The sequence below is a fragment of the Leucoraja erinacea genome, chromosome 5 (assembly GCF_028641065.1).
Source record: "Leucoraja erinacea ecotype New England chromosome 5, Leri_hhj_1, whole genome shotgun sequence".
NCBI classification, from domain to species: domain Eukaryota; kingdom Metazoa; phylum Chordata; class Chondrichthyes; order Rajiformes; family Rajidae; genus Leucoraja; species Leucoraja erinaceus.
The window spans coordinates 13,807,726-13,937,344 of record NC_073381.1 but is presented as its reverse complement, the minus strand read 5'-3'; the positions used below and the strand labels follow the sequence as shown (position 1 = coordinate 13,937,344).

At 43.8% G+C, this 129,619-nt stretch overlaps 1 protein-coding gene across 1 annotated transcript; it reads right to left on the bottom strand.

The window, feature by feature from the left end:
• Positions 1-9,596: 9,596 nt before the first annotated feature.
• Positions 9,597-64,919, bottom strand: LOC129696930 (protein eyes shut homolog). The gene is made up of 7 exons (XM_055635041.1): positions 64,381-64,919; positions 43,547-43,713; positions 39,457-39,601; positions 33,060-33,234; positions 29,170-29,342; positions 18,807-18,968; positions 9,597-11,974 (listed from the first exon to the last, which is right to left on the bottom strand). The coding sequence occupies exons 1-7, from the start codon at positions 64,490-64,492 to the stop codon at positions 10,779-10,781; spliced, it is 2,130 nt and encodes a 709-aa protein (XP_055491016.1). The 5' UTR covers positions 64,493-64,919; the 3' UTR covers positions 9,597-10,778.
• Positions 64,920-129,619: the final 64,700 nt, after the last annotated feature.

Here is a 129,619-nt window from a genome sequence, read left to right as displayed (position 1 = left end):
GACTGGATAGACTCGGCTTGTACTCGCTAGAATTTAGAAGATTGAGGGGGATCTTATAGAAACTTACAAAATTCTTAAGGAGTTGGACAGGCTAGATGCCGGAAGATTGTTCCCGATGTTGGGGAAGTCCAGAACAAGGGGTCACAGTTTAAGGATAAGGGGGAAATCTTTTAGGACCGAGATGAGAAAAAAGATTTTCACACAGAGAGTGGTGAATCTCTGGAATTCTTTGCCACAGAAGGTAGTTGATGACAGTTCATTGGCTATATTTAAGAGGGAGTTAGATGTGGCCCTTGTGGCTAAAGGTATCAGGGGGGTATGGAGAGAAGGCAGGTGCAGGATACTGAGTTGAATGATCAACCATGATCATGTTGAATGGCGGTGCAGGCTCGAAGGGCCGAATGGCCTACTCCTGCACCTATTTTCTATGATTCTACATTGCCATCCAATCCTTTGTGACCTCTTAAAAAAGACTAATTAGATTTGTGATGTTTTAACATTCAAAACCATGCCAGCTGTCCATAAGCAGTCCATACCTATCCAAATGCTGGTAGATCTTACCCCTCAGAATTTCCTACCACAACTTTCTCACCACTGACGTTAAGCTCACGGTCCAATAGTTCCTTGGCTTATCCATGCTGCCCATCTTAAGTAACGGTACAATATCAGCCATATCCAATGTTCCAGAACTTCCCCTGGGGTTAAAGACAAAGCAAATATTTAGAAGTTGAAACATTTAATACCCATTTTGTGGTTTTCCCTAGCAATCTTCTAATTTTCACGTCTGGTGAAAGATTATCCACCTGAAGGGATAACTGTTTATCTGCAATTTGTCATTGCCATTAAGTCTGTTTATGGCCATCTTTAAATCATCTGTTAATACTTCATTTAAAGCAGAACTGATAATTTACGGTAGTGACAGTGGAGTTTCTGCAGTGCATCATCCTTTACTGGAGCAACTAAACAAAGTCAAGCCGAAGATTAGAAGGCAGTACGCCAGGCATCTCGAGAAGCCATTGAACCCACCATCAAGGCCAGCAATAAAACTCGGGTAATAACAAACACAACCCCGATTATCTGATTTGTGTCACAGACACATAGATTGCTATATTTTTGATTTATTAATATTTACCAGCTTCTTAAAAATCTTTGATTAGTTTTTATGTATATCAATCATTTCAAAGCTGTGAGCTTGCAGTTGCCTCTGGGGACACCATTCTGGAGGAAAAGATTGGCACATTGGAAAAGGACCACTTCCGAGGACAGTCCCAGTGGCGGTATGGGTTTAGCTCATGAGTTTACACTCATTGTCTTGACCTTTCTACAGCAAGATGCTTCTGCTGTACTTGTCCCAAACCAAACACTTTTGAACGTTTCCACATATTATTTAATGTCTGCAGTGTGATCTGTTTATTAATTTACAGAAGGTATTACAGAGCTTGAGGCCTTTCTGACCATTGCAAAGAGCCAGTGCCAGCTTCATAACTGGATGTGCCTTCACACATCTTTTCAATTCCCCGTCAACTCTTATCTCTGATGTGTCAATTATCTCCAAAACTGCAAATCAAGGAAAATTTTCATATTTTAAATGTTAACCAAAGACATTCTAAATGTATCGCTAATATGGACAATATTAGGGCAATTTCCATTCAGCTATATTGGACAGTGTTCCATTCATAATGAAATATATAATTTCCATAGATAATATGTATTATTCATGATAGACTTAAGCAAGCTTGTTCATGCTATAAACTGTTAATGAACGGTTGATGCAAAAACCTGGAATACAAAGATATGGGATTTCAAGTTTCACATTGTTACTGCAAACAGGTAACAAAAGAACAGAACTCTCATGAGCTACAGCATAACCACTGGAAATTATTTATCTGTAGTTTGTTTTGGGTCTTGTAAAACTGATTTAATTGTATGTATATAAATAACTTGTTTGCGTGAATACATAGCAAATACTTTAAATAGCTGGTTAAATTACTAAATTACCATGTTCCTTTAACTATAACAACATCTTTAACTTTAATATGTTTAACTTTACAGCATCTGCAATTCATTTTTATTATATCATTTTTATTACATTATGTTCCTTTAACTGTTGTCTCTGCCTGCAGAAAACCAGTCGTCACAGCAAAGATTTTTATTAACGGCTCAGATCTTACTCTAGGAGCGTTTTTCACGGCATTACATCTTTGTTTGACGTGCCCTTGCACGTTTTAGATCTTCAATCTTCTGCTGAGAGTGTAGGCTGATAATGACCCTGTGGAACATCTTTGAGGTTTTAAAATTAATATTTGAAGTCTGCATTAATTTTTAATGTAAAAAACTATTTGTGTGTAATAAGGCGTTAGTAAAAAGGTAAGCTTGTAATGACTAGATTTACCTGTGTGGCAAATTGATTTTGTCTGTATATATCCGACGTACACAGCAACATTGTGCTAATCGATCTGAGTCAATGGTGAGGATGTTGGTAGGGCAGGGATTGCAGATCACGATGAATCACTCTCCAAGAGAAGGGATTAGCGCTGAATGTACCAAAGTACAAGTGACCAGGCATGCTTAGGTTACAATAGACAAAAAGAGTAGGCCATTCGGCCCTTCGAGCCAGCACCGCCATTCAATGTGATCATGGCTGATCATCCACAATCAGTACCCCGTTTCTGCCTTCTCCCCATATCCCCTGACGCCGCTATCTTTAGGAGCCCTATCTAGAAAGTATCCAGAGAACCAGCCTCCACTGCCCTCTGAAGCAGAGAATTCCACAGACTCACAACTTTCTGTGTGAGAAACAGGGTTCCAGTTTTGAGAACTCACCAGAGTAGGGGAATCAAGAACCAGTTGTCATAGGTTTAAGGTGCGAAGGGAAAGATTTAATAGGAAACTTAAGGTGCAACTTTTTCACACAGAAGGTGTGGGTATATGGAACAAGCTGCCAGAGGAGGTAATATAACAACATTTAAAATACATTTTGACAGGTACATGGATAGGAAAGGTTTAAAGGGATGTGGGCCAAACACAGGAGGTGGGTATAGTGCAGATGGGGTATCTTGGTCAGCGTGAGCAAGTTGGGCTGAAGGGCCTGTTTCCACGCTGTATGACTGACTCTATAACAGTTTGTAAGTCAGAAGTGACTAAAAGCAGTGCACAGGAAAGGATCACAGAAAGCTGTGATGGGAGAACGCAGGAGCATCGGCTAGCAGCTGATCTCGCCGAGTCAGTGAGTGAGTCTGCTCAGCACTCCCTGAACTATTCCACTTGACCCAGCCCCCGATTGTTGCAGCTTGTGTTGGGGGATGGTGTGGGGAAAGAAACCATGGAAATGGCCCCTTCCCAACCAGCAGAAGATGCCTGTAGCCTCGGAGTAGACGGAAAATCCACCCTGGCAGTCTTCCAAATACCGGCTCTTATGTACGAGGTGCCCGTTAGTTGGGCATTTGGAAGCTGAGGAGGACATGTACTTGTATATCTTTCTGATATTCCCCAAAATGTTCCCAGATTGTTTTCTCTGCGGCCTATTTAGAGGCACAGTGGCGCAGAGGTAAAGTTGCTGCCTTACAGCGCCAGAGACCCGAGTTTGATCCTGACTGTGGGTGCTGTCTGTATGGAGTTTGTACGTTCTCCCTGTGACAGTGTGGGTTTTCTCCGAGTGCTCCAATTTCCTCCCACATTCCAAAGACATACGTAGGTTAATTGGCTTCTGTAAATTGTTCTTAGAGTGTCGGATAGAACGAGTGTACTGGGTAGACACAAATTGCTGGAGTAACTCAGTGAGACAGGCAACATCTCTGGAAAGAAGGAATGGGTGACATTTCAGGTTGAGACCCTTCTTCAGATGTGATTGTTGGTCAGTGCGGACTCGGTGGACCAAAAGGCCCGTTTCTGTATCTCTAAACTGAACTAAAAGAATGGCTTGCAGAAGACCACTAAAATCCTGAGAGTTCAATTATCAGAAGATAATCACATTTGGAATCATACTCGTATCCTGAAAATGAAACAGCTGAAAATGATCTGTCAAGTTTATTAATTTCTTAATGCTGTTGGAAAGAAGATACAAATCCACATTTAATTTATTTCTATTAAATACCTCTATTTGAAAAGCGTCTTAACATACAATCATATGAGCAAAGTACATAAACATTTCTCTGAAAGGATAGTAACACCAACCATTTTTAATTTCAAAAAGATTGCAGATACTGGATTTGGAACACAAGACGGAACACTGGAAGAACTCAATGGGTCAAGCAGCATCTGTGGAGGCAGCAGATGCATATGGATGTTTCTGCTCCAAACCCTACGTCAGCCCTGAAGCAAGATGTCAACCAACCCAAACGTCAACATACATCTTCGGCCTTCACAGATTCTGCTTGACCCACTGAGGTCTTCCAGCATTCTGTGTTTTGTTCCAGATTCCAAGATACAAGAACATATGAGTAATTGCTGGAATGATACAGCATGGAAACAGGATCTTCGGCCCAAGTCCACACCCAGCATTGATCATCTGTTCACACCAGTTCTACGTTATCCCACTTTCCCAACATGCTAGGGGCAATTTACAGAGGCCAATTAACCTACAAACCCATTATTTAAACTATATCAAGATTTACCTATTTATTTAAACTATAAATATTGGTGGTTAAATCTGAATGATGAATATTTAAAGCCTGATTGCAGAGGCTCTGCCCCTCTCTTGTGACTATCACCTCAGTCAAATGATGCCTGAGGCATTATTCATAACCATTCAGAAGCAGCAAACATACATAGTTGTCGAGTAGCTCAAGTGTATCTAATGCAAAAATGACTGCTATTATAGCCACCAGTTGCTATAATTATAAACACAGCAGATAGTAATTGTCTTATTACAGATATTTGAACTAATAACTTAAAAGATATCATCAAGAGTTCAGACCAAATTCTGCAACCATATTCTTTAATCTGTCTCACTTCTCACTTCATGCCTCGCAGTTAATCAAAATGAGCAGATTTGTGCTTCATGCAAATTTGAGCTTGATGCAGGAGGATTCACGTCCAATTCAGTAAAGTAAATAAAGAACAGTGGATCCTATTCGCACATCACTCATTACAGACCTCCTGCCTGAAACACAACTTGTTTCCAACCTTCAGCCAATTTTGTATCTAGTCGGCTAGCTCGCCCTAGATTCCATGTGTTCTAACCTTCCAGACCAGCCTACCATGTAATACTTTGGCAAAGGCTTTTGGCTATGGTCCATCTAGCCAACATCTACCGCACTGCCTTAATCAATTTTCTTTGTCTTTTTAAAAAACTCAATCAAGTTCATGAGTCACACTCAAAGCCATGCTGACTATCACTAATCAAACCATATAACAATTACAACACGGAAACAGGCCATCTCGGCCCTACAAGTCCGTGCCGAAATTCTTTTTTTTTTTTTTTTTTTCCCCTTAGTCCCACCTGCCTGCACTCATACCATAACCCTCCATTCCCTTCTCATCCATATGCCTATCCAATTTAATCAGTCTTTGCTTTTCCAAATGCATGTAGATCCTGTTTTGCAGAATCCCCTCCAATAACCTTCCCACCACTGATGTTATATAACTTACTCAGCTTGCTCTTTACGTACCTGATGGTAGGGGATTTTCCCCAGGTCACAGAGAATCACAGGTGGAGTAAGTACAGTGCCAGGAAACACAGTGGAGGCCTCCATTTTGTCTAGAAATGGGCTCGCTGGGGCTGCTGCAAGTAAGACTGAAGTGCAGGGGACAATGACCCTCCCTTCCCTACCATACGACTGGCCACTACAGTCCCGAGAGAATGCTTTAACAAAGGCTGCTTTAACAAAGAGATGAGGGAATGGTGTGTGCTGTTTCACAGAGACATCCCTAGCTCCCAGACTTGACCCTCTAGCCCGAAGGTTTCGCCATTCATCGTACAGACTGAACAGAGGCATCGGGGAAAGGGAGAGGCAGAGGCATCTACCTCATGGTAAACTCTTCATGGTGCTCAGAAGTAGCGATCCTGCCCAACTCCTGCTCTTCGCACCTCGAACATTTGACAGTAAAGTGCCATCCCTTCTACCACCCCAGGGAAGTCACCTCCATGAGCATAACCATGGTCTACATCCGACTTACATTGAATACTGTGTTAAGATACATAGACAATAGGTGCAGGAGTATGCCATTTGGCCCTTCGAGCCAGCACCGCCATTCAATGTGATCATGGCTGATCATCCATAATCAGTACCCCCATTCCTGCCTTATCCCCATATCCTTGATTCCACTAGCCCTAAGAGCTCTATCTAATGCGTCCAGTGAATCAGCCTCCACTGCCTTCTGAAGCACAGAATTCCACAAATGATCTTTGTGAAAACGATTTTCCCCATCTCAGTTCTAAATGGCTTACCCCTTATTCTTAAACTGTGCCCCCTGGTTCTGGACTCCCCCCAACATTGGGAACATGTTTCCTGCATCTAGTGTGCCCAATCCCTTAATAATTTTATATGTTTCTATAAGATCTCCTCTCATCCTTCTAAATTCCAGTGAATACAATCCCAGTCGCTCATCTATCATCAAATAACAGTCCTGCCATCCCGGGAATTAACCTCGTGAACCTACACTGCAAGAATGTCCTTCCTCAAATTAGGAGACCAAAACCACACACAATACTCCAAGTGTGGTCTCACCAGGGCCCTGTAGAAGGACCTCTTTGCTCCTATACTCAACTCCTCCGTTATGAAGGCCAACATGCCAATAGCTTTCTTCACTGCCTGTTGTACTTGTATGCTTACTTTCAGTGACTGATACATTAGGACACCCAGGTCTCGTTGTACTTCCCCTTTTCCTAACCTGACACCATTTGGATAATTGCTTTTCCCGTTCTTGCCTCCAAAGTGGATAACCTCACATTTATCCACATTATATTGCATCTGCCATGCATCTACCCACTCAACTAACTTGCCCAAGTCAGTCTGCATCCTCAGCACCCTCTTCACAGTTCATACTGCCATGCAGCTTTGTGTCATCTGCAAATTTGCTAATGTTACTTTTAATCCCTTCATCTAAATCATTAATGTATATTGTAAATAGCTGTGGTCCAAGCACCGAGCCTTGCGGTACGCCACTAGTCACTGCGTGCCATTCTGAAACGGACCCGTTAACCCCTACTCCTTGTTTCCTGTCTGCCAAACAATTTTCTATCCATGTCAATACCCTACCCCCAATATCATGTGCTCTAATTTTGCCCACTAATCTCCTGTGTGGGACCTTATCAAAGGCTTTCTGAAAGTCAAGGTACACTACATCCACTGGCTCTCCTTTGTCCACTTTACTTATTACATCCACAAAAAATTCCAGAAGATTTGTCAAGCATGATTTCACTTTTGTAAATCCATGCTGACTTGGACCGATCCTGTTACTGCTATCCAAATGTGCCGCTATTACATCTTTGATAAATCGACTCCAGCATCTTCCCCACCACCGATGTCAGGCTAACTGGTCTATAATTCCCTGCTTTCTCTCTCCCTCTCTTTCTTGAAAAGTGGGATAACATTAGCTACCCTCTAATCCACAGGAACTAATCTAGAATCTATAGAACATTGGAAAATTATCACTAATGCGTCCACGATTTCGAGAGCCACCTCCTTGAGTACCCTGGGATGCAGACCATCCGCCCCTGGGGATTTACCAGCCTTTAGTCCCATCAGTCGACCCAACACCATTTCTTGACTAATGTGAATTTCCTTCAGTTCCTCCGTCACCTTAGGTCCTCTGTCCCCTAGTACATCTGGGAAATTGTGTCTTCTTTAGTGAAGACAGAACCAAAGTACCTGTTCAACTCGTCAGCCATTTCCTTCTTCCCCATAATAAATTCACCTGTTTCTGTCTTCAAGGGACCCACATTTGTCTTATCTAATTTTCTCCTCTTCACATACCTGAAGAAGCTTTTACTATCCTCCTTTATATTCTTGGCTAGCTTACCTTCATACTTCATCTTTTTAGTTACCTTCTGTTGATTTTTAAAAGTTTCCCAATCCTCCGGCTTCCCGCTCATCTTTGCTGTGTTATACATCTTCTCTTTGACTTTTATACTGTCCTTGACTTCCCTTGTCAGTCACGGTCGTTTCTTACTCCCCTTAGAATCTTTCTTCCTCGTTGAAATGTTATGCTGTTGTGCTATTGCTGCTGCAATTAAGAATTTCATTATTCCGTTTTCACACAAATGACAATGAAACACTTGAATGTCAGACGGCCCCGTGACAGATCTTCATTTCATAGTCTACAGAGTCAGCAGTATGACAAATAGACACAGCTCCAAGGGAATAAAGCAGGGGTTGGCAACCTTGTTCTGCATAGGGGCCGGGACGCATGTCTGTGGACGGATGGCGGGCCACATCTATCACGTGTTCACATAGATCCCGCCCTGGATGGCAGGCATGTGTTCACAGAAGTTAGACAAAAATGCTGGAGAAATATAGTGGGTGAGGCAGCCTCATGTCTCACCTGCTGAGTTTCTCCAGCTTTTCGACCGCTGCTTGGGGCGCCCGGCGGGCCGGATGATTACGGGGTAAAAAATCCGCCTGTGTTATGGAGGGAGGGAGTGACTGAGGGTAGGGAAAAGGAAAGATAACGGAGGGATTGGTGAAGGGTAGGAGGAGAGGGAAAAGAGGGAGGAGGTGAGGAGGGAGAGTGGGGGAGGGGGTGGAATAGAGGGAGAGGAGGGGGGAAGTGGGAAATAGAGGGAGAGGAGTGGGGAATAGAGGGAGAGGAGGGCAGTGTGGGAGGTGGGAGATAGAGAGCTAGGGGAAGGGTATGGAGGGGAGAGGAGTTATGTAGGGAGGGAGGGAGGGAGTGACTGAATAGGGGAAAGGAGAGGGAGAGAGGTGAGTGAGGGATTGGGGGAGGGGCAGAGGAGGGGAAGGAAGAAGGAGGGTGAAGAGGAACGGAAGAGAGTGCTAGGGATGAGGGGAAATATGCTGTGTCTGTGCAGTCGGGGGCTATGGTGAGTGGTGGAATATTGCGCTGGGGGACCAAGCCTCCTGTGTGACACAGTCTAGTAACTCTTAACTGCGATGTTCAACTAAGCTACATTTAACTGCATTTATGGGTGTGGATGATTCCAGTGCATTGAATAAGGGAAAAGGGTCAAACACAACTTACTGAATCATTTATATTACAAGACACTACAAAATAACAGTAACTGTACTCTGCAAAATTTTGGGGGACAAAACTAAAGGGAACCACAATATTGAATTGTCAGAAATGATTAAATCTGTTGCATTTCTTCTCTGAAATTCTCTACCCTGGAGGCTTGTGGAGCTTGGATCGTTGGAGGCATTTAAGGTGGAGGCGGATACATTTTTGAAAGATTGGGGAATTGAGCACTCTGTGGAACTGGCACAGAAGAGGAGATGAGGCTTGGGCAAATCAGCCATGATTATGTTGAATGGCGGGGCAGGCCATCTTGTGGCTACTATCTTCCTGCTTACTGGAAGTATTTGTAACTTTGGGACTTGCCTCACAGATCCAATGACCTAGGTTCAATCCTGAGTCCTGTGCTCTCTGCATGGAATTTGTACCCCCCCCCCCCCCCCCCCCCCGTGTTTGCATAGGTTTCCCCATGTGGTCTGGTCTTTTCCCGCATCAGTAAGACATTCAAGTTGCTAGGTTGATTGATCACTATAAATTGTCCCTGGTGTATAGGTGAGTGGTAGAATGTGGAGGGATTGATAGGAATGTGAGCAGGTTAAATGGGATCAGTGCAGGATGATTGTGAATTGGCGTTTGATAGCACAGGCTTGGTGGGATAAAGGGTCTGTTTCCAGGCTGCATGACTATTTATATAGAGTAACTTTTTAATATCAATAACAAAACAACTGTTACTGTGAAATGTGTAAGAAGGAACTGCAGATGCTGTTTTAAACCGAAGATAGACACAAAAAGCTGGAGTAACTCAGCGGGGCAGGCAGCATTCTGTGAAATAATGGCTTGATTAAATAATGCCACCTGTTTCTGATAACATACGTCATTGCTGGATGAATCATAGTTCCCTGCTGAATTCAATGGCTATGCACCAACGTATCCTTATTCCATTGAATGCTGATTAACTTCTAAAGATCCATGCAACCTCTAGGCTCACAGTGAAGAGAAATTGACTCATCGGTGAATTTGACAGTAATTATGCAGGACCGTTAGGTGTTACCAGACACAGCATGTGATATCGTTGGTGAAAGGACAGTCCTTAAATCAGTTTGAAACTCAAAGTTAACATCAGAATAGCTGCTTTTAAAATAGTGGAGGTTGCAGGCTTTCAAAATAACCATTGAACACATAAATATACTGCATCATTCTATTTTCACTTAGAAAATATTAATCTACATCACAAAAGGCAATAAAATAAGCTGATTGGGAACATAACTCAAATCATTGAAGCAAAACTAGTTAAAAATTCACACTGCTTAAAGCAGGCATTTTGCTAGACAAAATTAACCAATATGTTTTTAAACAAATACTGTAAAAAGATAAATTCAAACTGTTATCATTGTTTTCTGCACTTAAAATGTCTAATTAGCAAGTACATTATACTAAGTAATTTGACTAAAACATTATGGCAAATGACCATAAGGAAAAACCAACTAGATATTTAAAATGGAATTAAATTAAAATGATATTCTACATGTAATACCAAGTTTAAAATTTAAGGGATTTGTTTTTAGTTTGTGTTTAATTTTGTGTCTAACAAACTAAATTACAATCTTGATGAATGTAGTACCTCACAATGGTATCATTGCATTTCATTATTCATCTCCACTTAAGATATTGTATCCTTCCATGTTACTAGAAAACAGGACCGGTTTTGGGTCCTTAAATATAAAAACATCTTTAATTCGGCCCACTAATCCTTGAGTAAAGAGGCCAGCAGTGACACTCTTCACTTTCCTGGAGAGCTCAAAACCCCCAAAGTAGCAAACCCCCCCATAATTCAAAGCAACGTATCTTCTCCGTGGATCCAGGTCTTCATAGAGTATCCTCTTGCCGTTGTGCTTCACGGTGATGATGGTCCGGTCTTGATGAACGGACACAGAGTGCCATTGGTCACAACAGACTGAGGAATTTCTGAAGACAAATGGCAGAATGATTCTTTCCCCCAGATTTACTCCGATCTTGAGGTTTCCTCTGGAGATACCAATGGTAAGATAATCATTGTCTTCATCCTCTGCTTTCCCCATCCATAAAACCAGGCCGTCCTTCTCACTGGTGGTGAAATTGAGAGAGATGGAGGTAAAACGGAGATCTCGCATCAGGTACAATGGGTCGCTGTACTTGGCATAAGAGTTGCCAGAAAACTTTACAGTAGAAAGCATAATTTTGTTCTCACAATGGACTCCTGCCCATCCTAGGGCACAAGCACATCTGTATGTTGCAGTGGAGAAAGTAGGAATACAGAGCGAGCCATGTTTGCACAGATTATTGAGGCAGATCACTGGTATCTCACAGTTGGTTCCAACCCACAAAGGTGGACAAGAGCAAAAGAAGTTTGCTGCTGAGTCCAAACTGCAGTTTCCTTTGTTGACACATATTTTATAACCACAGGCTGTTCCGTCACAATCGCCGATATTACTACCATCTTTGGCCCCCTTCTCGGTCAATTTGAGTTCAAAATCATTTACCACAACCTCCCTAATACAGCCATCAAAGCCCGAGGGCTCATGCTCCACTGCCACCGCATTGATCTCGTTCAAGTTGGGTACACCGCCCACAAAGAAAAGCGTTTTGGTGTCTAGTGCAGTCATGCCAACACTGGAGTCTCTGGTCACATTGATTCCATCTAGTGTCAAGTATCCTTGCTTTCCAGTCCGGCTAGCCTCTATGAAGTGCCAGGTTTTCCCAGCTGTGTCCACTGCCTTGGTTGAGCGCAAGACAACTGTGGCATCCCCTAAATTATAACGAAGCTGCACAAAGCCACGCGCTAGTCCAATGCTCAAGAAGTCTCCTGTAAGTAAATGAAAGGTTTACAATGCCAAATTAGTCAGTCAAGATTAAGTGTATAATCTCTAATACCAACATTATCTACATTGTAACAGTGCACGGTGCAGGAGACACATAGAACTGTGAAGCTGGAATCTTCAGCAAAACACAAATTGCTGGGATAACCTAATGGGTCAGGCATTATCTGTGCAAGGAATGAATAGGTGACATTTTGGGTCGGGATCCTCCTTCAGACCCATTTCAGCTTTCTCCCCACTTCTACAATCTGTCTGAAAAAGGGTTCCAGCCTGAAACGTCACTTAATCTATTCCGTCCACAAATGTGGCCTGACATATGTAGTGACTCCAGCTCTTTCACAGTTGCTGGGAATTGCTTTCATGTAAATTACAGTGTTGGCCTTGTTCAGAGGTGGAAATCTGCCCAGACATGGGTTTTCCCAGGGAAAGAGAGCAAGTGGTAATCAGAAGGAGATTTCTGGCCTTATGCTATGGACTTCACAGAGTCTGGAGTTAATGGTGCAGACACTCAGGGCTATTCTCTCTCAACCGTCCTGCTGACGGACGTGCCTGATTTAATTGGATTTTACTTGAATTTTTCTTGCACTAAACGTTATTCCCTTTATCCTGTATCTGTACACTGTGGACGGCTTGAATGTAATCATGTATAGTCTTTTCGCTGACTGGATATAATGCAACAAAAATGCTTTACACTGTTTCTCGGTACATGTGCCAATTAACTACACTGACTAAACTAAGGGTTGTGATGCAGGAATGTTGTCCGTGAGATATGACTCCATGAGGGTGAACTGGCTTTTGCTTGATCAGGATAATTCTCCAAATTTAGATACGAGTCCCAAAACAGGAGGAGCAATGGTAGAAGCAGTTATTTAGGGCAACCTCATCTTCACCAAACTACTGTGGAGGCAGCATCTGTCATAGCATTAGCAGATGACCATCCCAGGGTCATTGAGTAGACAAAGCCGTCTTTACACCAAGGACACTGTTATCAGGCAACTGAACCATCCTCTCACCAACTAGAGAGTGGTATTGGCCAACCACCTACCTCATTGGAGATCCTCAGGCTATTTTCAATCGGACTTTACTGGACTTTATCTTGCACTAAACTTTAATCCCTTTATCCTGTATCTGTACACTGTGGACGGCTTGATTGTAATGATGCATGATCTTTCCGTTGACTGGATGGCACGCAACTAAAAAGCTTTTCACTGTAACTCGATGTATGTGACAATAAACTAAACCAAACTAAACCTTACGATCCTTGAGGAGACACAGCCGTCTTCACACCGAGGACACTACATAGAAACATAGAAAATAGGTGCAGGAGGAGGCCATTCAGCCCTTTGAGCCAGCACCGCCATTCATTGTGATCATGGCTGATCGTACCCTATCAATAACCCGTGCCTGCCTTCTCCCCATATCCCTTGACTCCACTAGCCCCAAGAGCTCTATCTAACTCTCTCTTAAATCCATCCAGTGACTTGGCCTCCACTGCCCTCTGTGGCAGGGAATTCCATAAATTCACAACTCTCTGGGTGAAAAAGTTTTTTCTCACCTCAGTCTTAAATGACCTCCCCTTTATTCTAATACTGTGGCCCCTGGTTCTGGACTCGCCTAACATTGGGAACATTTTTCCTACATCTAGCTTGTCCAGTCTTTTTATAATGTTATATGTTTCTATAAGATATCCCCTCATCCTTCTAAACTCCAGTGAATACAAGTCTAGTCTTTTCAATCTTTCCTCATATGACAGTCCCGCCATCCCAGGGATCAATCTCGTGAACCTATACTGCACTGCCTCAATTACAAGGATGTCCTTCCTCAAATTAGGAGATCAAAACTGTACACAATACTCCAGATGTGGTCTCACCAGAGCCCTATACAACTGCAGAAAAACCTCTTTACTGAAATCCTCTTGTTATGAAGGCCAACATTCCATTAGCTTTCTTCACTGCCCGCTGTACCTGTAAGCCAACTTTCAGTGACCGGTGTACAAGGATGCCCAGGTTTCGCTGCACCTCCCCCTTACCTAACCTAACCCCATTGAGATAATAATCTGCCCCCTTGTTTTTGCTGCCAAAGTGGATAACCTCACATTTATCTATAATTTGCTAACTGGGATAGTCTCACAGCCAGGTATCTGGCCTTATTCGGCAGTAAGCACAAACTACAGGGCCCAGGCATGGCTCCTTTAAATATATATCTACTTAAACCATGGTCTTCCTATCTCGATCCCCACACTGCTTTGATATGCAGTAGTTGTTCATAGAACGTCTTTACATTCTGAGAGGTTTAAAGAATAATCACCAATGACATCAGTGCAATACCCAAACAGACAGAGGGCCAGTGAAATAGCCTTTATTCTCTGAGCATCTCATCCATCTTCAATTCTCCCAATGCAGCAAACATAACCAGGGAAATGCAAGTTCAAAATGAAAGACATTCATAACTCCTGACATTTACGGCTTCTGATACACCATCTTTCAGATATAATTAGCAGCACATTCCTTGCTCAGTAAACAGCTCAATGCTGAAAGGGTCACATTATTTTTAAACCATAATAGTGACATGCAGAATATTCCCCTGAGCTCAGTGCAATCTGTAGGTTTAGTTGTCAGCACAGTAAACCGTAAAAGGCTTGTTTTTACAACTTAGAGACTCTGTACAGTAATCTGCTCCCAGAAAACTACAAGCTCTTTGTGGACTTCAGCTAATAAAGATTTTCTATTTGTACTGTAGCCTTCCTTTTCTTGGCAACTTCAGTACTGCACAGAAATGGCTCATTGAGTTAAGGTGTGGGATGTGCATTTGTTTACAACTTATCGTGATAACCCCCTAAATTAAAAGCAAGGGTCTCTTCAAAATGTCAAGAATATTCTTCATGTGTGGCTGTTATTTCTGTAAACCATTCCACCTTTTTAAGGTCGCTGGGCACTGCCAGTTCGAGCATGTTCTCTCCTCAATTCTCAATGGCCTTCATCGCAGGTTGTGCTTTAAGATCTGGAGCTTTCCACCCAAACCTCAACGCATTGCAGCCTTTTCTCTCTCCTTTAAGACGCTCCTTACATTATTTTCTTTAAATATATATCTACTTGAACCAATGCAAAGATGGGAGGGAGAGTCATGCCGCTGTCCCACTTAGGAAACCTGAACGGAAATCTCTGGAGACTTTGCGCCCCACCCAAGGTTTCCGTGCGGTTCCCGGACGTTCCCGGAGGTTTTTGTCAGTCTTCTTACCTGCTTCCACTATATGCAACCTCCGGCAACCACCTGCAACCTCTGGGAACTGCATGGAAACCTTGGTTGGGGCGCAAAGTCTCCAGAGGTTTGCGTTCTGGTCTCCTAAGTGGGACAGGGGCATCAGTTTACCCCACGACAGAAGTGGGAGGAGTTGTACAGTTTGATAGCCACAAGAAAAAAGGATATCCTATGGCGTGCTGTGCTGCACCTTGGTGGAACCAGTCTGTTGCTGAAGGTGCTCCTCAGGTTGACCAGTGTCATGGAGAGGGGTGAGCTGTATTGTCCAAGATGCTCCATAGTTTCAGGAGCACCCTTCTTTCCGAAACCACCTCCAATAAATCAAACCCCACTCCAATGATGGAGCCATCCTTCCTGATGAGCTTGTTGATTCTATTGGCATCCGCAGCCTTCACCCTGCTACTCCAGCACATGACAGAGTAGAAGCGTGAACATTGGGAGGATTAGCCAAAAGGGAATGACAGCAGAAACATGAAACTCCATTCAAGCTTTAACTGAGATGGTCATTATTGAATGGGTTCAAGCCCAAGACAAACTAATGGGAATGTCTAACATGGAGGGACAGAATGACACAGGGAGAGAGAGTTGGAGAGAGGGAAAGAGAGGGAAAGAGAGTGAAAGTGAAGAGTATGATATAATGAGACATTAAGTCAGAACGAGTGAGGGTGAAAGAGAGTCAGGAAGCAATGAGAGATAAGAGGACCAAAAGGAACCATGAAATGTCTTTGACAAGTGGGATTAAGGAGAATCCCAAGGCTTTTTATACGTTCATTAAAAACGAGTGGGTAACTAGGGAAAGATTTGGACCACTCGAGGATAAAGGAGGGACTCTCTTGGAGTCAGAGAATGTAGGTGAGGTACTTAATAAATACTTTGCACTGAAATTCCCCAAATAGAAGGACATGGAGGACAGTGAGTTCAGTGTGAGGCATTTTAGTACAGAGGATGGTGGTGGAAGAGTGTTATTCTAGCCGGTGGTCTGTAACCAGTGGTATTCCACAAGGATCAGCGCTGTGACCTCTGTTGTTTGTGATATATGTACGACGTGGACATCAATGTAGATAATAAGTTTGAAGACAACACGAAAATCGGTGGAGTTGAAGTCTCTGAGGATAGGTGGCAGAGGATACAGAATGATGTAGATAAGCTGCAGAAATAGGTGGAGAAATGGCAGAAGGAGCTTAATCCAGGCAAATGTGAGGAATTACAGTTTGGGAGGTTAAATGAAGAGGAAAGTGCAGGGTCAATGGCAGGATTGTTAACAATATTGATGTTCGTAGATAACTTGGATTCAAGTCCATAGACCCCTGAAAGTAGTAACACAAGTAAATAGAGTGGTGAAGATGATGAGGAGTGGTGAGATAGATACGGTGGTAAAGAAAGCTTTTGGTATGCTAGCCTTTATAAATCAGAGCATAGAGTATAGAAGTTAAAATTGTACAAGGCATTGGTGAGACCAAATCTGGAGTATTGTGTACAATTCTGGTCACCCAATTATAGGAAGGATGTCAACAAAATAGAGAGAGTACAGAGGAGATTTACAAGAATGTTGCCTGGGTTTCAACAACTAAGTTACAGAGATGGGTTGAATAAGTTAGGTCTTTATTCTCTGGAGCGCAGAAGGTTAAGGGGGGACTTGATAGAGGTCTTTAAAATGATGAGAGGGATAGACAGAGTTGATGTGGACAAGCTTTTCCCTTTGAGAATAGGGAAGATTCAAACAAGAGGACATGACTTCAGAATTAAGGGACAGAGTTTAGGGGTAATATGAGGGGGAACTTCTTTACTCAGAGAGTGGTAGCGGTGTGGAATGAGCTTCCAGTGGAAGTGGTGGAGGCAGGTTCATTGGTATCATTTAAAAATAAATTGGATAGGCATATGGATGAGAAGGGAATGGTGGGTTATGGTACGAGTGCAGGCAGGTGGGACTAAGGGGGAAAAAAAAGTTGTTCGGCACGGACTTGTAGGGCCGAGATGGCCTGTTTCCGTGCTGTAATTGTTATTGGTTATATGGTTATATGGTTATATGTACAGTATGCTTGCCTTCATCAGGTAGGGCACTGAGTATAAGAGTCAGGACATCATGATACAGTTTTATAAAACTTCAACTCGGCTACATTTGGAGTTTTGTGCGCAATCCTGGTTGTCCAATTACAGGAAGGATGAAGAGACTTTGGAGAGGGTGTAGAAGTGGTTTATCAGAAATCTGTCTGGATTAGAGGGTAGTAACTATAAGGGGAGGTTGAACAAACTTGGATTGTTTTCTCTGGAGCATCAGAGGCTGATATGAGACCTCATGGAAGTATATAAAATTAAGGGAGGCATAGATATGGTAGATAGAACCTTTATCACTTGTTGGAAATATGACAAAACTAAAGGGCACAACTTTCAGGTGATGGGGGGGGGGGGGGGTGGGAGGTTTAAATGAGAGTTGCGGGGCATGTTTTTTGCACAGACGGTGGTGAGAAGCTAGAACATGCTGTCAGGGGTAGTTGTAGATAGGCAGATCCGATAGTTGCATTTTTGTGCCAAACATGTAGCCAAATTAATCTGCCTGCACTTGAACCATATCTCTCCATCCCTCGCATATCCATGTGCCTTTTAAATACCATTATCATATCTGTCTCCACCACCGTCCCAACAATGTATTTCCGGCACCCAACACATTCTGTGTGAAAAAAAACTTGCCCCGAATATCGTCTTAAAGCTATGCCCTCTAGTCTTTCCATGTGTTCCTTGAGAAGTAGGTTCTGACCGTCTACTCTATGTCTCTCATAATTTTATATACATGTCACAGGCCTCCCCTCAACCAATGACATTCCAAAGCATACAATTACAGTTTGCTATTTCCTGTTGCTTAAACTCTTTAATCCAGATATTTGGACCACAAATGAGAGACACACCTCACCTTATCCCAGAAAGGCTGATGAGTATAGTCAATGAAAAAATCAGCAGTGAGATGGATGGATGGAATTTGGAGTTTGGAGCAGTGGATAAACAGCAAGGATTAGTCTAGATTGGTACCTGACAGCCAGCATATACAAGATGGGCTGAAGGGCCTGTCTCTGTATTACATGGCTGCAGCTGGTAATACTGATGCCTCACAACGCCAGAGACCCAGGTTTGATCCTGACATCAGCTGTCTATGTGGAGTTTGCATGTTTTCCCTGTGGGTATGTGTGTTCCTCCAGGTGTTCCAGTTTCCTCCCATGTCCCAAAGACATTTGGATTTGTAGATTAATTGGCCTCTGTAAATTGCCCCTTGTGGTGGGGAGTAGATGCTAAATTGGGATAACATAGAACTAGTGAGAACAGGTGATCAGTGGTTGGCATGGACTTAGTGGGCTGAAGGGCCTGTTTCCATGCCGTATCTTTCAATCAAACAGGCAGCACTCAGCTGAAAGGTTTTTCCAAGCAATTAGTAATTCAAAGATAATCTACATTAAAGCAAGGTGAACAAGCTGACGGTGTTGGATTTTTTCCAATGACATTCTCTTACTAAGCTGCAGTTTAATCAGCCCATGTTAGTGATTAACAGATGATACAGAGTCCGGACCTTACCCGACTGAGTGCCGAGATGCTGTGCAGTGTAGAACAAGATGCCATCTGGTGACCGAGGAAGAAACTGCATCTTAATGTGGGTCTTGTGGCGTATGTTAAAGGGTGAGAATGCCATCCAGGAAGACTCATTACTCCTGAAGACAGGGTCGCTGATGGTCAAAGCTGGAATAGACAAACCTTAGTAAGGTGATGGGAATCGACAAATCGGCTGGAGATTGACATCCAATCCATTCGCAGAATGCTGCAGCCACCTGGACAAAGATGCTGCTTGATGTAAAATAATGAGAAACACAGGAGTGTGCTAGGGTTAACACAGTTTTAAAAATAGTGAGAAGACTCACAGATTCCCAGGTAACACCAATGAGACATTATTAGCCATGGTTCAATGAGTAATAAGCCAACATCCGAGCCGGTATGTCATGGGTTCAATTCTCACTTCACAGCCGGGGCACAGAAACCTAGTTGTAAAATCCTGTAAAGTACTGAAAGAGCACTATACTGATGGGAGATGTGAAACCAAGTCGCCAGTTGCTAACAAAGTGGATGCAAAAGGTCCCACAACAAAGGTCCTACTTTGAAGAGCAAGGGAGATATCTCAGTTTTTTAGCCTTGGACCTGCTCTTCATGGCATCAGGAGGAACAGGTTGTAGTTGACTGGTTGTATCACAGCCTGTTTGGCAACTCAGACACTCAGAATTGAAGGAAACTGCAGAGAGTGGTAGACACTGGCCATCACAGGTACTACCTCCCCACTACAGAAGGAATCTAACTATGTACCACAGGCTACAGAACTGTGTCTCGGACATGGTAGTGAGCAACACGGGCTCATGATTTTCATGTATTTAATTTCATGTTTCATGTATCTTGTGTTTTATGACTGTTGCCAGACCAATTTCCCTCCTGGGATAAATAAAGTTCTATCGTATCATAACATATGGCAGGCACTGCCTCAAAAAGGCAGCCAGCATCATCACAACCCATACCATATAACCATATAACAATTATAGCACGGAAACAGGCCATCTCGACCCTTCTAGTCCGTGCCGAACACGTATTCTCCCCTAGTCCCATATACCTGCGCTCAGACCATAACCCTCCATTCCTTTCTCGTCCATATAACTATCCAATTTATTTTTAAATGATAAAAACGAACCTGCCTCCACCACCTTCACTGGAAGCTCATTCCACACAGCCACCACTCTCTGAGTAAAGAAGTTCCCCCTCATGTTACCCCTAAACCTCTGTCCCTTAATTCTCAAGTCATGTCCCCTTGTTTGTATCTTCCCTCCTCTCAGTGGGAAAAGCTTATCCACGTCAACTCTGTCTATCCCTCTCATCATTTTAAAAACCTCTATCAAGTCCCCCCTTAACCTTCTGCGCTCCAAAGAATAAAGTCCTAACTTGTTCAACCTTTCTCTGGAACTTAGTTGCTGAAACCCAGGCAACATTCTAGTAAATCGCCTCTGTACTCTCTCTATTTTGTTGACATCCTTCCTATAATTAGGCAACCAAAATTGTACCCCATACTCCAGAATTGGCCTCACCAATGCCTTGTACAATTTTGACATTACATCCCAATTTCTATACTCAACGCTCTGATATATATATATTCCAGCACACCAAAAGCTATCTACATGAGATTCCACTTTTGGGAACTGTGCACAGTTATTCCCAGATCCCTCTGTTCACCTGCATTCTTCAATTCCCTACCATTTACCATGTACGTCCTATTTTGATTTGTCCTGCCAAGATGTAACACCTTAAACTTATCACACATACCACGTCGATTTTACTCCTACCATTGGGAAGAATGTATAGAAGTCTGAAAATGGCGACCACCAGGGTTAAGAATACCCACACGGACATAGTGGCTGTTATTTCCAGAACCAGAATGGCTAGTCACACTATTTCAGTACAGTTAGATCACTGGCATCACTCCAGCAATGTGGGTAAGTACACAGCCACATACTGCCCACAGGACAAATCCAATTCAGGCATCTTCCGTTCATCGGTCTACTCAAAATCCCTAATTGGTGGGGTTAGCAAATAGCAATAATTTTCTCACACAGTCCCAATTTAGTTTTGCTAGCACCGGACCTCATTGTAACTGGTGGCACAGTGGTGCAGTTGGGTACAGTGCCAGGAACCCGGGTGGGAGATGTCCGTATGGAGTTTGCATGTTCTCCCTGTAACCTTTCTTCTGGGTGCCCCGGTTTCCTCCAACATCCCAAAGACATGCAGACTTGAGGCTCAGTAAATTGCCCCTAGTCTGTAGGGAGTAGATGCAATGAGATAACATAGAACTAGTATGAAAAGGTCAGCATGCATTCGATGGGCCTGTTTCAATGCTGTATCATTCCAATCAATTCAATCCATCAACAATATTTTTTTTAAAGGAGCTGAGCTGTGGAGAGTCACTGCCTTTGAAATCGGAGCTGGGTTATAGCAGAGTTCCATTCCTGAAAACTGGAACAGCAGCGGCAAGAGTAACAGCAAGTCGTAAATGCAGTCTGAAGCCTACCATGGCCATAGTCTGTGTAGGTAGTCTGGACTGCAATAGTTAATTGCAGACTTCCACTTCACCGAAGTCTAAAGAGATGGGGGCTTTCCCTATCTGTATGAGTTGAGGTTCAAGGCCATATTGCTTTACCCACTCCTAAATAACATGCACGCTGCAGACCTGTTGCAAACATACCTGTGTGAAGGAAAATAGTAAGATAAAACGATAACTTACCAGTTTGAAGCTTGATCTGTATTTTATGAGGAGTTACAATGAGGGATTACGTGAAGAGCCCGCTCAGCACGCATGCGCGGCATACTTCCAAGCAGCGGTGTGGAATCACAGATAGACACAGTTATTGAAGTAAACATAGTAAAGACAAGGAGACATCAGTTTATCAGTTTGACCCATATTATTGAGGGTGGGAGCGGAGGGTACGTAATCCCTCATCCTAACTCCTCATAAAATACAGATCAAACTTCAAACTGGTAAGTTCTCGTTTAATCTTACTATTTTACTTCGGAGTCACGTGAGTGATTCCGTGAAGATTTCAAAGCTCTGTGATTTCAAACTGTGTAACAGTTATTACTACATCACTGCCGAAGTCTTTGAGGGAGGAAGTGTGTTATCGTAATCAACCAATTAATCTGTTTGTAGAAAAACACAATGGTATTTTTTAACAATATCAACAAAGAAATTAAATTGCGCCCCTGGGCTTAAATTAAATATTTGCAGTCTGTAAAATCTTTCCTGCAAATAAAACAGGTTTTGCCAACGGCTTATTATAAAATTTCTGAACGGTCTTTCCCCCGACCATCCTGCTGTAGCCAGGATGTGGTCTATAAGCACGTCCGTTCTTTTAGCCGTCGACGTGGATGCTGCCCTGGTGGAATAAAATTTGTACATGTTAGTGTTTATCCCAGCAGTTTTTAGCACCTGCTTGAGTTTGGCTCATCACCCGACCATAAGGTTTTTTTATGACTGACCCACAAGGCTTTTCATCTCCCTCGAATATTTTGGTTGTGTCTATGTAGGATAGTAGGTGGGTGATGGCACATAACCGTGGTTCTGGCGGGTAAGCCCGGAATTCCACGGCTGGATTAGGTGTTCCTGGTCTGCTCTGTTTGATCAGTCCCTGGATAACGACAGAGATCTGGTCTGGAGCTGTGAGCATGCTGTTCAGTCACAATAGGTGTAGTGACTGGACCCTCTGTGCAGATACAAGTGCCATCAACATGAGTGTTTTGAACATAGATTGTTCCAGGTTGAGGGATCTGGCTGGTGGCCATCCCCTGAGGTATGTCAGGACCACACTGACATCCCATGTATGGGTGTACCTCGGTCTAGGGGGTTAGAGTTGTAAATATCCTTCATTAGTTTGACCACCAGCGGGTGGGACCCCATGGCCTGTTGTCCTGGAGCTGGTTTTAAATAGACAGGCAGGGCACTTCTAGCTGTGTTGATGGCTCTGTAGCTGAGTCCTTCATCGTGGTGAAGGTTCGCCAGGAATTCCAGTAGGTTGGTAACTGTAGCAGTTGAGTAGGTGGTCCCTGTATCCAAGCAGTACTTCTCCCATTTTTTGATGCTGGACAAGTGCTGTTTTTTAGTGGATGTTCGGAGGGATGCTGACATGGTGTCGACGGTTTGTTCTAATAATCCCAGTCCCAGAAGTGGTTTGTGCAGAATCTGCAACCCAGGAGTTTGATTTTTTCATGGCACGGGTGGCTTGTGCCCGACACTGGGTGTTAATAACTCTGGGTCACTGGGGAATACCATCGGAGTTTCAACAACCATGTCATGGAGTTTTGGGAACCATGGCTGCGTAGGCCAGTCGGGTACTATCAAAATACCTGAAGCAGAGTCCATTTGTATTGTGCGTAGTCCCCAACTGATGAGGCAGAAGGGAGGAAATGCATAGAAGAAGAATTTCCCCAATCCAGCGCAAACGCATCTACTGCTGCTGCCTCAGGGTCTGGTTCCCAAGCGACATACATAGGTACCTGGTGATTTAGCCTTGATGCAAATAAATCGATATCTGGCTTGATAACTTTTGCAAATTTTTGGGGGTTTAACATCCATTCGATGTTGTTATTAAAGTTACGTGACCTGGTGTCTGCCACTGTATTTAGCTTACCTGGCAGGTAAGTTGCTGATAGCCAAATATGTCTTTCGACACACCATTGCCAAATTGTGTTGACCAACTTGTCGCATGATACCGATTTTATGCCGCCCATATGGTTAATGTAGGCCACCACCGTAGTATAATCTATTTGTAACCGTACATGCAAGTGATGCATATTTGTGCATATGCTTTTAAACCATAAAAGTCACCCAACATCTGTAGATAATTAATGCCCAGTGTAAGTGGTAACGATGACTCTGGGTTAGTCCATCTACTACTTGTTAGTGATGATAATAGGTTGAAATTATGCCAAACGTTTTTTGCCCACCACTGTAGTTATGATATTGCTTCAGTGGGTAACTTCATGACACAATCATAATGACCTGTATGCCGTTTTGGTGCCTGTACCTTTGCTCTTTGTAAGTTTTGACAGTGCAAAGGTCCGAATTGTGTAGCCGGAAATGCTGCTACCATTTTCCCAATTACTCTGTTACTTGTCGAATAGTTGGGAGTACGTGGATCATTAATTGTTGCATGATTGTGCCAATTCAACTGTTTTGTCTCTTGGTAATGTTACAGTCACGTAGACTGGATTAATTGTGAAGCCCAAGTAGTCCATGATTGTGGATGGCTTCAACTTAGATTTATCTGGATGTAAGACAATCCCAGGGTTTGGTAGCTGATACAGCTAACATAGTCTTGCCTATTTAAAAACATTTTTTTTTTAAGATATCATCAAGATATGCCATGACAATATGTTTTTGTCTTGTGAATATTGCCAGAGCTGGTTTTAGTATCTTGGTGAATAATCTTGGGCTGATGTGAACCCATTGGGTAACGCTTTAAATTGCCATAGCTGCCCCATCCAGGTAAGTTTCAGGTATCTGCGATGACCCTTGTGAATGGTACTAAATAGTAAACATCTTTAAGATCAATGCTTGCCATGAAGTATCCTTTGGAAATTAGTTGTTTGGCAGTAACAACCGTTTTCATTTTGAAATGTATATACTTAACAAACATATTTAGTGAAGTTAAGTCAATGATGATGCAACATCCACCATCTTTTTGGGTTTAGTGAATATATTTGATACGAATTCCAAGGGTTCATGTTTCCCATGATACCCTTTGTAATTAGTCTCACCAGTTCAGCTTGTCCCTCTCGTTTCTTTAACGGAGAGGGAAAATACCCTCTGGGGTAAATGTTGAACTGGTGGCAATTTTTCTAGTATGAACTGTATTTTGTATCCACTAAAGCCATTGAGTATACACTGATCACTCGTGATAGACTCCCGTGCTTCTTAAAACAGGTGTAATCTCCCCCCTGTTAGTATTAAGCCCCTATTTTCTATACGTTGGTAGGAACCAGACCCACCTACCTCCATGGTTATGGGTATTCTTCTGTTTCCTGCCGGTCCAACGAGTCTTGCACGTTGTCTGACGTGGCGGTGATGTTGGGGGGTGGCGCATTTTCCATGGGGCCTGCTCTGGGCCCTGGCCTGAAAGGCTTACGGGATTGGCATGCAGGCCCCGAGCTTTCACCAGTACCATGAGGTAGACCCTCCTGGTGGACGCGTTAGAGGTACTGCTGACTGGTTTACGTGTGGTGCTCATTCCAGACCCTGCCCTCTTGCGCCGATAATTTGGACACTTCGTCCAGTTTTTTAGGCTTGGTTTGGTAACTTAGCCAGACAGCAGGATCTGTGGTTGTGAGGTCGGCGTTCTCACAGTCCTGTAAAATTTTTTGAGTTGAGGGCAGGTTTTATAACTTCTTGAGAAGTTACGGAGCACTGCGAACAGTAGGGTCAGGTGTTTTGCCTTACTACCCTGACCCTCTGGAAAGAGCATGCGAAAATGATAACCGACGTCAGGGATATCAAATTCATTTTAAGATATTTGCGTTTTTAAAAGCTATGCTCAATGTACCCCCCAATAACGGTGGGCACTTTGAGTAAATGCAATTTAGGGGAGGCGTGATGAAATCCAACACCTCATGACTACCTGTCTTGGAGAGGTTTTTTGAAAAGAACAGGTAGTAAGCTGGCCGTCAGTTGAGACTGAAAAGCCATCTCGCTAGTGGTGAAGCCACATAGCGGCCACACCCAGCAGCTCTTCCTGATCCTATACCTCAAGCATACTCCCGATGTTGTTCAGCCAGTGACCCCTCTTCTTGACCAGCCCAGCCCTGGTTCCCATCAATCCCTTGACAAGGGAGATGGCCAGTGCTGTAGCACTGGAGTGGGAGTGTTAGCTCCCTTGGGGGACTTGCCCCTGCTCCTGAGGCAGTCTCGCTGGAGTTTTTAGCTCCATGACCTTCCTCTGGCTTGGAGAAACAGACACTCTTGTTTCTTGTTTGAAGTGCTGATCCCATCTTCCGTGTCTGTTTCCAGCCTGAGGTTGGTCCTGACCTTGCTGTTAGAGGCTGTCTGCCGTTTTCGGGCGGCATTTCAGCGGTTCTCGGGCGGCGAGTCTCCTTGTCGGGAGTCTGCAGGGGTGCCGGCCGGTTTTAAATTTCCCTCCAGTCCGCTGCTGTTGGTCAGACAGCTGTTTTAGCGGACTGGGCATCAGCGCAGCACCCGTGTCTGTGGACCGCAGCGTGTGCGGTCCCGTTGCCGCCTCTCCCCCCTCCACTGTCGGCTCCTTCCCTGGAGTCGAACGGGGGCCGCTTCCCTCTGCTGCTTTGCTCCCCCTGGAGCAAAAACAAACGCAAAGACCGACTTTAAACTGAAGGTAAGTACTTACCTAATGTTCCTTTCCTTCAGGCTCATAGCGGGAGCGCCTGACTCCCGCCTGCCGCTGTTGCACTGCTGGCGTTAATGCCGCGCATGCGTGCTGAGCGGGCTCTGCACAGAATCACTCACGTGACTCCGAAGTAAAATCATAAAACTGTGGCAGCTAATCTTCAATTATGGATTCCCATGGACGATCCGTAACAAAATTCCCTTTAATTTGATTCCCTTTAATTCCGTCTGAAGAAGGGTTTCGGCCCGAAACGTTGCCTATTTCCTTCGCTCCATAGATGCTGCTGCACCCGCTGAGTTTCTCCAGCTTTTTTGTGTAACCTCCCTTTAATTCCTTGTTTATTCCAGAAGCCGGAGGCTACAGTGTGTTTTGTGATTCACTATAGGTTGATTTTCTTGGCAAAGCAGTGAGGATCTGTTGCCTTGTTCGAGCCTCACGTCTGGACGGCAAAGAACCTGGCTGGCCGCTCTAGTCAATTAACATCCACACAATGGCCCTTCTGTGTGGCTTTGATTCAGCCACTGAATTCACACTTTGTTTTATTTTCTGGTGCCAGCTCGAATGTTAGTAATCCAGAGGTATGCTGGCACAACCAATTAGTCAGTAGCTTGTTTTCTTCAGTCGCTTCCCAGAACTGGATGCAGGAATAGCATTAAATAAATCTCATTAGGCCACAGACCATGATGGATGAGCAGACGATGTGCTATGTTTAACACGTTAACACAATGCTTCTGATGAGTGCGTATTTGTTTTAATGGGCATGTTTTTTTCCTGCCTTTCATAGTTTCAACACATGCCAAACTATATTACAGCTAATGCAGCCCTGTTGAAGTAGTTACTGCTGGAGAAAACATAACAGTTAACAGAGCAAAGCTCCCCTTTGCATGAAGGTGATAATGAGTTGATTGTGGAAGGAAACAAAACGCTGGAGTAAGTTTGTCAGGCAGCATAACTGGATAGGTAGCATTCCAGGTCGAAACCCTGAAGAAGACGGGCCTTGACTAGAAACGCCACCCATTCATGTTCTGTAGAGATGTTGCCTGTTCTGCTGAGTTACTCAAGCACTTTATGTTCTTTTGTGTATTAACTAGCATTTTCACTCATGATCTTATATATATCTATAAGATCAGTCTGCCTCCTATGCTCCAAGGGATACAGTGCAAGCCTGCCCAACCTCTCCGCATAGTTAAGGCCCTCAAGTCCTGGCAACGTCCTCATAAATCGTCTCTGCGCTCTTTCTAGCTTAACAACTTCCTTCCGATAGCAGGGTGACAACAATTGAACACAATACTCAAAATGTGGCCTCATCAACATATTTATACAACTAGCATAACATCCTGACTTCTGCACTCAACACCGTGACTGATGTAGAAAAAGCCTTCTTGACCACTCACCACTCTATCCACCTGTGACACTACTTTCAAGAATCAGTAGCATCTGCCTGCCGGGGGGGGGGGGGGGGGGGGGGGGGGGGGGATGGGAAGGAGTTTTCAACCAGCATTCTATCCGGGCTTGTGGAATCAAGGAACTGCAGATGTTGGTTTGCACCAAGGATAGGCACAAAGTGCTGATGTCACTCAGCGGGTCGGGCAGCATCTCTAGAGAAAAAGGATAGGCGATGTTTTGGGTTGGGATCCTTCTTCAGATTATCTGGGTTTCACTGTGGAGAGTGCAATGGTTGGAAGAGGGAAGACAGGATTTTTCACCACAGGCTACATTCTTTCATCAGCTTCTTGATAGGCAGTCACTGGAGACTCGGATCACTGAAGAGTTATTTCCTTCCAATTCTTCTATTTCTAGCCTTTTATATCTCATCGTCATAAATGTAAGCAGGAAGGATTAAAATTTGCTCATTAAATTCTGTCACTGCAATAAACTGATAGTCAATAACCAGCTGAAAAATAAATGCTAAAAAATGTGATTGGAGCCATTTTACACCCAGTATTTCTGAGTTTACTTCTTTTGTTGTTGTACTGGGTTGAAACCTGAGAGAGAGGCCATTCTGGACCATCTGTTTTAGACATTCACGCCGTTTCACTGAGGTTGTCCACCTCTGATAGAGAATCCTTTATTGCGTTAACATCGCTGCTGCAGCGTTGGGAATGCAGCAAATAATTTATACACAGCAAACATCCACAAAATGCAATGAGAGACTGGTCAGATAATCTGTATAAGTGGTGCTGCTTGACGATAAATATTGCTCAGAATACTTTGCAATAGTTTCTTGGGTCCTTTTCGATCCACTTGAGAGAGAAGATACTTGAACATTAAAATCAAAAGGCACTCTATCTGACCTACTCATTCAAAACACAAGAATACAAGGACAGTTGAAGGCCATTCAGCCCTTCAGAACTGCATGCTATCCAATATGATCATGGCTGATTTATTGCAGACCTTATCACTTCTTCCGTGCCACATCCCACCATAGCTCAATCTTTCAAAACGTAAAAAAAAAAAAACCCACACAAAGTGCTGGAGTAACTCGGTGAGTAAAGTAGCATCTCTGCTGGACATGAATGGGGTGACTTTCGGGTCGGGACCCTTCTTCAGAGTGACCACTTCCAAAACGGGATCTACTTTCTCTTCAAATGGCTCCATTGAGCTTGTCCCCATAAATTCTAGGGGTAGAAATTTCTTTAGAAATAAGCATTCGACTTTCAACAGAGGTGTCACAGTGGTGCAGCAATAGAGGTGCTGCCCAACAGCACCAGAGAGCCAGGTTTGATCTTGACTACGGCTGCTGTCAATATGGAGTTTGTACATTTTCCCTGTGACTGCTCGGGTTTTGTCGAGATGCTCTGGTGTCCTCCCACATTCCAAAGACGTGTAGTTAATTGGCTTCTATAAATCGTCCCCAGTGTGTAGGATAGAAATACAGGGCGATCGCTGGTCGGCGCAGACTCGGTGGGCCGAAAGGGCTGTATCTCTGAGCTAAACTAAACAAAACAGTCAGAGGAGATACAGTAAGAAGGAGATGGTTACCGTGTGCGGTGGAGACATACCTTCCTTGCAGTGGACCCCTTTGGTGCCCAAGGGGCAACGGCAGGTGTAACCCTCAGGTAGCGGGATGCAGAGAGAACGTGGGGCACACTGGTGTGGAGGCTTGTGCTGAGGATCACACACACTTACAGTCTCTGTGCAGAAGGCTCCCTTCCACCCTGGACGACACTGGCAGCTGCAATGGAAATTAAAACACACCAGTGCTTCAGAATGGGCAAATGCAATCGATTTGGTTAGAGTCACCGAGTGATACTGTGTGGAACTAGGCCTTGCTCACACCAGCCACCATGTCCCAGCTACACTAGTCCCACCTGCCCTCCAAACTTGGCCTATCAAGTTGTTATATTTAGAGTTACAGATTCATTCAGCACTATAGCAGGCCCTTCAGCTCACATGACCTTGTGTACCTTTATGCACTTACCTATACCAATCCTAGCTATCAGCACCTGGTCAGTTGTGATCAATGAGATGGCGATTTAAGTGCTCATTTAGATGAATATTAAATGTTGTGGGAATACCTGCCTGGGAATACCACCAGCTGCGTCGGCAGTGCATTCCAGGTTCCCACCATCCTTTGGGCAAAAATGTTCTTCCTCAGATCCTTTCTACATTTAATACCTCTTACCCAAGATATATATGCTCTCTAGTTTTAAATAGCTCTATTTTGCAGAAAGGTTTTATTACGAGATGTGCTCCCCAGGTTACAGCCAGGTTCTGTTCCTGAGATCTATTTGTAACCAGAACAGTATGCAAGTCGGACATGTAGTCTTAAACCTGCCCATGGCTATAATCTGTGTAGGTAGTCTGGACTGCAATATTTCCATTTCAACAAAGAGGTGGGAGTTTCTTTATCTGTATGAGTTGAGCTTCAATGCCATATTGCTTTACCCACTCCTAAATAACATACAAGTTGCAGGCACACATATCTGTTTGAAGCCCAAGCTGATTGTTTGAGGCTGTTCTAATCTTTCCTTGCCCTCGGAACCTCAAGTATTTTCTGAGCGGATTGAGAATGGCCAAACAAAACACAATGCAGAGAGTTATGCCCCGTCCCACTTAGGAAACCTGAACGGAAACCTCTGGAGACTTTGCGCCCCACCCAAGGTTTCCTTCCGGAGGTTGCAGGTGGTTGCCGGAGGTTGCAGGTAGTGGAAGCAGGTAGGGAGACTGACAAAAACCTCTGGGAACCACCGGGAACCGCACAGAAACCTTGGGTGGGGCGCAAAGTCTCCAGAGGTTCCGTTCAGGTTTCCTAAGTGGGACAGGGGTATTAACTCCCCTGCATTTATAATGCCAGCAGGCAGTAGGATGTGTTCAGCAGCCTAAGTGAAACTACCTTGTAATTACCTACCAGGCTTTGTTCTGCCTCTCCTCTCTTCCAGCTTTCTTTCCCTCCCCCTACAATCAGCCTGCGAAAGAGTCTCAACCTAAAACCTCACCTATCCATGTTCTCCAGGGATACTGCCTGACCCACTGAGTTACTGCAGCACTGTAATTACAAGGTAATGAGTCAGTCATTCCTTTAACCCTGAAGATAGATGCAAAATACTGGAGTAACTCAGCGGGTCAGGCAGTATCTCTGGAGAAAAGGAATAGGTGACGTTTCGGGTCGAGAGCATTCTTCAGACTACCAAAGAGTTTGAAGAAGGGTTTTGACCCAAAATCTTTTTCTCCAGAGATGTTGCCTGGCCTGCTGAGTTACTCCGACATTTTGTGTCTACCTCTGGTGTAAACCAGCATCTGCAGTTCCCTCCTACACATTCCATTGACCCCATTGCCTATTTAAGAAAAGCTCATAAGGCGAGTGCAAAATGAAACGCATTTTCAAATCAGCTAAAACGTGCTGTTGTAATCAGGGCACATGGCCAACTTTGTAGGTGGTATGTAATTTGGGCAAATTCAATCCTGAACCAGTTTAAAAGAATGCTGTTGATAGTAAAAAACTGCAGATGATAAAAATCTAAGACAAAATCAGTGAAGGCAGGATGAACTCAGCAAGTCCATCAGCATCAGAGTGAAGACAAGACTGTTAAATTGCAGCGTGGGGGGAGGTGCAGAGAAAAGGAGGGAATGTTCCCCCTCATCCTCCTACCTTCCTTCACAATTTGCAACTCTTCAATCCTCCATTTCTGGCCTTTGTTCCAACCATTTACCTGTCACAAAAAACCTCTTGCCTGTGTCGGCCTACTACCTGCCCCGCTTTGTTCTGTCACACCTCTCTTCAAGCTTTCTTCGCCCCCCCCTCCATCCCCACAATCAGTCTGAAGAAAGCGGACGATTCAGAACTCCAAGCCTCTGAAAGTGTTCTTCCGACGTAGGAGTTCCTTCATCCGGTGAGAAGGCCTGAAACATCGCGGCGACTGCGGAGGCCTCAATAGGCCCCAACCTCAGGTGAACAAGAGGAAGGGGACTGAACTTTGGTGCCTTCCCTCACAGTGGGGAACGTTGATTCCGCTGTGGAGGGATGTTTTAATGTTTCATGTTAAATTCTATAGTGTTGTGTTTATCTTATTTGTGTGCTGCATGGTAACTCAAATTTCACTGCACCAATTGGTGTATGTGACAATAAATGTCCTTTGTCCTCTGCCCAAGGGTCCCAACCCGAAATGTCACTTGTCCATGTTCTCCAGAGATGCTGCCTTGACCTGCTGAACTGATCCAGCAATTTATGTCTTTTGTGTAAACCAACATCTGCAGTTCTCTGTTTCTACAGAGGCAATTTATGTGAATGGGTGCAAACTAGAGTTATCCAGCTAGCAATTACTTAACAAAAACTGGCAGTTGAGGACAGAAAGCAAAAATGAATCATATTGAAAAACAAAAGTGCAATTATATCCCTGGAGAAGAAGATAAAAAGGTACAAAATTGTTAACTTTAATCATCAGTTATTGTAACTGCAATGAACTCAGACAGAAGATGAGGTCTTCTTATCGAGTCCACATCACAAGATTAGATATTGTTCAGCCAGAGCTGAACACACTTCTCGGCATCTTCATTGTAGGCAGCGAGATCGGAAGCTGTGCATTGGTTTCCCAGTTGAGGGCATTTCAGCAGGTGTTCCATCGTTTGTGGTTCAATGCCACATTCGCAGGTGACATCATTGGAGTTATATCCCCACTTGTTTAGAGACACCTTGGCTCTGCCAACCCCAGTTCTCAATCGATTGAGGCATTTCCATCTGGCCCAACTTGCACCTCCACCAGGAGGGAGTTGCTCACTTGCCGTTAGTCCCAGAGTAGTTGAGGGAGGTAGAGCGGATATTCTATCATCCCATATGGAGACTCGTGCTTCAATTGTGGTAATGCTAGCCTCAAGAGGAGTCACACAGTTAAAGAAGATGAGGTGCTGCCCTTCGAGCTTATATTGTGCATTTTTGGAACCATGTAGAAGGCTGTAGATAAATGTAGTTGTACTTTCCTGTTTCAATTTGTTTCATTTTTTCTTATTTGAGGGCTAATAGAACCACTACCTCACAGCACCATTGACCATTCCTAGGAGGTTAGTAGTAATCCTAGGCGTCCTTCCTATCCTCTGTGTTGGGTTTCCTCCGGTTTCCTCTGTTCTCTCCACCTCCCCATACCTGCAGCCTAAAATATGCTGGTGCTCTCATTTTCAGAGTTTTAATAAAGATCCCTTCACCCAAAATGTTGACTCTTTAGCTCTCCTCACAAGATGCTGCCTGACCTGCCAAGTGCTCCCGGCATCCCCCGCTTTTGTTAAAAGAACATTGGAATTGAATTAGGTGGAAAACACCACAAACCTGTGCACTGAAGTGGTGACTGTGTAAAACTAGGCACGAGCACAAATAACAGAAAGATCTCCCTGTTGACAGATAAAGAATGGAGGTGTAGTTTATATTTCAAACATGGGTTTGGTATAATTTTATACTTACTAGACAGTCGAAGCCTTTTCCACACATGTACCTCCATTCCCACACTTCATACGACTACACGAGGAAACTCTGCACTGGCCCACGTTCCGGCCGGCATTAGGATGTCCTTCTGGGCTTCCAGGTTTTCTAAACCTTCTATCCTTGCCTGTTCGAACCAGCAATTCATAAATGCAGCCTACAATGAAAAGTGCAAATAAATTAATCAACTTTTAATAATTAAACGCTATGAGCAGTTTTACATAGCAACACAGAAACATAGAAAATAGGTGCAGGAGGAGGCCATTCGGCCCTTCGAGCCAGCACTGCCTTTCATTGTGATCATGGCTGATCGTCCCTAATCAATAATCCGTGCCTGCCTTCTCCCCATATCCCTTGACTCCACTAGCCCCTAGAGCTCTATCTAACTCTCTCTTAAATCCATCCAGTGACTTGGCCTCCATTGCCCTCTTTACTTGTCGAAGGAACCGCAAATATATTATTTGTGTTTTGCTTGCAATCAAATTATATTTGCACTTTGCAGAAGTTATCTTTACAATTGAGAACCTCAAAAGTAGGATCAATCCTATTTATCTTAAGGGTTATATAATCAGAACAATATACAAAAAGTGAAGAAGGGTCCTGCCTTGAAACGTCACCTATTCATTCCCTTCACCAGTGCAGCCCGATCCGTTGAGTTCCCCCAGCACTTTGTGTTTTGCTTGCACAAACTTGGAGAGAGGACAAAAGATTCAGCAAAGATCTAAAAGTATTTCCTGAAAGGAAAGGAGGGCAGATAACGGGGAATAACTCCCAGAATGAACCCAGTTAAGAAGCACCTCTTCAGATAATGGGCAATGGAAGAGATGAGACCAAAGTCCACACTCCAGTGCAGTACTGAGGGAGTGCTGCTAGGTCAGAGGTGCCACCTTTCACATAAAGCATTCAATTGAGGTTGTAGGTCTCGGATAAAATTGTCCAAGGGAATATATTGAAGATGACAAACCGCCCAGGCCTTATGTCAGATCAGGTCAATACTGACATGAACAATAAGATTTTCATATAAAACAACCTTTCACATTTCTGTTAAGAGTTTTGAATAATGTCATTCACATGTAAAATAAAATATGTTACTTGCCCTCCTATTAGACAACCAGATCAGATGAGTATTTCCAGCATTCTCTTTTTTAATTTCAGATTTCCCACAACTGCTGGGTATTGTATCTTATTGTCCAACATAGTTTTTATTTTGCTTCCAACTGGCTCTATTTATCTCCCTTCACTTGCATTTCTTCAGACAGTTCAGCTGAGATTAACAAGCTTTCAACACAGAAGTGCTGGATTAACTCAGCGGGCCAGGCCACATCTGTGGAGGGAATGCATGGGTTCCGTTTTGGGTTAGGCCAGGGGGAGGGGGAGGGGGGGGGGGGAAGGAGGGGGAGAGGGGGGAGCTGAAAGGGGGGGGGGGGGGGGGGGGGGGGGGGGGGGGAGGGGGGGGGAGGGGGGGGGGGGGGGGGGGGGGGGGGGGGGGGGAGGGGGACGAAGCCTGGCAAGTGATAGCTGCTCCCCCCAAACCTAAATGTGAACCAAGCTGTTCCAGTAGAAAACTTCCATCTATCCGGCAACATGGAAACTGCCATGATAAATGCAATCACTTTCATTAAAAGTGGGCCAGAGGGCTGAATTCCAGATGGGAGAGTGAAAGTGATTGCTCTTGACATTATTTGACTGAATGTGGCATCAGGAAGCCCTGGTAAAACTAATCATCGGACACCTAGGAGAAAACAATCCAATAAACAGAATCATAGAGTGGATGATTGAAGAAGATATGGGTCATAATTTAGGTAATTATGAAAATAATCAAAACAAATCAACATGGTTTAATGAAAGATAAATCATTTTAGACATTTGCTAGAATTCTTTGAGGATGTGGCAGTCATACTTGAGAATGGAGAATCTATACATGTAATGTATTTAGATTTCCAAAAGGGCATTGACAAAGAGGCTGTGCACAACTTTAAAAACCTCATGATGTTCGATCCCGACTACGGGCGCTGTCTGTATGGAATTTGTACGTTTTCCCCGTGACTGCCTGGGTTTTCTCTGAGCTCTTTGGTTCCCCCCCCCCCCCCCCCTACACTCCCCCCCACACTCCAAAGACGTACAGGTATGTAGGTTAATTGGCTTGGTGTATGTGTAAATTGTTCCTAATGTGTGTAGGATAGTGTTAATGTGCAGGGACCGAAGGGCCTGTTTCTACGCTGTATCTCTGAACTAAACTAAACAAAACTAAAGCTGAGTTAGCCCTCAGAGGAAGTGTGTTAGCATGGATTGAACAAAACATAAAGTGCTGGAGTAACTCGGTGAGTCAGGCAACATCTCTGGAGGACATGGAGAGGTGACATCTCATGTCTGGACCTTTCTTCAGACTGACGAAGACTACCAATTCAAAACATCACCTTTCCATACTCTCCATAGATGCTGCCTAACCGACTGAGTCACTCCAGCACTTTGGATTTACGCAAGAATAACAGCATCTAGTGTTCTTTGTGTCTCTAACATAGATTTAAAATGGGTTTTCATATGGAAACAGAGAGAAAATAATTCTGGTTGGAAGAGGATATAGTGGCTGTGCAGCTGGATATAGGTAGACTGATTGTGTGGGTGAAATGTTGACAAATGGAGTTCAATGTTGGAAAGTGTGAGGTCAGTAAGATGTATCAAAAGGCAAGTTATTATCTAACTGGAGAGTCTGCAAGTGAATGAAGTTCACAGGGGTCTATCTTTCTAGTGCATGAATCACAAAATGTCAACAGGCTTATAGTTAACTAGTTAAGAATAAAATGGCATATTGACCTTTATTTCATAGAGGTTGGAGTTTAGACATAAGGAAGTTGTGATACAATTGCACAGGCTGTTGGTGAGATCTGGTTTAGTTTAGTTTATTCAGAGGGAGAGTTTCATAGGAGGGAACATAGTTATAAGGAGGCAGTCATTTTAAACCGAGATGCATGAAGTTCCTTCGTGACGAGGGTGATAAATCACTGCTAGAGTTGCACAGACTTGCTTGTTAGAAGTATTTGAAATGGAGGTAGATACATTTGTGAAAGGTTAAGGATTTGAGGGCTATGGAGAATATGAGCAGAGGGAGTGGAGGCCTAGATTAGATTGACATAGAAACTTACAAAATTCTTAAGGGGTTGGATAGGCTAGATGCAGGAAGATTGTTCCCGATTTTGGGTAAGCCCAGACCAAGGGGGTCACAGTTTAAGGATAAGGGGAAATCTTTTAGGACCGAGATGAGAAAAACATTTTTCACACAGAGAGTGGTGAATCTCTGGAACTCTCTGCCACAGAAGGTAGTTGAGGCCAGTTTGTTGGCTATATTTAAGAGGGAGTTAGATGTGGCCCTTGTGGCTAAAGGGATCAGGGGGTATGGAGAGAAGGCAGGTTCAGGAAACTGAGTTGGATGATCAGCCATGACCATATTGAATGGCGGTGCAGGCTGGAAGGGCTGAATGGCCTACTCCTGTACCTATTTTCTATGTTTCTATGACCATGAGGAGATAGAGTGGTGGGGTAGACTTGAGGGGCCGAGTGGCTTACTCCTGCCCCTTTTGTTCATACGCACAAAGGGAGGTGCTTATGATTGTCATGTCAGCCCCCAACGGTCCAGAAGATTATTGCAGGAATACCTCGGGTCAACCAAGTTGCGATGTTTGCTGCATGAGCGTCTATCCATCCTAAGGTTAGCAGTGGGGACACTTAGCTTATGTCACACTCCATTTGTCATTGTTCAGATTGTGAGGAAGTCCATGTGGGCCAGCAGCTGACCTGGGCAACACCTGGACATTTGGTTGATCAATGGCAACTAACATTATTCTTCACAATGACCACCTTCAGCAGGAAAAAGGCTGCCCACCATTCCTTGATACACATTGGCGTCATCCTGTAATAAACAGATTGGAAGATGCCACTGAGCTGAATTTAAGCTGGAAAGATTGCAGAGAAGATTTATGAGAATGTTGCCAGGACTCAAGGTCCTGAGCTATGGGGAGAGATTGTGCAAACTAGGACCTTATTCCTTGGAGGATGAGGGGTGGCCTTATAGAGGTGTATACAATCATGAGGGGAATAGATAGAGTGAATGCCGTTTTTTTTATCCAGTGTAGTGGAATCAAGAACAAGAGGATAAAGGTGAGAGAGGAAACAGCTAATGGGAAAGTGAAGGCCAACTTTTTCACTCAAGGGTGGTGGGAATATGGAATGAGTTTCCAGAGGAGGAAGCTGAGACAGGTACAATAACAATATTCAAAAGACACTTGGATAGGTACATGGATAGGAAAGGTTTAGAGGGATATGGGCAAAATATGCAGCATGTTGGTCAGCATGGACAAGTTGGGTTGATAGGTTAGTTTCTGTGCAGTAGGACTTTGTGATTCTATGACTATAACTGGACCAGGTTTGGGGATTGCCAGAATGGACCAGAGGCTGGATATATGGCTGTGTGTATTTTTCCTCCTGAATCCCCAGAGACTTTCACCATCAGCAAGGTATAACAGAGTGATGAAAAACATCCTTGGATGAGCACAGCTCTAATGATGCTTGAATTGCTTGACACAATCCAGAACAACGCAGGTCATTTTAATAAGGACCCATCCATCACACCGCTCAGTCTTTGATAGTAAATGCATGAGCAGGAAAGACGTGAGCAGCTGATGTATGGAAACACTGCCACCAGCAGGTGCTTTAGTTATGTTTAGTTTGGAGATGCAGTGTGGAAACAGACCCTTCTGCCCATCGAGTCCGTGCCAACTAGCAATCACCCGTACATTAGTTCTATCCTACAAATTTATAGAAGCCTGCACGTCTAACATACAAACCGGCACGTCTTTGAGATGTGGGAGGAAACCGGAGCACCCGGAGAAAACCCACATGGTCACAGGGAGAAGGTACAAACTTTGTACAGACAGCACCCATAGTCAGGTTCGAACCTGGGACTCTGGCTCTGTAAGGCAGCAACTCCATTGCTGCGCCATTGTGCTGCCCTAAATGTTAGGGGGTGGTGAGAATGTAGAACTTGGTGCCACAGGGGGTGGTTAGGATGCAAAATACAGATTCATTTACATAGAAACTGGGAAACGGGAAGAGGAATCAGGGAAAAAGGGGTTAATCTGGCAGAATTAGATGATCATATAGCAGTACAAGATGGGAACAGACTCTTTGACTCACAATATCTGTGTCAAATATCTGTGTCAAATAAATTAAACCAATGCCTTTTGCCTGCTCATGATCCACATCCCTCCATTCCCTGCAGATCTCTGTTCCGATCTAAACGCCTCTTAAACATCACTACCATATCTACTCCCACCACAACTTGTGGCACTGTGTTGCTGGTACCCATGACTCCCGTTGTAAGAAACTTAACATACATGCAGGTTAAGATATATATATCTTTGAAATAGCGGACCTCTTATATGCTAATTATCTATTCCCAGTTTTCCAATCTACTTCATCAAGGCTCTTGAAATTTTACTGTTGCTTTTTGCACTACCTGTACTTGTATGATCACACTGGTATGATCTCCCTGGATAACATGTCAAATAATGCTTTTCCCTGTTAGGTTTACATTTAGGTTTGTTATTGTCATGTGTACTGAGGGACAGATTGTTATCCAATCAGATCAGATAATACTATACAGAAATATAATCATGTCAAGCTCAAAGAGCAAAGAGGAAGATATCGAGGGCAGAATATAATTCCCAACATTGTAGGGTAGACATGGCCAAACCCCCCCACCATAGACATTGCCAAGACCCCCACCATAGACATGACCAAAACCCCACCAATACCAAAACCAGACGTTGCCCGACCTGCTGAGTGTTTTCTAGCACGTTTGTGGTTTTATTTTTTCATAATGATTGTTCTTTGGAATTATTTTTATGATGATAATAATAAAACTAGGGAACCCCGTGGGATAGCTGTATTCTGCAATGCCACTAGCAAACTGCAGATGGCTTGATTGTAAAGTCTTTCCGCTGACTGGTTAGAATGGAACAAAAACTTTTCACTGTACCTCGGTACACGTGACAATAAACTAAAACAGGCTGCCATGAAATACTACTGACAGTAAAGTCAATGTTTCAAATAAAATATTGCAGGTTAGCTTAAAAGAAAGAATCAGCATCAAATAAGCTGGTCACCTTTGGCAATGGTGAAAGAGATGAATAATTTCTTAGGTGTTTGAGTGCATTACTTAGAGCGCATTTTTTCTCACTTTTATTGATCGAAAGCATATATTCAATATAAAATCATCTCATGCAAAGAAAAATCAAGCTACAGTGTAAAGACAAAATCTCATTTATGTTCAGATTTCATAGAAACATCTGAAAGTTCGACTGGGAGAGTGAGAAGAGGTTACCTTGGAAACTATCATTGAAATGAGCACCGTTGGGCAGTAGTCCTGGGGTGTACTTGCTGTATCCTCCCACGTAAAACTGGCTGAAAACATTGAGGCCCATCAAAGTCCCGGAGGAAGTGCGAGTTTTATTCATTTGGTTGTCCACCTTAAAGCAAAGAGTTTAAAAATATATATTTGCATGCAAACCAATTCTCTTTGGAGAAGTTTCACAGCTCTGATTACATTCTGGAAGATAATAAAGCCCACAATGATGTCACCAATTTTGATCTTATGTTCATAAATTCAAGGAGCAGAATTAGATCAGATTCAGATTCAATTCAATTTTAATCGTCATTGTCAGTGTACAGTACAGAGACAACGAAATGCATTGGCCCATCATTCGGCCCATCAAGTCTACTCCACTATTCAATCATGGCTGATCTATCTTTCCCTCTCAATCCCTTTTTCCCGCTTTCTCGTTATAACCCCTGATACCTCTGCTAATCAAAAATCGGTCAATCTCGGCCATAAAAATATCCATTGACTTAGCCTCCACAGCTGTACGTGGCAATGAATTCCACAGATTCATCACGCTCTGACTAAATAAATTCCTCCCCATCTCCTTTTTACAGGTACATCCTTTTATTCGGAGTTTGCAAGAGATTAAGTCATTTTCTCTGCATCTTGACACATTCTGGTTTAGACTTTATCATAATTAGAGGATGGAAGCTACTCATTACTTTAAATCACTGAATGTTGGACAGGACACAATGCGAGCATACTCAGAATGCACTGCCTTGTTTCTTTATCCGCAACATCCTATGCCCCTGATCCTTGATGGGAATTTACATCGCCACATGGTGATGATGAATATCCCCCTCTACCTAGTAATTACATACTTCTTTCAAGAAGACGTCTCCATCAAGTTCCATTTCCTTCTCTTCCCCATAGCTGTGGAATTTTCTCCCTCAGTTATACACTGCACTCCAAATTATATTTACCTTTACTGCCCTGTTAGGTGGAATATTCTATATCATAAAACTCACTGTGAAAAGAGAGTTCTCCTCATCTGTTGTATAGTCATAGCCATACAACATCATCTTGGTATGCATTTGGTATCATTTAAAAATAAATTGGATAGGCATATGGATGAGAAGGGAATGGAGGGTTATGGTATGAGTGCAGGCAGGTGGGACTAAGGGGAAAAAAAATTTGTTCGGCACGGACTTGTAGGGCCGAGATGGCCTGTTTCCGTGCTGTAATTGTTATATGGTTATATGGTTATACAGCATGGAAACCTGCTGACCAGCAACCACCCATTACTTCTAATCCTTTTATTTTCTCACATTCCCATCAATTTATGTTCTATGATACCTGGAAATTTAAAAAAAACCCAGAGAATTTACCACATACCTACACACAAGTAGCAATTTATCAGCCAATTAATCTACCAACTTGTATGTCTTTGGAATGTGGGACGAAACTGGAGCACGTGGAGGAAACCCACATATTTGTAAGAAACACGTGCAAACTCCGAATAGACAGCATCAGAGGTTGGGGTCAAATCCAGATTTCTGGATCAACCAGCTCTGCTTTCAAGATGATGAGCTGCTCCCAAGATGAGGTGTTCCATACCAGGACATCCGAGATGTCCTCATTCTGTAGGGAGTGGAGGATCTCCTCTTCTATCACATGTGAGGCCCTCACACGTGTCTCCTCTGTATCCTGTAGTACTGCTCTTCCTCCCTCTCCCCCCCAGTCACAACAGGGACAGAGTCCCCCCCACTAGTTCCACTGTTCACTTCCCTGTATCCCTTCTTTATCACCTCTTCCCCAGCCAACCATTATGGGCTCCATACTTCCTTCGTCATCTGTTGGTGGCCCTTATTTGTTCTCGCAGAGTCCCCTCCACTAGTTCCTCTACTTTCAGTCTGAATAAGGGCTCTGACCTAGCAATGTTACAAAATTTTGAGATTTTAAAAATCAAGTCTGCAACTCCCCTGTTTAATATCCCTTCTTCCATATCTATGGCCACCTCTTCATAACAAAAAAAGCCAGAACAACCATTATGGGCTCCAAATAAAATAATCCTTGGTCTGAAATTCTGTTGGTGGCCCAATTGTAGCTAATTTGTTCAATCGCCTTTTCCTAATAACTGATTAACATTTTTTTAGCCCCCATTCACAAATAATTCCCATGATTTTAAAATCTCACATTAATTTATAGGCCAAATGAAGAAAGTGTCCATTTGCTGACCCGAAAATTTAAATCGGCTTTCTAGTGGGTTCTGTGAACGTGCGGCGGAACGTTCACATTGCGCTGGATTGTGCCCTCAAATGCCCGAAAAATTCGGGATATAAAGGGCTCTAGCTATAGAAAATTTTATATACAGGGTTCTTAAGAAGCCCCATGTAAAAATGAGGACATATTGTTTGCTTTATAAAACCCTGGGAGCTGCGAGAGGTTGCAGTGGTTTTTAAACTACTATAACTATTTGGTGAACTAATAATACCTTTTGCGACGGGGAGCGATTTTCCGTTAATGATTTACTAGGCTGAACATTTTCGATTGCAACAGCCTAGTAAAAATCGCATAAACCCGCCCCCTCTAAACCGCGCCAAAATCATTCACACGGGCTGGGACAGATTCTTCAAACAGTTTTGTAACATACCTACCCTGACCCGAAAGTCCGGCTTCGGAACTGCAGCGGCGTTCCGGTTCGGCAGAGCTCGGTTGAGCCGCGGGGCTGACGTATTGGTCGGGATCTCCCGTCAGTTGTACAGGGTCTTGGTGAGACCACACCTGGAGTATTGCGTGCAGTTTTGGTCTCCAAATCTGAGGAAGGACATTATTGCCATAGAGGGAGTGCAGAGAAGTTTCACCAGACTGATTCCTGGGATGTCAGGACTGTCTTATGAAGAAAGACTGGATAGACTCGGCTTGTACTCGCTAGAATTTAGAAGATTGAGGGGGGATCTTATAGAAACTTACAAAATTCTTAAGGGGTTGGCTAGATGCAGGAAGATTGTTCCCGATGTTGGGGAAGTCCAGGACAAGGGGTCACAGCTTAAGGATAAGGGGGAAATCCTTTAAACCGAGATGAGGATAGGAGAACTTTTTTCACACAGAGAGTGGTGAATCTCTGGAACTCTCTGGCAGACAGTTCATTGGCTATATTTAAGAGGGAGTTAGATGTGGCCCTTGTGGCTAAAGGGATCAGAGGGTATGGAGAGAAGGATACTGAGTTGGATGATCAGCCATGATCATATTAAATGGCGGTGCAGGCTCGAAGGGTTGAATGGCCTACTCCTGCACCTAATTTCTATGTTTCTATGTTTCTATGGTGACCTGTTTTTCCAGAGCTCCCGCAACTACAGCTGCGTCCGCTGGACTGGAGGGCGGCAGCTTCGACAGCTTCAACCACCCCGAGCCACGGAGCTTGAACCGGCCCATCACCCGGCGGGGTTACAACATTGGAGGCCTGGATCGCCTCAGCGCAGAGGAAGAACACTTTAAGACTTTTGCCTCCATCACAGTTCAATTGTTAATTCTATCAGTATTAGTAGTAGACACATTTGATAAACAAACATTGTGCGGCACGGTGGTGCAGTGGTAGAGTTGCTGCCTTACTGCATCAGAGATCCCGGTTCCTGACTACGGGTGCCGTCTGTATGGAGTTTCTACGTTCTCCTCATGACCTGCGTGGGTTTTCCTCGGGAGCTCCAGTTTCCTCCCCCATTCCAAAAACATACAGGTTTGTAGGTTAATTGGCTAGGTAAAATTGTAAATTGTCCCTACTGTGTGCAGGATAGTGTTAATGTGCAGGGATCGCTGGTCGGCACGGACTTGCCGGGCCCAAGGGCTTGCTTCCACACTGCATCTCTAAACCAAACTACTAAACTAAACGAAGCATGTGACTGCTGAAATTATCAACTGGAAGCTTTATCTAAAGCCCAACCTTTGTAATCATTCCACTCTTCTTGGAGTTGGATACTTCTCCAAGTTGGATACTTTCAGAACCCTCCTCTTCAAATTGTATAGGTTCTGAGAGGAAATATTTGAGGATTCCTATGAGATTGTTGCCCTCTCCGGTCCACCACCCCGTACCAACCTTCAGCCATCCTGTTCTGAGGAATCTTCCTAAACGGACAACGTGCATCTCAAGGAGTCGATCCAACGGCTCACTGACTATCGTGGTGGTGCCAGAGCCTAAATTAAAGCTGTAAACCACTGTTCCATTCTGCAGGCCCAGAACAAGAAAATCATCTCCTTTCAACCCTGGGAACAGAAAGAGAAAGAGAAGATGAGTGAGAGATAACAAGACTTAGAGCACCATTCAGAACACTGCAGATGTGAGGAAGATCACAACATAATTAAAGACCTTTCGGACCCATGTGCCCACGGCACAAATTCAGTACGGTTATTTTTACCACAGCACCACTTATCTGCACTGAACCCTTGATGACCTAAAAACTACTGATTTCTGCCTTAAATAACTCAGAGACTAATAAGGAGTAAAACAGATCAAGAGTTTCCTGTTAAACTGGAATAATAGGCAAGCTCTGAAGGGAAGAAAGGAGACTGCATCAGCTTGTTGGAAATGATGGCATGTTGCATTCTTGTCCAGATGAGTGTGTGGCCTGCCAAGCATGATGTTGATTGTGTGAGTGGTGATAATATCCCTGTTCTGCACTGTTCCGTATTCTAAGTCAATATAGTTATTTATTGCGAAAGTATACTTTCTTCATCAGGTCAACGAATAGAAACTGTAGTTAAAACTGTTATTTGCGGGCAAAGATGAGCAGTTTAGAAGTTATTTACCTTTGAAGCTTTGCTTTCAACAAGAGCCGTGCCTCACTGCAAACAGAAGACTTTGAAGGCATTTCAAAGGCGTTTGCAACTGTTCTAATATTTGCATCAGTGATTCCTGAGGAAATTAGGTTGGATGAAGGTATGGTTCGCGAGAAGTAGCTGCCACATTATTCAGCACACTGTTTATTTTCTCTTTTACACTATCAGTTGTACCCATGTTTGGCTTGGTTTTGTTTAGAGAGATAGCATGGAGACTGGCTCTTCGGCCCATCAGGTCCACGCTGACCACTGTTCACCCATCCACACTAGTTCTATGTTGTCCCACCTTCTCATCTGCTCCCCTACACACTAGGGTCAATTTACAGAGGCCCATTAACCTACAAACACACGCGTCTTTGGGATGTGGGAGGAAACCGGAGCACCCAGAGGTAACCCATGCACGTGTAAAGTCCCAAGGTCAGGATCAAACCGGGTCTCTGACGCTGTGAGGCAGCAGCTCTATCAGCTGCGCCGCTGTGACACCCTGTACAGCATCATCTGATTGGATGCACACAGAACAAAGTGTTTTCACTGCATCTGTCATATGCACGTGTGGCATAATTAACTAATACTATGAGAATCCTCTTATGTAAAGCCCTCGAAACCTGGCATTCAGTGAAAGGAGCTTTCAAACTCAAGTCAGTGTAACTGACTGAGCACTAACTGCTACCCAGCTTCCTGCAGGTGCTTGTGCATTACCTAACGTTCAATGTTTTCTGTTTATGGCATTGACCTGGATCAACAAGTGCATTGTGATCTACAATCACATATTACAATCACTCCACATAAATCTCTACTCCAACAGCAACATTTCTTCCATTATCATGGATCTATACACTGTAAATGGCATGATTGTAATCATGTGTTGTCTTTCCACTGACAGGACAGCACGCAACAAAAGCTTTTCACTGTGCCCCGGTACATGTGACAATAAAATAATAAACTAAACTGAAACTGAATCACCAGCATTTATTGAGCATGATTTTTCACTTAATGAATCCAAATGAAATCAATCTACAAGTTGCAGTTACTACCTGAACACAGGAGACACAGCAGCCAACTTTTCACAACAAGGTCCCACATGCAGCAAGTTGATAATGGTCAGACCATCTGCCTTAGGAATATCAATCATATCTTTATTGATACAGAGATACAGTGAAAGCTTCTTCTGCATGCAATCCAGTCAAATCCTATTATACATACATACATTAGACCATCATTTAGAAGAGTACACAGAGAATCGGGGTGGTCAAATGTAAGGGGAAAATATACAATTCAAGGCAAGACCATTAACAGCATTGATATATAGAGGGATCTTGGGCTCCGTCCTTAACTCTCTGAAAGTGTCAACACAAATAGATGGAGTGGTAAAGAAGACGTATGGTATGTTTGCCTTTATTGGTCGAGGCTTTGAGTATGTCATGAAGTTATGATGCAGCTTTATATGACTTTGGTTAGACCGCATTTGGAGTATTGCGTGCATCCCAATACAGTAAGGATTTGGAAGCTTTGGAAAGGGTGCAGAAGAGGTTTTGTAGAATTATGTGTAAGAAGGAACTGCAGATGCTGGTTTAAACAAAAGATAGACACAAAAAGCTGGAGTAACTCAGCGGGACAGGCAGCATCTCTGGAGAGAAGGAATGGGTGACATTTCGGGTCGAAACCCTTCTTCAGACTTGTTAGGGATTATGGAAACGAGAGATATAGACGATGATGTGGGGAGATTAAGAACCATGAATGAAAGATATGCAAAAAAGTAATGATGATAATGGAAATGGGCTGTTTGTAGGTGAAAATGAGAAGCCAGTGCAACTTGGGTGGGGGAGGGATAGAGAGAGAGGGAATGCCGGGGCTACCTGAAGTGAGAGAAATCAATATTCATACCACTGGGCTGTAAGCTGCCCAAGCGAAATATGAGATGCTGTTCCTCCAGTTTGCATTTAGCCTCACACTGACAATGGAGGAGACTGAGGACAGAAAAGTCTGTGTAAGAATGGGAAGGAGAATTCAAGTGTCCAGCAACTGGGAGATCAGGTAGGTTCACGCAAGCTGAGCGAAGGTGTTCCAATGAGGTTGCAGGTTTTGCAAGTGAACCTCAACCTCACCTGAAAAGACTGTTGCGGTCCCTGGACAGAGTCGAGGGTGGAGGTATAGGGACAGGTGTTGCATCTTCTGCTGTTTCAGGTGAAAGTACCTTGGGAGGTGGTGGTTTGGATGGGAAGGGACGAGTGAACCAGGAAGTTGCTGAGGGAATGGTCTCTGCGGAAGGCGGAAGAAGAGGGGTGGAGATGTGAAAATGTGGCTAGTGGTGGGATCCCGTTGGAGGTGGTGGAAATTTCGGAGCATTATGTGTTGTATGCATCGGCTGATGGGGTGGAAGGTAAGGACCAGCGGGACTGTCTCTGTTGTGACTAGGGGGAGGGGAAGCAAGGGTAGCGAGAAGACACCAGTGAGGGCCTCATCTATGACAGGAGACCCCCGTTCCCTAAAGAATGAAGACATCCCGGATGTTCTAGTATGGAACACCTCATCTTGGGCGCAGATGCCGTGTGTGGACGTGGGGTCGAATGACGAGAAGCCGAAGCAAAGAAGTGGAAGCCAAATAACCGAACGAAACGCTAAATAACCGAAAGCGTAGGAAGCCGAAACGCCAACTAACCGAAAGTGTGGGACACCTAAAAGCAAACTTACCGAAAGCTGCTCTGCCGAAACGCCAACTCATCAAAAGACTGCGTCACCTACAAGCCAATTCACCCAATGGCAGCACTGCCAAAAAGTCTAATAACGGACAATGACATCGCCGGGGGGGCGTGACTTGTCAGCGATTGGTCCAGACCCCCGCGTCCATCACATCACTGGCCGGTGGAGGCGGGAGGGTAGGGGTCATTTTCCCCACACAAGCCATAGGTGAGTGGGCACTCTGAACCCGAGCACCAAGTTGTAAGCAGCCAAAGGTGCGCATCCCTCGGGACAGCCCCCACTCTCCCACAGCCACGGCCGCCCCGCCACCCCCCCCCCCCCCCCAGACTTGAAGTAGGGGTTGGTCTGGCCTGGTGCGATGCCCTCTGCTCCTTCCACTGCCACTCCATGCAGCTGGTACAGCTGCACTCGATTCAACCCCGATTCTCCTCAGCGTGGCGCTATAAGGTCTGTCACATCCATTAGAGGGGACATCAGGGTCCTCGATGTAACGTGTCAAATGCTAGAGAGCAGCCACGCCTCTGCACTGAACTTCCATCCATCTAAGATTTTGATGGATTAGATGATTAGATCGATATCAATCAATCAATATCAGTTTTATTCGTATAGATGGACTAGAATGAGATGATTCTGTGATTTGTGCTCCTGTCCAGAACGTTGTGGGCCAAGGGGCTGTTCCTGTGTTGTACTGTTTTATGTTCTACGTTCTAGCAACTTCCAACTTTTTTGCTGTACCTCAGTGCACGTGACAATAATAAACAAAACTAAAAAACTAAACAGGGACCTGCAACTACTGACTCGGAGGCAAGACTGAGCCATGTCTGACATCATGATGAAAAAAAGCAAGATCAATACTTTATCTCAAACTCAAAGCGTGATGAAGGAGGATATGCTTCAAAGTGGAAACGACCAATGCTCCTTGAACTGTGAGCAAGGTAATCAGACAGTACTAGACCCGCATGGCAATATAGAGCCAAGCCACAAGGTCAAATGAAGGCATTTGCCTGCAGCAGCAAATTAACGTACAGCTGCCTGAGAATCTCCAGAGCATCAAGAGCAGGCTTTTTGCGGTGTGCATTGTGGCGCAGTTACCCATGTTATGCATCATGCGTGTAACTAACAGGTGGGGTTGTATGGTGTAAAACATACTGGCTGGTCGAATGTAACAGGTGGATCATGTTACATTATATCTCTGTCCTGGGTCTCCTCCATGGCCACAGCGAGCAGCACCGGAAATTGGAGGAACAGCACCTCATATTCCGTTTGGGGAGTCTACACCCCCGGGGCATGAACATCGAATTCTCCCAATTCTGTTAGTCCTTGCTGTCTCCTCCCCTTCCTCAGCTCCCCCGCTGTCTCCTCCCACCCTCCAGCCTTCTGGCTACTCCTCCTTTTCCCTTTCTTGTCCCCACCCACCCCCACCCCCGATCCCTCTTAAGAAGGGTTTTTGCCCGAAACGTTGCCTATTTCCTTCGCTCCATAGATGCTGCTGCACAACGCTGAGTTTCTCCAGCTTTTCTGTGTAACCTTACATTATATCTGTTGGGTTAGTGTCCTTTTTTGAAGTGGTCATTCATCTTTGCAGTACTCCTGCATATCCTCCTCTTCTTGTTGCATTGGACTGGTCACGCTGATAGCATGAGGAAACAAAGGAGTGCAGATGCTGGTTAATATACAAAACAACACAAAATGCTGGAGTAACTCGGTGGGTCAGGCAGCATCTCTCAAGAACATGGATAGGTGACGTTTCGGGTTTGGACCCTTCTTCAGACTTGGTTGACACCAGAAGCCTGCAGCAGACTCTCTCATCTGAGCTTCATCACAGGAAGAGATTCCCAGTGTTGAGAGAAGAAAAGATAAAAGAATGTGCTCAAAGCTTCCTGGAAAAATCCAATACCGTTCAGGCCATGGTTCTGCCCTGAAACATAATCTGCTTTTCTCCAGAGAAGCTGCCTTCCCCCCTGAGTTACAACAACATCTTGTGTCTACCTTCGTACAAACCAGCATATGCAGTTCCTCCCTACAAATAATTTTGCAATCCTCCTTTATAAATGTCAGGTCCACAGAAGCCAAGATATGATGATAATTCCATCCAACATCCAGCCTTAATAAAATGGATCGCAGCTTGTTCCATTGCTGCCTCTGACCTGGGCCACGTGACATTGAAGGGCGATTAGACACTCGTGGCTAGTGACGCCCAATCCTAAAACATGAATAGGAATACAAAATCGATTGGCTACCCCTCTCCACCTCTTATTTTCTTCGCCTTCTTGGTGCCTCAGGTGACAATTTTGTGGTCAAATTTTCCAGGGTTCACACTTACGCTAACACTCAGTAAACAGTTGCCCATCTGAACACCAGCCAATTAAAAACAAAGCAAAGGCAATAACACTTTTCATGAGCGTGAACAGCAGGTGTAGTTTAGAAGCGTATCACCGTTGTAAAGTGTTGCCAGGGAAATGCCACACAGAACGGCAGCTTCCCCTTCAGCGCAGCCAAGACCAAATCGCAAGGTTTACTTCCAAAAGCCTAACACCGTGAGACTCACCAGCCCTGACCTGCAGAGGCTAACGTTTGGTAGATTAATCAGTAGCAAAGGGGGTTATCATATAAGACCTGTTATGAGAGTATTGCAACGTTTCCACTGATATAACTACCTGCAGCAGTTTTCTGAAAGTCTTGAACTTTATTTTCCATCACGGGTCTACTTTGTCTTGACTGCGTAGGTTTTACATACGAGAGTTAATTATATATACACACAAGGAGCTACAGGTGTTGGAATCTAGAGCAAAACACAGAATGCTGGAGGAACTCAGCAGGTCAGGCAGCATCTGTGGACAAATGGACAACTAACGTTTCATCATAGGTCAGGACTGTTCTCTGGTTGGTGATAGGATGGTTCAGTTGCCTGATAATGGCTGAGAAGAAACTGTCCCTGAGTCTAGAAACATAGAAAAATAGAAACATAGAAAATAGTTGCAGGAGGAGGCCATTCGGCCCTTTGAGTCAGCACCGCAGAGGTGTGACTGTTCAGACTTCTGTAACTCTTGCATGATGGGAGCGAATCTGTGTTCAGCAAATGTCCATAAACAGCAATAGAGCAACGGCGACACAAATAACTGCAGATGCTGATTTACAAAACAATGACACCATGTGCTGGAGTAACAGTAGGTCAAGCAGCATCTCTGGAAAACATGGAAGGTGGTGTTGTGGGTCAGGACCCATATTCAGACTGATTGTGGCAGTGGGGTGAGGAAGCTGGAAGAGATTTGCCAGGCTTTGTCCAGCCCTATCTCTCTTCAACCTTTCTATCTCCCCCCGCTCTTAATCACAATCAGTCTGAACAAGGTCCCCGGCCCAGTATCATCGCCTATTCAAGTTCTCCAGAGATGCTACTAGACCCGCTGAGTTACTCCAGCACATTTTAGCTAATACAGCACTAACCAGGCTGTTGGTTGAAGGGAATGTTTTGAAGGAGATACTCGGACGACCACTTCTGCTTTCCTTTAAAGAGTTCCACGTGGTCTTTTATAGTTTTGGGGACTTGGGTTGATATCTGACGCCAATGTAGCATCGATCTGGATGCCATGTTTGTCTCAGGATGGGCCAAGCCCCGAAGGTCCTGGGGGTCGCGGGCGGCTAGGTACACTAATTGGAATATCTCGTTCATGTCAGTTTACAACATACAGAACTCCAGTAGGTGGCATCACAACCCTTCACAAAGCTTGCACTCGACCAAAAAAACATTCTTAAATCAATGCCTCCTTTCACTTTACTAATCCAGAGCAGGGCAGCCAAGAGCACACATGCCTGTAATGTGCTCTGCACAAATGTTAGCAGTGACCAAAGTCAAGGTGTCCCAGGGATGCAGGTGAAGTGTGCCAGGGTCTTTAAAGGTACAAGACAGATAGACACCTGCCCAGCGGCCACATAGAGAGGAAGGTTGGATACTTGTTTGTTTTCAACACAAGGCTAAGAGGTAAGATAGAACGGCAAGCCGTCACACATCAAACTATGAATATGAAAGGTTAAATGAAAAGCCATTCAAATATAAAGCTGGGGATCTCTGCAATTTGGGAATGATCTGGTAGATATAGTGATTGATTAAAAGGTCTCAGCGGGCAAGGACTGGGACAAGGGTTTAACTGCAGGATTATCAGCACCTGATGTTTCAGTACCTTGTCACTCATGGCAGGCTTCTGCACTGCCCACCAGTATTTCTGGAAGGTACCCAACTGCAAGTCCCAGTGGACAGTTGAATGCAGCTGTTCGTGCTTCAGACTGGCCATTAAATATATTGCTCTTGATACAGGAATTCTGATCAAATCACAAAATTGATTACATCAGTGAGTTGAAGAGGTTACCTGTGATGAACAAGAGTAACAATGAACATCTGTCTTCATTGGATGCCTTTAACATTGTAAATAGAGGGGTGCAGAGCACGGTTCACCAGATTCCTGGGATGTCAGGACTGTCTTCTAACAATGAACATCTGTCTTCATTGGATGCCTTTAACATTGTAAAATATTCCGCATACCAGTTTTAAGCACTGAGATGGTTATGATCATATGACATTAAGCACAATCCATGTGTTTACGAAGGAACTGCAGATGCTGGAAAATCGAAGGTACACAAAAATGCTGGAGAAACTCAGCGGGTGCAGCAGCATCTATGGAGCGAAGAAAATAGGCAACGTTTCAGGCCAAAACCCTTCTTCAGTCTGAAGAAGGGTTTCGGCCGAAACGTTGCCTATTTCCTTCGCTCCATAGATGCTGCTGCACCCTCTGAGTTTCTCCAGCATTTTTGTGTACCTGTAAGCACAATCCATGAAGAGATCCATATTAAACATAACTCATGCCGAGATGCACTTTAAATACAATCTGTGCAGAGATGTACATTAAAAACAACCCATGCAGGGATCCATGTTAAACATGACCCATGCAAAGATGTACAGTAAACACAAGCCATGTGGATTTGTACATTAAGTACAACCCATACAAAGACGTACAGTAAACACAATTCATGCCGAGATCAACATTAATGCTACTCGTACAGAGATGACCATTAAAGCAGACACAAACATTAAACAAAACTCATGTAAGGATCCACATTTAACACAACCTATGCAAAGATCTGCATTAAACTCAACCCATGCAGAGATGCAACATAAACAGGATCCGTCCAAAGATATTCACTGAAAGATAAACTCATGCAGGGATCAGCATTAAACACAAACCATGCAGAGATCTGCATTTAACAACCCCCTATGCAAAGATGTACAGTAAACACAACTCAAGCAGGGATAAACATTAACATGACCCTTGCAGAGATGCACAAAAAGAAGACCCATGCAAAGATATCCAAAACCGATGCAGGGATCCACATTAAAAACAACCCATGCACTTTACACACAATCCATGCAGAGATCTACAATAACGTAACCAGTTCAAAGATGCGAGTTAAACAAGACCCAAGTAAAGATGTACATTCCACATAAACCAATCAGATATTCAAATTAAACATAACCCATGCAGATTTGCTCATTAAACACAACCCGTAAAGAGATCCATATTACATGCAACCCGCGCAGAGATGTGAATTATATTCAACCCATGCAGCAATCAACATTAAACACAACCAATGCAGAGATTTGCATAAAGGGGCTGTCCCACTTGGGCCCCTTAGAAGAGTTTGAAACAATGACATGTTGAAGACCTCCTTCGACTATGTTGAACACCAGCTTCGACTGGCTACGACTAACTTCGGGAAAATTGGACACCGAATAGTGGAGAGTGAAGATGACCTCCTTTGATCTCCTTCGACCTCCCTTCGACTATGATGAAAACTATCTACGACTACCTTCGACTACCTTCGACTACCCTCGATTACCTACGACTAACATGCCGACCTACTACGACCTACTACGACTAAACCTACGAATAAAAAAAGTATCGATTTTTTCCATGGCGACCTTATTTTACTCGCGGGCATTTTTTAACATATTGAAAAAAATGCCGCGACCTAGCTGAGGCCTCGAGTACACGGAGGCCATTCTCGAGCATGAAGGAGAGTTACGAAGACCTCCTACGACCTCGTGTCGACCATGCTGCGAGTATGAGTCGAGGGCAAACTCGCCAGAACTCGCGGATTAGGTTGCCCAAGTGGGACAGGCCATGCAGAGATTTACAGTAAACACAGCTTATAAAAGGGTGCACATTAATGGAACCCCATAGAGAGATGCACATTAAACGATACTTTAAACAACACCTTGCAGGGATCCACAGTAAACACAGCCCATACAGGGATCCACAATTAATGTGATTCATGCAGTGAAGCAAATTAAACACAACTCTTACAGAGATGTGCATGAAACACAACTCATGCAACGATGCACAGCATACACCACCCTCCTCCTCCCCATGTGGGAATGTCCATTAAACAGGAGTAAAGCTGGGATCCATATTAAATATGACTCAAGCGGTGTCATTCATTAAAGATAACACATTAAGAAAACAGCTTGAGAGATTTTTTGGCAGATTTGGGTAGTTTATAACTGCACTGAGCTTATCGTGGCAGGTACACAAAATGAATAAAACCACAAGGGTTAATCTCCAACCAGCACTTTGTGGCAAGTTGGGGCAAATAAAGGGTGGCCTTGTCAACTACACCAACATCTGTAGATCAAGCACCAAAATGTAAATCTGCCGTAAAACACAAACCACGGGTGAAAATGTTGAGAACTCAAGCTTTGTCTGTGTACTGGGATCTGTCTGCTGAGGTTGAGGAGAGGTTGGTTCTGGACGGCAGTTATTGTAGGTTCAACTGATCACTGTTTATTCTGAAGATTAGCTCAGTAACGTTTGTTGGAGGTGAGATGCAACGTTGCAGGGAGTGACAGTGAAAGGGTGTTGGGTGAATGATGCCACCTTATTTGACTCCGGTCTTCACTGATATTGCTCTGGTTCACGGACCATTGATTTGCTTCGTGGCTTGCAGGCTGCTGTGGAGCAATCCTGGCACAGGGGAGGCTTTTAAAGACAGGTTGATGCACATTAAACGAGACCTGTGAGATGCACAGTAGTATGATTCTGCGAGGATCAAAGGTAAGGATGGCAAGGTTCGGGAAAAATTGGTTAATGAGAGATATTCTAAGTTTAGTTAAAAAGGAAACATAAAAGATTTAGGAAGCTGATCTCAGACAAGGCCCTCAAAGAATATAAAAGGGGCAGGAAATAACTTAAACAAAAAAATAGGGGGGGGGGGGGGGGGGGAGAGTGTGCTAAAGAGGGCAATGACATGTCCTTGGCACAGAGGATTGAGGAGAATCCCAAGGCATTTTATACATTTATTAGGAGCAAGAGGGTAGCCTGGGAAAGGTAAATGGTCTCAAATACAATGGCGGGTATTTGTGCATGGAGACAGCGGAAGTGGTGAGATTTTGAATGAGTATTTTGCATTGATAATTACCAAGGAGAAGGACATGAGTGATTGTGAGATTAGGGATATTTACGTTGATATTCTAGGGCGCATTGGTATGAAGAAGGAGGAGGTGTTGGTTGTTTTGAAAAACATTCAGGTGGATGTCACTGGCCTGATAGGATCAATTCCAGGATACTGAGGGAGGCAAAGGAGGAGATTTCTGGAGCCTTTACAGATATATTTGTATCTTCTTCAGCCATCGGTCAGGTAACACAAGTCTGGAGAATAGCCAAAGTTGTGCCTATGCTTCAGAAGGGCAGCAGGGACAACTCAGGAAATGAATATTGGGAAAAATACAAAACTAAGCCAATAGTCTGTGAGCCTTACATCAGTGCTAGGGAAATTATTTGTCAAGATCCTCAGGTATAGGATTTACTTAGATTGGAAAAAATATTTGACATGTTAGAGATAATGAGCATGGCATTTTGTAGAGGAGGTCCTGTCACAACTGACCTGAGATGTTAATTTTACTTCGGAGTCACGTGAGTGATTCCGTGAAGATCCCAGCTCAGTGCGCATGTGCGGCATAATCGCACAGCTGTGCAGAACGCGGCCAGCGGGAGTCGGCAGCTCCCGCATCCAAGGACGTGAGGTAAGTACTTACCTTAATCGGGCCTTGTGGTTTTTGCTCCAGGGGGAGCAAAGTAGAGAGGAAGCGGCCCCCCGTTCGACTCCAGCGAAGGAGCCGACAGTGGAGGGGGATAGGCGCTAACGGGACCGCACAGGCTGCGGACCGCTGCAGGGAGCTGCGCTGATGCCGGTCCGCTGAACAGCTGTTTGGTGAACAGCAGCGGACCGGCGGGAAATTTAAAAACCCGACCGGCATCCCTGCAGACTCGTGACAAGGAGAATCGCCGCCCGGGAACCGCTACAATGCCGCCTGAAAAACGGCAGGCAGCCTCTACATATAGGTAAGACAAAAATCTTACCAATTTAACAGGTTCTACAGGAGCCAACTTCCTCCAAAACTGGAACAGGTTGGAGACAGCAAAAATAAGTATGTCTGTCTCCCCAAGCCAGAGGAGGTCATGGAGTTCAAAACCTCCAGGGAAAAAGGGGGGCACTGGCTGAATGCCAAGACACTCCTACCCCAGTGCTATTGCACTAGCCATCTCCCTTGACGAGGGATTGATGCAACAGCAGAGTTTGAGCTATGCCTCCTCCAATTTATAGCACACCCTTTTGCTCCCTCTTTTGAGGCTAGCTAAGGAGGCCAGGGCTGGGCTGGCTTAAACGCTGGGCAGGCGGACGAGAACAGCAGTATGCCAGGGGAGCAGGATCAGGAAGAGCTACTGGGTGTCGTGGGCCACTACATGGCTCCTCCACGCGACCATCTTCCCAACAAAGCCCTGCAGGAGCAGGCCTTTCTAGAGGCAAATCCGCAGGCAGCTGGGTCAGCAGACTCGCAGACAAGAGCTAAAAGCAGCGAATTCTGAAGCTCCTAACAGAGGGTCAAGATGTTACCGCCTTTGCTCGTTTTCCACGGATCATACTCACCTGGCAGGCGAGACGCCATGATCACCAAGGTGGTTCTCCCAGGATGAGACTATCCCGTTGCACTACCAGGGTGCTGACGCCTAAGATGTTCCCAAATTTGGTATACTAGACTGAACAATCGTGCATATAAGACCTGCCCGCAACCCCAAATATACGGGGCTATGCAAACCGCTGCTGCGGGAAGAGAGGCAGCTAAACCTGTGCGCCTCATGAGGGCAGGCCATGGAACGAGCAGGACATCGCATCCAACACCCAGCTGGCAGCACCCCTCGGCATCCACCAGCAATATCAAACAAGGACTGGTGAAAGCCTGGCGACCGCTTCACATTACCCCCAAAGTTCTTTTTAGACAGGGGCCCAGAGTGGAGCCGTGGGAAAATGCGCCGCCCCACCGACAGCACCAGCATACCAGCAAACTAGGCCTTCATGAAAAAACAATAAACATGGAGGTAGGTAGTCTGGTTCCTCCCAGTTTACACTAATAAGGGTGTTTCTACTAACTGCGGGGGGGGGGGGGCATTTACACTTGTTGATAAAGCATGGGATGCTGTCACAAATAACCAAAATATACTCAACAGTATTAGTGGATAAAAACGAATTCAAATTGGGCATATTACCGCCAGTTCAGCAATGCACCCAAAGGGCATTTTCTCCCTCTAAGAAAGAGAAGCGAGAAGGTCAAGCTGAACTAGAAAGGCTCATTACTAAACGGATCATGGGAGTAAACATGAACCATTGGAATTTGTATCGAATATATTCACCAAAACTACAAAAGATGGTGAATGTAGCATCATCATTGATCTAATATCACTAAATAATCTGTTGAGTATATACACTTTAAGATGGAGACGGGTTTTGTCACTGCCAGACATCTGATCTCCAAAGGATACCTATGGGGAGCATTGATATGGAAGATGCTAACTATCTTATACCCATACACTAGGATCATTATAGATACCAAACAAAAAAAAAAATTTACCTGGATAATGGATATGCGGTTAGGGCAACTATGGGAGCATAGAGCATTCCCTATGGTCTAACCTCAGGCCTAAACTATTATAAATATTACAAAAATGGCCATGAAAAAATTAAGAAACAAGCATAATCATGGCATATATCCTCATATTAGGGGAAACAAAGGAATTAGCTGTGGCAGCAGTTCTAGCTACGAAACAGCTCCCTAAAGCTCTGAGGTTTATCCCACGCCCAGATAAACCAGAATTGAAGCGTTAACTACCATGGATTATCTGGGTTTCAATAATAATTCCGTCCATATGACTGTTACTTTGCCAAGGTACTTGGGTCACTATAATCAAATCACCAATGTACCCACTGAAGCTATATCACAATTACGGTGGTGGGCAGACATATATTTGGCATAGTTTTCAGCCCTACTATCATCACCAATCCCAACTTGGTTATTAAAAACCGATGCCAGTACTTTAGGCTGGGGAGCAACTAAACTCCATATCCAGCACAGGTAACAGATGGACCAATTCACAAACATCGTTACTACACATACCGGGCATCAACTACTTGGGATTGGTGATCGCCTATTGGGCTAAAAAGCATATGCATTTCAAATGCAGCACGTACATATGTGGTTACGGATTGATAATACTATGGTGGTGGCTTATATCAACCATATGGGGAGCATAATAATCATTATTGTGCAACAAATTGGTCAAACAAATCTGGCAATGGTGTGTCAAAAGACATTTTAACTATCAGCTGCCTATGTCCTAGGAAGCTAGAACAAAGTGGGAGACACCATGTCACGGGGTAAAATTTATGATAACATTGAATAGATGTCAAACCCAAGATATCTGCTAAAGGTATTAAGCAGTTTGAAAGCCAGATATCAATTTGGTTGCACAAGACGGAATCACCAGTAACCTATGTATGTGACTTAGGAACCAGATTAGAGGCAGCAGCGATAGATGCCTACACGCTGGAAGGGGGAATTTCTGCTTTGCCTTCCTCCCTTCTGCCTCATCAGACGGGCACTTCGCAATACAGCGGGATCTGTCTCCGAGATATTGAACGTGCCGGACCGGCCTACACAGCCATGGTTCCCAGTTCATCACGACACGGTGGGCGAGTCACCTATGGATTTCCCTAGTGGACCATGGTTGCTGACTCAACCCAGTATCAGGCAAGCCACCCATGCCAGAAAAACATCAAACTCCTGGGTGCAGGGTTAGAATAGACCTTACCAGGGACTGGGATTATCCAAAGGAACCATTACCACCATGTCGGCATCCCTGCGAACAGTCACCAAGAGCTAACATGGGTAAAATACTGCTACAACGCAGGGACAACATACCAAACTATTCAACCACTGACGTATTGGAGTTCCTGGAACATCTACACCATGACTAAAAGGTGAGTTACAGTGCCGTAAATACAGCATGGAGCACCTTGTCTGCTTATCTAAAACAGCAGGACAGCAGAGCATGGAGGTATACCTATGTATGGGATATCGGTGTGATATTGACATATCTCAGAGAATGGCACCAGCCAGATCCCTCAGCTTGCTCAATCTATATTAAAAACGCTCATGCTTATGGCTCTCGTATACGCTCACAGAGTCCAGTCACTCCATAAAACTAGACTGGATAACATGGTGATTACCCCAGACGCATCACGTTCATATTCTAGGTCTGGTAAAACCTAACTCGCAGGTATATGGGACTAGGCGAGATTATGAGTTCGGCACGGACTAGTAGGGTCGAGATGGCCTGTGTTTTCCGTGCTGTAATCGTTATATGGTTATATGGACCAGGAACGCCCAATTCACTGGTGGGATTCCGGGCCTACCCACCAGAGTCCAGGTTGAGTGTGGTGACCCATCTACTACAATATATAGACACAACCCACAATCTTAGAGGGAGAGGAAAGCCTATGGGTCAACCACAGAAACCCCAAGACGGGGTACGAGCCAAACCACTCCAAGGTGGCTCAAACAGGTACTGAAAGCTGCCGGAATAGATAATAATACATTTTAATCCCATTCCACTAGGGCAGCATTGATATCAGCGGCTGAACGAATGGACATCCCGGTTGACCACATTCTCAATACGGCAGAATGGTCAAGGGAACGACGTTCAGAACATTTTTTATTATAAACCGTTGATAAACCTGATTTAATTGCAGAAAGAATATTACAAACTGCAATATTAATTTAAGCTCAGGGGAGCTCTTTATGTTGTTATTGTTAACAAATACCTTTCTGTTTCTTGTGAAAGCAGATCCACTGGTTGATTACGATAACACTTCCTCCCTCAAAAACTTTGGCAGTGAGTGAAATAAAAACTGTTACACGGTTTGAAATCACAGACCTTTGAAGTCTTCACGGAATCACTCACGTGACTCCGAAGTAAAATAGTAAGATTAAACGAGTACTTACCAGTATGAAGTTTGATCTGTATTTTATGAGGAGTTACGGTGAGGTATTACGTGCCCTCCGCTCCCACCCTCAATATATAGATCAAACTAATAAACTGATGTCTCATGATCTTTACTATCTTACTTCAAATATTGTGTCTATCCTGTGATTTCACACCGCTGCTTCGAAGTATGCCGCACATGCGCACTGAGCTGGGATCTTCACGTAATACCTCACCGTAACTCCTCATAAAATACAGATCAAACTTCATACTGGTAAGTACTCGTTTAATCTTACTATTCTTTCCACAATGCTACCTTAGCCACTGAGCATTGTGAGTATTTTCTGTTCGATAACATTGCCCCAGGTACATATGCCAGATATCATGCATGAAACAGTTGGAATCAATATGTCAATTTCATTTACCTTCACAAAGTTTAATTCTGCTGTTGTTGTGTATGGATTTACTGAGGTCTGTGAAAATGTGAATTAAGTTTAATGTGGAGGTTGGTGATGTGATGTATTTTGATAGAAAGAACGAGGAGAAAATAAACAATTCTGTTCTGGAAGGGTTGCATGAACAGACGGACCTGGAGATGGAGGTGCTCAAGTCCTGGCAAGCAGGGAAAGGGCAGATTGAGAACGCAATTCAGAGCACATGCACAATTCAGTTTTTTTTTATATAGAGGCCTCAATTATAAAAGTAGGGAAGTTAAACAAGACAGAGGTGAGCAATGAGCTGCCAGATGAAGTAGTTGAGGCAGGTACAATAACACTTAAAGGTGTGGGCCAAACATGGGTAAACGGGACTAGCTTAGTTGGGGCATCTTGGTTGGCAAGGATGAGTTGGGCTGAAGGGCCTGTCTCCATGCTCTATGACTCTATGACTCTAGTTACAAATCCATCCTTAGCTGCAGTGCTGCATTTATTTTTGGTTGCCTCGTTGTAAAAAGGATATAAAAACACTGGAAAGAGTCCAGAAAAGATTTATGAGAATGATTGCTGGGATGAGGAATTATGATCGTAAGGAGATATTAGAGATGCTGAAAAATAAGGTAAGATTGGACAGAAGTGTCTGAAATGTTGAAGGATCTAGACAGAGTGTGCAATACAGGGTTGTTTCCTTTGGCAGAGGAGTCAAGGACAAGCAGTCACAGGGATAAAATAACGGGGTAGAGAATAAAGACTGCATGGCAAAAATCCTTTTACACAGCTTGTGGCTGGAGTCTACATGGAGTGGGTGTGGAAAGGATGTTTCCAGTAATGGGAGTGTCTAGAGCCAGAGGGCATGGCTTCAGAATAAAAGGACGTACATTTAGAATGGAGATGAGGACAAGGTTCCGCATGGTAGGCTGCTCTGGAAGGTTAGCTCGCATGCGATCCAAGGAGAGATAGCTGAATGGATGGCAAATTGGCTCCATGGAAGGAAGCAGAGGGTCATGGTGGAAGGTTGCTTCACAGAGTGGAGGCTTGGGACCAGTGGTGTGCCTCAGGGTTCGGTGCTGGGCCCGTTACTGTTTGTCATCTACATCAATGATTTGGATGAGAACATACAGGGCAAGATTAGCAAGTTTGCTGATGATACAAAAGTTAGTGGTTTTGCAGATAGTGAAGATGGTTGTGAACGATTGCAGCAGGATCTGGATCGATTGACTAGGTGGGCGGAGGAATGGTTGATGGTATTTAATACAGAGAAGTGTGAGGTGTTGCATTTTGGGATGTCGAACAAGGGCAGGACCAACACAGTAAATGGTAGGCCTCTGGGTAGTGTTGTAGAGCAGAGGGATCTAGGAGTAAAGGGGCATGGCTCCTTGCAGGTCGAGTCGCCGGTAGATAAGGTGGTCAAAAAGGCTTTTGGCACTTTGGCCTTCATCAATCAGAGTATTAAGTACAGAAGTTGGGAGGTCATGTTGTATAAGACGTTGGTGAGACTGCATTTAGAATATTGTGTTCAGTTCGGGGCACCGTATTAGGAAAGATATTGTCAAGCTTGAAAGGGTTCAGAAAAGATTTACGAGGATGTTGCCAGGACTAGGGGGTGTGGCCTATAGGGAGAGGTTGTGTAGGCTGGGTCTCTATTCCATGCAGTGCAGGAGGATGAGGGAAGATCTTATTGAGGTATATAAAAACATGAGAGGAATAGATCGGGTGGATGCACAGAGTCTTTTGCGCAGAGTAGGGGAATCGAGGACCAGAGGACATAGGTTCAAGGTGAAGGGGAAAAGATTTAATAGGAGGAGTAACTTTTTCACACAAAGGGTGGTGCGTGTATGGAACAAGCTGCCAGAGGAGGTAGTTGACGCTGGGACTATCCCATCGTTTAAGAAACAGTTAGACAGGTACATGGATAGGACAGGTTTGGTGGGATATGGTCCAAGCGCAGGCAAGTGGGGCTAGTGTAACTGGGACATTGTTGGCCGGTGTGGGCGAGTTGGGCCGAAGATATTCCACACTATATCACTCTATGAGGAGGAATTTCATTGAGGTTCAAACGAAATTTGGTTTCTGCAGTCATACACACAAGAAAAAGAACCAAGACACAACACAATTTACACAAACATCCATCACAGTGAATCTCCTCCTCACTGTGATGGAACGCAAAGTCTGATCTCTCCCCTGCACTCCTCATTTTCCTCCCGATGTCAGAGTCAAAGCCCCCGGCGGGCGATGGTAAATAAGTCCCGCGGCCATTAAAGCTGCGCCGGGCGATGCAAGGCCACGCTCCGGGTCTTGGTGTTGGAGCCCGCGGCGTGCGCTAACAAGCCCCACGGCCGTTAAAGCCGCGCTGGGCGATGTAAGGCCCCGCTCCAGGTCATCCTCAACCCCACAACTCGGGCGGGAGAAGTCGCCGTTACGGAAGCCCCGAAAAGCGGTCTCTCAGCAGGGACCCGCGGGCTCCCGGTGTCACCGTCCACCAGATCTGTGGCTGGAGCCTCCGAATCTCTGGGGTCGGGCCGCAGCAGCGCGCCACGACCGCTCCCCACGTTCCAAACTCGCCCAGCTCAGTGATGGTAGTAGGTCCGCAGGCTCCACGACTGGAGCCCTAGGGCGTTCCGGTTGGAGGCCGCTCCCGGTGCTAGGCCCCAACCCGACAGAGAAAAGGTCGGGTTCTCCGTACAAGGAAAAGATTTAAAAGTGTCCCCCGCCCCCCACACACATACTCAGTTAAAAAAAACACTATAACTACATTCAAACGAGACAAAAAATAAAAAAAAGACAGACGGGCTGCAGAGGCCGCTGCGACGTGAGTCGCGCCGCCCACCGGTGAGGATGGGGAGGAAATAATTACTGTGTAGGGTCTTGGGTGGAACTAACTATGTTAACATAGAAACATAGAAATTAGGTGCAGGAGTAGGCCATTCGGCCCTTCGAGCCTGCACCGCCATTCAATATGATCATGGCTGATCATCCAACTCAGTATCCCGTACCTGCCTTCTCTCCATACCCCCTGATCCCCTTAGCCAAGAAAGGAAATATTTGATAAAACTCAGAAGGTCAGGCCAGCTGCATTTCTGTATTTCCAGCATTTTCTTTAGTATAGATTTCTGTCACCTGGGGTTATTTTGTTTTAATGTTGAATGCTCTGTGTTGCTCTGGTAGAGGGCCGGCATTGACACACTGGGCCAAATGTTATGTAACCGTGCCATGGCTCCATAGAATCCACAAGGCCCTCGATCACCTTCCAAGTTGCACAAGCACTGAATGCAGAGCAGCCCCAGCCTATTCCTTTCACATACTTCTTAATCCAACAGAACAGCTCGAGCCCGTTCTTTGAAAGAGAAATCCAATCAGTCCAGCTTCTTCTGGTCTTTTCCCATTGCCCCACAGGTGCTGCCCTCTCAATTATTCAGCCCTTTCTCCTCCGAAAGTCATTGTCAAGTCTGCTTCCTTCACCCTTTGCCTGGAGAGGTAGGATGATTAACGTATAGCCAGTGTTCCCACTGGTAGGTTATAAATAATATAGTCAGGACAAGAAACATCTAGGAGGTGGCAAAAATATGGACCTCGGCAAAAGGAACAATAAAGATGTAATAACTGTATGGGAAACAGAATTGATTTCCTTCCCTGTATATATATATATATATATATTTCATCTAGATGGAGTTGAAGTTGGTGCAGAGTATAAACATCAACAACTAGTGTGAATGATTAGCTTCTGTGCTGCAAATTCTAACTATATAAGGAATCTATAGCACACATTTGTCAACATGGAAACATGCCAAAGTCTAGTTACAACCTCCAATGCTTGCAATAATCCCTGCTTGCATGTAGGTGACTGTTGCTCCAGTGTAATGGGTGGCACAGTAGCGCAGCTGGTAGAGTTGTTGCCTCATAGACCTAAAGATCCCTGTTCGATCCTGAGCTTGGATGTTGTCTGTGGGAAGTTTGCACATTTTCCTTGTGACTGATGGGTTTCCACTGGGGGTGCTGGTTTCCTCTCACATGCCAAAGATGTGCGGGTTTGTACATTCATGGGACTCTGTAAATTATCCCTAATGTGCAGAAAGTGGATGAGAAAATAGGATAAGATAGAACTAGTGTAAGTGGGTGAGTAGTCGTAAACTACGATCGACGGCATTGGAGACCCTCGGACTATCTTTGATCGGTCTTTACTGGTTTTATCTTGCAGTAAACGTTATTCACATTATTCCCTTTATCATGTATCAGTACAATGTGGATGGCTTGATTGTAATCATGTATTGTCTTTCCGCTGACTGGTTAGCACGCAACAAAAGCTTTCCACTCTACCTCAGTACACTGATAATAAACTAAACTAAACTCAATGGTCAACATGGACTCAGTGGGCCATAAGGCCTGTTTCCATGCTGTAACCTAAACAATAGCTGGATTCATATCCTTGAGTTCCCTATGTTCAGAGCATGGGAGCGTCATCACCATGGGACTGCAATAGTCTGAGAAGAAGTAACAATATTAGGCTTTATAGACTCTCACTAATTCCAGCAAACAATAGATTAAAATAAATGAGCTTGATGACAAATTAAAATGCTGATCAGTTAGACGATTCTTACCTTGACCTTTCTGCCCAGTAAAGAAGATAAGGTTGTCCTTTGTGGCCTTGTCTGGATCAGCTAGAGTAAATTTTAGTCTGAATTCACAGTAAGAGCTGATATTCTGGATCATTGAATAAGCAATGAAGGAGGTAAAACCAAACTCATCCGTGCCGCTGAACTGTGGGGATGTGACGTTCACAGCTGAAAAACAAAGGAAAAAGTCTGTGAGTAAGCACGGCCCTTGTAAGGCCAGCTCAATCTGCAAGAGTATCTTCAACTGTGTAACAACAGACTGTATTTTGGATGTTCTTCAATTCTTCACCCTGCAAGGACATGCTTTTGTGAGGTCAATTGGCTCCTACAAGTTGCCCGTAACAGAGGTAGATGGAATGAGAATTGGGGGCACATTTTTAATGAGCATGTGAGAGAAAAAAGGTTCCATGTAAATAAGTGAGGAATGGGATTGGAAGGATTTGTCTGGCAGCCAGCATATACTTGATGCTCTAACTGGCTTCCATCTATCCCATAAGGAAATATGAACTTTGAGAAATACGAGGTTACCACGAGATGGCTTTTATTTCAGCTGAGTTTCTCTTTCTCATCACACATGAAAATGATACCACTGATGACCATCTTCCCCCACATTAAATGTCGATTCTGGAATTCCTCTCAAACTATTTCCTCTTCACCATTCTTGTCTCCTTTCAAACTTTCCTTGAAAATAAGCTCGATAAATGGATTTTGACTGGAAACATTTAACATTTCACATTTAAAGGTGACATTTTAAGAGTACAGAATCTTTATGTCCCTGTTCGGTTGGAAGGAAATCGTAAAAATTGTAAAGAGCCATGGTTTTCAAGGGAAATTGGACACTTGGTTCGGAAAAAGAGGGAGATCTACAATAATTATAGGCAGCATGGAGTAAATGAGGTGCTTGAGGAGTATAAAGAATGTAAAAAGAATCTTAAGAAAGAAATTAGAAAAGCTAAAAAAAGATATGAGGTTGCTTTGGCAAGTAAGGTAAAAGTAAATCCGAAGGGTTTCTACCGCTATATTAATAGCAAAAGGATAACGAGGGATAAAATTGGTCCATTAGAGAGTCAGAGTGGACAACTATCTGCAGAGCCAAAAGAGATGGGGGAGATATTGAACAGTTTCTTTTCTTCGGTATTCACCAAGGAGAAGGATATTGAATTATGTGAGGTAAGGGAAACAAGTAGAGTAGCTATGGAAACTATGAGGATCAAAGAAGAGGTACTGACATTTTTGAGAAATATAAAAGTGGATAAGTCTCCAGGTCCAGACAGGATATTCCCTAGGACATTGAGGGAAGTTAGTGTAGAAATAGCAGGGGCTATGGCAGAAATATTTGTGTCATTAGAAACGGGAATAGTGCCGGGGGATTGGCGTACTGCGCATGTTGTTCCATTGTTTAAAAAGGGTTCTAACAGTAAACCTAGCAATTATAGACCTGTTAGTTTGACGTCAGTGGTGGGCAAATTAATGGAAAGAATACTTAGAGATAATATATATAAGCATCTGGATAAACAGGGTCTGATTAGGAACAGTCAACATGGATTTGTGCCTGGAAGGTCATGTTTGACTAATCTTCTTGAATTTTTTGAAGATGTTACTCGGGAAATTGATGAGGGTAAAGCAGTGGATGTTGTGTATATGGACTTCAGTAAGGCCTTTGACAAGGTTCCTCATGGAAGGTTGGTTAAGAAGGTTCAATGGTTGGGTATTAATGGTGCAGTAGCAAAATGGATTCAACAGTGGCTGAATGGGAGATGCCAGAGAGTAATGGTGGATGGTTGTTTGTCAGGTTGGAGGCCAGTGACGAGTGGGGTGCCACAGGGATCTGTGTTGGGTCCACTGTTGTTTGTCATGTACATCAATGATCTGGATGATGGTGTGATAAATTGGATTAGTAAGTATGCAGATGATACTAAGATAGGTGGGGTTGCGGGTAATGAAGTAGAGTTTCAAAGTCTACAGAGAGATTTATGCCAGTTGGAAGAGTGGGCTGAAAGATGGCAGATGGAGTTTAATGCTGATAAGTGTGAGGTGCTACATCTTGGCAGGACAAATCAAAATAGGACGTACATGGTAAATGGTAGGGAATTGAAGAATGTAGGTGAACAGAGGGATCTGGGAATAACTGTGCACAGTTCCCTGAAAGTGGAATCTCATGTAGATAGGGTGGTAAAGAAAGCTTTTGGTGTGCCGGCCTTTATAAATCAGAGCATTGAGTATAGAAGTTGGGATGTAATGTTAAAATTGTACAAGGCATTGGTGAGGCCAATTCTGGAGTATGGTGTACAATTTTGGTCGCCTAATTATAGGAAGGATGTCAACAAAATAGAGAGAGTACAGAGGAGATTTACTAGAATGTTGCCTGGGTTTCAGCAACTAAGTTCTAGAGAAAGGTTGAACAAGTTAGGGCTTTATTCTTTGGAGCACAGAAGGTTAAGGGGGGACTTGATAGAGTTTTTAAAATGATGAGAGGGATAGACAGAATTGACATGGAAAAGTTTTTCCCACTGAGAGTAGGGAAGATTCAAACAAGGGGACATGACTTGAGAATTAAGGGACTGAAGTTTAGGGGTAACATGAGGGGGAACTTATTTACTCAGAGAGTGGTAGCTGTGTGGAATGAGCTTCCAGTGAAGGTGGTGGAGGCAGGTTCGTTTTTATCATTTAAAAATAAATTGGATAGTTATATGGACGGGAAGGGAATGGAGGGTTATGGTCTGAGCGCAGGTATATGGGACTAGGGGAGAATATGTGTTCGGCACGGACTAGAAGGGTCGAGATGGCCTGTTTCCGTGCTGTAATTGTTATAAACAGTTGCTTGAGGGTAGTTCTGCCTCAGATAGGAGGCATTCAAGAAGGGATTCAAGTGGTTCAGAGAAAACGTGTTCCCACATTGAGAAACGTTGGGTTTGGACTTTTGGGAGTTAAAGGATGGTAAGCCTTTCCACATGAAAAGTCTGCAAGCTAAATCTATTGGAGCTCTAGTTTTACAGAGTAAAACAGCAGGATAGACCAAAATGCATTGGCACACCACACATTATAAGTTTAATGTGCCATTTGAACACAATCTAGGTCTTTGAATCAAATCACCAGTAAAATGAGTTATATTTTAAAATTCAATTCAAAAATTGAACTTCTGTCTTCCAGGGTATTTAATCCTTGCAGTCAACATGGGGATTGAGAAATTCAGGCAAGCATTAAACCAGAACAGTTGTGATCAAACAGTTGTCAATTCCAATTGAACTGAGTGCTGTTCAACTAATTTATAGCTTGATTTGATGAGCAGCCAACCGTCTAATTTCATTCAGACACAAGAGATGAAGATTCTGAAATCTGGAGCAAAAATCAATCTGCTGGAGGATCTCAGTCAGTCAGGCAGCATCTGTGAAGGGAAATGGACAGACGGCATTTTGCATCGCGACGCCTCATCACCCAGAAAATTGGATACAAAATTGGCTCGGTGATAGGAGGCAGAGGGTGGTAGTGGAGGGTTGTTTTTATATTTAGAGGTCTGTGACCAGTGGTGTGCAGTAGGGATCAGTGCTGATCCTTTGTTGTATGTGTTAAATATTAATGATCTGGATGTGCAAGTAAATGGCAGGGTTAGTAAGTTTGCAATTGACACCAAAATTATCAGTAACAGAATATAGGCCAATTGGGAAAGTAGATGTTGGAATAGCAGATGGAATTTAGCTTGGACAAGTGCAAAGTCAAGACTTTTTGGAGATGAAATCAGGGCCTGACACACCCAGCGAATAGTAGAGCCCTGGTGAGTCTTGCTGAACAGAGCAAACTTGGGGTACAAGTACATAGTGTAGATTGGTTATTTCCTACTAACCAATTGTAGTGCTTGTTAGTAGTAGCTCGGCCTAATATGCGATTTATATTACCAAGAGCTTGCTTACGTAATTCAGTCTGAGTAGCTGCTAGCTACTGTAATGTTCTGCAGACCAATGCTGTAAGTGGACTTTAATAAATATGTGTTGTATCTTGATGTGTGTACGACTCGATTCATTACATGGTGTCAATCAGTGATTCTTACCTACTCCGATCAAGTTTATCGTGTTTTTTAAAATATTTCTTTTATGAGTCTGTTACTGTGAAGGCTTCTCACACTAAGACTGTCACCTCTGGGCAGCGCTCCCAGTATAGAATTAACCTTACAGACACCTCCTGTCGTAACAAGCATCCGCAGCCTTCTCATGCTCCGGGTCAGGAGTTCTGTATTGCTTATGGCAAAATTTGCAATTTCTGCAAGAAATTCAACCACTTTGCAAAATGTTGCTGTTCCCGTGCGACTCAATCTGTCCCAAGGACGAGTTTGCACCTGTTATAACATGAGCTTGTTGATAATGAAAGCCAAGAGCTTGAGGAGCCATCCCCCACTCAGCAAATACTCTCTCAATATAGAGAACTGTTTCATGATGAGCTTGGCAAGCTGTCCCTCAAGTGCAACATCGCCGTTGATCCCAAAGTCACTCCTGTGGTTCGAGAACCACATCGTGTTCCACATGCCATGCACGACAGAGTACACAATGAGCTCAAGCGGATGGTCTCCATGGGTATCATTGCTGAAGTTACTGACCCCTCTGACTGGTTTTCCGCCATGGTGGTTGCAACGAAGAAAATCTGTATCTGCATCAACCCCAGGTACCTCAGCACAGCAATCAAACGCCCACAATACCCTATGCGAACGGTAGAGGATGTTACTGCTCAAATAGGCAACGCATCTGTGTTCTCCATTCTGGATGCCAAAAGCTAATTTTGGCAGATTCCGCTGGACCCAGACTTGCCCAACCTTACCACGTTCGGCACCCCTTTCGGCCGTTACAAATTCCTGAGAATGCCCTTTGGCATCAACTCTGCCAGCAACGTTTTCCAGCGCACAATGGAACAACTGATTGCAGGTTATCCATGCGCCACCATTGTTGATGACATTCTCGTTTACAGGCACGACTTGGCTGAGCATGGCGCCAATCTGAAGAAAGTGCTGGATCATGCCAACCACATTCAGCTCAAACTCAATCCCCTGAAGTGCAAGTTTCGGATTCCGGAAGTTACCTACGCGGACATGTTTTCACGAGTGATGGTCTCAGACCAGACCCACGAAATGCCGGTTCCTACTGATGTTACGAGTCTACAAAGGTTCCTTGGAATGGTCAACTACCTGGGGAAATTTATTCCCAATCTTAGCGATATTTCTGCCCCCCTGCGGGAACTGACACACAAAGACACTGCATGGTCCTGATATCCACAGCATCAAAGAGCTTTCAATATCCTCAAGTTGCAGCTGGCCAGCGCACCCACCCTCGCCTACTTTGCTTTGGAGTTACCAGTAACACTTGCATGTGATTCATCCCAGTATGGATTTGGCGCTGCTTGCCTGCAGACCACCACCGATGACAACTACAAGCCTGTTTCATATGCCTCTCATACATTAACTGATACTGAACAACGTTACGCCCAGATTGACAAAGAATTGCTCGCAGTGGTTTTCGCCTGCACGAAATTCAAAGATTTTATTTTTGGGAAGTCTGTGGCTATAGAAACTGACCACCAGCCGATGGTCAGCGGCCTCTGCAGTCTGTCCGCCACCTTGAATAAACCCATCCCCACGCCGCTCCGGCCGCCTGCAATGGATGATGGCGTCGCAGCTGCCGAGCGTTTCGATGCTGCGGCCCGACCGGAACATTGTCTACCGGGAGCCCGCGGGTCCCTGGAAAACCGCTTTTCAGGGCTCTCGCAACGGGACTTCCCCCGCCCATGCGGGGTTGAAGACATAGCTGGCACGCTATCGACGCCGGGGCCCCATGCAAAACCGGCGAACAATAAGCCCTCTGAACAGGACCAGTTCTCAGTAATGAAGGTGTTGTATGTTCCAACTGATTGCCTAAGCATCCTGACAGAACACACGGCTGCTGATGAGACTTTACAATTGCTGCCCGCAGACATCCGGCGTGGCTGGCCAGATAAAAAGGACATGCACAACACAGCACCCCGCTCGCAATCCGCCCATACTTCCTGGTTCATGACGAACTGGTGTTACAGGACGGTATTATAGGCCACAAAGCAGTTGTCCCAGTCGTCCTCCGGGCCAAGTACTTCTACGCCGTACACAGGGGCCACCTCGATGTGGAGGCAACCTTACAACAGGCACAAAGCATGTTTTACTGGCCTGGTATGACCAAGTACATACGAGACAAAACTGAAGTCTGCGCCATCTGCAAAAGCCTGACGCCACATCAGCAGAAGCAGCCCTTACTGCTGCACCCGGTTCCTCCTCTACTGTGGTCCATGTTAGCCACCGATATATTTGGATGGCTTGGGAAACACTATCTAGTTCTTGTCAACTCTTATTCGGGCTGGTTTGACATTGATCTACTCCAAACCATCACATCTGAAGCAGTTATCCAGAAGTTGCAACGCCATTTCTCTGTGCACGGTTCGCTTGCACGCCTTCTATCCGACAACGGCAGTCAGTTCACCAGCCAGTCTTTCAAAAACTTTGTTCAACGATGGGACTTCCGACATATCACCAGCAGCCCTGAGTTCCCACAGTCCAATGGACTCACCAAACGGGCCGTCCGAAGCGCAAAACAGCTACTGGAGCGTTCTTACCTTGCTAAATCTGGCGTCTATCTGGACCTGCTCAATTTAAGGAACATTGCCAGGAATCCCATCCTGGGTTCCCCAGCCCAAAGACTGATGTCTCGTGAAACCCGTGCTGCCCTGCCTGTACCTCAGCAGCTTTTGCAGCCACAGGTCTGTCCTCCGCCCGCACTCCAGAAACAACTACAATTCAAGCGTGATGCACAAAAACAGTTTTTTGACAAGTCCAGTAAGCCACTTAAACCTCTCTCCAGTGGACAGGTTGTTCGCCTCCAGACCAACAAGGGCTATGGCCGTCTGGGTCACTTCCACAGCCCTGCCAAAGAACCACGCTCCTACCTGGTAAGCGGGATGGGGCAATTTACAGACGCAACCGTCAACATCTCCTTCCTGTGAAGGAACCGCGTCCTGCGACTCAGTATGCAGAGGTCTCGAGTTTTGTATACCCTCTCAGTACCGGGCGGACTGCTCCACTGCCAGAGATGGTGTCCCCCGCAGCCTCTGGAAATGGGACCAGGTAGGTAGGGTGATGAGGAAGCTGTATGCCACATCGACTATAAGAGTTGGATCTACAACTGTACACTTGTGCAAAATGTTGGTTGGCGGCCTTGGGGTTTTGTGTGTAGTTCTGGTTGCCACACTTTAGGAGGCACTTGATTACGTTTGAGAGGATGCAGAAAGGTCTCACAAGGATACTGATGGTCTTGACTTAATGGCAGAGATTGGGTAGACTTGGGCCTGTTTTCCTCAGAAAAAGGGAAGCTGAGAGGGGCTGATAGAGGTACACAGATGATGTCCTACCCATGGTGGAGGTGCAGAAAACAAGGGGCTTAGATTTACGGTGAGACGGAGAAGGCTTAAAGGGGGATCTGTGCGATACATTTTTCATAAAAAGCGTAGTTGGTATTTGGAATCAGCCATCAGAGGAGGCGGTGGAGGCAGGAACAGTAACAACATTTAAGAGGTATCAGGACAGAATGCGCAAAGAGTGAAGAATATGGAAATAATGCAGGGAAGTGGGAATAGTATAGATAGGCATGATGGTTAGCATAGACTCAGTGAGACAAATGACTTGTTTCTATGCTGCACTAAAATGTGGCAAAATAATCAATCAGCCTCAAACAAATAATGCTATACCACTGCATGACCACGATATAAAAATACAAGTTGTGTCATAAAGAATCATATTGGCCAGAAGGCAGCAATCAGCTCACTGTGCCAGCTCTTTGAAAGACCTATCAAACTTGTCCCAGTCCTCAAGCTTATTCTTTGTAAACGTAGCTCTGTAAATATTCCCCCATCAAGTTCTCTTTTGAATTCCCTTTTGAAAATTACTAATGAATCTGCTTCCTCCGCCCTTTCAAGCAATGAGTGCCAGATCACAACAACTCGCTGCGCATAAAAAATACTCAGCATCTTCCCTCTGGCACTTTTGACAATTATCCAGGCTCTGTTAAGTATCTTCAAGTTATTCCCTCCCTCTGTCTGGGGAACTAGTACAAAGTAAAGAAGCAAAGTGAAGCAGTGCTCCTTTGGCATTGAAATTAGATTATGGCAAATTTTAGCCGCTCTGTGTATTTATGTCAAGCAGGCGTAAGATTTTTTGAGAAGGCTGCAGAGGTTACAGAAATCAGTCAGGAGATGAGCTGAAGCCCCCAGTTTGTGGCTCTTAGCTTCATTAATGTGTTTGATGATCTTGATTTTACTCTTTAAAGACTTAGGGCCCATTGGGAATTGCAGCCTGTGGTTTACACGCTGCCAGCTAAATGTGCAATTCATTGAAAAAACACATTCAGCAAGAAGAAAGAAATAACGTGGGTTCATACAGTGTCTTTCATGATATCAGGGAATCCTAAAACAAACGCATTGCTTATGAAGTTCAATCATTGTTGTAAACTCAGTCAAGTCAACTTAGATACAGCAATCACTTCTAAACGGGTGATAATGTTCTGATCATTTGTCAGAAGAAAATCATGAAGCTACCGATGCTGGAAATCTGAAATAAAGATCCAATAAAGATGAAAGATGAAATAAAACTGATCAAGAGAAACACAGTTAAAGTCTCAGGCTGTAGACTAGGATAGAAAGGAAACAGGTTAGCCTTCAGATAATAGGATCATAACACATAGGAGCAGCATCAGGCCATTCAGCCCATCGAATCTGCTCCGCCATTTGATTATGGCTGATCTATTTTTCTGTCTCAAACCCATTCTCCTGCCTTTACCCTGAAACCTTGACACCCAATCAAGAAGAAAGGATGTGGGAAGGATAACATGGGCAAAGGTAATATCAATGGTCAGGCAAGGCCGGGATTGCCATGATGAATCTGCTATTTAAGGAGTCAATTGTTGAATAGATTAATGAGGGTAAATGGAAAGAAAGAATGCTGGGCATCAAGTTCAATATAACCAGCCATGCATGGTAAAGATCCACAAACCTTTCCTCTGCTCACTCTGCAGTTTGTGGATTGTGGGCCAGAAATGTGGCTTGTCAGGGCATCAGCTGAGAGGGAAAATCTGGACCTTGAGAGTTAGAGAGAGGAAGTCAAGGAGTTTGCAAGGAGGGTGGGTGGTGTGCGTGTGTTTGAATGTGTGTGTTTTTTTTTCTGGGGGGAGGGATCTGATATCAATGTTAAAATGCCTAGGGAGCGTTTGTTCCAGGCTTAGTTCCATTGGGGTATTTCGAGGGAGACCGAAGCTGAAGGACGAGTTTTGGACGTAAGGGTTTCCTACTTCTTGTGAGGGTCTGTGTCTGCTTTAAGGCTTTGCATAACTCTGATCCCACGATGATAAGTTCGTAAAGTGTCATCCAAACCTGTCCTGCCCTGCCCACCTCTCCGCACAACTGGCCTGTTTCCCCGAATACAATATGGAAACTTTAGTGGTCACAGTCGATACTAATTTTAATTTTGAAGTTTACAATTAGTTTTAGTTTTAGACTAATTGAAATTGTGTGGTAGTACACAGTAGAATGTCCTGACCACAATCTCTACAACAAGAGCTCCAACCTGCTTGATCTTTGTTGATTTTGATAACTTCACAGCACTGCAACCATTGGACAACAACATTGCAAACAATCTTGGCTCAGCATCAGGCAATGCCTGAAGTTGTGGAATCGGTGGCTGGGGAACAGCCACTTCTGATGGGATTTATTTTCATTCAGTTTTAAGCAACAATGGAAGAAACCCAGTCAAATACTCTGTGACAGAAATTAGATACGTTTCTACATAATTGAAGAACTAAGTACAGAATGAACATAAGTTATTGGTTTTGGATTCTCTAACCTCCAGCCGAAAACACACCTTCCATTCTAATAAGCCCTCACCAGTTTAATTAATCCCCCGATTTAAAGAAAGATTGCCCATGAGGTAAATCTTTCCAGTATAATTCTATCAAAAGCAAATGGGCATTCCTCATCCTTCACAATCTACAGCCTTTGTCAAATGGCCATATCGTGTGTCTCCAAGGCTCAAATCAAGCCTTGCTTATTTTATACACACAAAAGGGTGAGATATAGGTACAATCAAAATCTTGCTTCACAGGCACATAGACACAAATGACGTACAAAGCACAAACTTTACATAAATTATACAAATTCTACCAGGCAGTATTACCAAAAGTAATACCATATCTAAAAAACAAGTCTGTGGTAATGCAAAGGACCATAGCGTTCCATTGCTGAAATAGAATTAATGTTGTGCAGGTCAGTTTAAGAACGTGATTGTTATAGGAGAGTAGTTGGTGGTGGTGGTGGGCATTTCAGGCTTCTGTAACTACAGGCTGATGGTAGCAGTGAGAAGAGGGCATGGCCCTGCTGGGGGTGATTTTTGATGATAGATGCAGCCTTCTTGGGAAAACACCTCAATGGCCTAATTCTGCTTCCACAACTTATGAACTCACCTTTGCACTGGTGCTCTCTAATAATTCACCTGATAGAAAGACACTTCAAATCTCAATGGTAGGTGGTGCTATATTGTTCTGTTTGCTGGACTATGACCTCAAATCACTACAGTGGGACATGAATGACAGGCAAAAGTGAATCCCTGGCCAATGGCTAATATCTTGGCATTTATACCTCAGATTATTAGTTCATCATGGTTCATCATTGGCTATTCAGATGGGAGAATGGCACGGTGGGCTGACACCAAGGAACTCAACCCGACAATCATCGGTGCCTTAAGATAAAGGATGAGCTGAAGAAAGTGATGATTCTTTCCTTCATTTAAAGATGTATCAGTCTCACCCCAGGCACTCTCTCTTCTTCCCTTTCCCATCAGGCAGGTGGTACAGAGGTTTGAAACGCATACATCCTGATTCTGGGACGATTTCTTCCCAGTTATTATCAGGCAATTGATCCGTCCTCTCACCAACTTGAGCATGGTCCTGACCTCCCATCTACCGCATTGGAGACCGTAAAACTATCTTTAATCGGACTTTATCTTGCACTAAACTTTATTTCCCTTTTTTGTACACTGTGGAAGGCTTCATTGTAATCATGTATTGTCTTTCCGCTAGCTGGATAGTATGCAACAAAAAAGATTTTCACTGTACCTCGGTACAGTTGACATTAATAAACTCAACTAAACTAACTTTTATTAGTTACATGAATGGAGAGTAACTGCCCATTATTGAAGAAAACCCTAGGTTTAACCAATAGGAGCCTTAATTACAAAGAAATCTTCATAAACTTTGCGTGAAAAGAGACTGCAGCTGCTAAAGAAGATTCCCAACCCAAAACATCCTCTGTCCATTCCCCCCCCACAGATACTGTCAAGGCCGCAGCGTTTGTGATTTGCTCTTAGTAACACTTGTTTTTCTTTTTTATTTGCTCTTATCTGCTGTTGTTCCTTTGGTGTTTAGGAGAAGTCGATGCACTGTTAATATGTGGGCAAACCACAGGAACGACCCATAATAGCAGGTGTCATCTGAAAGCAGAGCACTTTGTTTTCCAGGGCCTTTAACTGGTAATCTAACTTCCGGCCAGATCGATATTTCACACATAAAGATCAATACAAGACATACTGCACCATAATATTTATGACATCTTAATGTCCCTTTAACAAGTCCATTAAACAGCCCGTTTCTCATCAATCAAGGAGAGAAATCGTCTTGTTTCATTAGAAATTGTGTTGAATTTAGTTCCACACTCTGCCTCTTTTTTACGGACACCTCAGTGAAATAATGGCAAGCATTATGATAGTGCCAAGGAAATTAACTGTTACTTTTAATCTCCTTTCCCTGAATCAGTTTGTACAAATTAGCAGTGGACTGAAAGCTACAGGTTGGTTTACTATTGTACCTTTGGCATAACAAAATATCTCAAGTATTTGATATATGGATAGGAAGGGTTGAAAGGTCCATGGGCCAAATGGGACGCCCATTATACCAACTTGGTCGACATGGACAAGGTGGGCAGAAAGGCCTGTTTCTCTGCTGTACGGCTCTATGATGCTAAGTGCTTCGCAGGGTAGACATTATAGCCAGAGACAGGATGTCAAGTATCCCTACAGGCTTTGGGTGTTTGCTACTAGCTAGAGAGAGACAGAACGAAATGCTGGGGCCAGGAGAACAAAGGAGCACAGAGAAAACAGTCACGTGATTGACATCTGGTGGGAGCAGAGCTGAAGGTAACTTTGTGGCTGTGCAGCATGTCCTTAGAAGATAAGGGGCCTGGAAGACATTTTTCAAAATAACTGCATAATGAGAAGAAGATATGAACAGGCTACGCAATTAAGAACTCTCTAGCCTGATAAGGAACGAAGATGTGTTTTGTCTATTCAGCTCTTGGAGGAATGACAACTTGAAATGATTGACTTCATACTCATGGGAGCTTTGGGTTAGTATAAAAGAAGGGCGATCTGAGACATCGGCATCAACTACCCGGGAACAACCATCGCAAGAAGCAGGGGGCTGAGTTGCACCGACCAACAGAGTGAATCTGGCTAATTCATTATTACGGGTAATTTCTGAGTCCAAGTCATGAGTTTTGTGATTTAGTTTCAGAAGTGATGTTGGAACAGTAAATTAATGAGAAGTTATTGGAAGTCAATGGTTTGCATGCATGCTTAAGTAACTCCAGTGTTAATAAAGATTAAGTTGTACTAAACATTGATTTATCATCATCAGGGGTGCAGCACGATTGGCAGCCCTGCCACCAGTCTGTCTGTTTTTTCGTGTTTTTAAAATGTTTTAGTGTGTGTTAAAAGTTTGTGTAAATTTTTTCCAGTTTGTTTTATGTGGGGGGAGGGGATGGGAGTTGGGGGAAACTTTTTTTCAGTTTCTTACCTTGCCGGAGATGCGATTATTTTCTGGGTCGCATCTCTGATCGCTCTGGATCAATGGAGCTGGAGGCCTCCTCGGACCGACCTTGAGCCCCACTGCGGGGCTTCGACTTAACATCGGAGCCAATCCCTTGCCTGGGATCACTCCAACTGGAGCCTGCGGACTTTATCATCGTGAGCTTGCAATCTCGTGGATGTCGGGAGCTTCAACGATGCAGAGGTTCGACCAGCCCCAACACGGGGTTTGATCGCCGGCGCGGGGGAGCTGAGATCCACCCGATGCAGGAGCTGATCGCCCCGATGTGGAGGGCACGACCGCCGGCTACGGGAGTCAAGATCGTCCCATCAACGGAGGGCTCGAGGTCCCCGACTGCGGGAGAACAATGAAGGGAAAAGATTTGCACTATTTTCGCCTTCCATCACAGTGAGGAATGTGGAGGATTCACTGTGGTGGATGTTTATATTAAAATGTATTTTGTGTGTTCCGTTGCTTTTATTTGTATGACTGACTTGGCAAATGAAATTCCTCGTATGTTGTAAAACATACTTGGCTAATAAAGTATTATTGTGATTTTGATTATGATTTAGAGTCTTTTGTTAGACACGTTGATATTCTATAGTGTCAACAACATCATCCCTGCATCCACCCTGCCCAGCACCATTAAACGCATGGGCAACAAGACCAACTGCTTAAGAATTCAGTTATCCTAACAGCACCTGTGGAAGCAAGGGAACGCTTGACGTTTGGGGTATCACCATCAAAAGCTTTGCATGCTTCAGTGAGACATGTTCTTATTCTTCTAAACTTTAGGGTGCATATGCCTGGTTTATGTTATCTCTCCTTGGGAGGCAATACTTCATGCCAACAATCAATCTTGTGAACTTTCATTTCACTCCATCTGTTACAAGTATAGTATCCCAAGGGAGGCGGCCCAGGTCTGTAGACAGCACTCCAGACACAGTCTCACTAGAGCTCTATGTAATTTCAGTAAGATGTCTATAATGCACTTTGAGGTGACTGATGTTCAGAAGAGTTCAATATAAATGCAATGTATCTCTTTTGTTTTCTTGCTTTAACCAAGATCAACAACAAAAGATCAAGCCTGAAAAAGATTTACTTTATATCCCTGCCAGGTGTAATGACAATGCACCCAAATTGCATCTATTTTGACTGCTGAGAATGTCTCAAGTAACCTGCAGGTGTGTTTGGCATCAGCTTGATCCCAATGAATCAAAGGTGCTTTAGAAAATAAGAATCCAATGGCAGCTGTTTCATTGTAAAACCACTAGACATTGCAAATAGGACATCACTGTGCAGAGCCGAATGATGAACAAGTGTTGCACAAACTATGCACCTGCAGGGATCATTACTGAAGAATGTATCACTCACGATTAACCTCAGAAAAACAATTGGTGTACCAGGAGTCACGGCACCAACACCAACATGGACCTTAGACAGCCCTCTTGTAAAGGAATGGACTTGTAAACAAGTATTTTTGAACTTCTACATATGTGTGGTGGAGAGCATATTGACTGGTTGTATCATGGCCTGGTTTGGCAACTCAAACGCCCAGAAACAAAGGATCGGGAAGAAAGAATAGGAGATTAAAAACTGCAATGTCCGTGTTCAGGATGAGTTTCTTCCCAATGACCATCAGGCTATAGAACACTACAAACTCCAACAAGCTCTGAACTATGAAATCCCTTGATTGCACTCAGGACTTCAGGCTTTGCATTATAACATTTTTTTGCATTATATTGTTTTTTTTTTACTTATTGAACATTTTTGTGTTTACTTATTATATTATCGATTGAGTACTATGTCTACAAACCTATAAGAATTTCTTTGTTCCGTTTCAGTACACATGACAATAAAACACTCTTGTCTCTTGTCTCTTGACTATACTGGCAGTATATCCATGCATCAATGTTAAAGCATTGATACTGAGATATCTTTAAAGATGTTAGTTACAGCACAATTTAATAAACTTGCCAGAGATATTTGCAAATCAAAATGTTTGGTGATTGTACTCCAACAAATGGTGCTCATGAAACTGTGACTGTTCAAGATAGAAGCCAATGTAAGAATCAGTGGATGAAGGCCAAAGTTCATCTGGTTCTTCTACCATTCAACCCGCCACATGTAACAAAGATGAATGGAGTCCTGATTGATCAAAACAATCATGCAGCATCAGTTTACAATGGACAATGAGGCAATGCAATAGGATAGATATCCAACACTGAGGAAGAGAAGATCATTTTTATCAACAAATTGTGTGCAATTCATTTATAACTGGATCCAGTAAGAACTCTATTCATCATTAATCTGTAATTTGTGATTGGCAAGATCAAAACTTCTTTCTTTCTTTCTTCCTTCTTTCCATGAAAACAACATATAGAATATTTTTACACACATTCTATCTCAACCCATTTTATTGCGTCTACCACTCAGCCACACCATTTACAGTGTCCAATTAACCTACCAATTAGCAAATCTATGGAATGTGGAAGGAAACTGGAGCATCTGCGAAAATCCCACATGATCAGTGGGAGAACATGCAAACTCCACATTGGCAACACCTGAAGGTAAACAAAAATGTTGGTGAAACTCAGCAGGTGAGGCAGCATCTGTGGAACGAAGGAATAGGTGATGTTTCTGGTCGAGACCCTTCTTCAGACATGTGGGGTGGGGGGGAGAAGAAAGGAAGATGCGGAGACAGGCTTCTCCTTTCTTCTTCCCCCCCCCCCCCCCCCCCCCCCCACATCGGTCTGAAGAAGGGTCTCGACCCGAAACATCACCTATTCCTTCGCTCCATAGATGCTACCTCACCCGCTGAGTTTCTCCAGCAATTTTGTCTACCTTCAGTTTTTCCAGCATCTGCAGTTCTTTCTTAAACATTAGGCAACACCTGAGGTCAGAATTGAACCCGTGTTACTGGAGCTGTGAGGCAGCAGCTCTGCTCCCTGCACCACTGTGCTGCATAAGTATCCTCTTCATTTCATCCCTGGGATGGTGGGACTGTCATATGAGGAAAGATTGAAAAGACTAGGCTTGTATTCACTGGAGTTTAGAAGGATGAGGGGATATCTTATAGAAACATATAAAATTATAAAAGGACTGGGCAATGCAGGAAAAATGTTCCCGATGTTGGGCGAGTCCAGAACCTGGGGCGACATTCTTAGAATAAAGGGGAGATCATTTAAGACTGAGGTGAGAAAAAACGTTTTCACCCAGAGAGTTGTGAATTTATGGAATTCCCTGCCACAGAGGGCAGTGGAGGCCAAGTCACTGGATGGATTTAAGAGAGAGTTAGATAGAGCTCTAGGGGATAGTGGAATCAAGGGATATTGGGAGAAGGCAGGCACGGGTTATTAACCATATAATATAACCATATAACAATTACAGCATGGAAACAGGCCATCTCGACCCTTCTAGTCCGTGCCGAACACATAATCTCCCCTAGTCCAATATACCTGCGCTCAGACCATAACCCTCCATTCCCTTCCCATCCATATAACTATCCAATTTATTTTTAAATGATAAAAACGAACCTGCCTCCACCACCTTCACTGGAAGCTCATTCCACACAGCTACCACTCTCTGAGTAAAGAAGTTCCCCCTCATGTTACCCCTAAACTTCAGTCCCTTAATTCTCATGTCATGTCCCCTTGTTTGAATCTTCCCTACTCTCAGTGGGAAAAGCTTTTCCACGTCAACTCTGTCTATCCCTCTCATCATTTTAAAAACCTCTATCAAGTCCCCCCTTAACCTTCTGCGCTCCAAAGAATAAAGCCCTAACTTGTTCAACCTTTCTCTGTAACTTAGTTGCTGAAACCCAGGCAACATTCTAGTAAATCTCCTCTGTACTCTCTCTATTTTGTTGACATCCTTCCTATAATTAGGCGACCAAAATTGTACACCATACTCCAGAATTGGCCTCACCAATACCTTGTACAATTTTAACATTACATCCCAACTTCTATACTCAAATTGATAGGGGACGATCAGCAATGATCACAATGAATGGCGGTGCTGGCTCGAAGGGCCGAATGGCCTCCTCCTGCACCTATTTTTTATGTTTCTATGTTTCATCTCTCAATCATGTATTGTCTTTCTGCTGACTGGTAAGCATGCAACAAAAAAGCTTTTCACTCTACCTCGATACACGTGACAATAAACTAAACTGCCCCTCAGTGTTCCTTTCTATCCCAGTCTGCCTCACATTCTTAACTTGCTTCCTGCTAACTTAATCCCTGCTATTCACCTCAGCCACTCCATGTGGCAGCTTGTTACACATCCATCTGGAAAAAGGAAATTTCCCAAATTCCCCATTGAAAGTTTTCAAAGGCCATCTCAGAATTATCCTCCCTAGTTTTTGTTTCCCTTGATGTGGAATGTCCTAATTCACATCTACCCAATCAAGCCACTTCATTGTTTTGAAGACCACTGTTCAGCCCTGACCCCATCCCATGCATTATCTTGCTCTTTGCTGGAGAGAGTAGCAATGACAAAGTAGCAAAAATCAAATCCACTGCAGATTATGTCATGAATCATTATTCTGTGCAGCTTTAAAAGGTAGGGCTCTGTAAAACTATATTTAATGCACACTCCAAACTTGCCAATGCAAAATTCCCTGTGACCCCAAGGGCTTTCATTTGGACATTTAAAGATAAAGCTTTGAATCAGATCTGTCGACTTCCACACTAGTAAAAACAGAAATACACAGAGCCCTGGAATAGATAACTGACCTTTAGCTATGAGCATTTTCTCATTAAGGCTAATTGGATGTGATTCCGAGGCTTCCCATATAACTTTCTTAAGCTTGAACACATCATTTGATGAGAAAAAATGCCATTTCCTTACATTCTCCTGGAGATATTGAGTAATTGGTATGGAGTCCTTGTATTAAAAGAAATGTATTGCATATATTTGTGTAGTGCAACATTAATAATTGGCATGTATCACGTGGGAATTATGGTTGTACTCTTGACACTGAGTTCAGGGTAGAGTTATTGTCTTTAATAAAGGGTGTACTATTCTATCTCCACCTCTGTCTGATTGAGCGTCAAAAGCCGAGAGGCGACCTGATTGGTATATAAAATTATGAGAGGCATAGATAGTGTAGGCAGTCTTTTTTTCCCCGGATGAAAATATCAAATATCAGAGGGTACAGGTTTAAAGTGAAAAGGTGAAAGTTCAAAGAAGATTTGTGAGACAAGTTTTTGAAGAAAAGACTGGTAGGTGCCTGGAACGAGCTGCCAGGAGTGGTGGTGGACACAGGCATGAGAGCAACGTTTAAGAGACATTTAGACGGACACGTGAGCTGGCAGATAGAATTATTTAGATTGGGATTGTGGTTGTTGGCACAGACATGGGGGTTAAAGAGACTGTTCCTGTGCTGTTCTATGTTCTATGTTCTCTGATGGTCACAGGAACAAAAAAGAGATCTGTAGACACTGCTCTGGCAACGTGTACATGTGGCGGTGGAGGAGGTTTGAGATGGTAGAGTTGTTGCTGCTGGAAATATATGTGAGCCTATAGGTGTGATGGACCGCTGAAGAATTGCGAGTGGCCGTAATCTCAGCATTGACCAGGCTCACGTTGCAGTCACACATCCAGCAGAAGGAATTTTACACTTCGGCTCACTGGTTAAAGAAGGGTCTTGACCTGAAATTCTTGCCATAGAGGGAGTACAGAGAAGGTTCACCAGACTGATTCCTGGGATGTCAGGACCTTCATATGAAGAAAGACTGGATAGACTTGGCTTGTACTCGCTAGAATTTAGAAGATTGAGGGGGGATCTTATAGAAACTTACAAAATTCTTAAGGGGTTGGACAGGTTAGATGCAAGAAGATTGTTCCCGATGTTGGGGAAGTCCAGAACAAGGGGTCACAGTTTAAGGATAAGGGGGAAATCTTTTAGGACCAAGATGAGAAAAACATTTTTCACACAGAGAGTGGTGAATCTCAGGAATTCTCTGCCACAGAAGGTAGTTGAGGCCAGTTCATTGGCTATATTTAAGAGAGAGTTAGATGTGGCCCTTGTGGATAAAGGGGTCAGGGGGTATGGGGAGAAGGCAGGTACAGGATACTGAGTTGGATGATCAGCCATGATCATATTGAATGGCGGTGCAGGCTCGAAGGGCTGAATGGCCTACACCTGCACCTATTTTCTATGTTTCTATGTTTCTATGAAATGTCACCTATTCCTTTTCTCCAGAGATGCTGACTGTCCCGCTGAGTTACTCCAGCTTTCCATGTCTATCTTCGGTTTAAACCAGCATCTGCAGGTCCTTCCTACACATTTCGTCGGCTCACTGTTCCAGATGTGTTAAAGGAAAAATGGCCTGGCATATTTTTGGTTAATTTATTTACCTTCTTCACAGAGGACTCCAGCTCTTCCATAAGGACAAATGCAGACAGGATCTCCAGTGGCTTTCAGCGTACAGCTCGCACCATGAGCACAGGGGCTTCCCTCACATCCCCAGAACTGACAGAGCTCTCCACTGTAGGGCTTCAGGCATTCACAGAACCAGCCTTCAGTATCGCTGATGGAAAGGAAAGCAGTCATTAAAAAAACAGAGAAGGCAAGAACATCTTAATTTGCAGGCACCCGCTGAGGGCAAAATGTAAAGGGAAAATACATTCTTGATCTTGTTCCTTTTTACATGCCGTATTGGCAGTCACAGTTTTAAGTTGTGATCTTTAGATTTACTTGAGGCTTGTTAGTAATTGGCTTTTTTGTTTCTGGTTCTGTCACTATCATTTAATTTCTTTTTTTGTTAATTTTTTTAAATTTTTATTAGAAGTAAAGTACAAAAATATGGTACCATAGGTACCTAATATATATATTGGCATGTTACAATTCATATACAGCTTCTTATTATTTTTATTTTAACAATAAAAAGGATACAGAAAAAGAATAGAAAAGAAATAGAAAAGTGTGTGATATCAGAAAGTGAGAAAAGGAAAATGGGAAAAGAAAGAAAATGAAGAGAAAAGAAGCAGAGGTAGAAGAATAAAGGAGAGATAGCTATTTGTTATTCTTGACCACCGTTCACCCGGTCCTGAAACGGATCATTTCTACGTTTGTATTGCACCATATGCTTGTAAGAAGTCGACAATTGGAGATCAAATCCTATGGAATTGGCCTACATTGTCTGTTGGGAGGAATCGCATTTCTTCAAGATGGGGGGTTTCCAACATGTTTGAAATCCACATTTTAAGCATACTATCATTTAATTTCACCAACAGCTTCCAATCTTTCTGGAGAGGGTCACCGTTGGATTTATACCCCTACTTTCTGGATCAGAATTATTTTGTGTTGCAACCTTGCATGAGCTAGAGGCAGTGCAGTCAGGGAAACAAGGCACCTGCAGGTGCAGAATAAAGGGCCTGTCCCACGATGCGAATTCACCCAAGAGCTCTCCCGAGTTTAAAAAAAAATCGAACTCGTAGTAAGTTCGTAGAATGTACGTAGGACCTCGTGGATGTCCTGTAGCGGCTCGTAATGCGAATGGCAGGTACTCGGGAAATGTGGTAACTCTTGGACATTTTGCACAGTGTTGAAAAAACTTCACGAGTTACCGCGTTTCCCGAGTACCTGCAGTTAGCATTACGAGCCGCTACAGGACATCCACGAGGTCCTACGTACCCGCTACGTACATACCACGAGTATGATTTTTTTTTTAACTCGGGAGAGCTCTTGGGTGAACTCGCATCGTGGGACAGGGGCTAAACTGTGCCATTAGGGTATTCCATTAGCCAGAGAGACTGAAGGATTGTTAGACAGGAATGACGTGGAAAGGGACCCAAGAAGAGTAAGGTGACGTGCCTCAATGACTATCGACCAGTGGCACTAACGCCGGTGGTGATGAAGTGCTTTGAGAGGTTGATCATGGAGCAAATCAACTCCTACCTCGACAAAAACCTGGACCCACTGCAGTTCGCGTACCGCCACAACAGATCAACGGTGGATGCGATCTCGCTGGCCCTCCACTCCGCACTGGACCACTTGGACAACAAAAACTCATATGTCAGGCTGTTATTCATTGATTACAGCTCGGCATTTAACACAATCATCCCCTCCAAACTGGTTACCAAACTCGCAGAACTGGGTCTCTGCGCATCCCTCTGCAACTGGATCCTCGACTTCCTCATCCACAGACCACAGTCTGTTCGTATTGGTGGAAATGTGTCAGCCTCAATAACAATCAGCACGGGAGCACCTCAAGGCTGCGTGCTCAGCCCCCTGCTGTACTCACTCTATACCCATGACTGCGTAGCCAACCACAGTGCGAACTCCATCATCAAGTTCGCTGACGACACCACTATTGTGGGGCGTATCACTGATGGGGATGAGTCAGAATATAGAAGAGAGATCGAGCAACTGTCCATATGGTGCCAGCGCAATAACCTGGCCCTCAACACCAGCAAAACCAAGGAACTGATTGTGGACTTTGGAAGGAGTAGGAGGGGGACCCACAGCCCCATTTATATCAACGGGTCGATGGTTGAAAGGATCAAGTACTTCAAATTCCTGGGCGTGCATCTCTGAAGATCTTTCCTGGTCCGAGAACACTAACGCAATTATCAAAAAAGTTCATCAGCGCCTCTACTTCCTGAGAAGATTACGGAGAGTCGGAATGGCAAGGAAGACTCTCTCTAACTTCTACAGGTGCACAGTCGAGAGCATGCTGACCGGTTGCATCGTGGCTTGGTTCGGCAATTTGAGCGCCCTGGAGAGGAAAAGACTACAAAAAGTAGTAAACTCTGCCCAGTCCATCATCGGCTCTGACCTTCCCTCCATCGAGGGGATTTATCGCAGTCGCTGCCTCAAAAAGGCTGGCAGTATCATCAAAGACCCACACCATCCTGGCAACACACTCATCTCCCTGCTCCCTTCAGGTAGAAGGTACAGGAGCCTGAAGACTGCAACAACCAGGTTCAGGAATAGCTACTTCCCCACAGCCATCAGGTTATTAAACCTGGCTCCGACAAAACTCTGATTATTAATAACCAATTTCTGTTAATTGCACTTTATCAGTTTATTTATTCATGTGTGTATATGTTTATATCATGGTATATGAACACATTTATCTGTTTTGTGGTAAATGCCTACTATGTTCTGTGTGCTTAAGCAAAGCAAGAATTTCATTGTCCTATACAGGGCCACATGACAATAAACTCACTTGAACTTGAACATCCAGGTTTAAAAGGGCACAACAGCAGAAAGGAAGAGAAAGAAAGTCCAGATCATAAAGAAACGAAGGGACAGGAGAAGATGCAAGGCTTTTAAATTATTTAATGCCAGGTTTTCGTCGATGCTACCCATGACATTATTAACAACTAAATCATGTTGATGTAGGCAAATAATTGTATTTTTATATCATTGAATGGTTCTGGAGCAAAAATCTGCCATTGAGTGTCACTTTGGAAAGCTGACTCGGCACTGGATCAGGGATAACATAAAACTAGTGTACGGGTGATCATTGGTCAGCACAGACTCGGTGGGCCGAAGGGCCTGTTTCCAAGCTGTTTCTCTAAACTAAATTAAACTTGATGGAGTGAGTCAGCTGTTGAGTTATGGCCATGTGGAATTCAGTGATGCAGGACAAGTTCCCCTGGTGCGGTGCTGTGCTGTGCACAACATGTCATCGAGGAGTACTTGTTGTCAGCCCACACCTGCACACCAGATCTTTGTAGCAGTGCTCTGCACTGGGAGAGATTGCAGAAAAGTAAATCACTTACCTTCGCTCCTGACCTCAACTGCAGCTCCAATTTCCCCCTTTGGCCTTTAACAATTCCAAAACACCCATTTCATTATCGCCAAACTTTAACCGATAGCTAACACCACTGAACGTACCAGAACCAATTCCAGACCCCATCATCCATGGTCCACTGATTGCTCCACTCCCAATCACACCTCAAAAATATGCCCATTCTGTTTTACTCTGCTTCTGCAAACCCCAAATATTGTCGAAGATCCTTATTGATGTGCTGGTACCACAGATCATAATTCCATAAAGTGCTGCTAGTCTCAAATCCTAACTCCACCAAGTAATGACCTAACTGCTCCCTATTCCCCACCTCAGGTGATAATCTACTGCATGCTTTGCCCCACCCCAAGCAATGACCCAGTCCTCCCCATCCTCTTTACACCCACAAAGTGGATCAATTCCTAATTGGACGAGTAGGCCATTCATCACAAAATAAATTATGTTTATTATCTATACTACTACTAAGACTCTCATCTTGTCCTCTTCCGGTTTGCATTGTTTTTAAATTTGCACAAAAATGATCCCCATAGCGTTACGATTTTTCGCCACCTCACTCGCTAATCTCCTGTGCTGCAAGTCAAATAAGTTTTGTTCCGATCGGTGAAATAGTACAAAAGTTATGAAGGTTTAAAAATCGTACAAACTGCCCATTCCCGCACCCGCTGTCAATCACGGCAGCGAGGAGAATATAAAACTGAAGGAGCGGAGTGCGTTGAGCAGCTTGCGGAGAATGAGCAGCATGCGGGCTGCTTCTGCGGCGACCAACACGACCCTGAGATGAACCAAAAGCTTCTGAGTGAAACCAGAGTGGGACCGGGATCTGCTGCGTGAGGCCGAAAGCTGAAGGTGCGGGGTGAGCAGATTGCGAGCTGCGTCTGCTGTGACCACCCCCCCTCCTCACACCCCACCCTTACCCCACATGCAAGAATAAATGCAAGAATGCCTGCATGTCGAAACTACTAGTCAGCAGTCACCATTGGATCCCTCCAGTAGATTCTCCTCTTGAACTCTGCATGGAATCCTGTGGTGGAGCACAAACCTCCTCACATTTCCCAAGCCATGCCAAATAATCTCCTGTCTAGGTGCAGCAAGGTCTCCACCCGAAGTGTCATCCATTCCTTCTCTCCAGAAATGCTGCCTGTCCCGCTGAGTTACTCCAGCATTTTGTGTCTATCTTGCAAATAATCTACTCATGGATCCCACCCTAGGCTAGACCTTTCAGTGGGCTGTGGGGAGGAAAGGCAAGAGGAGGACAAATTGCATTCTTTAATTGTTGCTGTAATATAGTGTTCAATGCAAAACAGTTTACTCATCTTTTTAAATTCTCTGTCAATTACATCTTGCAATGAAACAATTAATTAATCAGTGTGGTTTACCGTGTGATGCTGGTCTTGTAAAACATTAAATCAATTTGGATTTACTGCTTGAAAATTAAGTCAAAAGGTTACCAGTTCTCTCCGACCCCAGAGACGAGGATTGAGTTAATTATAGAGATGGTGTTTACAGGCAATATGTTTCGCATTTTAAGTCAAAGAATAACGAGGGATAAACTGTTTTCGTCAGCTGGAGGCTGAAAGCCAGCGGTCACAGGCTTGAAATAATTAATGAAGGGAGATGGGGAGAAATATTTTTACTCCAGTGGGTTGTTGTGATCTGGAAACCACCACCCGATAGGCTTGATGCAAGCAGATTCAATAGCAACTTTCAAAAGAAAATCAGATGTTTGATCGGAATGGACAACTTCAAAAGACCAAGGGGAAGTCTGGGACCAACTAAATAGGTCACTTAAAAATTCAGCACAGTCACGAGGAGACGAATGGCTTCCTTTTGTGCTGCAATATTACTTTCCAAGTGTGAAACTGAAGGAAAGCTAAGTAATATATGCAGGTTTCCAAAGTCACCCTCATCTGAGCAGTCTTCAGAAATATAATGTGAATTTATTTTGCAGCTTTCACAACCCCAGGACATTCCAAAGCACCTTATAGTCGATTAAATACTCTTGAAGTTCTTTACCAGGGAAAATGCAGGCATCAATTACACACAGCAAGGTCACATAAAAAGCCATGTGATAATGATCAGATAACCTGGTTGTGTGATGTTGATAAATATTAGCCAGTGTACAGTCAGAGCTCTACATTTTTCTTCGTGGAATTATTCTCATCCACCTACGAGTTGAGAAAAGCCCAAATTAGAAAAAGTCAACAGGTCAGGCACCATTATGTATCAGGTCTCTGACTTCTCATCAGAGCTGGGAGAAGATAAAATAAGTCGTAAAATGGAAGGCAGGCAGGCAGGAAGAAAGAGGTGATTGAAGATGGCAGGATTTTGATGGAGGGTCTTGGTCCAAAATATTCATCTTCCCTCTACCTTTAAATTTTGGACTTTAGAGATACAGTGTGGAAACAGGCCCTTTGCCCCATCGAATTCGCACCGACCAGCTATCATCCCATACACAAAAACTTCCCTACACACTCGGGACAATTTCACAATTTTACCGAAGCCAGCAAGTAAGGCAACAACTCTACCACTCTGCCACTGTACCTCCACAGACACGGATTGACCTGCAGATTTTCTCCAGCCGTTTATCTTAGCAAAAGGATTAAAGTATAGGAGCAGGGAGGTTCTACTGCAGTTGTACAGGGTCTTGGTGAGACCACACCTGGAGTATTGCGTACAGTTTTGGTCTCCTAATCTGAGGAAGGACATTCTTGCCATAGAGGGAGTACAGAGAAGGTTCACCAGACTGATTCCTGGGATGTCAGGACTTTCATTTGAAGAAAGACTGGATAGACTCGGCTTGTACTCGCTACAATTTAGAAGATTGAGGGGGGATCTTATAGAAACTTACAAAATTCTAAGGGGTTGGACAGGTTAGATGCAGGAAGATTGTTCCTGATGTTGGGGAAGTCCAGAACAAGAGGTCACAGTTTAAGGATAAGGGGGAAATCGAGATGAGAAAAAAAATTTTCACACAGAGAGTGGTGAATCTGTGGAATTCTCTGCCTCAAGAATGTAGTTGAGGCCAGTTCATTGGCTATATTTAAGAGGGAGTTAGATGTGGCCCTTGTGGCTAAAGGGTATGAGGAGAAGGCATGTACAGGATACTGAATTGGATGATCAGCCATGATCATATTGAATGGCGGTGCAGGCTCAAAGGGCCCGAATGGCCTACTCCTGCACCTATTTTCTATGTTTTCTATGTTTCTATGTTTTTTCCCTCCAGAATGCAGCATCTGCACTTTACTGCATCTCCTTGTTTGGAAGTGGTGGTAACCATGGCAGCTTACTGGTACCCACAAGCAGGTTCATTTCCTGAGTGTTACTGTGCCTGAATTCTAAATTTACTGATAGATATTTGGAGGCCAGCCTACCATGGTGGTGTTGTATGTCGAAAGGAACTGCAGGTGCTGGTTTAAACCAAAGGTAGACACAAAATGCTGGAGTAACAGCGGGACAGGCAGCAACTCTGGAGAGAAGGAATGGGTGACATTTCGGGTCGAGACCCTTCTGGACCACTGCCCATGGTCATTGCCCATTCCTTGGGTCAGTGTCTTATCATGCCATCTTGGTTAGACAGTTATGGAATCAGGACTTATTCCCAAGGTGCAGACTGATACTCCAGACTGATACATTTAATTTGGTATAAATACCACGGTGGTGCATCTGACATCCTGCAGTGGAGCACAAACCTGCTGGACTCTTCCTCACTTCAGTAATTGCTGGAGGTCAACCATGCTGGGAACAGGGAATTAGGAAATCAAAGATCAGGTAAGGTAAGGGTAGCAGGTCCTTTCTCCAGAAGAGTAATAATGAAACGAATGTAATTTTTTTGCAGCAATCTGCTGATATGTTCTGGTATCTCCCCATGCAGTACAGATTACTTATCTGAGCATTGCAATTCGCCATGGAGAGTTTGAATTTGCAATTTCTCACTGACAATTCTCGTACAATAATTGTATTTGGGATATTGTGCCTGGCAAGCACAAGACTCTTGACAGGAGCTGGGTGGATAGACAGTGATTTGTTGGATGTGCTAAGTGGATAGCATGATCTTTCTTTGATGCATGGGAACAGGCCCTTTGGCCCACCGAGCTTGAGCCACCGGCCTTTAACCATACACTAGTTTTATGTTATCCCAGTTTTGCATCCTGCAAATTTGGAGCAATTTACAGAAGACAAGTAACCTACAAACCTGCACGTCTTTGGGATGTGGAAGGAGACTGGAGCACTTGGATACCACACACGGGATCACAGGGAGAATGCATAGGCAGCACCCATCATCAGGATTGAACCCAGGTCTCTGGCGTTCCAAGGCAGCAACTCTACCGCTGCGCCACCGTGCTCGTCAATACTCTGGTCTCTGCTAAACATGGTCATTATCAATTTTTTGGCTCAGTGCCTCATCATCCCATCTCGGGTAGATGGAATCAGGACTCATTCCCAAGATGCAGACTGATACTCCAGTGAGGGAATAATAATTAGATAAGATGCTTGAGTCATATTCGATATGGGATAAATATTTATCTCTGCATTTGGGATCCTTTAGATTCATAAGAGCTATAGAGCACGCAAAGAGGTCCTTCCGCCCAACTTGTTCCAACCAATCAAGTTTTCATTCTAGGCTAGTTCCATTTGCCTGTATTTGGCCATACCTCTTTAAACCACTTATCAATACATATGAACAAATATCTTTTGAAAGTTGTAATTATACGCGTTTGTATAGCTTCCTTCGGCAGCTCATTTCAGATACGCATTATCATCTGAGTGGTAAAAGTTACGTGTGAGGTCCCTCTTAAATCGCTCCCCTCTCAACTTAAGCCGATGTCTTCTAGTTTTAGAATTTTCTACGCTGGGAAAAAGAAAAAGAGCGTTCTCTTCAAGCATACCTGTCATAATTTTATATACTTCAATAAGTTCATCACTCAGGCTCCTCTGCTCCAAAGAAAGAAGTTCCAGTCTATCCAAGCTCTCCCTATGACTTAAGCCTGTAATCCCGGCAACATTCTTGTGAATCTCTTCTGCATCCCCTCCAATTCAATGGCATCCTTCCGATAGTTGGTGGGGAGACAATTTCAAGTCTCATGTGAAATGCTGACAAAAGGCTGGATTTGGAGCTTACAGCTCTCGGGCGGAGGCCAACCAGCGAATAGCGGGCAAGCAGGCTACCAAATGAGCAATAACCGGTGCTTGCAAGTATGTTCTGATGGAAACAAAACCACAGTCTAAAGTATGGTTCCCCGTGACTTGGTTTTCACAAATGATTTTTCTTGTGGTGGTGTAGCACTTTAAACAGATTTAACAATATTTCAGTGTAAGTTGACAGTCATTACTCCCCATTACAAATATGATATTACTGTTATAATTTCCTACGCTTCACTGCATATAAATTGCAAAACATGCACAGACTGCCAGTGGAGCAATCATTAAGCATTTGGGACAAAGCAGATGTTATGTCTGTGTTTAAATTGTTGTTTTTATATTCAAGGTGTCATTTATCTTTCTGTCTGAGCACAGATCATATTAAGTGCACGGTTTTAAATTAAGCAGTGATATTGTACCACTGGTTTGAATGCTGCATTTGATGAATGAATGAATGATTTGGGGAAAAATGAAGTCTCAAGAAAGTAAATGCAAATATCTATAGTATAAATTATTTAACGGCAGAAATAGAGTCAGAAAACAGACAAATAAATTCACAATCAAGTGTTTTGGTATTCAGGAATCGATATTTCCTGCTGCCCATTATAAATTAGTCATGCAGCATGAAATGGGAATATGATTAACATTGATTTTTCTGACCTGGAATTTGTTACACTCTGTAATTGACTTGGGGTTCTTGTCAAGTCCCAACCGTTCTGAATATTTAGCTATAGAAAAGAATATAACCATATTTAAATCAGCTATGAAAAATCAAGACAACCAGAATCTAGTCATCATTATTTGTGTGCTTGGATTGACCTCTGCAGAGGTTCCCTGAGGACCTGCTGTTATCCCCAATTATTATTGCAGGAAGAGGACGTTTTCTTCAAACAATTGTATAATAACCTCTAATTGCATTAACATGTCGGAATTTGAAGACCTGCAGTGGTCCCTGAATCGATTAATGACTGACCTTGCTCTTTCATCAAAAAGTGACCAATTTTATGTTCGGATAAAGTAAGTGACAACCAAATTCACTGCAATCCATCCAAATCTTTTCACAGCCATTTTTCAACCTGCAGCCATGTTTGCTTTTCAGTGTTGTTGGGGAGTTATTTCTGCTGGCACGACCAATATTTATACTTCAGTTAACATCATCAAATTATCTGGTCAACTTCACAGCACTGCTTGTGGGATCTTGCCCTGCACAAATTGGCCACCTCAGGAGGAACATAAGAATAGGATTTGGCTATTTAGCCTTTGAGCCTGCTCTGCCAGTCATAGAGAAAGATCATAGTTATTCTGTGAACTAACTCCATTTTGCTCATGTCCCTGAGTACCTTAGGTTAACAAAAATCAATGATTCTCAGATTTCATGTTAACAATTGAACCACAAGCAATTGCTATTTGCAGAGAAATTCTACTTCTCTCCCAATTGCTACCTTACATGATGGGTACAAATGTTTTTCGATTTATTTTTGAAAGAGCCGACTCTCAACTTTGGAACAAGCCCCTTACTCCTCGAATCCCCACCCATGGAAGTGGTTAATTATTATTGACCCTGTCTATTCCAGTGAAAGCTTCAGTTACCAACGACTGCCCCTCCACAGACACCTCTGTCAAGCTTCTCAAGTTTGCGGACGACACAACCCTGATTGGACTGATCCAGGATGGGGAGGAATCGGCCTACAGACAGGAAGTGTTACAGCTGGCGTCCTGGTGCCGTAGCAATAACCTGGAGCTCAATGCTCTTAAGACAGTGGAATTGATTGTAGACTTTAGGAGAGCTCCCCCTCCCCCCACCCCACTCACCATCAACAACATCACAGTCACATCTGTGGAGTCTTTTAAGTTCCTGGGAACCATAATCATAATAGGGCCTTAAGTGGGTGGCTACCATCGACTCCACAGTCAAAGAGGCACAACAGAGGATGTACTTCCTGCGGCAGCCAAAGAAGCACAATCTGCCACAGGCAATGATGGTCCAATTCTACACGACCATCATAGAGTCTGTTCTCACCTTCTCCATCATGGTCTGGTTTGGCTCAGCCACCAAGCACGACACCTGGAGGCTGCAGCGAATCGTCCGATCAGCTGAGAAGATTATTGGCTGCAACCTTCCCCCCATCGATGAACTGTATACTGCAAGGGCCAGGAAGCGAGCGGGCAAGATCATCTCTGGTCTCTCTCACCCTGGCCACAAACTCTTTGAATCACTTCCCTCTGGAAGGCGACTCCGGATTGTCAAAGCTGCCACAGCCAGACATAAAAACAGTTTTTATCCACGAGTAGTAGCCTCCCTTTGACCTGGTATTTTGTTGGTTCACATGCTTGATCAATGGTGTTTTATCATGAATGTTTTATTATTATTAATATTTAGTGTTTTCGTAACTGTCACTGTATGTCATGTTGTTACTTGTGGGCGGAGCACCAAGGCCAATTCCTTGTATGTGAATACTTGGCCAATCAACTTGTTCCTGACGCTAAAGCCTTGGGATCGTTGCCCTTCGTGTTGGCGTGGAGGGGGAGGGGGGTATTGTGCTGTTTGATCGCCTCCTACTATCCCAGGGACAGGGAGACACAGCGGCTTTTGAGACTGCTTACTTATAGCTGAGTCTCACGTTGCGAGTTGACACAAGAGGTACCCCGAGTTAAAACTCATGGTAATAACGTACGATTAACGTACAGAACTCGTGGACGCAACTTAGAGACTCGTGGCGCTAACGGCAGGTACTCGTGAAACTTGTCAACTCTTGCAAAAAATCAAATATGTTTAAAATTTTCCACGAGTCAATTTTACGCTTGTGGTTAAGAATTGAAACATTTTAACTCGTTGTAAGAACGTAGTGGCCCGTGCGTTTACCTTAGTGTATCGTGAGTCTACCGTGGGAACTCTTTAACTCAGCGGGCAGGCAGCAGCAGATTGTCGATCCCTTCAGTTTCCCAGCGACAATCACCTGCCATAACGCAAGAGAGATCATGCACTGTTGTAGGTCTCCTTTGCATGTCGGTGTTTCTATTTTTTTCCACTCATTGTTGGCCCTATCTATCACCACCCCCTCCTACACCCCTCTACTTCCCGGCCATGTGTGTGACCCCTTCCTTCCCCTCCCCTCTCCAGCTCCCTGCCCATTGCACCGGCGTGGGGGCTTTGCACTGTCTTCACGTCGGCGATGCCAGCAGGTCAGTGCCAGTCGCACCGCGGCAGTCGCTCCCTTCAGTTTCCCATGGGGTCGGGACGGGACTGGAGTTGAAAGGGGAAAGGTGGGGGGGAGGGGGGGGGGTATGGGGGGGTTAGGTGAGCGGGAGAGTGGGGTTGTTTGTAGTTGCAGAGGGAGGGGGCAAGTGCGGTACAGTTCCCAGTCTCAGCTCCTGTCCAGGGGCGTGGCCGGAGACGTCAGGATCAATGGACACCGACCCCCAGGCCCACCAGCTCGGGCTGTGGGTGAACTGCCACTTGTCGCCGTAGCGGCCCATCGGGGAGCGGGTTCATCTGGAGTTGGAGCGGGGCTGGGCTGGAGTTGCTGCTGGCTGTGGGTCTCTGGGATCTCCGTGTTTGCAGTGGGCCTGGTGGGCCTGGGGGTCGGTGTCCCGTTGGTCCTGAAGTCTCCAGCCACCCCCCTGGACAGGAGCTGAGACTGGGAACTGTACCGCCCTTGCCCCCTCCCTCTGCAACTACAAACAACCCCACTCTCCTGCTCACCTAACCCACCCATCCCCCCCCACCACCTTTCCCTCCCAGCTCCCGTCCTGTCCCGACCCCCTGGGAAACTGAAGGGAGCGACTGCCCCGCAGCGACTGGCACTGACCTGCTGGCATCGCCGACGTGAAGACAGTGCAAAGCCCCCGCGCCCGGTGCAATGGACGGAGAACTGGAGAGGGGAGGGAAGGGGTCACACACATGGCCGGGAAGCAGAGGGGTGTAGGTGGGGGTGATGACAGACAGGGCCAACAATGAGTGGAGAAAGCGACTGGCAAAGGAGACCTGACCTGCTGGCATCGCCGACGTGAAGACAGTGCAAAGCCCCCACGCCCGGTGCAATGGGCGGGGAGCTGGAGAGGGGAGGGAAGGAGGCGGGGACACTTGGCCGGGAAGCAGAGGGGTGTAGGTGGGGGTGATGACAGATAGGGCCAACAATGAGTGGAGAAAAACAGAAACACCGACATGCAAAGGAGACCTACAACAGTGCATGATCACTCTCGCATTATGGCAGGTGATTGTCGCTTGCCCGCTGTCCCTGACGCTAAAGCCTTGGGATCGTTGCCCTTCGTGTTGGCGTGGAGGTGGAGGTGGAGGGGGGTATTGTGCTGTTTGATCGCCCCCTGCTATCCCAGGGACAGGGAGACACAGCGGCTTTTGAGACTGGTGGGCAATTACTACTAAAGTGTCTGCCCACACAGTCAGTACACCTCTCCTACACTTGTCTCCCGCACTAAGATAATCCCGCAGAGAATGATTCCAGCCTAACCCAAGAGCCATGTCACCCCAGACAGATTAATGTGTCCCCCCCCCCCCCCCCCCCCCCCCCAACCTCTCTCCATCTCAACTCATGCCTGGGCACCGAAGCAACTCAGGAGGCGAACCCTGAGCTCCGTCACACAACAATCTGATGTGCACATCCATCCACATTCAAAGATTTAATCTCCTGTCTCCCCGCAGTGTGTAGACATGGCAGCAAATTCAATTAAAACATATCAAACCTGTGTGTTTCAAACAAATCATAAGTATAACTGCTCTGGCACTGGATGGTGCGTATTTTCCCTTTGTAGGTCACATCAATAGATGCGGCCGCGCTGAATTATATCTTTAAAACAAAGCCACAGGATGGAGAGGTCTTCTTTAACACTGTTGCTTATTAAAACATAACACTGTTGCTTATTAAAACAAACCTTCAATCAGGATTGGCTCAAGAGTAACTCGGGAGACGAACTTGGAATATCGCAGAAATGACAAGTAAACGGCAAACTTGTCATACCCGTGGGAACTCGGTTAAACTCTTGATCATACACTTGCAATCTCGTACACAACCACGAGTCTTTCACTCCGGGTACCTCTTGTGTCAACTCGCAACGTGAGACTCATCTTTTACTTACTTACTTAAATCAGCCTTTAATCTTTTAATTTCAGAGAGTCATGGTTGCGGAGCAGTCCATGCCACAGAATCTTAGTTTGTGTAATCCATTCATCAAATTAACTGTTGGAATCTGGGTACCATTGTGGTAAATCCACACTGCACTCCCTTCTGATTATCCTTCCTAAAGATGGTCCCAAAACTATCGACAGTGCTCTAGGACCTTGTATAGCTGTAGCTTAACTCCATCTTATACTTCAATCTCCTAGAATTCAAGGAACAGCATTTAATTCACCTCAATCATTCATTTGTACACCTGCTGGTAACATTGTAAATATCTGCATTCATTGCCCATCAATTCTCTTCCGATCACTTCTTCAAGATGATTTTGTTCCATGTTTTTTAGGTCCAAAGGGATTACATTCCCACGGACTGAATTATTTCCAAATACAGTAAACTCCAGTTTGTCTGGTATTTATGCTTCTGGGAGACTCGTGTAACTGCCAAATATTTCAAAGAATATTCATACTGAATTGCAGTGTAAAACATGAAGCAATTTCATAAAAAAATAATGTGTGAAATATTGTTATTTGAAAGGGTAGGAAGATGGCATATAGTTTGGCAATTTATTTAAAGGCTTATGCATGGAATACTTGCCTGCAATGTAAAGTGCTGTTTATTAAAATCAATTCTCCTACAACTAGCACTCCTCATTCCCCATAGATGTGGTGTGGCTGAGATTGCACTGTATAAATACTTTTAATATTGACTTTGATATCCTTATTAAATTTATTTTTGGACATTGTTCCTGTAGAGCTTATTATCTATCTTGGCACCTGTTACTGTTCTGTATATTTTTCCCAGCCAATTTGATCTATGTTGATTTTAGAGATACAGCATGGAAATAGGCCCTTTGGCCCACTGAGCCCGACCAGCCAGGGCTGGTGGTGGAGACAGATACGATAGTCCAAGATTGCAGGGCACATTACAATCGGTATGTAACCACTTTGTGCATTCCCTTTGTGCTCATCTTCCCGACTGCCTCTTCCCTGACTTACTAATAGCTCTCCTCTGGCTGCAGACAAGTTATTGGCAGTTGTCTCCCATGTAGTGGAGCAGGGTGACACATGGCCATGAAGGATGACCTAATGTGGTCCTGTTGAAAGACAAATGCAAAGCTACTTTCAGTGTGCCTGCGGTGGACCATGCACAGGGTCATTGTGAGAGGGGATAGCAAGGACCAAAAGTCCGTATCATTTTATAGTATAACCTCTAGCTTAAACAAGTACATTCCAGTTGCATCAATACTCTTGACATCAAGAAAGCGCTTGACTGAGTGCGGATTCAAGAAGAGTTGGTTTAAAGAGTTGTTATATATTATTCCTTCAAACTACAACTGGGCATTTTGCAGTGCTTCAGATGCCTGAAACCTTTTTTCATGCATAAAATATATCTTCCATGAAATTATTTCAGCTACTTATTGGCTTACTCGTAAAACAGATGCAATTTATCAATAATCTTGTTGCTTTATTATTTTACAGTGTGACCTTTGGCTTATACATTCCAGCTGCAGCAATACACTGCGGGCGGTGCTGAGTTAGAGGTTCAGACATTTCTTCCTATTTGCCTCTCTGCATGTGGTCCCACAAAGTCCGATGGCATGGTAGGAAGCTCATCATGACCGTTCTGTCTCTTTGAATGATCTATCCAATTAATCGTATTACCCTGCTTCTTCCCCATAATAGTTTGCTTTTCCATTTCTACAACTTATCGAATTCCCCTACTACAAGTTACTTCTGAATCTCCTTCTACTGCTCATTCCTGATAACAGCAAGAAGCTGCTGATAAAAAAAAACATTTATTTTGCCAACAGCTATAAATTGAGGTCCAATGGTTATTGGCTTTCTTGGCAGTGAAACCAGTTTCTCTATCAAAAACCTTTATTTGAAAAGTTTTCCTTCAGCCCTTTAGATCTTTTCTTATCAGATGCTTAGCAAGTTGTTTTGTTCTCTCTCTGGTGGTTTTACCACAGGAGGAAGCCTCAAAGAAGTGATAGAAATCAATGAAAAGTCCATTACTGCTGTGTAGTGTTGCTTGCTGCCCTGTCTACTCTCATGTTTTCTTTTTCATTAAACTGATCTCGCTGACTAAAGGAAGAAGGGAACGTATTCATATTGTGTTTTTCATGACCTCAGGATATGCCTAAAACATTTCACAGTCCATGAAGTACTTTTGAAATGTGGCCACTGTTGCAGTCAAACTGTGCCTGGTAAGCTCCCAACAACATTGAAGTGTTAATGATCAGAGAGTGTTCTTTTTTGTTATTAGGCGTTGGTGCATTGATGAATGTTAGCTTGAGCATGGTGGGGAGAGATTGCAATTATGTATAGTCTTTCTGCTGACTGGATAGCACGCAACAGAAATCTTTTCTCTGCACCTCGGTATCGTGACAATAAACTAAATGTAAAACTCTGCGGTTGCACCTCAAATGTTCGCTACTGATGAAGTATGAGAGTAGTGTAACTTGGGAATAAATTCACAACTTTGAAATCTTGCTGTACTCAAGAAACACTTACTTTGCTTGTTTCCCCTGCAGAGTGCAGACCTTGGTTGCAATTAGTTGTCAAAGATGCATCCAAAGTGATAGCCAACAAGATCAATTAAATTACCCGCCCCCTGCAGAATAACAGGAAAAAAACAGATTTATCTCATATGTGAAGCAGATACAAAAACAACCTCCTTTTCTTCAGTCTGTGTGGTATTAAATCGATGGCTTGACTGACATGATTGCAGATTTCCCAAAAGCCTCTTGGCTCATTAATCTTGAAGATACACATCCTCAGTTAATTTTTAATCAGGTCTTTCTAAAACACATTTAGGTCTGATTATGAAATCAATTAATTTAGTTAAAACAATGCAATCAGCATTGTATCACAGAGTAATTAAAAACAAGCATTCCATCCAAATATTGCATTAACAAATTAAACACCATTTACAATGGTTGACATTCACATTTAAAGTGTCCCACCAAACTATTTCCACATACCTCAACACCATCCTAACCCCCCTGGTCAAATCCTTCCCCACTTATGTCCAAGACACCTTACACGCTCTTTGTCTCCTTCATGACTTCCGTTTCCCAGGCCCCCATTCCCTCATCTTCACCATGGTTGTCCAATTACTCTACACCTCCATCCCCCACCAGGAGGGTCTTAAAGCCCTCAACCTTCTTCCTTAACCGCAGAACCAACCAATCCCCATCTATCAAAACTCTCTTCCACCTAGCGGAGCTGGTCCTTACCCTCAACAACTTTTCCTTTGACTCCTCCCACTTCCTCCAATTCCAAGGCATAACGATGGGTATGTGCATGGGCCCCAGCTATGTCTGCCTCTTCATAGGGTACATAGAAACATAGAAACATAGAAAATAGGTGCAGGAGTAGGCCATTCGGCCCTTCGAGCCTGCACCGCCATTCAATATGATCATGGCTGATCATCCAACTCAGTATCCTGTACCTGCCTTCTCTTCATACCCCCTGATCCCTCTAGCCACAAGGGCCACATCTAACTCCCTCTTAAATATAGCCAATGAACTGGCCTCAACTATCTTCTGTGGCAGAGAGTTCCAGAGATTCACCACTCTCTGCGTGAAAAATGTTTTTCTCATCTCGGTTCTAAAGGATTTCCCCTCTATCCTTAAGCTGTGACCCCTTGTTCAAGGCATACCGTGACCCTATCCCCGAACTCTACCTCCTTGACGACTGCATTGGTGCTACCTCCTGCACTCACACACAACTCACTGACTTCATCCATTTCACCACTAACTTCCATCTGGCACTCAAATTCACCTGCACCATTTCCGACATCTCCCTACCGTTTCTAGACTTCACCATCTCCATTGCAGGTAACAGACTACTGACCGACATCTACTACAAACCCACTGACTCCCATGGCTATTTGGTTTGGACTACACTTCTTCCCACCCTGCTTTCTGTAAGGACTCTATCTCTTACTCCCAATTCTTCCGTCCTTCTGCACCCAGGATGAGGTGTTCCAAACCAGGGCATCGGAGATGTCCTCATTCTTTAGGGAACAGAGGTTCCACTCTTCTACTATAGATGAGGTCCCTTCTATATCCCGTAGCTCTGCTCTCACTCCCCATCCCCACACTCACAAGGACAGAGTCCTCCTTGTCTTCACCTTCCACCCTACCAGCCGTCACATACAATAGATGATCCCCCAACATTTTTGCCACATCCATCGGGATCCCACCACTGGCCACATCTTCCCGCATCGGCTTTCTGCTCTGTCCGTAATTTCCTGGTTAATTCGTCCCTTCCCACCATAACCACCTCCTCCCGGGTACTTTCCCTTGCAACCGCAAGAAATGCTATACTTTTTGCGTTACCTCCCCCCTTGACTCCATCCAAGGACCTAAGCAGTCTTTTCAGGTGCGACAGAGGTTCACCAGCACCTCCTCCAATCTCATCTATTGCATCTGCTGCTCCAAGTGTCAACTGCTCTGCATCAGTGAGACCAAGCGCAGGCTTGGTGATCGCTTTGCCCAACACCTCTGCACAGTTCGCATTAACCATCCTGATCTCCCGGTGGCTCAGCACTTCAACTCCCCATCCCATTCCGAATCCGACCTTTCTCTCCTCGGCCTCCTCCATGGCCAGAGTGAGTCTCACCGCAAATTGGAGGAGCAGCACCTCATATTTCGCTTGGGTAGTTTACACCCCAGCGGTATGAACATTGACTTCTCCAATTTTCAGGTAGTCCTTGCTTTCTCCTCCCTTCCCCTCCCCTTCCCAGCTGTCCCATAGACCACTGTCTCCGCCTTTTCCTTTCTTCTTCCCCCCCCCCCCCCACCCCCACATCAGTCTAAAGAAGGGAATAGACCCAAAACGTCATCCATTCCTTCGCTGCATAGATGCTGCCTCACCCGCTGAGTTTCTACAGCATTTTTGCCTACCTTCGATTTAAACCAGCATTTGCAGTTCTTTCATATATATTTTGGGAAAACAAGAGTTGATTAGATTATAGTCAGCATGGGTTTATGCATGGGAGATCATCTTATGAATCTGATTGCGTTTTTTTAAGACGTAACCAAGGAGGTTGATGTTCGCAGGGCTGAAGACATCGTATATATGGATTTCAGCAAGGTCTTTGATAAGGTTCCATGTGGCACGCTACTCTAGAAGGTTAGGTCACATAAGGTCCAAGGACAACTAGCCGACTGGATACAGAATTGAATTTGTAGTAAGAAGCATAGGGTGGTGCTGGAAGATTATTTTTCAGACTGAAGACCTGTAACTAGTGGTGTACCTCAGGGATTGGTGATGGGCCCATTGGTGTTTGTCATCCATATCAATGATTTGGATGGGAATGTACAAGGAATGATGTGATGACACCAAAATAGATGATATTGTAGACAATGAAGATAGTTATCAAGAATTACAGTGGAATCTTGATCAGCTGTTCAAGTGGGGAGAGGAATGGCAAATGGAGTTTAATTCAGATACTTGCGAGGTGATGTATTTTGGGAAGTCAGACCAGGTCAGGACCTTTATAGTGAACAGTAGGGCCCTGGGGTGTGTTGCAGAACGGAAAAGTGGCATTGCAGGTGGACCGGTTGTTGAAAAAGACTTTGGCACTCTGGCCTTCATCAGTATAGATGTTTGGATGTTATGATACAGTTGTGCAAGATATTGGTGAGCCAGCACTGGCAGTATTGTAATAATTTTGATCACCCTGCTGGAGGAAATATACCATTAAGGTGGAAAGGGTGCAGTGAAAATAGATGAGAATGTTGCCAGGACTCAAGTGCCTGAACTAAGAAGAGAGATTTAGTAGGCCAGGATTTTATTCTGTAAAGTGCAGAAGGCTGAAGGGTGATCTTATAGAGGTGGATAGAGTGAATACACAGTATTTCTCCCTGAAGTCACAAACTAGAGGGTGAGGTGAAAAAATGTAATAGGGGCAAGTAGTTGAAGCAAGTACAATAGCAACATTTAAAGGACATAGATAGGAAAGATTTACAGGGATTTTAGGTCTGAAGGAGGGTTTCGGCCCGAAACGTTGCCTATTTCCTTCGCTCCAAAGATGCTGCTGCACCCGCTGAGTTTCTCCAGCTTTTTTGTGTAACCCAAGATTTACAGGGATATGGGTTAGGCATGGGAAAATGGCGCCATCTTGGATGGGGCATTTTCTCCAGCATTGGATGGGTTGGCCAAAGGCCCTGTTTCCGTGCTGCATGACTCCATGACTCGATGACAGGTATGGACAATACAATGAATGAAGCAACTATCCAGAGAGGGATCCACTGGGTGAAGGGAAGTGTCATCCATATTTTTATGCTAAATTAGTATTGCCTAATCTGAGTTAACGGAACAAAAAATATCTGGAGAAACTCAGCGGGTGAGGGAGCACCTATGGTGCGAAGGAATAGGCAAAGTTTCGGGTCGAGACCCTTCTTCAGAATGAAGTAATGTCTCGATCGGAAGGTAGTTGTGGCCAGTTCATTGGCTATATTTAAGAGGGAGTTAGATGGGGCCCTTGTGGCTAAAGGGATCAGGGGGTATGGAGAGAAGGCAGGGATGGGATACTGAGTTGGATGATCAGCCATGATCATGTCGAATGGTGGTGCAGGTTCGAAGGGCCGAATGGCCTACTCCTGCACCTATTTTCTATGTTTCTATCGCCTATTCCTTCGTTCAATAGATGCTGCCTCATCCGCTGAGTTTCTCCAGTTTTTTTGTCTACCTTCAATTTTTCCAGCATCTGCACTTTTTTCTTGAACAAAAAATATCTTGTACGTAAATGAAACATAGTCAATTTCTTTGTCTTCTCAGCATTGTGTAGATTATAACCTCTGGGTAGAATTTGATCACCTCAATATGATGTGAGGAATGAATCCACAGCCTTCCTGATTGGAACTAAAATGTCACAACCTTAATACAGTTTGTTGTTACATTTCACTGGATTGTTTTACTCAATCTCGAGTTGTAATATTAAGCAAATTATTTGCAATACATTTCGTCCGCCTCCTTGCATGTCAACTGAGAACATGGACATTGTTTTAGAAGGAAATTATTCCATTGGACTTAACCACAGATCTTACATTGACATGCGCCAATTATCTTGGCAATTCCTGTCACTATTATAATCCTGCCAATTCAGGACAAAGAAAGCAAATTAATAGGAAGCTCAAAGTCAAGTAAAGATATATTCAATATTACATGATATATCAAATGGAATCAAAGCATGCCGTAGCAAAGGGCACTCTTGTTGATGTATAGAGGTATATTAAGTTATTAAGTGGCGAGCCAGGAACTCTGGAGCAGCAAAGAAATTTGGAGAGCCAAACATGGAAGTGATCAAATGAAAGATGACAGGTTCCAACAATATTTTAAACTAATGCAATGTTGATCTTTATTGCAAGAGGCAGGATTACAATAGGGTAGAAGGCAATTATAATTATTTAGCAGTCTGGCTAAACTGCACCTGGAATACAGCCTTCAGATCCTGGCATCACACCGCAGGAAGGATATACTGTACTTGGAAGAATACTACACAAATTCACCAACATAAACTGGGCCTTTTATTGTTAGGCTATGTTGAGGTCAGGATTTGCATCCTTGATCAAAGTGATCAAATTGTGGTGCTCAGGCTGATTAAAAGGGGGAATGTTCTGATGGTCTGTCCTCTAGAATAGGATACTGGATAAAGAAGCATCCTTTGAACTAGATCAATAATTTTTAGAGTGATATGAGAAATCAACTTTTCACATGAATGGTTGTGGAAATAGGCAACTTTTCAGTCAGTCCTCTGCAACCATCGACACTTAAAGTGATAGAGCACAGAAACAGACCCTTTGGCCCAACATGGCCATGCCGACAATGTTGCCCCATCTACACCGGTCCCACCTGCCTGTGTTTCGCTCATATTCCTCTATATCTTAATGTAGAAACAAAGAACTGCAGACGCTGGTTTATACCAAAGATATATTCTGAAGAAGGACCTGACACAAAATGTCACCCATCCTTTTTCTCCAGAGATACTGCCTGACCTACTGAGTTACTCCAGCTATTTGTGTCCATCCCTCTAAACCTTCCCTGTCCCTTTCTCTGTAAAATATATATTTTAAATTTTATTATAGTATCTGCCTCAACTACCTCCTCTAACGGCTCATTCCATATATCCTCCACCCATAATTTCTAAGACAGAAAGAGTACTTTTTTCTTAAACATTGGTAGAATAGGCTAGAGGCAATTGGGGATATGCAATGATCTGCCATGATCTAATTGAATGAGGAAAGTGGTTCAATGTACAGAATGTTTTACTCTCACTCCTGTACAGCTCATATTTAATCTCCTGTAAATTATGTTAGACAATACTTACATCATATAAACTTGGGCAATGGTAACTGCTTTTTAAAAAAAACTAATTTGTGGGATGTGAGCATTGCCAGCTAAATGATCATTTATTGCTCACATCTGATTGCTAATGATTGTGGTTTGTGGGATCATGTTATCCACTCCTCGTTTACATGTATCACTGTCATATAAGAGCCAACTGCTTTTAACTACATTGATGTGGGTGTGCGGACACTTGTAAATGCAGATTACCTTCCCAAAAGAATGTTAGTGAACCAGATGGGATTTTATGACAATTTATGTGTTTTATGGTCAACATTACTGGCATCTTTGGAAAGGCCCTATAACCCCCACAATTAAAATGTGGATTATGGAAATGTCGGAGACCCTACACCTGGAAAGAATTAGATTTGTCTTAATGGACAAACAAGAACATTTTGTTAGAATATGGTCTCCATTCATTGACTATTTGAAGGGGTAGATCGGTTCAGCATGGGGACCTAACGGAAGCTTGAACTCAGGATTAGATGAAAAGTTATACTTTATAATCCACTAACCTATCTCCAAAGATGTATTATTAGTAAATCATTCCATTCTTTTTTTTAATCTTGACATTTGTGGGGTTTTTTCTCTTTCTCTCTTACTTCCTATCTTAAAAAAAAACAAAAGACTAGAAGCAGAACCAATCCACAATTGATAATATTAATAATGTATGACTGATATACATGAAATGTTTATAATATGCGTTTGCTTCATAAATTTTTTTTTTTAATTAAAAAAAACATTACTGACATCAATAACTCTGCATTTAATAAGTTGATTTTGAACTCCCCCAGCTGTCATGTAGTGAAGTAATGGCCACATCTTGCTGACTAGAGTCCATTTCTTGCATTCACCTATCCTTGTAGTTACTTGGTCTACCTGTTGAGAACCCGTTATGTTTAGCTGTGGTCTCTCAGTCTCTGGATTGAGTGCTGGTGCAGAGATTCCAACTGTTTGCTGTTGGACATGATCTGCCTTGCCAGCTGTCAAAACTGTTAGCATTTTAAATTATCGCGAACGTCTCTGACATGCAAAGGTATTTTAAAAACTGTTAAAAGTGAAATAAATGTAAATAGAAATGGATTAAAATATAAAAATAAAAGCAAAAAGTGATGAAAGAAAACCAGAAATAGTTATAAAAGAAAGAACTTCTTAGTTTAGTTCATAGATACAGCATGGAAACAGGCTCTTCGGCGTACTGAGTCCACGCCGGCCGTCGATCACCTGTTTACACTAGTTCTACATTATACCACATTTGCATCCAATCCCTACACACTGGGAACAATTTACAGAGGCCAGTTAACCTACAAACCCACATGTGTTTTGGATGTTGGAGGAAACCGGAGCACCCAGAGGAAACGCACATGGTTACATGGACAGCGTGCAAACACAGACAGCACCCGAGGTCAGGATTGAACCATGGTCTTTGGTGCTGTGAGGCAGTGGGTCTACCATCTGTGTCAATGTGCCACCCACTTTTCCAAAGTGCTTTACCATTTGCAACCTCTACAATCTTCATTGAGACCAGTACAATGCAGGACCTGACAGTACATTACTTTGTGTGAATGCCAGGGAATTTTGGTATGTTCAGCTTAGCCATAAGCCCATCATGTCCAACTACTACCAAATAAGTCCAGGATATGCTTCCATTCAAATTTTGAACTTGGGTCAATATTTTCCAACCATTGTGGCTTATATTGGAAACTACATTGTATTTCTCCCTTCAGTGGCAGGACCTTATTGAAAAATAGAGTCATATTGCATGGAAACAGGCCCTCCAGCTCATCTGTGCCAACCAAGATGCCCCATCTAACCTAGTGCCAATTGCTCGCGTTTGGCCCATAGCCCCCTAAACCTTTTCTATCCAAATGCCTTTTAAAAGCTGTTATGGTAAACCCATTCGTCACTGGAGGTTTGAGAGCTCCCTGGAGCCAGACTGTATAACAGCAGAGTTACAAATGTGTTATTGGTACCGAGAGAACATAATGGTTTAACAGTGAGCTGAATTGCTTAAATAAGTTAACAAAACAAGTATACTCCTGCTGAAATAATTTGGTAAGAGATCACATCCAGACTATCCATGCCACATACAGCACAGGCTGTTAATCTTTAACTCGGTGAATCTTTCTTTAGCCCAACCATCACCCGTTTATTTGCACCTTCACTTTGATATCTAGTTCGATATCTGGGTTCAATATTCACTCTAAAGACTTCAAAGTAGATATTCAGCCTAAAGTTTTATTGACGAAGAGCTGTACAGTCAATAGTTACTGTTGTTTGGATGAAATATTACATTATGGGTTCCATGCCATCTTTGGTCAATGTAAAAGATTCCACGGCACTGCTTGGCGGAGAGCAGCGGTACTCTAACTCATTTTATTCTTCAGCCAACATCACTAAAATCAACCTCTGGTCTTTAGTTCACTGGCGGTGCTGGCTCGAAGGGCTGAATGGCCTCCTCCTGCACCTATTTTCTATATTTTCGATGTCAGTCATGTGACACCCGTTTGCGTGATTTCCAATGTTTCCCACATTGTAGCACTGTCTACATTTTATTGGCCATTAAACCTTCTGAAATATCCTGATGCCACCAACGGTTTTATTATTTAAGAAGGAACTGCAGATGCTGGAAAATCGAAGGTACGCAAAAATGCTGGAGAAACTCAGCGGGTGCAGCAGTATCTATGAAGCGAAGGAAATAGGCAATATTTCGGGCCGAAACCCTTCTTCAAACTGATGGGGGGGTGGGGGGAGAAGAAAGGAAAAAGGAGGAGGAGGAGCCCGAGGGCTGAGGGATGGGAGGAGACAGCAAGGGCTAACAAAATTGGGAGAATTCAATGTTCATGCCCGCAGGATGCAGACTCCCCAAGCGGAATATGAGGTGCTGTTCCTCCAATTTCCGGTGTTGCTCGCTCTGGCCATGGAGGAGACCCAGGACAGAGACAGGTTTTATTATATTCCCTACAGATTTGCGTGCTCCGTTGTCTCTGTCTACTGTTCCACCGCCAGTGTATCTGCTGCTGTGCAACAACCCCAGATTGACTTACACAGCCTGACCCAGCCCATTGACTTCCGCCATCACAATAAAGAGAAACAGCGGATACAACCACCACCTCCAGCAGCGAACCCCACTGACCTGGATACAACGCTCCCGTTAACTCATAGTGGTCTGGTTAAATCCTGTAACTCCCCAGAGTCCAACAACTGGCGGCCCAAAGAAATGGCGCTCCACCTTACTGGGGCTAAATCTCAGGACTGATAATAGATAACACATTCCGTGAACCTTTCATTTTTCCAAAAAAAAATGTAATTCCTTTCAAACCACACTTTTCAGAGACAGCAGACAAGGATGTAAAATCCATTGTCAATTTTACCTAACTTGTTATGCAGCAAAATGCAGAAGCAAGGAACTGCAGATGCCAGTTTACAAAAAAAAAGATACAAAGTGCTGGGGTAACTCATTGGGTCAGGCAGTGTCTCTGGAAAACATGGATAGGTGATGTTCTGACCTGAAACGTCAACTAGCCATGTTCTCCAGAGATGCTGCCTGACCCCCCTGAGTTACTCCAGGACTTTGTGTCTTTTATAATGCAGCAATCTTGATGGAACCCCTTGAATTACTACTGAAAGAAGATAACTGACTCTTAGAATAATATGGAGACAAGGGAGACTATTTTGTCCATCAGGCAACAGGCTGATGACAGGCATATTATTTTGAGCGTAATTTCAAAATTATGTTATTTGCTGGTGAAGTTCTCACCTGAAGTAACATGTCAAAATGAATGCAGCAATTGATTGTCATCCTAAGATCTCGAGTTAATGAGAACCCATTCTTACTGAGTTCCTTATTAATATGAATTGGAAACTGAACTAAGATGAGGCTCTTTTCTGTCTTCACAACGGTTACCATGGAGACAGTACATAGAAGGGAACCAGGTTCGGAATTATGGATTAGGAAATATTGTTGGATAAAGAGTGCAGAAAAGAGGTAATAAAATGATATTTGCTGTGACTGAGATAAGGGAGTTAAACATTTTCTGCAAGATTAACATCTATAAATTTTAACCAGGCTATTATCTTCGCCAGACTACGTTTAACAACTACAACAACAGCTCATTTTAGGGGCAAAGCGAACACTGAGGTTGTGAGAGTGTGGTTCCGCCTTGTATAGTTGGTGGGGAGAGGGTTGTTAACTGATGGCTAAGGAACAGATTTCATGGCACAAATAAACGTCTAGTTTTTACTATATTCTTTGTTACTTTTCTTTAAGCTTCACAGTTCTTCATTTTACCAGCCATCCTTTATCTGAAGAGAGTTGAACATTAAAAAAGGGCATTTCATTTTTGAGGACTAACTAATGTTAGCCAGGATAATTTCTAATTAAAATGTTATTTATTTGTATTTTGCATATTTACTTAAATCCTTGTAATGCTGCAAATATATGATAAAATATAATGATATGTTAACCACTCGATGCTCATATTAAATGGCCATTAAACTCACCATGCTAGAGTTGGCAATAAAGAGCTTAGGTTTATAATAATTGTTAATGTCATGTCAGTCAATCTCCCAGGTACAGAAACAAAACCATTTGCATGGCCCATATTCATTCCTGTATGAAAATAAATTTCTTTCAATGTCTAAAAAAAATCATGATTTATTCACCCCTTAATTGTTTCTCCTACAATGTAAATTTTCATTTTTTCATTTTATTTACATTTTGTATCTGACTTTGCCATTTCAATTCTCCTTACATTTCATGATTTGAAGCCATTGCTATTTGTCCCTGTCTTTTTTTAAATTAATGTTCATTTTCTTTGTAACCCTGTTCTCAGTTCACACTTGCAACAATATTTTAGGGCTCTACATTTGAGGGGCACAGGGTAAGCTGATCCAGAAGTCAAGATCACATTGGATCCAGGGAGAGCTGGCCATTTGGCCACAAAATTAACTTCGTGGAAGCAGACAAAGGTTTGTTTTTCAGATTGAAGGTCTGTGACCATTGGTGTGCAGCAGGGATCGGTGTTGAGTCCCATGTTGTCTGTCATTTATATCGGCAATTTGAATGAGAATTCAAGTGACACGATTTGTACGTTTGCAGATGATATCATTATTGGTGGTGTGGTGGGCAGTGAAGAAGGTTGTCTAAAGTTACAGTGCAATCTAAATCAACTGAGAAAGTATGCCAAGGAATGCCAGATGAAATTTAATTTGAACACGTATGAAGTGATGCATTTTGCACAAGGGCAGGAATAACAGTGAAACCTTGGGGTAAAAGTACTATGATTCTATGAAATGCCATGTCTCAGCAACCATATGTTACTTTTTCAACTTTTCTTGCACAGTGTTGAGGGTTGTAGCAGTTGTGCAAAACATTATAAAGATGACGGCTGAGTGTTGTATAGAACTCTGATTGCCACACTGCAGGAATAATGTGGCAGCAATAGGGAAAGTGAGGAAGAGATTTACCAGCATGCTGCTTGGAATGGAGGGCTGCTGATAGCTTGGCTAAGATGGGCTGAGATATTCCCAGTAGGCATAGGAAGCTGATAAGTAACTTTAGAGATGTTTATATACTTATGAGGGGCATAGATAGGATGGTTAGTTAGAATTTTTTCCCCACATCAGGGTAGTCCAGAACTGGCAGTAAAGGTTTAAGGTGATGGGGAGAGATTTAAAGGCGATACATTTTTCACACAGCTGGGGTGGATATTTGAAACGAGAGGAAGTTGTGGAGGCAGATCCAAATACAATGCTTAAAAGGCATTTGGGCAGGTACTTGGATAGGAGAGGGATATGGGCTTAATGCAGGCAAATACATTTAGTGTATATAGGCATCATGGCCAGCATGAATGATGTGGGCTGATGGTCCCATTTCCATGTTGTATGTTGCTATAATTCCACGATTTGTTGTTGTGAATGCACACATCACTGGATAGGTCCTACTAGGACCCTTTGGAAAAATCTAAACAGTGATTTAAATGTCTTTAGCCTCTTCAGAGATACAGCGTGGAAACAGGCCTTTCGGCCCACCGTGTCCACACTGACCAACCATTACCCCACTATCGTGAGTATTATCCTCACACTAGGCAAATTTACAATTTGATAGAATCTATAAACCTGTGGGACTTTAGAGGGAACCAGAGAACCCGGGGAAAGCCCACACTATCACGAGGAGAACACACAAACTCCGTACAGACAGCATCCGTAGTCAGGATTGAACCTGAGTCTCTGCTGGTGTAAGGCAGCAACTCTACAACTGTGCCATTGTTCGAAAGCCAATCCACACCAGTTCACCCACGCACATGCATGTAGTTCTTTATTGCGAATGTCACATACTGGAACGTCAGCTGATGTGAAACAGCTACACTCACAGGTGCAGGCTGGTTCTTTACCACTAGATGCTGCTGTTGGATACCATTTAACAACATCGCTAAAGCAATGAGCATTGTAATCAGATTAAAAGACACAGCAAATGTTTCTTTCATTGCAAGCACCAAAAAGAGACAAAAGCTAAATCCAATCCTGAAATGCTATTTTTATTTCACAGACCCATTCTTGGCTAGTTTTACTTCTGGATCGCCTAATCTGTGTAATTTGCTTTTCAAACCACATTGCAAACTGCTTGGAGTTAATTAGCACTGTCACTGCAGTAAAATACTAACGACACAACAGAAGACTGATGCAAGTGGGTGAAAGGGAGCTGTCTGAAGAAAGTTATCTGAACATCCCACGGGTGGGGATGCATCATAAGACAGGCTGAGGAGGATCAACAGAATGCTTTTTAAAGCAATATGAAATGTTTTACACATTGGGGCATATCTTCTAATCCAGCAGGATCGCTGGCTCTGAGCCTTGTTCTACACTGTTAGAGTGGGAGCATCAACACCAAACTGAACAATTTCAGATATCCGACCTTTCCAGTTTGTTTCAGTTCTGATGAAAGATCAGCATTCCCTCCCCTTAACTCAGCTTTTCTCTGTGGAAGTTCTAATGAAGGGTCTGCCAGAAATATTAACTCTGCTTTCCCAAGATGTTGCTTTACCCGACTGTTTCCAGCATTTTCTGTTTTTATTTACAGATTTCCAGCATCTGCAGTATTTTTTAATTTCACCCTCTATTCGCTACAATATACAAGAATGAGAGATAAATTCATGGAAACATACACATTTCTTATCAACAGGGTAGGTGTAATGAACAACTTGCCTGGCCAAGGATTAGGGAAACTAATCATGGTTTCATTAAGGATAGAAACGAGGGGTAATTTATTTCTTTGTCGAGTGGCGAATCTTTAAAACTCTCTCCCACACACTGTGGAGCTTGGTCACATTCATCCAAAACAGGTGTCAACAGAGGTAGGAATATTAGAAGAAGCAAGGGATATTGGGATGGGACAGGAAAATTATGTTGGGACAAAACTTCATCCTTTATCTGATGGTGGAGCAGCTTGATGGCTGAATGGCCTACTTACAGTATGTTCCTCCTTCTTTTGTTCCTAACCTCTCCGACTACTCTTAGTATAGGAGCAAAGAGGTCCTTCTGCAGTTGTATGGGGCCCTAGTGAGACCACATCTGAAGTATTGTGTGTAGTTTTGGTACCCTAGTTTGAGGAAGGACATTATTGCTATTGAGTGAGTGCAGCGTAGGTTTACAAGGTTAATTCCCGGGGTGGCGGGACTGTCATATGCTGAGAGAATGGAGCGGCTGGGCTTGTATTCTCTGGAGTTTAGAAGTATGAGAGGGGATCTTATTGAAACATATAAGATTATTAAGGATTTGAACACGCCAGAGGCAGGAAACATGTTGGGGGAGTCCAGAACCAGGGGCCACTGTTTAAGAATAAGGAGTAAGCCATTTAGAACGGAGATGAGGAAACATTTTTTCACACAGAGAGTTGTGAGTCTGTGGAATTCTCTGCCCCAGAGGGCGGTGGAGGCCGGTTCTCTGGACACTTTCAAGGGAGAGCTAGATAGTGCTCTTAAAGATAGCGGGCTCAGGGGATATGGGGAGAAGGCAGGGTCGGGGATGATTGGGGATGATCAGCCATGATCACATTGAATGGCGGTGTTGGCTCGAAGGGCCAAATGGCCTCCTTCTGCACCTATTGTCTATTGTCTATTGTCTAATCATTCTCCTTCAAAGCACTAACTTTGTGTGGGAAACCCCAAGGTTCACTTACACATGCCAATCTCTAACGAGGGCAAAAATTGGGATGGAGGCCAAGACAGGGACAATGATTCATTCAATGCTATAATCCATCATGCCTGAAATTACTTCTTAAAATAACTAATTGAAATTTCTGTCAGCGCGCTTCCCCACCAATATAGCAGTCATGTTCTACAGTGACAGACACATCCTCACTAGTACTCTACCCCAGAATTCTAGCATGACAGACCTGTTCCTACCAGTATTGTACACCAGAGGTATACAACATGATAGAACCTTATTTATCCCAGGTGGGAAATTAAATACACTGACAGACCTGTCCCTGCCAGTATTGCATTGTGATGTTATACAGTGACAGACCTGCCTCCATCAGTACTCTACAAACCCCAGCATTATGCAGCGACAATCCTATCCCAACCAATACTATAATAATAATAATAATAATCTTATTTATATAGCACATTTTTAGTCAACTTGCATTGACCCAAAAGTGCTTCACATAATTACATTACATTCACACACAGGCAAAGATGGGTGAGTGTCTTGCCCCAAGGACACAACGACAGTATACACTTCCAAGCGGGATTCGAACCGGCTACCTTCCGGTCGCCAGCCGAACACTTAGCCCATTGCGCCATCTGTCGTCCCATTTTTCAATTTTAATTGCTACACCAAGAGCTATGCAGTGATAGGCCTGACCCCACCGTTACTGTAACATTGACAGACCTGACCCCACCGGTGCTGTACTACAGAGTTATACAGTGATAAAACTGCCCCCACAAGCATTGTACCCCAGAGTTATGCAGTGACACATGTAACATCTGGTAGGTACCTATGACACCATGGGTTAACCTTTAAGTACATCTGTATGTCCTGGATATTCCAGACTCCACCCTCACAGCCATTGCTGGTTTTATAGAATTGGTATCCAGAGTATATGGCAAGCAGAATAGATAATTTCCATCTGAGGTACCATAGCAGACACTAGCAAAATGTAGGCCCTGGCATGGCAAGTGAACAATCGGGATAAAGGTTGAGCTGGTGGGAGCTTTGGGGCTGGTAATTCTGTGAGCCAGACAGACTTAACACACAGGTACACAAAAATGCTGGAGAAACCCTTCAGTCGGAAGAAGGGTTTCGGCCCGAAACGTTGCCTATTTTCTTCGCTCCATAGATGCTGCTGCACCCGCTGAGTTTCTCCAGCATTTTTGTATACCTTCGATTTTCCAGCATCTACAGTTCCTTCTTAAAGACTTAACACACAGGTCTGATCAGAGGGCTGGTTATTGTGGATTTAACTGTCTTCAATCATTCTTTTCAGAGATTCCCACCTTCTCCTTTCTCCCCCACATGGGTATGAGCACATCCGCCATTCTGAATACACACTCTGCATCTTCATGCTCCCTCGCTCCTACATTTACTGTCATTAAAGATCCGTTCCCCTTGATTCCTCCTTCTCTGGGGCCTGTAGTTGCAGGAAGTCAGGCTCTGTGTCACGCACAGCTGACAGCCACTCACCCGCGACAATAAACCAATTATTTTGGAAGGATTGAGGTTAGGCTGGGGACGTGTTAAGGAGCAGCAAGATCAAGCTATTGATTTTCTGTTTCCTGGCGTGGTGCACAAAAGGTGAATGAGATTTAGAAGTTTCCATTATCTGGCGTAGAACTAGAATCTTAGTTAAACACAAATAGAGCTCGCAGGAAAAAAAGAAAGATGTAGCTGTTGTCTTTAAGTTATTTCCCCGCCAAACACCATGTGTAATATTTAGGTAGCCCTTCTACCTTCCAGCAACTTTTCTGTATTCCACTGAAGTTAACCAGGACTGTCAAAGACCTATCCGGCGTATTGTACTCCTCAGGAAGGGAAGAATGAATGAAAGAAGGGCAAGGAAGAAAAAAAAGATCACTCTTTAGTTTAGTTCAGTTTAGTTTCAAAGGTTTCAAAGGTTTCAAAGGTTTCAAAGGTTTCAAAGGTCTTTGTCATGCGTATCAACTGAAGTTCAGTGATATGTGAATTACTTTACAGCCATTCTAAAAAAAGCAACAAGGCACACAATGGCATAAAAGTTAACATAAATATCCATCACAGCAGATTCCCCACATTCCTCACTGTGATGGAAGATAATAAATCCAAACTTCTTCTTCTTTATTCTCCAGCGGTTGGAGCAGTCGAACCATCCGTTGGGGCGATCGAAGCTCCCACGTCGGTCGATGTTCCTGCGTCGGGACGATCGAAGCTCCTACGGCGTGGAGCTCCCGAAGTCGGTCTCTAACCAGAGACCACGAGCTCCACGATGTTAAAGTCCGCAGGCTCCCGCGGTTGGAGCTCCCGAAGTTGGTCTCCAACAAAGGGACCGCCAACTCCTCGATGTTAGGCCGCAGTGCGGACGGAAAAAAAACTGCATCTCCGTCTGGGTAAGAGATTAAAAAATGTTTCCCTCATCCCCCACATAAAACAAGCTAAAGAACACTCAAAACATACATTTAACACATACTATTAAAACAACAAAGAAGGAAGGGACAGACAGACTGTTGGCGAGGCAGCCATTGCTGGCGCCACCCGGTGTTGAGATATGGTGCGGAAACAGGCCCTTCGACCGACCAAATCTGTGCTGACCAGCGATCCCCATAAACTAGCACTATCCATGAGACAGTTTACAATTTTTAACAAAGCCAATTAACCTACAAATCTGTATGTCTTTGGAGTGTGGGAGGAAACCAGAGATCCTGGAGAAATACAAGCAGGTCACAGGGAGAACGTACAAACTCTGTAGAGTCGGCACCTGTAGTCAGGATCAAACCCAAGTCTCTGATGCTGTAAGGCAGCAACTCTACCGCTGCACCACCGTGCCGCCCAGCTTTTCATTACCTTACTACATCTGACATTTATTGGCAGCCAAGAAAATACTTCATTGAAGATATGTAGGAAAGAACTGCAGTTGCGGCTTTAAATCGAAGGTAGATGCAAAATGCTGGAATAACTCAGCGGGACAGGCAGCAATTCCTTCCCTCTTTTTTTCTCTCCAGAGATGCTACCTGTCTTGCTGAGTTACTCCAGTATTTTGTGTCCACCTTCTTTGAAGATAGTTCAGTAAAGCAGGAAAAGAATTTGGCAAAATGAATTGAAGGATTTTTAGTTAAATCAACATCTTTTGTAGTTAAGGTAGACACAAAATGTTGGAGTAACTCAGCGGGACAGGCAGCATCTCTGGAGAGAAGGAATGGTTGACATTTCGGGTTGAGACCCTTCTTCAGACTGATGTCAGGGGTTGTAACTTTTGAGGTTAAACCTGACAAGCAGGTGAGGTTGTTTTCATTGCCAAGGCTTAATAAAAGCTCTCAAACAAACTTGGAAACCTTTGTGGATAGTTCTTTGCCCCTCTTTATTAGCTCTTTACCCTTTCATTTCAATCACCTCCCTCTCCAAGCAGAACGTAAGCATGCGTTAACTGTGAACAAGCCTTTCTTGAAAAGAAAACATGATCTTGAAAAATGGGCTTGGAATGAGAGATCTAAGGGAGCTTATCCCCCTGTCCTTAATCAATGTCAGCATTCATGCGGGTAAAGATTTAATCAACATTAATTTTAATGGGAAGAATACACTTAAAATAATAAGCAATGCAATGGGACAATGATTTTTCAGATATCTCAGGGTATATAGCAATTTGTAAAATTTTACAGCACAGAAGGAGAGCTCTTTCAAAGAGCCAGCACCACATTGTGGGCAGACTAGCCTGAAAGTACTCAGTCTGTCCACCAGGCTATGTGCCACCAGGCCAATCAGTGCCACCAGGCATTGATTGAGTCTTCCAATTAGCCCCTCTAATACTCTTTTTTTACAGACCAGAATTTCCCTTTCCAAGTATTTATCAAAATTTGTTTAGATGGCTACTTTTGAACCTGCTCCAGACCACCTCAACTTGCCATGTGGAGAAATTTATCCTCTTCTCCGCACTGGCATTTTTGCCAATGATCAGAAAACCACGTCTTATGATAATACACCTACTTGATGGTGGAAATTGTTTCCCCTTATTCTATGCAATCAAAACCCTGCACAATTGTGAACACACATTGCATCTCCCCACAACCTCCTGGTGTTGGTACTAATTTCTTGTTGACACATGTGCTGCGATACAGTGAAAAAGGTTGTTTTGCGGGCTATCCGGACAAGTCACACCATGCATGTGTTTGTTACTTTAGACTTTAGAGACACAGTGCGGAAACATGCCCCTCAGCCCATTGAGTCCGCACCAAGCAGTGATCACCCCATACACTAGCACTATCGTACACAGAAGGAACAACTTTACCGAAGCCACTCAACCTACAAACCTGCATGTCTTTGAAAACTCACACGGTCACATAGAGAACGTACAAACTCCATACGTACAAACACCCATAGTCAGGATTGAACCCAGATCTCTAGAACTGCAAGGCAACAACGTTACCACTGAGCCAATGTGCTGCCCTAAATTGTTCATTGTAAGAGATGCTTGAACTAGCTGACAAAGAGTCGCCATGCTATGGCACCATAGTGAGCTATGTATGTCTCTTCTTTAAGGTAAGAAGCAAAATGGAAACACAACGAATTGCAGATTCTGCTTTGAAAAAAAGACACAAAGTGCTTGAGTAAACTTCGTGGGTCAAGCAGCATCTCTGGAGAACATGGATAGGTAAGGTCTTGAGTTTGCACAGTCCATAACTGAAGCCCCACATCATTCTAAGAAATTTCCAAATTGATTTTTTTCCTGACCAATCCAATGATAATCATATACAGTTAGCTCAGTGTTGGCGTTAAAGATACAGGAGTGCAGCATTCGATACAATTGTGAACAGACACAGCTGCCTAGTTCTGTGGAAATCCAATCCCCTTCACCAGATGGAAATGCAGAGGGAACAATAGAGCACAGGTTATCCGCCTCAGAATCGCATTCAGCTGTAATTAATCTAAGCTTGTACTTTCAATTTAACTGCATTGCTGGTAAATGCATTGAAATAAGTTAAAAGTGATGACAAAGATTAGCGGAGGTCTGTCGGATCAATGAATATGGTGATGAGGTTATGCCATGGTAAAAGAACAACAAAAAGAGAAAGTGGTTGCATTTCTGTTGCATCTTTCCACGGGAAAATTAAAAAGTGTTTTCTTTTAGAGATACGGCGCGGAAATAGGCCCTTCGGTCTACCGAGTCCGCTCCGACCAGTGATCCCCGCACATTAACACTATCCTACACACACTAGGGACAATTTTACATTCATAACCAAGTCACTTAACCTGCAAACCTGTACATCTTTAATAATAATAATAATAATAAATTTTATTTATGGGCGCCTTTCAAGAGTCTCAAGGACACCTTACAAAAATTTAGCAAGTAGAACGGAATGAAATAAATAGTAGAGACATGACTAGTACACAAATTAAAGACAGAATTCAATTCAGAATACAATATGAGGCAATTCAAGCACATCTTTGGAGTGTGGGAGTAAACTGAAGATCTCGGCGAAAACCCACGCGGCCATGGGGAGAATGTACAAACTCCGTACAGACAGCACAGGTAGTCGGGATCGAACCCCTGTCACTGGCGCTGCAAGCACTGTAAGGCAACTCTACCGTTGTGCCACCGTACCGACCATGGGGGACAATGGTGTGCAGCGCCCCTGAGCACAAGTGGGCCTCTTTCCCAACTGGTTATGTGACACAATTCATTACGGTCACCCCAATAACATTGCACACACGCAGCCATAAATTTGGGACAGAATGGGACGGTGAACGTTTGGAGAGGAGTGGGTGCATGTGGGTTAGGAAGATGGTGGGTTTGGGCATGTTGCACATTAGGTGGGGCAGGGGGGTGGTGGTGGTGTTGTGGTGTCTTAGTGCATATGCTGCTCACAAGGCAGCATAGAGAAAGTACAGAGGAGATTTACTAGAATGTTGCCTGGGTTTCAGCAACTAAGTTACAGAGAAAGGTTGAACAAGTTAGGGCTTTATTCTTTGGAGCGCAGAAGGTTAAGAGGGGACTTGATAGAGGTTTTTAAAATGATGAGAGGGATAGACAGAGTTGACGTGGAAAAGCTTTTCCCACTGAGAGTAGGGAAGATTCAAACAAGGGGACATGACTTGAGAATTAAGGGACTGAAGTTTAGGGGTAACATGAGGGGGAACTTCTTTACTCAGAGAGTGGTAGTTGTGTGGAATGAGCTTCCAGTGAAGGTGGTGCAGGCAGGTTCGTTTTTATCATTTTAAAATAAATTGGATAGTTATATGGATGGGAAGGGAATGGAGGGTTATGGTCTGAGCGCAGGTATATGGGACTAGGGGAGATTATGTGTTCGGCACGGACTAGAAGGGTCGAGATGGCCTGTTTCCGTGCTGAATTTGTTATATGGTTATATGGTTAAGGCAGGTGAGATGGATGCTGATGAAATTGAGCAAGCACAGTTATGGCATCAATATGTTTGACTCCAGCAGGCATCTCCATGAGATCAGAGGAAAATAGGTTAAGCGACCATGAACCTGGCACTAGTGGGCTGCAGTGAAGCATGAAGAAAAAAGGGAAGCAGGTGAGATGCCTCACCGCAAGGGAATCAGCAGGTCAGTAATGTCCTGGTGCATTCAGTTTAGGATGGTTTTGGGAAGGACAGGTTTGTAGGGATATGGACTAAATGCACAGAGGTAAGACGAGTGTAACTGGGACATGTTGGCCAGTGTGGACAAGTTGGGCCAAAGGGCCTGTTTCCACACAGTATCACTCAATGACTCTATGACTCTAAGGCTGGAGGGGATGCACAGAGAGATGGTTGATGCATTGTCAGGCCTGGCTGACCAAATGCAGAAGAGAACCACTTCCACTAAGGAGGAGACACATTGAACCATTGACACACTCTTCTATGCAAGGTTCCATCAACAGTAAGACCAAAGCCTTACTTGAAGCTAGCTGCTGATGAAGAAAAGACACCAGGATTTTTAAGAATAAACTCCTTGGTATTATCATCTTTAAAGGGCCTGTCCCACGCAGATGGCGCGCGACAATTTTGTACATCCCAAAATCCTGGGGCGCTGCGCGCGACCGCGTGTCACTGCCTACGTCACCACGCACCATGCGCGCTCAATGCGCACCGCAATACCCGTGTCGTGTGTCGTGACGCGTAAATGATGTAGCGTAAATTACGTGCAAATGACGCCCAAGTGTAACAGGCCCTTAAGTTGAATAAATTATCTGAAGCCGAGCATTACTTCAACGTGGTCTTGAAGATGGTGCGCTGGGTAATGAGAGGAAAACCAAAACATTGTAGAATAGCGACCTGCAACATTGTTCGCGAGTATTTATTTTAGTTGCTTCAAGATATAATTATAACTTTTGAGAGACTATGTTATATAACAGATTATCTGGTGAACTATTCCTAATGAGAAGGATAAATGATCCAATGTTGCAACCTAGTTGCAGTCATGTGAAAATAATCTCACCAGCATCTCCAACCTGGGTACTCATCACAGCTGGTTGCCACCTTGTTGTCATGTCCTGAACAATACCACGAGCCAAGTGCAACTTATTAACACTCACCATGCCTTTTCACTAATGATACAAATTGATGCCATGAGGAATGTCTTCGTAGTTTGTCTTTCATTTGGTGAGTATTTATGGAGGTATATTTTGAGGTAGCTGACCATGGATAAAAGTCCTCCAGAGCTGCCATACTGGGAACATTTAATCTAAATCTGTAAAGGACCTGTCCCACTTGGGCGTCATTTGCGCGACATAATTTACGCGTCACGACGCGCACGTGATGCGAGCATGGCATGCATTACGCGCGCATGGCGTGCATTACGCATGCATAGTGCGTGGTGACATAGGCAGTGACGCGCGGTCGTGCGCGGGGCCCCAGAATTTTGGGATTCACAAGCGATGCGCAAATGACGCCCAACAGGCCCTTAACTAACCATAAACCAAAGAAGTTACTGTGAAAAAGCAACAGGTTGTGTACTCCCTCTAGCCCTTTTCAGAGTCTAGAGAGATTGATTGTGGCTAGCTGAGCATTGCAGTGGCATACAGTGGCATCACGGTAGATTTGCTGCCTTGCAGCGCCAAAGACTCGGGTTTGATCATGACTAAGGGGGATGCCTGTACGGAGTTTGTATGTTCTCCCTGTGACCACATAGGTTGTCTGCAACTGCTCCAGATTCCTCCCACACTTCAGACATAGAGGTTTGTATGTTAATTAGCTTCAGTAAAATTGTAAATTTAAACAAAAGCACTTCTCTGTTGAAACAAGGAACTGCAGATGCTTGTTAATATACCGAAGGGCACAACATGTTAGAGTAACTTAGCAGGTCAGGCAGCATTTCTGGGGAACTTGGATAAGCGACGTTTTGGGTCGAATCCCTTCTCCAGATTGATTGTAGGTGTCGGGGGAGAAGGAAAAGGCCTAGGGAGGGTAGAAGGCCAGCACGGGGAGGTGTGTGGGGGAACCAACAGGAGGGGGAATGTTGGAGACGGGAAAGGGGGTCATCATTGGAAGGCAAGAACCCATAGAAAAAGGCCCAGACAGAAGAAGAAGTCTCTACATCATGGCGGGCCCAGAACCCATTGAGGTGGGTGCGGAGGGGTACAAAGGTCAAACCTCTGTTGAGGATTGACCGTTCTGCATCTGATAGGGGGGGGGGGGGGGGGGGGGGTGAAAACACGACAAGGATGAGAGCTGAGGTCGGAGGGATGCTGGCCTTCTACCCTCTCTGGAGGTACTGTTGCGGTGTGATGGGGGCTGAGAGGGGTGTGGGAGGGGGGAGGGGGGTATAAGGCATAGTGTAAAACACTTCTCTATCTCATTCAAGTTCCCTGACCTTGCCTGCGATGTATGCGGCACTACAGAACCCATTGCAACACATACAGATGCAAACACAATATATGTAATGATTCCAAACAGCGGATTTGTTCAGTGTGGGTGAACTTTGGCCGACTGTCCCATTCACCCTCACATGCACATTAACTTCCTGACATAATCTGCTGGGGAATTCAAGGTCAATTTTGATGAGATTAACCACTCGTGTAACAACACAGTTCACCGCCACTGATGCAAAATTCATTTGGACAAAGTCTATCACGGATCAGGCATCCTTGGAAGGATGAATCTCCTGCATATTGATAAGCTCTGGAGAAAACATTGATTCAATCATTTTGTCCCATTTAATTAGTTTTGAGTGAATAGAAAAACATCCCTCAGTCTTAAAGGTATTCTGCACCATGTTGAGACGCACAAATATATTACCACCTGGGACTCGCATTTGTTTGCTAAAACTGCAGGCTCTTTCTTTCAAGATGCTTGGGGTAAGAAATGTGCAGACATATTCAGAATATAAACAGCTTCTTAAGGAGTCGGATTCTTTTATTAATTATATGTATACACGTACCCATGAAGTAAATGTTGTAAATATTGCAGCAAAAGTCAGTGTGAAAGAAAGGCCAGATAAAGGACTTTTTAGACTAAGAATTTTCAAAAGAAGACCATACATTGATAAATATCTCCAACAAGGCTTACAACTGTTTATCAGGAAAGAAAAGCATTAACAGCCAGGATATTTTTTTGCATTGTGCTGTCATAGATGCTGCTGCACCCGCTGAGTTTCTCCAGCTTTTTTGTGTAACCTCCTATTTTTTTGCATTTGTTGATAGCCTTTGTGGTATTGTTTGTTTCAGCCCCACTAAACAACAGAGATCAGATCGACCTCTCGGACTGTACTGTAGAAATTATGAAAGTTGAAGAGAAGGATTAATTGTGCTAACTTGAGGGGGAAATGAGAATGATTCTTGCACTAGGCCCATAAGGTCCTCAGGTCCAACAGTACCAGAATGTGTCCCTTCAGTTCTGATTAACTTGTCAGTATGCCCGGGACCAAGAAGGAAAATGTGCACCATTGGAAAACAGGTGAATGGACAGGACCTGGTCAATAATTGCAGATGTTGGAAATCCAGATTTTTGGTTATGGTGAAGGGGAAGGGATGGAGAGACTGGCGGAAACATCCACTGGCATTATTTGATTCTGAGCCTGTTGAAGTGTAACTGGGGCACATATCATTGGCCTCTCATCACCACCTAATGGCAGAATCAGCTGAAGCCCACACTTTCACCAGCTTGTCCCTTCTCGAACGTGAGGGAGTTGCCACTCACTTAGGCATGGCATTTCTACTTCCTTTCTAGCCACTTGGAATGTCATGATGAATGACAGGAAATCAGGTATGGTCCCATTTATTATTAATCCCCTGGTCCAGATGGGCATCATCTGTTGCCTTGCAACGCCAAATATAGGGTTTCAACTATTACCTGAACAGCGCAAACTCTCTCCAAGGGCAGCATTGTATAAAAACTGGTCTTGCCTTGCAGTCTTCTTTGAAGTATTTCTAACTTTTTTAAACCAAGGTACAGTGATGGGTGTCTAACTATACAACCCCTCAGCGATCTCCACACTCTCAAACAGATTGATGTAATGTGTTAAAGTTTTGAAATGATTACACCTTGAAGCAGGTTGCCTGCCTGTGGAGGAGAGCAGTGGTCAGTCGCTTATTTTAATCAATAGTGTTGCCTTGCAAGAAGTTTGTACATTGTCTAAAATAAAGTGGACCCAATTTAATTCTTAGTCAGTTCTGAAGCTCAGCTACTTCAAACAACCAGCCTTTATTTTGTTTGTCTCTATGACAACAGACGTGGCACTTCAAGATGAGTAGAATGAACAATTGCATAAGAAAAAGGAATGGTGATGTTTTAAATGTTTGACAGATCAAGAAGTCTCCAAATGTTTTGTGAAAGTAAAAACAAAGCTGCAGATGTTGCAAATTTGAAATCAAAGCAGAAAATGCTGAAATAATCAGCAGGTCAGGCAGCATCCGTGGAGAGAGAAACAGATTTACATTTTAGGTTGGAGACCCTTGGTCGGATGTGTTTTGTTCTTTTCATGAATAGATTAATTAACTAAACACTTGCTGGCCTAGAAATTGTTCCAGCAGGCTTTCCAGGTGAGACGGAGGTTCATAGGCACCTCCTCTAACCTGACCTGCTGCACTTCGGGCTCCTAATGTGGTCTTCTTTACAATGGCATGACCAAATTCGGCCACTGTTGGTCTCTTGGTTGCTAACCATTTTAAGTCCCCTTCCCACACTGACCTTTTTGTCCTGGAATTAGTTCATTGCCAGAGTGAGGCCACATGCAAAAGAAGATCAGCGCCTCATGTTCTGCTTGCGTAGCATACCACCCAACAATATCAACATTGAATTTTGCAATTTTAAATAACATTCTACCTTTTCCTCCCCTATCTTTCCTGTGTTCCACCCCCACCCCGCTGCACACCCATTCTGCCACTATTCCTCCTCCCTCCCCATCATCCCTTTCCACTTATATCCCTCCCTCTAACTTTACATTTCACTCCTCTGCTTACCCGACACCTTTCGTCTCCTTGTCATCTCTTTGTCCATCCATTTGTCAATCAAAACCCCCCCTCACCTGTATCCAGCTATCACTTCCCAGATTTTGTCCGTGATTTTGTCCTGCCCCAACCTCTTTTCCAGCTTCAGCTTTCCCTACTGCAATTAGTCTGAAGAAGGGTCCTGACCCGAAACATCACCTGTCCATTACCTCCACAAATTCTGCCTAAATCAAGCATTTGGTGATTTATTTGCAGCTGATGAGAATCGGTGTGAAGTGTTCCATGCGACAAACGCAGAAAAATAACTAGTATTATGGGTTTTTAGCATCTTTGAAAGTGGATAAATCACCACACCTGGTTGAAATATATCCCAGGCTGCTGAAGGAAGCAAAGAAAATTGCAGAGGCTGTGATTATAATTGTTCAATCTTCCATGATTACAGAAGTGGTGCCAGAAAGTTGGAGTACCACCAGCAAGGAAAGAAGAAAGTAATAATTATTGGCTAGTTAGTTTAACTTTGGTGAGTAGCACATTGTTGAAATCTATTCTAAGAGACTGTATAAACTTTCATTTGGAAAGGTGCAGATTAATAAGAGGCTGTCAGTATGGATTTGTTAAGAGGAAGTCAGGTTTGCCTAGATTAAATTAAATTTATCAAGCGGGTTACGTACTGTCGATGAGGGCCATGTATCCATGTACCTATATGGATCTATGCAAGGCAAAGTTTCACGTGGGAGTTTAGTCAAAAAATCAAAACGCAATGGGATCCAAAGGAGAGGCAAATTGAGAGGTTTTTGTAACTTCAAGGTTGTTTCACAGTATTCAATATTTAATCCCTTGCTTTTTACTATATGAAGACCACAAGACTAAGGAGCAAAATTAGGCCATTCAGCCCATTGAGTCGGCTCTGCCATTTGATAACGGCTGATCTATTTCCCCTCTCAACCCCATTCTCCTGCCTTCTCCCCATAACCTTTGATGGCCTTGCTAATAAAGAACTTATTAATCTTCACCTTAAAAATATCAGCCATCTGTGGCAATGAATTCCACAGATTCACCACCCTCTGACTGAAGAAATTCCTCCTACTCTCCATTCTAAAGGTATGCCTTTTTATTCTGAGGATGTACCCTCTGGCCCTAGACTGTCCCACTACTGGACTACAGTAAAGTTGGCATGAAAAAGATGTTTACAAATAGTACAAACATTAGCTGTATGGTTGTCATAAGTGGGAAAACGTCAGACTACAAGAAGATACAAGTTGTCTACACCAATGTCACAATGGGAAATTTACCGAAATTATTATGCACATTTATGCTATTGTAGAACTGATAAAATTCCCACAGATTTTAATTTTCTCTCATAATACTTTGATTAATTTATTTCAATGAAATTCCTTCAGGGGGCATTTGGTCATTCAATAATACATCTGAAATAAATAGGTTAATAATTGAGCTGAAATACCCTGTATTATATAATTATACGAACACATGCATTCATTTCATTTAGTATTAAATTGGCTGAAGTTTGTCAAATGTGTGAATAAATAATGGTATGCCTTTTTATTATGAGGATGTGCCCTCTGGCCCTAGACTGTCCCACTTCAGGCATGAAAAAGATGTTTGCAAATAGTACAAACTTTGGCTGTATGGTTGACATAAGTGGGAAAACGTCAGACTACAAGAAGATACAAGTTGTCTACACATCTATGTCACAATGGGAATTGTTAATTATTTGCACATTTATGATATTGTAAGAACTTAAATGTCCCTGAAAGAAGCAAAGAAAATTGCAGAGATTTTAAATACTGTATAAGTGAAGAACACATATTTCAATTTCACATTAATTAGAGAACATAAAACACACAGTTGTCTAACACCAATTCACATTGAGACATCATGAATGTGGGACTTAAAGTGATTTGGCTGAACAAATTTGCAAAATCCAAAGAGCTCCGCAGCAGCTCAACAGCGCCCGCAGCACCGGAGACCCGGGCCCAACCACAGACGAAATGCAATGTTTATAACGAGTGACCTATGACCTGGGCATGCGCAGTTGGAATACCGAACTTGCTTATTAAAAAATAATGCTGCGCTGAAACAGTAATATCAATAAACCCCAACAGTGCTCTGTAGTTGAATATATCCATTGCTATGTAACTGCCACAAACAGTATTAGGATGAACTAAAGTGCTGTTTTAATACCAGAAAATTAGTCTAGATATCCAACCATGGTGTGGTTCAATAATGCCTTTCATAATTTTGTATCAGTCCCAGGCCAATTCTCATTATGCAATATGCTTGGAAGAGGAGACGCTCAATTTTTAGGGAATTATAAAAAAAGATGTTTGTCGTGGGTTTTGTTGTCAGTTCATGAATATTATTAATCATTTCCCTTAATTCCCGATTCTCAGAGAGAAAGTCCCGGACTATTACTGAAGGGATATAAATCTACTCCTGTGTGGAATGCTTTTGAAATAAGGCATACGGTAGCTGCTATTCCCTCAGTGCTGAAACAAATGCTCAGCTGAAAGCTGGCTGCATAATTTATCGTACAATTGCCTGGAAACGGCAAAGGATATGTCATTCCTTTCTGATTTATATTCTACAGAACACAATAGCAAAAGATAGAGCAACAGGAAAAGCGGTTTTCGAATGATTGGCCACAAACCACATAACCATTCCTTTCATGCATCAATCTGTCATCCCCCCTTCCTCTTCCACTCAGCTTCAGTCACACATATTGGGAAGAACGTTGATGCAATATTCGTAACACATACAACAGTACAGCATAGGAACAGGTCCTTCGACCCACGTGTCAAACATGATGCCAAGATAAAGATAATTTGTTCCGTAAACGTGGTTTACCAACTGCTGCTGTGGATGGATCTTTTACCAAACCCTCGTCTCTGTCCTCACGGTTTTGCCCCCGCTCACCTCTCTCGGCAGATGGAATGAGGATGGAGTTCTTCATGTCCTCACCTTCCACCCTAGCAGTTGCCATGTACAACACATGATGCTCCAACATTTCCATCACCTTCAATGCGATCCTGCCAACAATCACATCCTTCCATTGATCTCCCTTTCTGCTTTACGCAGAGACCACTCCCTCCCGCAACTCTGAAGGCTCACTCATCCCTTCCCACCCAGACCACTCCCTCCCCGGGTACATTCCCCAAAAATTGCAGAAGATATAAAACCCTTGCATTCCGACAAGTTTGCATTCGAAAACTTGTGGCCAAAATACTCTGTGACTTCAGGTTTCAAGGCCTACCCATATTTTACACAGAAGGAGCCCAACATTGTTGTGCCGAAGTTTAGATTAGTTTTTAGTTTAGTTTATTATTGTCACGTGTACTGATGTGCTTTTTGGTGCCTGCATTCCAGTCAATGAAGACTATACATGATTACAATCAAGCTGACCACAGTGTTAAGTTTGCTGACGATACCACGGTAGTAGGACTGATCAGCGACAACGATGAGTCAGCCTACAGGGATGAGATCCAGCACCTGACCACCTGGTGTGCCGACAATAACCTCATCCTCAACTCCAAAAAGACGAAGGAGATTATTGTCGACTTCAGGCAGACCAGAGGAGGCAGTCATTCTGCATCCATATCAACGGGACTGAGGTGGAGACCACTCCAGCTATAAATTCCCGGAGTGCATACTCGGAGGACTTGTCCTGCTCTCAACACCTCCCTGATCAAAAAGGCACAGCAGCGCCTTTACCCTTAGGACTCAGAAAGCCCACCTGTCCCCCCAGGGTGACCACTTTTACCGCTGTACCATAGAGAGTAACCACCTGCTTCACATGGTACAGCAGCTGATGGACAGGAAAGCACTACAACGGGGTGGTGCATTGCCCCGCTCCCTGCCATGTTTGCATTCGAAAACTGAGAACGGGCTGGGAAGATCATCAAAACCCCTCACACCCCAACTCTGTTTGCCCTTCCCATGAGGGAGGCAGTACAGGAGCCTCAGGTCACGTACCAGCAGGATGAGGAAAAGCTTCTATAACAACACAATCACACTGCTGAACTCGGAGTCCCGACGATAGATTTCTCTGGTCCCTCCGTCCCCCTTTGTTTAATCATTCTGTATTTCCTGATTATTCTGTATCTCTCTCTTTCTATTTTTTTCTTGTTTTTTCTCTTTATGTACAACTACTATGGACTGACGCAAAACTGCATTTCGTTGTACTGATACTTGTATCTGTGCGATGACATTAAAGTTGAATTGAATTGAATTGAATTGAATTGAATAGATAGAGGATAATGGGTCTTTTAATTAGTGCAAGATAAAGTCTGATTAGCAACAGTTCAAAGGTCTCCATTGAGGTAGATGG

Excerpts from the sequence above, each read along its gene's own strand:
- LOC129696930 (XM_055635041.1), bottom strand. The coding sequence starts at position 64,492 with ATGATCCAGAATATCAGCTCTTACTGTGAATTCAGACTAAAATTTACT. Across the intron at positions 39,602-43,546 it reads TCAGAACAGGATGGCTGAAG|GTGGACAACCAAATGAATAA; the intron begins GTTGGTACGGGG and ends CTTTGCTTTAAG. Across the intron at positions 29,343-33,059 it reads GAAAAGGCTTCGACTGTCTA|CTGCCAGTGTCGTCCAGGGT; the intron begins GTAAGTATAAAA and ends TTTCCATTGCAG.